The sequence below is a fragment of the Vulpes vulpes genome, chromosome 7, assembly GCF_048418805.1.
Source record: "Vulpes vulpes isolate BD-2025 chromosome 7, VulVul3, whole genome shotgun sequence".
In the NCBI taxonomy this organism is placed as follows: Eukaryota; Metazoa; Chordata; class Mammalia; order Carnivora; family Canidae; genus Vulpes; species Vulpes vulpes.
In genome coordinates, this window is record NC_132786.1 from 50,974,225 (window position 1) to 51,118,403 (window position 144,179).

A 144,179-nucleotide genomic window follows, 5' to 3' on the forward strand; every position below is an offset into this window, starting at 1 on the left:
CTCTTCCCATTCCCAAGCCTATCTGGCCAAGGAGAATTCTCATAGTAGAGACTCTGCTGTGTCTTGGTTTCTAGATTGTAAAAGGCAGATCTAGATTTAGATCTCTGATCTGAAGGATGATGCCAAGGGACCCAAAGAACTATAAAGTCTTAACTAAACCAGACTGCAGTCTTGCCACAAATGGGCCTTCCAGCAGGACCATTAGAATGTAAGTGCCACAAAGGCATGTTTGACTCACTGATGTGTCTCCAGCTCCTAGAACCAACCACGACACATTAAAAGAGACTGATAAATACTTATTGCATATGTATGGCTAAACTACAGACACTCTGGACATGTTTATCTCCCAGTCCTTTGGATTTCTTTTTCCTGTCCTTTCTTATTTCTTGCCTTTTCTCCTTCCCCTCTCCTCCTCCACCTTCTTCTCATTTTTGCATCTATACCTGAGAATTCCTCCCTCACTCCAGCCCATGTATCATTTGCCTATCGCTCTAGACATTCATTAAAAATTGACCCATCTGAATGACAACTGAAACCCCAAGTCACAGCCAGGTATGATCCCTGGAAGCTTCCCAGTCACAACACAACATAGTTCTCATTTAGGAGAAACCAAAACCCAAATGATTCCAACTGTGCCCTTTATTTTCATTTCCATCCCCATATAAATTTGAGATTGACGGAACATATGGTAATGTGCATTCATGATATCAGTGGTTTTTGTCAACATGAGAATGAAAACTCTTCTCAGATACTGCAGGCATCATAGGCCCATTGGCCTTTTCCCTTTGTAGCAATCTTCTGGCTCTCATCACCAAGTTGTGCTTCTATGTCCCATGCCCCAGTGAAAACTCTACACAGTGTTTTCTAACTCAAATTGAGTGATCTATATTGAGTGGTCCCTACATTTGCTAAAAATGCTTAAGTTGAGCTAGTAGGTTGTCAGAATCTAGGATAGCATTCAGATCTCTGACCCTCTCATGGACTAAGTATCCCAAAAGTTGACTGAATTTCTTCATTGGTCATCTTCACACTGAAACAACCTCTCGCCCCAACTTTTCCATTTCTATCAGTTGTACTACTTTCATGGACACACAAGCTCCAAACTAGGAAGCAGGTAGAGGTGTTTCCTCTGTATTGTAACTCAGGAATACCAGAAGGCTGTCTTTCCTTTTCCTCATCTTCTCTATACAGATTCCTCCTGGTTCACTGATGTCTGAAATTTCATAATTTATGGTTTTGGCTTAAATCCAAGGAGAAGGGAAAAGATGTAAGTTTTTTTCTAGCACAGACCATGTGCCAGGTACGATCTTATTTATTCTCCATTACCAGTCTGATGCCTTAGACACTTGTATACATGAGGGAACTGAAGCGCAGAGGAGTTAAGTGAATTTTTTCAGGGTCACAAAGCAGGTAAGTAGAGGAGATTGTTGCTGAACCCAAGTTGGGTTGGGTCCAGAATCTGACTTATCTACTACTCTAGGCTACTATCTATGTGAGCCTAGCACTGTATTAAATATTTGTCTTATTAGATATATATTCTCAGAGTAAGTTTATCATCAGCATAATACCTACTGAAGGTGCCCCACTCATGCCTCCTTACACTTTACTACAGTAGCACATTCTGCAGGATTTGACACCCAAGGTCTTTCTTTGGCTGCAGAGCCCATCTCCGCAGAAATGTTAATGTAGCAGGCTAAAAGTACAGAATAAACCCCTTACCCCAACACCAGCATTCCTCAATCAATGACTGATGGTAGTGCTGTACAAAGATCAAAGCTCCCTTGCCCTTAGAGTGTGATAGTCCTACACTGACTCACAGAATTCCCCACTGGCATTAGGCTCCAGATGTCCACAAAGAGAAGTGCTTTATAATGCACCTTTTACTGGCTGCCATTCTGTTCCTTTCTCAGTTCCCTACTTAAGCATAGATGTTTCTTGGGATCCTTCCCAAAATAAACTCCTTCCACCTGAATACTTTAATCAAAGTTCTCATGGTCTGCCTCTTTGGAACCCAAACTAAAGCAGTCAGGAACTGTTCTAAATATAGTTTTTCATGAGGAAATCAGGAGACATTGAGATCCTCAAACCCTGGAGAGAAAAGAAGAATCTGGCAGCTCTCGTTTGCTCCCAAATAGTCTTAACTAAGATGAAACAATTCCTATTTTTATTTTCCCCATCTTTGACAGTTCTTGACATTATCAAGTATCTAGAATTTCTCATATAATGAGAATGGCATGTAATTGTGTTTTAACTTTCATTTCTGTGGACACTAGTGGGATATTTTTTGTGTTCACTGCTCATGTGGATTTTCTTCTGCGTGAATTTTTTTTATTGGTGCCAATTTTCCTATTGGGTTGTCATCTTATTGTTGATTTATTATTATTGGAGAAATTCTTAATGTGCAATTCAACTTTTGTTATGTTATATATGCCTTGTAAGTATCTTCTTTCAGTTTTTAGGTTTTCTTTTCACTCTGTTTTTGGCATCTTTATTTAGACAAAATGTAAGTTAATTATGGCCAAATTTGTATTTTCCTGTAAAAAAAAAATAGCCTTAACTAAGTCAGCCGTTTATTCCTTACCTCATTAGCTAAAGCCAGGAAGACAAAGTCATGTATTTGTCCATGAACAAATATTCTTCTAGCTCTAGGAGATAGAGATAGAGATAGAGTAGTGTACAACATGGACAAAGTGCCCTGCCCTTATTGGAAGTTATATTCTAGTAGCTGCAAAGAGATTTTTTAAAAGAACCAAGTAGATCCCCTGGAATTAAATAATACATATCCTAAGTATCTTTCAATGTATAGATTCCTTCTTCTCCTACTTCTTCTTTAAAATGTATTTGTTGGAGGAGCTTTTGTCCCCCAAAATTACCTATAGCCTGGATTTTGCTGCCTAGGTCTTTATGTTGCCACTTAATACTTCACTGCATTTTCTGAAAATTGGTAGTTACATAGAAGCACGAGCAGAATCAGGTTCATGTTTTGGGCAAAATGATTTCACAGGATTGTATATTTCCACCAGGAGGCATATAGTGTCAGGTTGTCTCTTTTTTATGATATATCACAAGCTACTGATAATCATTACCAAGAGTTATTATTATCTGGGATACTCCCATAAAGAAAAATTATCCTATCAGCTATTTGGTTACCCTCAACTACAATTCATTCAGGAATGGCAAAATCAACAAGTTTCTTTCTTTGTCAGTTTTCAAAGTAAGACGGTTCTTTAACATCTTCCAATGTGGCCCGTGGTGTTTGTTTGTTTCTTTTATTTGAATGCCACTATGAATCTACAGTTCCTCTAGGAGCCTCTTCAGGTTGGCTCCAAGCTCACTCTGGAGTGACTCTAGAAATATTTGATTATTTCCTAGTTTCTGCGACGACAAAATGTCCTGAACTCATCTTCACATTTCTTGTTTTCAGATATGGAATCGGCGATTTCTGCAAGGATTAGTTGCCTTTTAATTTCATTCTTAGCAGGAAGTATATATTTAAAAAAATTCTATCTGATTAGTAAATGAATCCTTGTTCAATTCCAACAAGTAATACTAGGTGTTGACCCATCTCTTTCCAGATTGTGAATTCCTGAAGGCAGTCAGCTGGACTTCCAGGGTGCTCTGGCTGGGAGAACTTTCTCTCTCCTAACTAAATCAATAAGGCAGCTGACCTTAGTTTTGAATTTTCTCTCTTCTCTGTATCCAAGTCAGTAACCGAGTACAAGCAATTGTTTGTTAACTTGGTATTCCATCCACATAACTGTTCTTAGTGATGTGTAAGGACTGCACAAGTGACACACTTCTGAGCATCTAAGTCACCTCCTGGCCATTTATGGTTCTGTCCAACGTCCTCTGGAGCCCTGTACCAGACACTAGAGAGGAAAGGGGTGAAAAACAAGGAACTTCTGTCCAGCTAGGAGAAAGAATGCAAACTCTAAAAAGTCACAAAATGGACAGTATGTATAAGAAATGCTAGAGGCTTCTGGAGGGCTACAGAAGGACCCTGATGGCTATGGAGACGGTAGCGATGCAGCTGAAGGGTTCCTGTGGCAAAGATGATGCCCTGTCTACCATTTCCACTTTCTGGGGACTCAGAAAGAGATGGCATTTCCTTACTTCCTCTGGGCACCAGAATGTGTGTGTGAACATTCCAGGTTTGACCTTTGAGAGGGAAAATAATAACGCCTCAAAAATGTATCTTTGTGTTTTTACCTTGCTTGTCTCCCTCCCTTCATGTCCTGCTCCCTTGGAGCTCCTACAGCCAGGCCTGAGTCTCTGGAGGGCAGGATGCTTCTCGGGTGGGGGTCTGTAATCGCAGCTCACACGCAGACATATCTGTGCCTCAGAGTTGAATAGAATGTTCCTTGTCTCAGACAGCTAACAATGCTTTCACCCAGGGGGATTTCAGGGTTACATTTCTACCTGTGGAATCTAATTACCTTCTCCCAAATCATATTGCCAAAGATCCACCTACTACTCCTGTGAGTAGAACTTCTCCAATAGGAAGAGAGAGTTCTGAGTGGAAATAGAAACTTTTTTTTTTAAGATTTTTTATTTATTTATTCATGACAGAGAGAGAGAGAGAGAGAGAGAGGCAGAGACACAGGCAGAGGGAGAAGCAGGCTCCATACAAGGAGCCTGATGTGGGACTCGATCCCAGGTCCCCAGGATCACACCTGAAGGCGGTGCCAAACCGCTGAGCCACCCGGGCTGCCCAAGATAGAAACTTTTTAATCAAAAAAATTAAAAAATAACATTAAAGTTAAAAATACATAAAAAATAAAACAAAACTAAATAAATAAACAAACTTTTTAATCACACCATCATCCTAGAATAATTTATGCAGCCCTCACACAGCTTACCTCCAGGGGGACGGTCATGGGGTCACTAAGGAACAAGGTCATGCCCAGGATCCATCCACTGACTCTCTTCCCACTGGTGCCTGTGATTATTTTCCTTTTAAAAATAACATTTATCATTTATTCTCGTTAGGAATCTTTGTTTTTTTAGTATTGAAAACACTTAAAACGGATTAATAAAATAAAATGAAAATCACCTATAATCCAGTCATCCCAAAACAGCCTGGTGTTGCATACTTCTGGTCGTTTCGAACCCGCCGGGTTTCTGTGCAGGGTTGGTGTGTCCTCGCAGACAAGACCGTCTCACACGTGCTGTTTCGTGACTCGCCTTCTTCCTCCACGAGACCGAGGGATGGTTTTCCGAGGCCGTTCAGCGCGCCTCCAGGGCCGCGCCCACACACCCGGCGGCCAGGCGGCTCCGCCCGGGGGGAGGGCCCCTAGAAGGGCCGGTCTGCGGGGGCTCGGGCCGCGCGGGGGGGGGGGGGCGCCGCCAACGCAAACAGCACGGACGCAGGAGGCGGCCTGGGGCAGCGCCCGCATCCGCGCGCCCGACCCCACCGCCGGGGGCCGCACCCCAGGAGCACCTACCTGAGCCCGCCGGCGCCGCTGGGGTCCCGGTCGCTGGGCGCCCTGGAAAGCGGAGTTTCTCCACTTTTCTTGAGTTGGGCTTCTGAGGAGAGTGGGGCTGAGCGGCGGGGGTGGGCGCGTGGGACCGCGTTGGGGGCTCAGTCTCAGCCCGACGCGAGCTCCGGCCCGTGCGGCCTGCTGGAAGGAAAGGCCCCGCCTCCTAGGTGGGCTTCGCAAAGCCCGGGGAGGGCATTTTGCCTGAGGGTTTGGAAACGCAGCGGGGGCCTCTCCGGGAGCTGCCGCCCGCCGCCCGCCGCAGCTCGGTCCTCGGCCCGAGGCCCGCACCGGTGGCGGGGCTGCGCGCCTCGGGCCTCGCGGGGCTCTGGGGACACCTGGGCCTCGTGTGCGCATGCGCGGGGGCGCGCGCCGGGGGGCTCTGGAGACCACACCGGGGCCGCGCGTGCGCGGCGGGGGCGCGGCTGGGACTCAGGGGCGTGGCCGGGGCGCCGGGGCGCGGGGCGGGAGTCACCCCCCCGCCCCCGCCCTCGCCCTCGGACGCCCTCCACCTGCGGGGGGTCCGCAGCTCGCGTCCGCTAAGCGCGCGGAATCCCGCGTTGGTCACAGCTGGGCTGCGGTTTTGGAGCAGAAAGGCCCGTTGTCCTGAAGTCGCCCAGCCAGTCCGACCACTCCGGAGGTTTCTTTATGCTCCGCGGAACTTGGACTCGGTCGTCCCGTGGGTCACAGGATTACTGATGCATGAGCTTTCCCCGGCGAACCTCTCTCGGTAGGGGCAACCCTGGGTTAATTTTCTATGAGGCCCGGGAAGGGTTCTGCTTCCCCAGCGCGCTCGAACACTCCTACCTGCCGGAGGAGGGGGGGATGATTAACCTGAAATTAAAATTTTGTGGGAAGTGGTGGTGCATCGACAAAGACTGCCCCTGTGAGCACTCCGGTCGACTAGGTCTGCCCTTGGGCTTGGCTTCTCTTTGACCTTGAGAATCTTGTTGGGAGTAAGAATGTGGCTAAATCCTCCACCCTCGGTATCTGATGCCCCTGGGCTGCCTTGACCAAGAATCCCGCCCCCTTAACCCTTCTTGCGATCTTCCTTCCATGCAGTGACCCCTGCCCTGCGCCTTGCCTGTCCATCCCCAATTTGTCCTTGTTAGAATCCAGTCCAACTCTTTCCTATACAACCCCATTGCTAGCCCCTCTTGATTAAAAGCTGCCATACTATATTTTAACAAGAGTCCTCAATAATTTTTTAGCAGTTTCTGATGCGGTGTGTGTGTGTGTGTGTGTGTGTGTGTGTGCGCGCGCGCATGCGTGGTAAAAGACGCATCCATCATGTAATGACTACCTGTATTTTAAACAATTAGTGTAAAATATATTTGTTAAACAATTTAATCTTTCTTCCATATCAGGCTCATGTGCTAACTTCCCAAAGTAATCGTTTAGAACATCTGTAATACTGATTTTAAGTGTTGAAATGGTTGAAAGAGGTGCTCAGGAATGAATGTCTGATCAGTATCAGTTTGAAGTTATCTCATTGATTTTATCCGTACAGCTGAAGATTGCTTGAAAACTTGTTTTCAAAGCAGAAGCTTTGAACAGGTGAGCATAGGCACAAAGATGCCTCTGTTCAGAGGAAGCCAGACGGAGGGTGCTGGGTCTCCTTTAAAGAAGGTGAAAGTCACTACCAAAAATGTCATAAAGCCATTACACCAACCTGACGTTCCCATCCTCTAGCTTTTCATTTACATGGTTATTACACAAGAATGGGGTGGTGGGGAAGGAGAGGACAAACCAACACAAAAACCAAAACTCTTGAATAACATTAGAGGTTAGTGGAGCACCAATTCATCAGTATGAATATTATAAAGAGAAAGAATTATGTTATAAAAATTCTTATATTTTAGCACAATTAAAAAGACTTAGTGGCTGTGGAGAAAAGTACAGAATAATTCCAGCCAATAAATGCAGGATGGCATTTAAACTTTCCTTTCCCAACTTCTGATTTACACAATTGCTGCTGATGGATATTCCATCTGAAAGCATGTACAAAAGGGATGAGGCTGTCATCCTCTAAACCCATGCATCAATCTCAGCATCACCAAAAGTGAGGCAACCAAACATGTATGGCAATAAAATGTGCAGCGTATCAGCTGAGATATTCTTACCCCACCCCCACCCCCAAAAAGAAGCAAGGCAGGAAGGCAGGCAGGCAGGGACTCAGGCAAGCTTTGAACTCTAATTCCCAGGCCACAGAAACAGAGGATAGAGCAACAAGTTAAATGGCACCCTGGGGAAGTAATCAGCCAACACCAGAATGTGAAATATTTTACAAGCCAACTGACCCCCTTTCTTTAAGATGTCAACGGTAAAGGATAAAAAGCAGGGACTTTTCTACATTAAGTGTAACTGGAAAAAAAAAAGACTTAAAGATGTAATATAATGGAGGACCTCATTAGGATGATGATTAAACTATAAAAAGACTTTTTGGGGGCACCTGGGTGGCTCAGTGGTAGAGCATCTGCCTTTGGCTCAGGTCATGATCCTGGGGTCCTGGGATCAAGTTCCTCATCAGATCCCTGCTGGGGAACCTCCCAGCCTCCCTCCCTCTGCCTATGTCTCTGCCTCTTTCTCTGTGTCGCTCATGAATAAATAAGATCAATGAATCAATCAATCAATCAATCAATCAATAAAAAGACTTCTTGGCCAGTCAGGGAAAATGGAATATGTATTGTGTATTAGACATAGGGAATTACTGGTCATTTTTTAGATGTAATAAAGCATTTTTTAAAGTCCTTTTATTTATGGATGAAATCATCTAAGGAGAACTAAAAGTACATAGCCAAATATTGATAATGACTGAAGCTGAGTACAAGCATGGAAGTGTGTTATAGTCTCTTGGTGGTTGTTTGAAAATTCACATGATAAAAAAATGAAAGTGACAACATTCCGAGGTGGAGAAAATATTGTAAATGTAGTCTGAATACCTGGGGGTTATTATCACCTTGGATTAAACATGAGCTATCACAGAGCTCCTCCCATCTTGTATTTAAATAATTCCATATTTCATCTGGAAAATAATGCTGCTTACTTCTTACAGTTAAATTTGGCACTTGAGATTCAGTCCTTTGCTGAGACGATGGCTTGTTGATGATCACTCAAGACCAAACATTTTTCAAACTACAGCTCTTCAATCTGATGAGCATTTTAAAGCTGAAAAGAAGACAGGCTTCGTCCGTAAGTCCTTGAATTCCAACAGAAAAAAGGCTCTACTTTGGTAAGTTTCATTCTCCTCCCTTCCAATTCTCTTATCACGGAATATGAACCTCCCGGGTAGGAAAACACTAGCTTACTCAACAGCTGACAAGCCTGTGCTAAAAGCACTTGGCGTGCCATGGTGCTGGCGGGAGTGGATGCCAGCCAGCATACCCTTCATCACCTGGAAAGCTCTTCCCTGATGTTTATTTTACCAATTTTTATATGTCCTCCAAAACTCACTCACATAACATTATCTGTTCAGGGATAATGGCAATGCATTTCCATACAAGAGAAGCACTATCATGTTGTTACAAATATGAAAACAACTCTGATGTCGCTCCTGGAGGAAGGCCTGGCCTCGCTGCAGCTTCCTCACTCCCACCTTATGCTCGCCTCCCGTGGTTCCTTTCTACCTCGTATTTTTAGTATTTCTTTAACCATGGCCATTTTCAGACACATATAGAATGAAACGGATTCCCAGGAACCCCTTTACCCACCTTTAACAATTATCAACACTTTCCAAATCTTATTTCATCCATTTCTATCTGACCTAGTTTTTCTTTGCTCCCCCACTTGCTCCCTCCCCTGGAGCATTTTAAAATGGATCCTAGATACCCATCAGTTCACCCACTTCTGCATTTATCACCTCGGAATAAATGCACCTTGGAATTTGTTTGCATGCATTTTCCCCTGTCGGTCTTCAGGAATGGGGTGTCTTTTATGGCTTTAGCAACCAGCACAGAAACTGACTCTTAGAGGAGTTGCTTGGTAAACACTGGCAGCGTTAGAACGGTGGCCGTGTGCAGTGCCTTGACTTGAATCCCACTCTCCCACCACCTGCCGGGACACTGGGTATATGACAGACTGTATGTCCCGAAGACAGCTGCAGTTTCTCCTGTCCCACAATGTTCTCCCCATTTTCTCATGTGGAGATGGAGTTTATGTTCCCTCCTCTTGAATCTGGATGGGCTCATGGCCACAGTGGAAGTGTTGTGTGGCCAAGGTGAGGCCACCAAAGGCAGCGCAGTTCCCACCGTGCTGCCTGGAGCCCTCACACTGGAGCTCGGTGCCGCTCTGCCAGGAGTCCAGCACCCCGCAGACCCCTGGAAAGGTCCTGAGGCTTAATGAGCACAGACTCCCAGCTGGCCCAGGGCTGCTTCAGCTCCCAGTTCCATTCCTGCTTATTCTAATTCCAGTTAAGGTTGGACCACGCAACTGCCTGAGTCACCCCAAGCCAGAGGTCACAGCCACACCCCTCCTGACTTCCTGACCCACTGTAACCATGAAAGATAAGGATTGTTCTTTTAAACCCTTGGGATCCCTGGGTGGCGCAGCGGTTTGGCGCCTGCCTTTGGCCCAGGGCGCGATCCTGGAGACCCGGGATCGAATCCCACATCGGGCTCCCGGTGCATGGAGCCTGCTTCTCCCTCTGCCTGTGTCTCTGCATCTCTCTCTCTCTCTGTGTGACTATCATAAATAAATAAAAATTAAAAAAAAAATAAACCCTTAACTATTGGGGTGATCTGTTCTACAGCAATAGAAAACCAGGCCACTGGCTCTCTGAGCCTCAGTTTCCACAACTTTGTTTTTTTTTTTTTTTTTTTTTTTTAGTTTCCACAACTTTGAAATGTTTCCTATACATCAGGCTATTGGGAGTATTAAAGAGGTAAGAACATCACTGGTACCTTATAGTATTGAATAAATACTGACAATCATCATTTGGGAAACACACATGGTTTTTAGAAATCTTGACCAACTTAATAAAGATAATATTTGCAATTTCCCACTGGCCACATTTGCCGATCCCTTTTGAATAAGGGTTGTTATTACATAAATAAAAAATCAACTTCAAGGTTGCTAGGAGTTCTTTCAATAGTTGGAGAGAAAGTGGAATTTTAAAAAATGCTTTGACTTCACTTCTACTTCTCTGTCTGGTAAGGCATGCTTCAGGAAGCAGAAACAGGTATGAGTTAATGGAGTTTAGAAACACGATCAGAAGAAACGCGATCTTTGAAGAAAAGCTGAATATAATTAAACTATGAATTTATTATTCACAAAACCATGGGATTTTTATACTCGTTTAGTGAGTTTTATGGAGCACAGAATATGTCTGAGGATGACACTGTTTGCTAAAATAAAAGGAAGATATTTTTGGAGCTCACCAAAGGATGGTATGAGTGTCACTTGTTAAAAATGTTTCAAAACAAATCCATATGCATAAAAAAGGCATTTGAAGTGCAAGGATAATAAAATAAAATGAGTTTGTTTTCTCATATATCTTAATGCACAGATCAATGTTTTTTTTGCTTAGCATCCATTCATAACACTTTAGTTAGAGAGTATTTACAGCATGAAATAAAGGGGAGGTAGATGGGAGAAAGTACACTTTATCTGGTGTCATATACTCACTTAACAATCTCTAATCACTAATGCTGTACACATCATTGCTTCTTGAAAATTATAGTCACTACTACTTACTGTACCATCAAGTAATAGAACTAATCTCTAAGTATTTTCTACACTAGGAATTGGGACACATTAGATGCCTTTTCCAGGGTTTTAGGTCAAGAGGGGGGGTTTCAGAAAGGTATTCGCTGAGACATGAGCCCTCCCTATTAAAAAGGTGAGCTGGGGATCCCTGGGTGGCTCAGCGGTTTGGCGCCTGCCTTTGGCCCAGGGCGCGATTCTGGAGTCCCGGGATCGAGTCCCGCGTCGGGCTCCCTACATGGAGCCTGCTTCTCCCTCTGCCTTGTGTCTCTGCCTCTCTCTGTGTGTCTCTCATGAATAAATAAATAAAATCTTAAAAAAAAAAAGTAAAGAATCCTTCCTTTAAGTAACATGAAAAACATTTTTAAAAATCCACTCCAGGAATCATGCTCTATAAAACCTCTTTTAAAATTCAAGGATAGGAAATCTAAGACCTTATGAGGAAAATTGACTTGAAACTGCAAATTTAAACTTCAGGACCATAAAATACAAAATAAGGCAAATTAAGAATTTTTTCTCCCCCATAATCATCCTCATCTTCTTCGCACCACTTGACACTCCAATGAGGTCATCTCTGATTATTAAGTGCTTGCCTTCATGATATAGGAGCCAAATTTCAGTGTATCCCTCCCCCAAATTTATAATGCTTTATTTAAAAATGTATACCCCTGAGTGGTGTGTAAGACTGTAGAGAGCAATACTGAGGGGATCCCAGGGTGGCTCAGTGGTTTAGTGCCTGCCTTTAAAGGCCCAGGGCGTGATCCTGGAGACCGGGGATCAAGTCCCACATCAGGAACCTGGCATGGAGCCTGCTTCTCTCTTTGCCTGTGTCTCTGCCTCTCTCTCTCTGTCTTTCATGAATAAATTTTAAAAATCTTAAAAAAAAAAAAAAAAAGCAATATTGAGAATCAAGAGCTTTTCACACAGGCAGTGATGGCAGTGGACGGCCCAGAGGCAGGAAGGGAAACACCGTGAGGTCCTCCCTTGACATCCTTGTAACCTGAGTTCACCAACGGCTCCTATAACAATGACAGTTTTGATTTTTTGGACACAGGGAAGATGATAATTTCATATATTTTTTAATTAAAAATAAGAAATTTCAAATTTAAATTTAATTTTAAAAATAAGAAAATAGAGTATCTTTGCAGAATTAATGCTATGAGAGAACTCCAGGTTGGAAAAGGGTTATTACTCTATTGCCAACTGAGGATGATCGAGAGAAAGACAGAACTGTTTATTTGGTGTGTTTACAATAGCACAGAGTTACATGGACCACACGGACACCAATGCTAATCATTTTAAAGTATATGTCAGGGATTCATTCGCTCTAACACCTACTCTGTGTTTGACGATGGCAGTGTGGACATGTGAGATCTTTAACACACAAGCCCTGCATCATCAGACCATCTCATATTCAAAGGAACCTGTGAGTTTTTCAAGCTGGAGATTAAGCCCAATAGTGGGTCATGAAGTTAATTTGGTAGGTTATACCAGGGATGTTTTATAACAAAAAAGAAGAGGATATAAAATATAGGAGGATACAGAATACAAGTATTTCATGATATTTTTCAGTTTTAGGTATTTACATATATACATATACGTACACATGTGTGCTCATGTATATATTGAACTACAGAAACACTGACAAATTCTGATAACACAGACCGTCCAGGAGATGCAGGCATATCCTTTCCAGCCTTCTCATAATAATAGTAATAATAACAGTAATAATAATAATAATAATAATAATAATAATACAGGTGTCCCTGGTTGAGCACTACTGTGGGTCAGCCAATGTTCCCAAGCTCTTCTCATGTATTAGCTGTTATCATTCCCCAATAAGCCTAAGAGATGGGTATTAAGACGATGTACATCCACATCTTATATACAGAGGGTACATAACTTGAACAGCACCTCAGGAGCAAGCAGCAGAGCCGGGATCTGACCATGGACAATCTGAGTGTGGAGACGAGCTTCTATGACCTCTCTGAAAAGCTGAGAAGGCAGGGGACTCATGTCCTCCTGAGACAGCCTGTTCCACTGTCCGAACCTCCCTGAAGGTCAGCAGAGTTCTGGAACGCAGATCTCCCAATTTCTAATCTTATGCCCTCCCTAGACTTCATACGACAGTATTCTTAGTAAAACCTACTTTGTGAAGCTGAAATCAAACAAGCTCAGAATAAATGAAAGATGCATACAAACGTACTTGAAAGAGAATATATTTATTTACATCACTATTTTCTTTTTACAACTCCTACACTTTTAAATAATAAGATTTTCCAGGAAATCCAGTAAGTTTTAAATTAAGAGATTTTAACTGAAGAAAATTTTCACAATATGATTTTTATTTACATGAATTTCCCAAGAGTTTTAAATAGTTCATTCTGAAACAGCACAATCTACCTAAAAGCTCTCATTTAGAACTTGCAGCTTTTTCCAAAACTTTTCCTTAAGAAATTAGGCTGAGAATCCCATCCTTGTAGCTCAGATTGAACCTGTCAGAATGAACAGTTAACACCCTTACAAATACAAACCTGCTTTATAAACGATCCACGTTTTGGCAGCAAGCTAAACCCATTTCACATGTTTTGATCCTAAGGAAAGATTTTTCTAGACACCTTTGATTGCTTTGATTCAAACTTTCTGGAAGTTTTCTGGATCAGTCACACAGCTGCTATGAGTTGGTATGTATGTAACCTGAGCGCTCATTCAGTTTGTGAGGATGGGCTTAGCTCTGGTTCAGCTGACTCTGAAAGTGACCCACGGGCATTCGGAAATCCTGGGGCAGATTCTGGTGCACCTTCCCCTCCGTGGCCAGTCCTGTTTGGGAGGCTGGCTTTTCCTCTGATATTGCACATGCGAACGACTTACTTTAAGAACCTACTATTCATAAAACGACTTCCAAAAATAACAACGGTCTGACATCCTTCCACGTCACACTGAGAGATTTCAAATATTTATTAGTGAAACTAGAAGAGAGGATAGATTTTCCTAGTATTTTTAGCATGAGTTCCTCTGAAGAGTTGGTATGACATCCATTAAAAAATAGAAAAGATTAACTTTTACCATGATCAAAGCTACAGTTCACAATGAAAAACTTCTATAGCTCCATCTGCCTTCTCTAAGAACAGCTGAGGGCTAGTCTTGAACTTCACGCGGCAGCAATAGAGGTATCATCCACAAGCCGGCCCTGTGGCTTTAAAGCAGGGAAATAAGAAAGGTTACAAAATAGTTATGACAAAAGCTCCCTTCATTGAAAAGATTTTGAAATTCTGGAAACTGTTTCACAAAAACAGGATAAACGTGTTCAGGTATCAAGATCACATTTGTCTGGGGCACGTGGGTGGGTCAGTGGTTGAGTATCTGCATTCAGCTCAGGTCGTGATTTTGGGGTCCTGGGATCAAGTCCTGCATTGGGCTCGTTGACGGGAGCCTGCTTCTCCCTCTGCCTATGTCTCTGCCTCTTTCTCTCTCATGAATAAATAAAATCTTAAAAAAAAAAATCACATCTCTCCTTCCTTCCCCCCACCTTGTCACTTCACTTGAGCCTGGGGAGGGAGCTGTGGGGCCTAGACAGAGCGGTTCCTTCCGCCACCAGACACTGACATCGCAGGCCAGCTGCATTACCTCTGCCGGCTGAATCTGCCTCAGTCACTAATTCTCTTCACCCTGTGTCCTAGCAGTTACAGATCTGTCACTAGGAGCGTGTGACAGGGAACCCATCACCACTCCTGCTTCAGTGACAGTTTCATTCTCTCCCTTGCTTGGGACCCTCCAGCATCTCAAGCTTGAAGAAGGCCACAAACCTGAGCTGACAGACCAGTTCCTTGGGGTTTAGGTCTCCCAATCTCCTGTTTGTAAGAAAAGGCAATTCACAATGAATTGGGGTATCTAACAATGACTACCACAGGGCCAGAAGCAGCAGATAAAAACAAGACTCTCCTTTTCCCTAAGGTCCCTGAAAAAAACAAAACATATCAGAAGAGTAAAGGCTAAGGTATCACAGTTATCCTTAGGGGTAAAAATTCTGACAGGTTAGCAGCACCCCAGGCAGTCATCAAGGAACTGAAAAAATGCAATTCTTGTAAATAACTTTATTAAGACGATGTACATTAGCAGACCTTTGTGGGAAAAGCAAGAGAACTGGAATTCAGGACATGAACAGAACAGTGTTATGGCGTTATCACCAAAAGCCATTTACTAGGCTTTAGGCAGAATGCTTAGGGTGGGACTCCCTGGGGCAGGGAAGGGAGCACTCCTGCTTCTAGTTTTGTCGCTCTGCATTTTAGGTGTGTATGTGTGTGTGTGTATGCACACATACGTGTGTAAGTTAGGCCTCTTACATTCAAGGCAGGAAAAGAATGAATTAAATAATTTATACTTCACATCATCTGTAGTACTGATAAAAGATGTTCAGTTTTAGAAATAGAATAATGGGGGTGCCTGGGTGGCTCAGTTAAGCATCTGCCTTCAGCTCAGGTCATGATATTGAGGTCCTGGGATCGAGATCCATATTGGGCTCCCTGCTCAGCAGGGAGCCTTCTTCTCCCTCTCCCTCTGCTGTTCCCCCTGCTTGTCCTCTCTCTCTGTCTCAAATAAAATAAAATCTTTAAAAGAAAAGGGAAAAAATAATGGCGAAACCTGCTAAAATCCCCAAACACAGCTTTACAAAGGGACAGAAGACAGGAATATCATGCAATTAAAAAGCTGGAATCTACTTTTCAAAGAAAGAAAAACATTAAACCAGCCTTGAAGGAGGGCACTGCTGTCCAGTGGAACTTTCTGTGGTGATGGAAAAGCTCAGGTCGGCGCTGTCCCAACATGGTAGCCACCTGTCATGCTGATTGAGCCTTCAAGTGCAGCTAGTGCAACTAATTTTTACATTAAATTAAATTTTAATTAATGTTAATTTAAATCCTGGTAGGGCTGGCAGCTCTCATTACTGGAATTGCACATCTCTGGAGTTTAGTAAAGGCAGGTACAATGTGAGTCAATGAGGTTGTTCACTAATGGGGAGAGGGTAATTCTCAGGCACCATCCTTAGCATGACAGCTAAAACAACTGTCACTGTTAGTTCTCCCAACTGATAAAGGAGCCAGCCCCGAGGATCCCAGCCAACTTTTTTGGGAGTAGTCAAGTTACTAGAAGGTAGTCCTAGAAGGTAGTATTTAGGGAAAAAACCACAGTGGTTAGAAAAGGATATATTATGGAATACTACTTAGCCATCAAAAAAAATGAAATCTTGCCATTTGCAATGACATGGATGGAACTAGAGGGTATTCTGCTAAGTGAAATAAGTCAATCAGAGAAAGACAATTATATGATCTCACTCATACATGGAATTTAAGAAACAAAACAGAGGATCACAGGGGAAGAGAGGGAAATAAAAAACAAGATGAAATCAGAGAGGGAGACAAACCATAAGACTCCAAACATAGGAAACAAACCGAGGGTCGCTGGAGGGTAAGGTGGGGGGCTGAGCTCACTAGGTGATGGGCATTAAGGCAGGCACGTGATATAATAAGCATTGGGTATTATGTAAGACTGATGAGTCACTGACTTCTTCTGAAACCAATAATACATTACATGTTAACTGTTTTAAATAAAATTTTTAAAAAGAGAACTTCAAGGAAAAAGACATGTTAGTTATGTTAAAACTTACAAATGTTTATTTTTCTGTAACTTTTCCTTATGGATTTAAGCACTACCTGGAAGAGGTTTACTGTGGAAGAAAATGAGAAGACTGTACTAGCAGGAGCTGGGGTTAGGCTGGGTGTACAAGCCCTAGAGGGAAAGGAATGATAGAGATTAATAGGTAGACTGTCGATCCTAATTCCTCAAAATGATCAACTCTCATATCTTGGATGGGCTATGTTTGAATGCCTCTGTCTATGCTGACACCCACCCTCACACTAATGAAAGCTTCAGAGTCTGGGAATAGCATACTTTTAGAAGCTCAAATGGCTAAAAGGACAACAGAGACCAACTGTGTGCCCCCATTGCTCCCCACCCCTGCAAGGTGACCTCTCAGACCTTGATGGGAGGAATGGCAGCAGACATGGCCCGGGAATGTGAACAAGTGGAAATGTTTAAAAAGCCACTGGTGTGGGGGAGGCGGAGGGAGCAGGGGTATATGGGAAAGCTCTGTACTTTCCTCTCAATTTTACTATAAAACTAAAACTGCTCTAAAAAAAAAAAAAAAGCCTTTAAAAAAAAACCATTGTTAAAAAAAAAGTCACTGTTTAAACACAAGTGAATTAGAATCATGAAATTTTTCTCTGCAATTTAAAAAGTATGATGCTTAGAAACATTAATAAATTCATTTTTGACAGATGCAAAAAGAAGTTGCGTAAGTCTAGGAAGATAAACTCTAGGAAGATCACATAGGATACATGAACACAGACTAATTTAGAATTTACCCCATCTCAGATTATGTAGAGAAGGGACAGTTCCTCTAAACTTAAGACAGACACAGAAAGGGAAATGGCCACATAACCCGCCTTTCCAAAAGTGAGTATAAACTTGAAGTAGAAGACGGCCCCCAGGACACACATATATCCACATATACATGAGTTACTGGGGAAACCACAACTACCTGGAGGGAAGCCTTAATTACAGGTAGTGAGAATGGCTAAACCAGAGGTGAGCGCTGTGCTTAGTGAACCACTGGTGTGGCCCCGTTCACTCTCTCCCACATGGACTCCCACTGTCCTACATGCTCCTTTACTGCAGGAACCTGGAAATGGTTTTACCAGTGTAAAAAATCAAAACACTAAACCCGAGTATAGTTTTCGACAAAGGATTATTTTCAGAAAAGACCCCAATCCAGTATGACACATATAACTGGGCAAATTCAAGGACTGTATTTAGAAAGTTAATCCATTTTGACTATAAACTGGTTACAAACCAACTACAATGTAAAAACATACTTTACTAAGCAGAAGAAAATACAGGTCTGAGGACATAGTGAAGGTAAATCATTATCTACCTAAGGGAATAATAACCTTTGAAGTTAGATTCTGTAAAATAATAGCAAGCTTACAGCAATGAACAGCAATACTGCCAAGTTCATATAATAAAAACAAACTATCAAGTCTCAAAATATTGTTTAGAGGAACTTACGTGAAAGAAACACTTCTGGTTTGTTTCTAAGACTGGAAATTAAAAAAAACAGACTGTTTCTAAGCCTTACCTTTACAAAAATACTGGTAGGTATAAAACGCCTGAGCAGTTGGTTTGTGAAGTGAGGAAATCTAAGCAGGTTGACGTTGAGAGATGGCAGTTGCTGGTATCCAGCCATCAGGGGGTAGAAATTATATAACATTTCCTGTTCAGTGCCCGGGAGGATCCGTAATCGAATCTATAGCATAACAAGTTGTAGAGAAAGAAAATCAAATACACACGCTTCCAGCCTCTTCATGTTGTCACCCCTTCATTATTTACAAATCTTTCTGGTGAAATACTTTCTCTCTCCTATTCCGCCTTCCAGACAGATTCTAAAACACAAGACTGAAATAGTATGATGCAAGACGAGAGGACTACATGGACAAGAAACGCATTAAAAAAAAAAAAAATGCACGATTTCTTCGTTTCTACCAAGATCCACTACATGGCAACTTGCAAAAACTTAAAAAAGGGTAACATGAGATGGATCAATATGTCTGTGTCTGCGACCAGATAGCTTTTATAGTCACAAGGTGTTATGAGATAATCGGTTGCAAAGTATCACTGCTTACATTGTCAACCTAAGACAAATTAGTCATTTCTGGTGTTTTCTTTTAGGGATTTTACCTTTGTGGCGAGGTAAATGATGTCAAGGGAATAAAAGATGTTTGGAAAACTCTGACACTACTTTAGAAAAAAACACAAATTTCTAAGATTTTGGTGTTGTACATTATTTACTTATAAATCAATATATAGAGATTATAATTAATATATAAAAGATTAGGACACTCTAGAAAAGCTTACTCGTTTGCAAATGAGTACATCTAGTATGTACATGTGTCAACATATACAGGTACCAACATATAACAGCTGATGATATGTACTATATATTATAAACTTCAATTAGCATGTGGACTTACAGTCCACTTTATATATAATTCTATTTTACAGACAACTAGTCAGGCAGACGCTTCTGAGTATTAGGATACATTCGTTACTCTAATTACGCCCTTGTTGATAACAAGTATTTACTGACTACTGAGCACTGTCTGTTAATCCACGTTGACAGTTAAGACAGTATCCTCAATGAAACATGGTTTTGCCTGAAAGTGTATATTCCATTAAAAACTGTGATGAACTTTCCTACCTCACCTCTGATTTGAATCAGTGAATCAAAACACTGGACTAATTTTGTTTTGTAAATATAAAATTGTGTCTAAATGTATCAAAAATAAGTTAAATTCTATGCAAGATCAAAATCTCTAAAATATTTCACTGATGATTAAGAGAATTGGCCTTTTTCTTTTTTTAAAGTAGGCTCTATGCCCAACATGGGGCTTGAATTCATGAGAGTCGCATGTTTTACCAACTGACCCAGCCAGGCACCCCAGAGGATCAGGCTTTTAATATGGGTAGTGATACCTCTCGGCCTCAAATTAAAACATACAAACACACACACTGAGTACTAATAGAAGAGAAATGTAAAACTTTCAGGAATTCTATTATAGTCAAATATTTGTGAGTTTTTATTCTATTTTTATTATTTTTTAAAGATTTTATTTATTTATTCATGAGAGACAATGGAGAGGCAGAGGGAGAAGCAGGCTCCCTGTGAGCAGGACTTGATCCCAGGGCAGACCTGAACCAAAGGCAGACGCTCAACCACTAAGCCACCCAGGTACCCAGAATTCTTGTTTTAAAAAAAAGAAAGAATAACATGTGTGATCTCAATGTGAAAAGCATTGCCCACTTAGTCGACCTCTATACGAATTGTACTTAATCTTAAAAAATGACTACAGGGGCGCCTGGGTAGCTCAGTTGGCTGAGCGTCTGACTCTTGATTTCAGCTCAGGTCATGATCTCAGGGTTCTAGGATCAAGTGCCACGTCAGGCTTTGCACTCAGTGGGGAAACTGCCTGAGGCTTCTCTCTCCCTCTGCCCCTTCCTGCATTCAAGCTTGCACGCTCTCTAAAATAAACAAATCATAAATAAGTAAATAAATAAATAAATAAATCTAAAAATTTCCTACTATCAAAATAATAGGAACCACAATTAGCTTTATTAGTTCATTTGTAAAAATTAGATGTACAGCTCCCCATTTCCTGGCCAAACTTCTATATCTATATAAGCAACCCAATGAAATATGACCTATACCTGTTTAAGACCTGAGAACATGAAGGCATCACTGGGCTCCACAGAAATCTCCACATCTTGAACTAAGTTAGTCTTGTTCTGTAGGTGATACTTGACAGGTAAGGATTCTCGGACACGCCCAAAGGATGGCAGATCTGCAGAGAAAGAGGACACGTATCTTTTGGTTAAAAAAATAGTTCACCATTTATGAGTTCTTTTTGTAAATTAATCCCATTCTGTAGACATGGGATTATTTAAATTAGTGATACTACTGCACTCTTGTTTAATAAGAAAATCCTTTGATTGGACAATAGCGATGGGGCTGTGATAAAACAGGCCAAAAAGAATCAAGTCTCCTTTCCAAGCTGATTGACTTAGGGTCAAGAGCTGAATTATTTTAGGAATAATTTTTCAAATCTATAAAACACTTCCCTAAATATCCATCATGGTTCAAGAAGGAATGACAGGCATCACATGCCTCTTGATGGAAGCACACACCATTAGCTATGAAGTATTCTCGCCAAAAACTTGAACCTGAATCTGATCAAGACTATAGATCTCACCAGCAACTCACAGGTCCTTAAAAATGATACAATGCAATTAGCAAAATCCAGACTGTGGGAAGCTCTACAGGACAACTGACCACTTCTTTAGTAAATGAACAGCAAGGAAGAGGGGAACATGGTAGTGGTGAAGTGATGGAGTAGAGACGGAGTCTTCCTGCCTACAGATTTCAACATGAGATATCCATCAGCTGCAATGCCAAGACCTTAAAACAATCTAAAGAACACTATGAGTCAATCAGGGATATCACACCACCAGAATTTGATATTACAAAGTTACTGCCCTCTGCCCCTGGATGCTGCCCAGTAAGCATTATTAAAGTCTCCCCTCCCACCACCATCATGTTTAAGTCAGAGTCTCCCCAAAACATCTGAGCAGCTGCGGAAGCTCTTCATTGGAGGTTTGAGCTTCAAACCAACCAATGAGAGTCTGAGGAGCCATTTTGAGCAATGGGGAACGCTTACGAACTGTGTGGTAATGAGAGACCCAAACACCAAGCGCTCCAGAGGCTTTGGGTTTGTCATGTACGCCACCGTGGAGGAGGAGGTAGATGCAGCCATGAACGCAAGGCCACACAAGGTAGATGGAAGAGTTGTGGAACCAAAGAAGGCTGTCTCAAAAGAAGATTCTCAAAGACCTGGTGCCCACTTAACTGTGAAAAAGATTTTTATTGGTGGCATTAAAGAAGACACTGAAGAACATCACCTAAGAGATTATTTTGAACAGTATGGGAAATTTGAAGTGATTGAGATCATGACTGACCAAGGCAGTGGCAAAAAGAGAGGTTTTGCTTTTGTGACATTTGATGACCATGACTCTGTGACAAGATTGTCATTCAAAAAAACCATACTGTGAATGGCCACAACTGTGAAGTAAGGAAAGCCCTATCGAAGCAAGAGATGGCTAATGCTTCGTCCAGCTGAAGAGGCCAAAGTGGTTCTAGAAACTTTGGTGGTGGTCGTGGAGGTGGTTTTGGTGGGAATGACAACTCTGGTCGTGGAGGGAACTTCAGTGGTCAAGGTGGCTTTGGTGGCAGTCGAGGTGGTGGTGGATACGGTGACAGTGCGGATGGCTATCACGGATTTGGTAATGATGGAAGCAACTTTGGAGGTAGGGGAAGCTATAACAATTTTGGCAATTACAACAATCAATCCTCAAATTTTGGACCCATGTAAGGAGGAAATTTTGGAGGCAGAAGCTCTGGCCCCTATGGTGGTGGAGGCCAATACTTAGCCAAACCACAAAACCAAGGTGGCTATGGTGGTTCCAGCAGCAGCAGCAGCTATGGCAGTGGCAGGTTTTTTTTTTTTTTAAAGTTTTTTTTATTGTATTTTATTTATGATAGTCATACAGAGAGAAAGAGAGAGAGGCAGAGACACAGGCAGAGGGAGAAGCAGGCGCCTGATGTGGGATTCGATCCCGGGTCTCCAGGATCGCGCCCTGGGCCAAAGGCAGGCGCCAAACCGCTGCGCCACCCAGGGATCCCGACAGGTTTTAATTACTGCCAGGAAACAAAGCTTAGCAGGAGAGGAGAGCCAGAGAAGTGACAGGGAAGCTACAGGTTATAGCAGATTTGTGAACTTAGCCAAGCACAGTGGTAGCAGGGCCTAGCTGCTATAAAGAAGACATGTTTTAGACAATACTCATGTGTATGGGCAAAAAACTCGAGGACTGTATTTGTGACTAATTGTATAACAGGTTATTTTAGTTTCTGTTCTGTGGAAAGTGTAAAGCATTCCAACAGAGGGTTTTAAGGTAGATTTTGGTTTTTTTGCACCCATGCTGTTGATTGCTAAATGTAAATAGTCTGATCATGACGCTGAATAAATGTGTATTTAAAACAAAACAAAACAAAAATTATTGCTAATTTTTAAAGTGATGATAATAGAAGCGTAATTATATTTAGAAAAACACTGATATTAAAGATGCAGACAGAAATATTTATAGATGAAACAGTAGCTGGGATCTACTTCGAAATAATGGGGGTAGGAGGCATATGTAGAGGTACAGATAAAACAGGACTTATCATTATCTACTTTTGTAAATGCTGGGCACTTTTCATAATAAAAAATTTTTTTAAACCTTAGAAGCTAAAATAGATATTCTTACTATATTCTTTTTATCAAATACAATTTGATGCCATTACCTGCGTTCACATGGAGGGGAATGTTTTCTACGATCACATGTGGCAGAGTGATGACGGTACTGATGACAGGGACATTTCCCATGGCTGAAGTCCTGTGGCAGAAAAGTGCATCTTTCAGATCCACATTTGATGTAAAAAGGTAAATCAAAAACAGAAAACGTGCATATTCGCCAACTTATTTCAAAGGAATTACTTCAGAAAGTAATTCAAAAGAAATTACTTACACATTTTCTAGACCTTTATTAATAGTAGTTTTGTGAAAAGCTTTTAGAATCCTGTTTGTATTTTGAACAAGTGTCACAACCCAAGGCTGCTGTTTGGTCCCAGTTCCAGAATATAAATCAACCACACCATGAAGCATACCATTTGACACCGTGTTTGGTACCAAAATGATCAGTGTAGGTGGCACTGTGGTGACTGAAGTTATGATAGAGACCTTATCACCTTGTGGCCAGGTCACAGCTGAGCACCAGACCACTTGCAAGCATGCTGTCATAACTACACTAGAGGCTTACAGTAGGAACTGTGGAACTAAAAATATTGTACTATCAATAAACACAGTGGCATTCCAGCACTGCGGAGATAAAGTGAGCAACATCAGGAAACTGATAAATACTTTTCCCTCCATTACAGTGAGAATGGGATCTGCAGGGCCAGCTGGCAGCCCCCTGACCAAGGAAAGCCCTTCAGAAGAGGCTGTATCTGGGTGGGGAACAGCTGATGCTCTATGCAAGTTATTATCCAGCAAAAGCAACAGGAAAAAACATCTAATCCCTTATCATTAAGAAATTTGTCTGTATGGTACTACAAACAGGATGGGAAAATTAAACAGTGCCTTCAAAATCCTGTTTTATTTTATTTTTAAGATTTTATTTATTTTTTCGACAGAGAGAAAGAGAGAGAGAGAGAGAGAGAAAGAGAACACAAGCAGGGGGAGCAGTAGAGGGAGAGAAAGAAGCAGGCTCTCTGAGCAGGGAGCCCAATGTGGGGCTGGATCCCAGGACCTGGGACCATGACCTGGGCCAAAGGCAGACGCTCAACTGACTGAGCCACCCAGGCACTCCAATCCTATTCTAATTCCTATAAACATAAACTAAACTTCAATGTGGTAAATTCAGAAATGGGGAAAAGAAAGATGTCAGTTTTTTAAAACAAAATTATGTTCTTTTTCCTTTCTCATTTTTAGTATATCCTATCCACTGTTCTAAAATTTATGACAAAATTGAGCTGTGCTAAGAAAATAACACATGAAATATCACCTATCTACCTCCCAGTCTAAGGAAACAATACAGCTGAATCTTCCCACCTACCCTTTCCTGCTTGCACCTCCCCTCCAGAAGTATCCTGGATTTGGTATCTATCATTGCTATGTATTTCTTTACACTTTTCCAAATTATGTATGTAGCCCTAAGAAATATACAGTATTCTACATGTTTTCCAATATTACGTATGTGCAATGTTCAATGTTCATATTCTGAACATCTGCAGTTGCTCTGTTAGTTAATAGTTACCAGATATAGCTCTGGTTAATTCATTTTCACTGACAGACAACATTCCATTGTATGATTCTGCCACAGTTCAACCATTTTCCTGTTGATGGATATTTAGTTATAACTTTTTACTATTATAATCAGAGGTGCAATGAACATTCTTACATATATTCTTGGTGTGCACATTTAGGACTTTTTTTATGACTAAAGGTTATAGACATCTTCAATTTTACCTGGTACTGTTGAAAAGATATCCAAAGTAATTGTCCTATTTTATACTCCACCTCTTTTGACAAACTGTGCTTTGCTAAACCTTTTCATTTTTCCAAATTAGTGGGAGCATGTCTGAATCTCAGATTCCTCATTAGGTTAACCCTTGTTTACTAACTAACAAGTAACCCTTGTTTACTCCCTATGTTTACTATCTGGCTTCTTTTGTTTCCCTTTCACAGCATAATCAAGATTTTGCTCAACTTTCTGTTAGGGGACTTGTTTTTCTTATGATCTGTTCTTGATATGAATTCTAATACTTTGTCAGTTTTACATGTTATAAATAGTTTTTCCCAATTTGTATTTTGTCTTTTCACTTTCTACATGGTATTTTTAAATGAACTAAGAAATTAATTTTTAACAAATTTATCAATTTTAGTGTCGTATACTTTTACGTCTTATTTAAAGAAACTCTTCCCTATTCCAAAGTCATAAAATAATTCTCTTATTTTCTACTAAAGTAGTAACATTTTGCTTTTCACAATTAGAACTTTAGTATACCTGGGACTGATTATATACAATATATAGTAAAGATCCAATTTTTTCCCAAATGGAAACCCAATTGTTCACCACCGATTATAAAATAATTCCTTTCCCCACTGATCTGCAATGCTACCTCTTTAAAATATAATTTCCATATGTGTAGATCTGTGTATCTATTTCTAGACTGTCTCTTCATTTACATATTCCCAAGCCAATACCATAGCAATGACTACTGAAGCTTTACAATAAGTCTCCGAATTTAGATGACCAAGTACCTCTGCCTAGTTTTTCTTTTGGAGTATCTTGACTATTTATAAGTTTTTGCCTGTCCATATAAACTTTATAATCAAGAGTGTCAAGTTCTATAAAAACAAAACAAGCTATTGAGATTTTGAAGGAAATTGTACCGATTCTATAGAACAAAGAGTATCAGACCTATCCAAATCCTACCCAAGATCACTTTGTATGTTTCCCCATTTAAGAACTTCTTTTATGTTTTAAAATTTTATTATTTTCTCCATATTGGTAACAAATGTTTTCTATTTGATATACTCTTACTTACCTTATGATTATTGCTGTCATCTAAATGATACTTATTTTAAAAGTACACTGCTAGAGATTTATTACTGATATATAGAAAGCCAACTGATTTTTGTATATTGAATGTTATATCCAGCAACCTCACTAGAACTCTTTAGTGCAAATAATTTGCTTGAGTTTTCTCTGCAGACAATCCTATTGACTGCAAATAAGACCAGTTTCTCCTAATGTTTTTCATGATCTTGTTATGAGAATTCATTTGGTTACAATTTCATCAGTATATAAGTCACAAATTGTGACAAATACAAATCAAAGTTTAATGATCCTTTTTAAATTTTGTGTTTTTGACAAACAGTTGGTGATAGTAGGTGACTTCTAGTCTTCTCCCCAGGACTGACAACAGCTTTCAAATATTAAATGACAGCAACAAATAATAAAGGCATGAAAATAGCACAGACAAGGAAAAAAAGATAGGGCTGCTATAATTTACCTCTTCCAGGAGATAATATAATGCCCAGTTGCCACTCCACCTTCAACATTTCCAACAGATGGGCACCGAAGACAAAAGCATTCACTAGCACTCTCTCCAGTCTGTAAGACAACTACAAGAAACAGTCTTTATAATCCTTATGCAATGATTTCCTCTATGAAAGCAGAGTTTTACCTCTTTCAATTGAGCAAAAAAAGAACACTTTATCAGTTATACATTCTTTATATAGACCTAAAAACTAAGGTGCAGAGATGTTAAATGCCTTTTTCAAGGTCACAAAGTCCTTATCCAGGGTTTTTTCTAATACATCAATATTTCCTTATAACAAAAACAGGTGAAGGAGCTGTAGGCCTATGACAAGTTCCTATGGGAACTGATGAAAAGGAAAAGTCTGGAGTCAGGATAATACCATTTGGTGATTACTTTTCTTTCTCCAAAGGAAACATTTCACGGTAAGGAACAAGAAATTTTTAACTAACCCTTAAGGTACTCAGAATGCCATTCCAGCCAACTCTGGCTTTCTCTGACAAACATACATTACTGACACCATCAAATGGAAACCCATTACATGGTGCCTCATTATTGCCCAATTTGGTTATTTACCTCTTAAACAAAGATGCTGTCCTCTTGCCAAGTTTAGCCTAAAAATGATGACAAAACAAATGCTTATCGGAACCAAGGCCTCTCTGCCTGTCAGCCTTTCACAGCCTAAGGGCCACGCCTTTAATGCAAACCAGGAAAAGGGCCTATCTAGTGCCGATGTCAGCAAATCTGTGTGTGAAATGGTTCTCCAATGAAGAAGGCTGTGATAAATTAATAGTTAAATGTAGGTAGAAACTAGAAGTCAAAGGGAAAAAAGCTGGGCCAACCTCTACTTTAATTAACTACTTTTAAGTAATTTTGAAGAACTAGGAAATGATATTGTGGCCCAGTAAATAAAACACACATTAATTCAAACCTCTTAAGATGCCTTTTACTAAAACCTGGGACATTTATATTGTTCCCTGTCCCCCACTACTCCACCTCACTCCACCAAGTCCTCCTTAATTCTAAGAAGTTAACCAAAATGATACAATCTTTATTAACAACATTAGGGTCAACTTTATGACCTAGGAAAGTTGTTATTTTTAATGTATCTAACACAAATTTTGTAATGCATTAGTTCTGGTGTTCTTAGAGGTAGTAGACAGAATAATGCCATGCCACTCCCTTCCCTAAAGATATCCACATCATAATTCCAGAACGTGAATGTGACCTTACATGGCAGAAAGGACTTCACAGATGTGATAAAGGATCTTAAAATAGGAAGATTATATTGGTTTATCCAGTCAGGCCCAATATAATCACAAGGGTTATGAGGGAAAGAGGGAGGTACCAGAGAGTCTGAGAAAAAGATGTGACAATGGAAGCAAAGGTCAAAAAAGAAACATCTGAAGATGCTACGCTGCTGGTTTTGAAGATGGAGGAGAGCCATGAGCCAAGGAATCCGACTGGCCTCTGCAAGCTGAAAAAGGCAAAGGAAAGGATTTTCCCTAGAGCCCAGAAGGAATGCAGTCCTGCCAACACCCTGATTTTAGGACATTTGACCTCTAGAACTTTAAGATAATAAGTCTGTATTGTTTTAAGCCACTAACTTTGTGGTAATGTGTTATGGCAGCAATAGAAGACTAGGAATGGGAAATTAAAGGTAGGCATTCTTCATTAATTAGTTAATTAATTAATTTTTTTCTTCATTAATTTAATAAGCATTTATTACCCAACTACTATGAGGTTGGCCATACAAAGAAGAGACTAAGTCATGGCTCCAGCACAGGGTGTAGTAAGGGTGTCATAACTGTAAATAAATAATTACAATAGAATGGGGTAAGTTGTACAAGAGACTCTGGGACTAAAGAAGGAAGACTACCTAGCCCTGCTTGGGAAGATCAAAAAGCCAAAGCTTACATGAGTCTCAAGAGCAAGAAGAGTTCGGCAGGTTGAAAGAGAAAGGGAAGGGTTTGGGGCATAATTTTGAACTAACATGTTCAAAAACAGATGGAGGCAATGTTTGCTGAGTGCAAAAAGTTTGGCTTGATCCAAGTCTTGGAAAGAGGAAGGGGAACTAGAAAGACTGGTGCAGAGAAAGCTGGAAAGGCGAGCTGCTCTGGGAAAGGTCTGGAATGTCATAAAATTTTTTAAGTGGGCATAACAAGTTCAGAATAGTTTCTGGAGAAATCAAACTCTGCCAGCAATATGAAGGCAGACTAGGGGAGAGAATGGCAAGGTATTTCTGGAGGCCAGATGAGAGCTGGTGAGACTCTGGATTCAAGAGACACAAAAAAGGGAGAACATGGTGTGGGGCTGGATGTGCACCCACAGAGGGAGTCTACCTAGTTTGTCTGTGGTTTCTAGCTGCTACTAAGTGTACAGTGGCTCCTCTAGCTGGGCTGAGGAAGGCAGACAACCTAAGGGTGCAGGCAGGTGGAGTCTCTGTAGGAAAAGTAAAGGGAGCCTAAGTCAGGATCCTGGAACTGACCAAGAGTTAAGGGGTAAGAAAGGGAATCGGCAAACAATGGACAAAAAACTAGCTGGTATGGAGCTGTTAGCAGACTAGCACTGAGCTAAGATTTTCATATAGATTATCTCATACACACTATCTTCTTTAACTCTGAGAAGTGATAAAACAAACAGCCCAACATAGCAAAAGAGCAAGTAGTAGGACCAGGAATTGAATCTAGTTCAGCGCTGACTCTAAATCTCATGATTATTCCAAGTTAGCACAGGGAGGAGGAAAGGAAAAAGAGGACAGAGAAAGTAGAACCAGAGACTCCCGAAACTGCAAGAGAAGACCAAGTTTCAAAAGACGAAAATAAAACTGATGAAAGCATTCTGAAAGCAAAATTGTTTTTTTTATTAGTATTACCTCACAGAATCTGGGACCTATTTGTAGCATTTAAATAGAGAGGCTTAGGGACATGGTCGATTTTATCTATTTTACCTATACTCCTTTATGATGACTTTCCTACATAATGCTTAGAAGTGACTATGAAGACTGCTTGCTCTTTTGGTGTCTTGAGAACCGAACACGGTGTCGTATAGAGAACTCAATAAATATCTGTTGATTTACTGATAAATGCTGAAACTTATTTATACAGCAGATGCAAAAAAATATATTGGAATTCTAAAACTTCTTATCTCATTGCAAATCAACTATATGACTTGTAACACTGAAGCCCAATAGCAGACAGATAAACAGCAAATAAGTGACTCATTTATATTTGGCTTAAGAATATATCATGATTTTTTTTCATACAATATTTACCCTTACAATACAGTAAGCACAGTTTTGCTTGTGTTAACATTCAAACTCATTTTTTCCTTCTCTTTTAATAGCTCAAGAGGCATAAAAGCCCAAAGCAGAATGCACCAGAAAAATAATATCCTAGGTGTAAATCACTTCTCTAAACTGTTTTAGTTGATTTAGAAAACTTAATGTCTATTTTTCTGTATTTTCCCAAGTTTCTTTAAAAAACATCTTTTGCCATCTCAAATTATACTTAACAGTAAACATTAATTAAAAATTAGTAAGAAAAATCTATAACAAAATCCAAACATGAAAAACTATTTCATTTTCAAGTACATTTTTCAAAGAGTCATTTCCTTATAGTAGCAAAAATCTTGTCTTTTAAAATACAGCATACTCAAGCAAACAGTAAATGACACCAATCCTACCGTAATTCTAAATTTATTTGCTTTTGTGAGTATCAGTTTCAATTACCCTCCCTTAGCAAAAAGCTGACTCTTACACTGGCAATCTACACACACACACACACACACACACACACACACACACACACACACCCCTGTCTTCTAATTAAGTGGGATGATCCACATTCTCACCTTTGTCCACTTGGGACTCTAGTTGATCCACTGGGGTCATAGAAGGAGCAAGTTGTAGCTCACTGGATACAATAGTGAGGGCCCAGGGAGAGGCACTTAAAAGGTCCGTCATCAATAGAAAGGGGATGTCTGCATAGACCCTTTCCAGGTGCTCAAACTGTCATAAATGAAGACAAAAGGTCAGTAATCCACTTTACTTTTTCTATTAACTTCTATAACTGAAATGATTTCCAAAATGCTTCACAGGACCATACCTTTGTAGAGACAAATTTAACCGCAACATCAAATGGGAAGACAGTTTCTATAGTTACGGTTTCATCCTGCAAGACAATTTAAAGGGCACATTCAATGGCTTTTCTAAACTTAAAAATAGTTTCAAAAATAGAAGGCATGCAAAACACAATCTGTAACTGATTAATAAATAATCCCATACATATTAAGAAGCTAGCATGTTCCTCTCAGATAATATTTGTGAAAACCTACATAGACCACTATTTCTAATAAATTATCTTATGGTTTTATAATAGTTCACACTGTCAAGTGCTTTCTAACACATTATTTATATCAGGGTCTGCAAAAGTGGGGAGGCAGGCACTGTCACCATTTTACAAAAGAGGAACTAAAGTTTAAGGAAGGTTAAATTGATTGGCCTTGGCCCACAAACCTAGGGGTGCCAAGCTTAGAATCGGAGTCTTCTGTTTGCCTAAGTTCTTTACCGTGCCCCAATGCGAGATGACTAATAATAACAATAAGATATGACAGTGCTATAATCGCTATACCTGCATTACATAATGTTCATAATAGCTCAAGGAAACAGATGCCATTATACTCGCCATTTTACAGTAAAGTGGTCACAAATAGCTAGGAACTGACAAAGACAGAAATTGACCCAGATCTGACTTGAAATCTGTACTGTTAACTAACGTGCTATTTCTCATCCCTGAGTCTATTCAAGAAACAATGAGGTTACTATGGCTCTGGAACCAAGCCACCCACCCCACTGGTGAGAACTCTTTTTAAAAAAGTCATGTTGATTAAAAACTCAGGCTGTCAAATGCCAGGAAGATGTGGGTTTTAATCCTGGAAGATACATACTTATTCACCATGCAGACCTTGGGCACACGGAGGGGACCCTGAGGTGGGGACACGGTCTCTGAGTGATTTCATGATCCTCGCAGGGCTGCTGACAATGAAGTGAGAGAATGCATACACAGCACTAGTGGAATCGCCAGAACCATGTTTATTGTTATTATATGCTTCAAGGATTGCCTCTCAATACCATCAAGCTAACTTTTTAGGAAGTATAGTAAGTAGGATACTAGTGGTTGAAAACACATGCAGGGGTTCCATGAATCTAAAGCCTAGGTCCTCAGTATCTCCCCCACAGAAAATATCTATGGAAATGAAACAGCAACTCAGTGAGTAGCTCAGATGTGCCCTACTTTAAATTTCCACATGGCCTATGAAGTGGACTCATGTGCAGGTAAAAATGAGATTTAATCCCATTAAGGGAAAAGAATCTACATTTAAATTTCCAAAAATGTCTTACAAATAACATGAAGACCTGTAAGACAGATATTCCATGAGAAAGGTGCGTCTTAGTAAAATAACGTTGACAGATAATCACCAAAGCCATTCGTGAAATTATCAACACGTTAGCAAATTCAATGCTGTGCTAAGCCCTGAAGTCAAAATACCTGTTTAATGCCTTTTAACCCTGTATTTTCCAAACATATATGACCAATTCATTCTTTTTTGTGTGACATCTATTTCTATTCCTCAGTATTAGTGTCCCTTCCTCAGTATTAGTGTTCCTCAGTATTAGTGTCACATCTTGGGAATGGACTGGCTGATAGAAGAATAAATAGTTTCTCTTGAAAAACTAAAAGGCAACCTACTGACAGGAGAAAATGTTTGTAAATGATATATCCAAAAATAAAAAAATAAAAATAAATAAAATAAAAAAAAGTAAATGATATATCCAATAAAGGGTTAGTATCTAAAATACATAAAGAACTACAACCCAACACCAAAGAAATCCAAATAGTCTAATTAAAAAGTGGGCAGAAGACATAAACAGACATTTCTCCAAAAAAGACATACAGAAGATCAACAGACACAGAAATGATGCTCAACATCACTCAACAGGGAAATGCAAATCAAAACCACAATGAGGTATCACCTCACACCTGTCAGAATGGCTAAAATAAAAAACTCAAGAAACCAGTGTTGGCGAGGATGTGGAGAAAGAGAAACCTTTTTGTACTACTGGTGGGAATGCCAAGTGGTATAGCCACTATGAAAAACAGTACGGAGGGTCCTCAAAAAATTAAAAATAGAATTACCATATGATCCAGTAATTCCCCTACTGAGTATGCACCCAAAGAATGTGAAAACAATAATTCAAAAGGATATATGCATCCCTATGTTTACTGTAGCATTATTTACAATAGCCAAATTGTAGAAGCAACCAAATGTCCATCAACAGATGAATGGATAAAAAGATGGGGAAGGATATATATACACACCCACAAGGTGGAATACTATTCAGCCATAAAAAGAATGACATCTTGCCATTCACAATGACGTGGACAGAACTAGAGGATGTTATGCTAAGCAAAGTAAGTCAGAGAAGGACAAATACTATATGATTTCATTCAGATGTGGAATTTAAAAAACAAAACAAATGAAAAAAAAGAAACAACCCAAAAGACTCTTAAACCTAGGGAATGCGCTGATGGTCACCGGAGGGTAGAGCAGTGTGGGGTGGGGGAAATAGGTGTCTCAGGGTAAGAGTTAAAAACAAATGGCACATATCTCAATATCATGTCTTGAGGACAAGAGAGCACTGCACACCACTGGAGCTTGAGTCCAGGATCGTTACTATGTAGCAGACAATTACTTTAAAAAGGTATGTTCTGAGTCTACTAGAAATTATCAGAAGTAGAAATGACATCCATGGCTTAGGACACTAAAGCTGCACAGAACTGGACTGTTCTTATTTTGTAGATGAGGAAACTGGCCAAAGGTTTACATGGCCAGCCTGAGCTGCAGGTTAGGAGGCCATGCTGACACTGGCACTCTCACCTCCTACTTCACCATCCAGGATTCATTCTAGTGCATCCCGCTAGGTGAAATTGATATGCCTTCCCTCCTTCCACTTGGGAAATACTCCTAACTCTCTTAGGATGAAATTGCCTCTCACTGATTCATAAAACAGCTGACAGCCCAGACGCTGTGCCGTAAACATACTACAAATGGACAAACTGACTGGTTGCCTTCTCTGCCCACCGAGGGCCCAATTCCTGAAGGCTGAAACAACACAGACAAGACTAATAATAAACAGGAAATATCATGCTTTTCCATTACTAAAAGAGGATACAAACAATTACGTACAATATGGTTAAATTTAAATAAAAACACGGCTCCCCCAAACCACTATAAATAGAAAAGAGACCGATAGAAAATACACCAATAAGGTGACAGCAGTTGCCTCCAAGCTGCTAGGACCATATTGGCCTTCTTATTTTCACTCTCTCTTGTCTGTGCTTACCAGAAACAATTTCCGTAGTATTTTTTTAAAAGAAAAAATATTTCATAAAGGGGGACCTCCCATCTTCCAAAATCTTCAGCATATAACCAACTTAATAGATTTTTGTCTATCGTGATTTTATAAGGAAACATATAGGTTTAGAGCCTCAAGACTTTTTTGCAAAAGATCTCAAACCCCTTGACTATACAAAAAGCCATGGTGGCCAATTTTCTAAAGTTTAAGCAATGACTCCATAGTATACCATTTATAATAAGTATAAATGATAAAAACCCAAGAGATGTTTAATTAAAATTTGTAGCATTTTTTAAAAATTTGTAATTGGGAGCCTGGATGGCTCTATCTGCCTTCAGCTCAGGTCATGATCCCAGAGTCCAGGGATTGAGCCCGGATTGGGCTACCTGCTGAGCAGAGAATCTGCTTCTTCCTCTCCCTCTGCCTGCCACTCCCCCGCGCTTGTGCACATGTACTCTCTCTGTCAAATAAACAAAATCTTAAAAAAAAAAAAAATTTGTAACAGACTACAAGCACCTAAGCTGCTTATCTTTTTACACGTAAACTAAAAAAATACAAAATAGGGAACACTCTCCACATAGGATGCTTCCTGAAGTAGTTATAAAGAATTATACCTTGTGACACTTGCAAACAATTTCTTTGTCTTCAATAGTTGTATTGATCAGGTAAGAAACATACACGAGAAACATTCTTGAACCTACTGTTCCACAGCGAACATATAACATTTTTTCCAGCTGTAACAAAATAAAAGTACTTTATTTTAATAATGCAGAGATTTCCTCCTAATACATATTCTAGGGTAATGTTCCCAACCTTTTAAGAGTATACTGTACCAACTGTTTAAATTCTTGAATACTTTTTATAGACGGTTCATGCCTCAATATATGAGTGGGATTATCACTATTCCACCTTTTCTTATTATCATTCTCAACTTCCCAAGAATTGTTTAGGTTTAGTTTGGAAATACAAGCTGCCTGAGAGGTCATTTCACTAAGTTACACAATTAATATTATTTAGTTATTTTATCCGGGCAACTAATTCTCCAAATTACAGTCATTTGTTCTAAAATCACATGTATAAAAACTTAAACTACACATTGAAGTATGTAAAATGTATATACATGTGCATTAGTTAAATCTCATTTTGAGTCTCAGGATATGCTGTTAAATTGCCCCATTAACTAAGACCCACTACATATTTAAAACTGCCATCTAGCTGGATTTCCATTCCCCTCATGGTTGACCAAGTTCACCTTTTCCCCGGGATGTAAGTCTCCCACAGGAATGTCAGTGAGTAAAGCCGGGTAGGATTCATCACACAGTTCTGTTCCATGAAGAGACATGTGAGTTTTCTGAGTTAAATTGGCATCCTGTCCTAAAAATGTTAATATCAGTGTTTTAAAATACAGAGAATTCAAACATTATCCTGACAATTCATACTGCATAGACAGCACTATTTCATAACCTCATTTGAAACAAACTTCCTGTAGTTGATATCACTGGTATTTATTTCATGTTGAAGGAACAATGAACAAATTTTAAGAAGGAAATGTTTACCAGGTTTTAAACCAGCGGTGAGCTTCACATCTCTGATTTGGGTCTTCTCGTGGGACTCAACAGTCACAACCAAACAATACATTTCATTAGTCAGGGCAGGAGGGTCATGTCGCAGATGGACAGAAATGTTTGGAACTCTAGAGATGATCCTTTGAGGGAAAAAAACCTTAGTTGAGTAACTGATTTTTAAGAAAACAAAGTATTTAAAAGAAATGATTTTCTATAATCTGCCTAGCAAGGAGGACGTACATTGTGCTTGCCTGAATGACTATGCTGTCCCAGTGAAGCTCATTGTCAGGGAGCCTGGGCCGTCTTTTGAAAGAACGTGAGGCCTGCAAGGCTTCTTGGGAAGAAGCAGCGTCCCCTCCTCCTCCTTGCCAATTTAAAACCACGCATCTTCCTGTCTCATGGCCCAGAACCAGATCTACCGACGTAATCTGAAAGATGGAGGGCTGTCAGAAATGCCACATCATACTTGTCACCGTCCCCTTGTAACAAATTACACAGAGATGGCTGGTCTACTGAGTTCCTCTAGAGACCCACAGTGTGATGAGGTCAGAACACCTACGGTTACAGTTGTCCTGGTCATCTATGAGCTGGGACCCTGACTAGGTTCTACCTACTTCGCCTTTAAACAGAAGTAATAACTTGACATAACAGATGCTCAATTAGTGGTTGCTGAGTGAAATGGATGAATGTTCTGATGACCATTAGCATATTCATAACCTAATTCCTAATTCCAAACGTATTTTTTCTAGAGACATCTATAATATTATTAACCGAATGAATATTCCTTTCAACTAAATCCATTAACAGAGATGTACTCAAGATAGTATTATTAATCACAATTTTCTTCCGGTAGGATTCCTCAGGTATCTTGTAAAAAATAAAATATGTAATTAGGGATTTAGTCAAAATCATAAAGAATTTATTTTTGGTGAATAGGCAAGAAACTCTGGATATTGGCTAATAATAAAATCAACAGATTCACAGAAATTTTTATGGAAATATTGGTAGTACAGTCTTCTGTTTCTATCTTAGAAATGGTCCTAAATTTAGATTAGCCAATCACCATCACTCAAGCCATGGAAAACAAGCACTTAGTGAGAGCTTACTATGTACTAATCACTATTTCAAGCAATTTACATGAACTGATTTTTTTTTTAAGACTTTATTTATTTATGATAGAGAGAGAGAGAGAAAGAGAGAGAAAGAGAGACAGAGACACAGGCAGAGGGAGAAGCAGGCTCCACGCAGGGAGCCTGATGCAGGATTCGATCCTGGGATTCCAGGATTGCACCCTGGGCCGAAGGCAGGTACCAAACCGCTGAGCCACCCAGGGATCCCCCAGGAACTAACTGATTTAGTTCTCAGGAAACACCAAGAGGTAGGTACCACTATTATCCCCGCTTTACAGATGAGTAAACTGAGATACAAAGAGGTCAAGTAACTGTCCAGGGCCACCTGCTAGTAAGCTGGAGAGGTGGAATTTAAACCCAAGTAGTCTGGTTCCATGGTTTATGCTCACCAAAAATATTACTTTCATCACACATTTCTAAAAGGCATTTTAATTATGCACACCAAACGAATCCTTCAAAAGATTTATACCTTCATTTTTTCCTTTAAAAAATGCAATCAGAAATGGGTAAACATCAAAAGGATATCTCTAGCCTGAATTGTCATATTATACAAAGCTTAATTGCTATAGTATTTAATATATATGTTTTGTTTAAAATTCTTTAACTGATTATTAAAGATGAGGATGGTCTTATGCACTAACAGGAAATGATGCTTAATATACACTGGTAAGCGAAAAAGGGAAGACAGACTATTATGTACAGTACAATTTCAATAAGACCTACCAAGCCATGAATGATTTCCCTTGGGAATCCAAGTGGACAATGTTCATTTTTTACTTAATAAACTTGTGTACTATTTGAAAAATTTTCTAATGTATACATAACTGCTTTTGTCATTTAAAGTATGTTTTAGACAAATTTCATAACTAACCTCAATTTTCTTTCCCACATCTTCAGTTTTTGCAACGAATTTAAATAAAAACTTTCTTGTTTTACCAGGAACCAAGCACATCTTTCCCTGAGTCAAATTTTCTAAAACTTCACTTGCTTTGGTTGCTTCTTCGATTACACAGAACTGGTTATATTCCTGTAAAAGAGGTTAGCAAGGGTCACAGTTCATAAACATCAAATGTATGTTCTGCAGACACTAAACACCAAATGATCTCGAGCTAGGTAAGTTTAACTGCTCAAAACTAAAACATCCTGAAAGATGATTAATGAGAAGTACTTTATGCCAAATGGAAGCACTCTCAGAGCTGCGACAAGGTAAAGACAGTTCACTGCACACAAGCTAATTTCTGCAAACATTTACACATCCTTTTCCCAGAGAGAAACAAAGATGTATTTTTTGTTTCATTGGATGCTACTATCATCTCTTTTTCTTAAAAAGCTCTCTCTTTACTTGGCTTCTGTGACCCTATAACATCATCCTTTCTGATTACTTTCTTTTTCTTCCCCCTCAAAGGTCTTTTTTTCCCCTTCTTCTTGTCTCCTTAATTCAGAGGCTCCACAGGCTTCATTCCCTGGCTTTCTTTTCCCTTTGTGTTCATTTCATTGCAAAGTTTGTCCATTTCTACACATTCCACACCTCTCTGATATTTTCCATTATTTGTTTTTAACTCTGTTTCCTTAGCCGCAAGTTCAGATCCACAACTTTCTAGAGAATTCCGCCATCATTCAAATTTAGCATGTCCAAACTGGATACACATCTACCATCCCAAAGTAGCATACTTCTTACAGATGAATAAAGGGAGACATCCTTCCTGTGTATATCTATGGAGTCACCATTCTCTTTTTTTTTTTTTTTTTTTTTTGGAGTCACCATTCTCATCCACTCAATAAACTTCAAGAATTTTCCAAGAGCCATCTTCTATCCCAGCAAATGAATCATCTTCCTAGAAAACTCTTATTAGTTAAGTTTAAACCTTTCCCTCTAATTTTCATTCTATCCCATGCTTCTGAAAACTAAGTACTTTTTTCCTTGTGATTTGTCTCTTAGATTTCAAATACCACATTGGAACGTAATAGAACTTTAAAAATTAATTGCTTTACATTTTATTTTTATATTTTAAGTTAGTCTTTAATTACAAAAGTTGTTTGTTGTTTAAGGAAAGGGGTGGGAGAAATGGAATAGTAGGATATAACAGGAAAAGTAAAACATGAATCACCCTATTCATCCTCTAATTCCATATTTAGAATATTTCAAAAACAAATTTCATAGTTGAGCAAAAAAAAAAAAAAAAAAAAAAAGTTCTCTCTCCTAGGAAAGCTCACATCCTAATAAAGAAAACAAATAAGCTACCAACTAATCACACTAACAAAAATGAAACCACAGCTGTGATAAGTACTATGGAGGGTTACGGCTAGGTAAATCGATCAGATAGGCCTGGGAGGTGTCCCTGAGGAAGTGAGGCTTTTAAGGTCATAAACATGAGAAGGAATTTTAAGAGGAGGGAAGACCAATCCAAGGACTAATATCACGTACAAAATCTCCTGTCATACTACTGAGTGATCTCACTTACATGTGGAATCAGTAACTCATAGAAACAGAGTAAAATGGTGGATGCTTTGCAAAGGGTGGAGGAAAGGGGAAATGGTGATCCAAGGGCATAAACTTCCGGTTATGAGACAAATAGGTTCTGGGGGTCTAATGTGCAGCATGGCGACTATACTTGATAAAAATGTATTATATATATATTTGAAAGCTGCTAAAAGAGCAGATCATACATGTTCCCACTGCAAAAAAAGGTAATTATGTGAGGTGATGGATATGAAGGAACCTTACTGTTTGTGGTCACCATTTTGCAATATGTATGTGCTTCAAATCATCATGTTGTAGATACATTTTAACTATAAAACAAACAAATAGTTTTTGGTGGGGCGGGGGCTGTTTATTCATCCTATCCCCCTTCTTTATCTTCTACAGAATGCACTCAGCAATCCAGACTTCTCTATTTGTAAATGCCTCTTGCATCTCTTTCTTTCCATTGCCACCACTATCATCCTAATGCAAATCCTCACACTTTAGTCCCTGGATTTGTGGAAAGAGGCTCCAGTTGGTTTCTGTAAGATCACTTCTTTCTATTTCATAACTTAAATTCTAAATTTCATGCTCTTAAAAATAAATAAATAAAATAAAATAAATAAATTCCATGCTCTTGCTTTAAAATTCTCAAACTAATGAGAAAGAATCGTTAGGTGATGGTTCAAAGTTGAAGAAAACACAATGATCTTCCGGTGACCCCAGTTCATTGAACTGATCCTATTCCAAGGCTATTTCTCAATCATGAAGAGTCAAAAAAAATCTATTAAAATAGGTAAAGCTCTTTCTTTACCACCATCCAATAAATAGACAGAACATGAGTAAATGAATGGGTAAATCTTCAAGTATTTGAAGATACTTTTCTTATTAGCCAATCCCTGATAAACTCTACAAGCTCCTTCAAGCCAAGCGGCCTCACATCCCACTGCCCCAGCTCATACCCTATGCCCTTGGGAGGCTGCAGTCTCCACCGCCCACAAACCCAGAATGTACACCCCTGCTTCCATTTATGCATTTCCTTTTGCCAAACATGTTCCTCCTTTCCATCGCTTTATAGCTATCTTCATTTCATCTTCAGCCTTGAAATTTCCTCCCTCTTCTTTGGCACATCTACTATAACTGTATTTGTAGCCTACGTCATGGAACTTAGTCCTCATTACCTACTGGCCCCTGCCCCCCAAAAGTTTCCATTGCAACGTGGCTGACATACACTAAATGTTTTCAGGTTGTTTTTTTTTTTTAATAAATTTAAAAAATTTTTTTTTAATTTTTATTTATTTATGATAGTCACAGAGAGAGAGAGAGAGGCAGAGATACAGGCAGAGGGAGAAGCAGGCTCCATGCACCGGGAGCCTGACGTGGGATTCGATCCCGGGTCTCCAGGATCGCGCCCTGGGCCAAAGGCAGGCGCCAAACCGCTGCGCCACCCAGGGATCCCTGTTTTTAGGTTTGTACGATGCTAAGAATACTGTAACTCTGGTTAAATGCTTGCTAGTTAATAGCTTAATATACTTTCTGAGTGACCACAAGATAATTATCTATAAAGTGAGCTTGTAACTGAAATATCTGGAATGTAATCAAGTACTTGACAACACTCTAATACACTGTAAAAATGTGCAAACATATATAATCCCAGTTCTGTAGAAAGAAAAAGCTGCTTATACGTGCATACACAGAAAATGTCTAGACTGTTCAGGAGGTTAATAGTGATCACTTCTGAGGAAAGGAACTGGAGGGCACATACTTACTTTTCACTTTATATCCATCTATTCCACTTCAGTTTCTTTGATATCAACCATTTACGTTTCATAATAAAAAACTAATACCAGTGTTAGGATGTAAAACAAGTAATTTTCAAAATTAGATTATATTTGATTAATCTTATTTGAAATTCATGTTATAGATTGCAAAAAATAAAGTTCCTATATCTCATAAGGATGGAATAAAAACAAAACTTAAAGAGGGAAAAGTGTAAAACTTGAATGGCTAATACACAAGTTGGGAATTATAAATACACTTATTTTCAAATAGACTTTACCAAAGTCCATTCGTTACTATGAACCCATTTAAGACCTAAGATTCGCTAAGTTCATTTCATCTAATTTAATGCAAGCTACAGTAAGATACACGTGGTAAAAGCACAGTAAGAGGTACCGTTACCTGATTATTAAAGCTGACACAGAGCTTGGAAAACCTAATGGGATGTGGACAGTCAGCCTTCAGGTAGATATCAAACCGCACAGGAACATCGACATGAAAGCTTGGGGCATGAAACTTGGCTTTGCATTGTACTAGGAATAAAACAAAGGGAGTCACACACTATGAGACCCTCTAGACACACACCCATGATTCTCTGATCCACACTTAGTCTTCAGGAAGGAAACACCTACCTTGAATGTCCTTACTGAATGGTCCCCCTGAAGCGTTTCAACAGACATAAATGTAGCTCATTAAAAAAAAAAAAATTAACTAAAGTCTAACTTCAAAACCACCTTTAATTCTAAAAACAGAGTTCCTCCTGAAATGTTAACTAACACAGGATTTTAAAGGGGGAAAAAAAAACATTTTGTTGTTTTTAACTTATTTCAAAATACCTGCCCTATGCATTACAGAATAAACTTTTAGAATGACTGTCTTTTTTCTTTTTTTTTTTTTTAAGATTTTATTTATTTATTCATGAGAGACAGATAGAGGCAGAGACACAGGCAGAGACACAGGCAGAGGGAGAAGCAGGCTCCATGCAGAGAGCCTGATGTGCGACTTGATCCTGGGTCTCCAGGATCACGCCCTGGGCTGAAGGCAGGTGCTTAACCGCTGAGCCACCGCTTGGACACTAAACCAGGCATCCCAAGAATGACTATCTTTTCAAATGCATTTCAAATCACACCTGAACTACAAATGAACAAAGTAAACTTTAACGCATAAGCCAAGTATTTAGAATTTTGAAGATCTTTTTAAGTCAAGGGGGAGAAAGAAAAACCAATCAAAATTTTATCTGTAGGATGATGTTTCTGAACGTTCTTTCCTTGGCTTTTATACATAAGATCCTGCATCTGTTCATTTTGTAGCAATAAGGATGATTTCTCTGAAACAATGCTGCAGGTGCTAGCTACCCACCGAATGGCACAAAGTCCTGCACCCCTATGGTGAAGACATTGCTACCAGCCAGGGAGATCCGGTCTGACCACAGCTTCTGAGCAGTCTTTACAGCTAAGACATCACAGTCGGGTTCAGGATCAGGACTTTCATTCTGCATCAACACAGAGTACAATTCACTCAGCTAGTGATACAAAATACACAGATACAGATCTAGGTATACATAGCCCCAGGACATACGTTATATAAAGAACTCTGACTTACCATCAAAACATTTATGAGGTTCTTTTCTATCCGAGATTTCTGGTCATCTTTCAGAGTTGAAGCTAACATGAAAGAGGTAGGGAAAAAAACTCTTAACTGTAAGATGAGCAAGTAAGTCCACCTCCCCCATGCAAAGTATTAAAATGTCTTCTAAAATGGCTAAGGAAAATTCTAGACAATGTACAACAGCACAGCTTCCTATATTAGCCCCAGCACTTTCAAGTACTCTTTTGAACTAGATGTGAAAATCATTTCATGACATATTTAAAAAAAAAAAAAAAAAAGATTTTTGATCTTCTCAACTATCACGCTATCATGAGACCTCTGATATAGTAAGTTCCGTGAAAAGTATGAGTCTCTTCACTTGGCAGACCGATGTATGCGTGCTAAAAGTATGGTCAAGGCTTTGAGAATTATTCTTTCAGTTTTAAAAAACTTAAAGATGCTAAACAATTTTAAAGATTCAGACTTAACCGAAAGAATACCAAGTTACCTCTTCCAAGGAGTTCTAGGGAATAAGTAATATAATCTTTTAATTGGGCCATGAGGTAGGAGCATTTCAGAGCTGTAGTCAGTATGGACGTGAGCAGGGTCCACCATCCTTCACTCCGATAATCACACATCACATAATCCAGCAACCTGATAGAAGGCAAAATGTCAGACGCGCTGAAACAGCTTCACAAGAAAGCCCCAGAAGACATGGAGGAAACAATGTACTTGATTTATTTTCTGTACACATCAGGAACTCTTACTGAAATAGTTTAATAGGTATTTTCACATTTAGCTAACATGAGATTTCCTAAGACTTTGAGAATGATTGTACTGGCAGATAGTACTTGAAAAAACAAAACAAAACACAGAAATGGAGTTTAATGGAAATAGAAATAAATATGGAAATAATAAATCCTTCAAAACACATTTTTATTCTAATTTTGCTGTAAGGTAATCAGATTACTTATAAAAATAAATGAGGAATAGGACTCACTTCAAAGCTTTGGTATAATCCTTTGCATAATAATATTCCTCTCCCATTTGAACCACTGTAAAGAGAAAAAGATTTTATATACATAATTCTAAATTATTCGAAGTTGCATGAAACTGTGGTCTATTCTGGATACATACTTAGGTGACTTTTCATTCTTGGACATTTATACTTCTTAAATTGTGCAACAGCATTGCTTAGAAGAGTTATTATCATTTCCTGTTGTAAGAGAGAAAAAGTGTGAAACATTACAATAAAAAATTATCTCATGTATGCCTCGATACTACAAAAAAGTTTATATTGGGGGGAAAAAAAACCAAACTTACAGAGTGAACAACACTTCTCTCCTTCAGCTGAATGGCAAGAACTCCCACCTTCTCCTTTTCAGGATCAGAAAGATCAAAACCTGTGTAAGATAAGACGCAACCCATTTTAGATAGCTCATTTAACACAAATCCTTCACATCAACATTGGATGTGTACACTCCTTGAATCCTTTACTTAAATATAATGTATTTAAGACTCTTAAACATTCTGGAATTTTAAAGACCCTAAGAGACCACTTTATTAGCATGGGAGCTTCTCTATGATCTCAGTTCTGAAGAGAACATTACTGAACTCAACATTCTCTTGCCCAGTGGAATCAATCACCTGAGGAATAATATCAACATCATTCTCAATACAGAATATACTTTCTGGAGATTAAAGAAAATAATTTCTTAACAGTTTAGGTTTGATTGCCACAGAAATGACTCAAATTAAGTATGCATCAAACCCAAAAAGATGCAGAGAAATTTTTAAGGTGATACATGTTAATACTGTTTTAAAAGATCAAATATAGGGAGGCCTGGGTGGCTCAGTGGTTGAGCGTCTGCCTTCAGCTCAGGGCGTAATCCCGGAGTCCCGGGATCGAGTCCCACATCAGGCTCCCTGCATGGAGCCAGCTTCTCCCTCTGCCTGTCTCTGTCTCTCTGTGTGTCTCTCATGAATAAATAAAATCTTAAAAATAAATAAATAAATAAATAAAAGATCAAATATAATAAATCGTCAAAATTAACAGGAATTAAAATATTTAAATAGACCAAAGTGGCCTATTGTGTCATTTAAGATAAGAGACATCCAAATGTTTTCATCACAACCACGTTTAATTAAAAGCTATTCTAAGATGTAGTAATACAAACAAAACATCCTAAAAACTAGAGAACTGAAAGTCTTTATTTTTATTTTTTAAAGATTTTATTCATTTATGTGAGAGAGAGAAAGAGACAGCACAAGCATTGAGAAGAGGGAGAAGCAGGCTCCCTGCTGAGCAAGAAGCCCGATAAGGACTCGATCCCAGGTCCCAGGGATCATGATCTGAGCTGAAAGAAGACACGCAACCGAGTCACCCAGGCACTCTGAACTGAAAATCTTTAAAAGGCTGTTTCAAAGACACACATTTTTACCTCAACATAATTTGTTATGGCCTACATAGCCAATGGAAAAACTGTGATAGTAATATGTCCTTATTGAGGTTGAGAGAAAAGGGAGGAGGGAAAAATTATTTACTTAGTATTCCTTGTCGCCATGACCTTTGTCCATAAAAGTCAAGAACGCCTGTTTGTGTTTCTAACGGATCAGGATTGGGATAGGTTACAGAAGCCTGTAAAGTAAAACACACCCTAAATAAGACTTCATGAACCTGTCACACTTGCCTTTGATCTCTGACAGAATAAAAACATTCTCATAAATACGAATACCAAACACATGCTTAGATATCAAAGTTGTGAATATTTTAACATGCATTAAATTTTCACAAAAATTAAAATAAATAAAATGCTCCATTTAACTTAGGCAGTCTTGTAAAAATTAAATTGAATAAATCAACCTGATTCTGACAAATGATTTCATAGTAACTAATTCCTTTACATTTCTTTGCACCTTTGCTATATAATAAACCAGTAAAAACATATGAAAATTATGCTTGATGTTTATTCCATATATATAAATGTTTTTTGTGCAAATAAAAATAATGTGTTTTAAAAAGAAGATACTATTTCCCTTCTTTATCACTTGTGTATTAACCTGGTATTGGTTAGAGAGGGATGTTTGGCTCCAGAATTTACAAATTTCCACCACTTTATTTTTCTTTCTTGTAACTTTTTTCCTCTGTAACCAAAATATAATGCAAGTACATGTTCAGAAATACTGAAAACATCCCAAAGGAAAAGGATACAAATTTAATTTATAAACCTACTACCACTACTAATAAAGTATACATTAGTTTTCCAGATTTTGTAGGCAAATATTTGTCATCAACTAAAAATTTTTTCAACCTGCTTTTTTCATTTAAATATATTATGTAAATTTCACATTGTTTTTTTTTTAATTTCACATTGTTAAATATTCTTCTAAAACATTATGTGTTGTGGCTGCCTGCTGTTCAACATTTTAATAAATTTATGTTGTTCATCTTGTTAATTATATTTTACATTATGATTAATAAGCCTATCCAAGTAACTTTATAAGTAAATCTTAGTACTTATCTCTTAGGATCTCTTATCTGCCTGAGACTTCCTGAAAATAGAATTCTGGATCAAAAGGATATGCATGATTTTGAGGCTTCTCAAATTATTTGGCAGAAATATTATTTTACATCCCAACAAAGGATATTTGTTAATTCCATTTCCTTATATCCTTTAAAAGCCTAGTTTTAATCACCTTTTAAATTTTAATATGCCAAACTTTTAAATATAAAACATGTAATGAAGTTATAAATCACATGCAAATAACATGGTAGAAAACAGTCTGGTTATATCATGATTTAAAGAAAAAAAAATCCAACATTTTAAGTATGAATGTGTAAACTGGTTTTGGAACAGTTTTTTAAATAGCACCATTGATAATATTCACCTATCTTCAGAGAAGAAAGCTGCAGGTTTTAAAAGAAAGTAACCTGATAGAATGATACAAATGTAAATATATTTATACATATATACACCACATTCTTATTTTAAAGGTGCTTAGGGGGAAACTGGTATCTAACGATAATCACCCACAAGGACAGAATGAAATGTCAAGTTAAGAAACTGTAACTGACATTATGCCTCGAACAGATTCTTAAGAATTTTCTACCATGAAAACCCTAGGAAGAGAAGTCCAAAGTTACCCTCTCTGGTGCGTCAAAGTAATGCACATTCCTCCAAAGTCTTTCAAACTCCTACAGCAGTGATTGATGGGAGTTATAGCATGGCACGGACTAAACTGTGACTTTTATTTCAAAGTAATTTGTTTTTGTCTAAATCACTAACTTGTTGCCAATCATAAGTCAGTTCTTTAGAGAAAAACTTCTGCTTAATCCACAGGTAGAATGGAGTACTCAGGCTAAAACTGAAAATAATTGTAATTCCCAAAAATATAAAACATAAAAACGGATTATATTAAAAGGCTTGGGAAAAAAAATATGAACATCAATTAGTCTTATCTTCTTTTGAGAGACGATTAATACATTTCCTTAGTGCCAGATAATACCAGAGTGGGTGACTTACTTCATGATTACAGAGGCTTTTTGCAAGCTGTTTCCGCTCCTGGGCATAGTACGCTGCCTGCTGGTAATAGAAACCAGGATTCTGAGTTTGAATAGCTGTCAACCCTAACTTAATAGCTTCATCAAATAAATCTCCAAAGGCCTGGAATCTTAAAGAAAAAAAATCAAGAAATAAAAAAAGGATGAAAAAGAAAAAGAAGCCTACTTCTAATAATTATTCATTGTGGAAACATAACCTCAGCAGACTGTGTTAAAATAATGCTATTGATGAACTGTAAAAATTGTTGGCATTTACACACTAATTATAGGTTACAGATAACTTCTGAATTTAAGTCAATTCTGCTGTACTAGCAAATGATTCTAAATATACCATTAGAGTATGTCAACATAGTTCCCACAACTCAAGCACATTCATGCTTCTGGAAGTAATCTGATTTTAGAATTTTTAAACATCAGTCTTGAATAGCAAGTTCCATGCCAGCAGAGATTTTGTTTTGTTCCCAGTTATATTCTCAGTACCTAGGCACGTGGTAGAAACTCCATAAATATACACTGAATAAAAGAGATGGTTCCGTGAATTAAGTGATTTCTATTAAGGAACTCTATGAATCAATATCAACTATTACTGGAAACATACCTATGCTAGATGTCCAAAAGCCTATTTACTGACAAAAAGCTTAGCTCAATTTAGAACCAAAGTTCATGCTAATTCCATTCCTCCAATCCCACCTATTTAAAGAAAAAAAAATTCTGAAAGTACAATTTAAAACATACTGTTTAGACATCCATGCAGCATGCTCAAAAGACAGCTCTGCACTTCCGATTTTTTTCTTACACAAGTCAATGTGTTTTCGGAACTGAGCAATTGCATCCAAAGGGGTGTTGTGCTGAAAACACAGCCTACAGATCTGCAAAATGTAAAATCAACCCCAAAATAAAGAAGAAAATAAAAGTCAAAAGGCATATTCATTTAAAAATATGTAAAATGTGAGATTAACCTTAAAAAGACAAATTTCCTCTCTTCAGTTCTTGGCAATAGCATGGATTTTCTCTACTGGAATGGCTAAGCTAAAACAAGAGCTTGTGTTCCCCTGGTTAACGAAATAAAATTATTCTGTATTTGTACTAAAACTACTGCATACCTTAGCAAAGCTTATTAAAAGTACAGAACAGAATACAAAAAAATTATACCCAGTGAAGAACATAAAGATGGGCAAAAATAAAATACTATCTCTTCTAGGACAGACTTTCAGTTTTAAAATTGTCAGAAAACTAAAGATTTTCTGTACCACAGAGCACAGTAGCCTCCATATCAAACAAGGATTACAGAAATTCTTGAAAACTTTTTTTCTGGAATGCTATTTCAGAACAGTAATAATCTGTATCTATGTAACATAAAAGGAAAAACAGAAGAAACAAAACCTAAATTTATTTCCAGAGGCTTATCATCAGTTTTATATTTTAGGTACAAGGAATATGTGAAAGGTTAAGTCTCTCATCCATTCCTGTCCATCTGCCATCCAATTTCCTGTTGCAGAGGCAACCAGCTTCCAGCATGTTCCATGATACAGTATACACACAGACAAGTTTATGTGCATTTATATATAAACTATACTTTTTAAACAAATAGCATCACACTAAATATGCTGTTTTGTACTTTACTTTTTTCATCTAATATTACATATCAGTAAGCGGAGCTGTCTCATTCTTAATAGTTGTAGAATATTCCATTGTCTGGGGTTATAACTTATATTAACCATACACTTATTGCTGGGTTATTTCCAATCTTCTTCTATTACAAGATGCAATAAATTTCTTCACATATGTGATTTACAAGTCTTAGCACAGACATCAGATAAATTTCCTGAAACAGAATTGCTAGGTCAAAGGAAACACTCATTTTAAATGGGTAGTCATTGCAAAAATATTCTCCACAGACGTTGTAACAATTTAATAGTGAATTCCAGCATTTATATGCCCTCATGCCACCATCCCAGTGCCAGCGATCTTTAAAAGATGAATGTGGAAAGATTAAAAGCAAAACAAGAAGCCTTCACTTGCCTTCTGAGGGCATCTAATTCTACTATGTGCAATCTTAAAATGCTCAAGTAACAGGTATAAAAGTTTCCTCTGAGGTGAACAGAAACACCTTTCATATGGCGGTGCCATTAAACCAAGGAAGGCTTATAAAGTTCTGGTTTGTTGCATCTTACAAAATTCAGTAATACAGGCTGCTTTCTTTTCACTCTCTCCTGCTCCCACTTAAACACAGAAGACCCTCCTAAGGGAGTTTCACAAAAGTAAAATTGTTCTAAGTGAGAACTCCCAGACCCATAAACTCAAAACCAAGTATTGCAGTTAGGCTGGTAAGAACCAGGGTGCTGTTTGAAACAAGGGATATAAAAAGAGGAGAACACAATTAATCAAATACTTTTCAGGGCAAGTAACTAATTTTGGTTTTCAAATTTCAAAAAGATCATCTAATATTTAAAGACAAGTTTCCTTTATTTGCAGTAGAATCATTACCTTGTAGTTTATAAATCCTGCCATAGTCTTTATTTCCAGGATATTAGTTTCATGGGCTCTCAATTCATGTACAAGATTATAGGCGGTCCTATAATTCCTAATATAAACATATGGAACACGGTTAATTATCAATTTTAAGAAGAGACTCCCAAGAATAAGTTATTAGAAATAAAACAATATTTACTAAACATTTCTTAGTACTCAACAGCTCAGGAAAAACTCACATATAGTGATCACTGATTTCCTGAAAAACGATCTATTAATTAATAACATGTGGGAGGAATCAACAACCTATCACTAAGAACAGAACCATCACATGTACATTGTTCTGTCACTAGCTTCTGTCGATAAGGGCCAGAAAATAAGTTGAACACGAAAGTGGACAACTGTCTAGAATTACATTAAAAAATTAGTATTCTATTAAAAAAATAAAACTTTTTTTTTTTAAACCACCATTATGAGCTTCTCCAACAAACAAATTGTATCAGCAAAGAAGCCACTAAGGAGACCAAGCACAGGTCAATGGGTTTTAAACCCTAGTCTCTCCACAAGTTCAGAGAATGCTGCTCATTGCCAGCATGAGCTAGAAAAGGCGCATTGGGGTGGGAAAGGAGAGACTTCTAGAAGGAGGCCTACCCTGAGGATGGAAGGCAACCAGGAAATCTCAGGTAAAAATTTTCTTTTCCCAGGATTATTTTCCAGTAGAACTACAATGGAAGGTTTTTTACTAATACCATGGGAAAGAAATATAAACTACGTTAAAGCCAGTTGTAATCGTATGGAGTCGTTGAGATTTAGAGAACACAATCTGGTATTCACCACCTGAACAATTACAAAAAAGGAAAATGTTTCTGCAATATTTCTCTGAATAACAGCTTCATTTTTATTTTTTCCGCCCTGTACACTAAGGCTCTCTTCAGTTTTAGGATATATAGTTGGCTTTTATCACTACATTACACTGCTGTCAATCTTCAAAATATTGAGTCAAAGCTAGAAAAAAATGTTTTATTAAGTTGTGCTCAGTAAAAGCGAAAGAATAAAACACATGACCACTGCCAACACATACACAACTACTCTTTAAAACTTCTAAGCAGTGCCTTCGTATTAAAAACGAGGCTGAGAGGTATTATAAACTTAAAAAAAATTTAAAATTAAAAATAAAATCAGAGTTGAATTAAATAAATGCACTATGCATATTAAGAAATTCATAGCATTAGATAATGTTTAATATGTATGTAACTATAGAAATCAGTCAACACAAAAGTTTTACTGAACATACAAGTAGTCAACAGGATGGGAAGAATTTTAATATATTCCTTTAGATCATGAAATTTAATTAAATTAGACCAGAAAGTTATGACACTATGAAATTTATTTCTGATAATAAAATGGAAATGTTTTAAATATCTCAAAATATTATATTCTATTCATCTCTAAACAAATTAAATATTACATATATGAATGTAACAAACATAAAATTTTAAAATTAAAGTTTGGTTGAGATTCAGAAATTGCCATTATATGTTACTGTTAACATAAATAAGAAAAATTTAGTTTGACAATTGTTAAAAACTTTTTTTTTTTTTAAGATTTTACTTATTTATTCACGATAGACATAGAGAGAGAGAGGCAGAGACACAGGCAGAAGGAGAAGCAGGCTCCATGCCAGGAGCCCGACACGGGACTCAATCCCGGGACTCCAGGAACACACCCTGGGCCAAAGGCGGGCGCCAAACCGCTGAGCCACCCAGGGATCCCTGACAATTGTTAAAAACTTACTTCAGAGCATTTTGTGTATCTTGTTTCAACTCACTGAAGAAAGCTATTTTGAACTGATGTCTAACAAATAAAAGCTGAAAAAGAGAATAGAAAAAAATCATTATTATACACATTCTCTTAAAACATAATAATTACAATATTTATTAAGAGGAGTCCTAAAAGTACTAAGGAAAATACTCAAAATTAAAGATTAGAAATATTCCAACAAACAAGCATAGTTAAGGAAGCTATAAAAAGCTATCTGTAAAATAGGGCAAAAAGCAGAAAGACAAACTAGTTTTTAAAAGCTTTAAATAAACTTGAAAAGTATAGAAGCCAATTAAAAACATCAAAGCATTACAGATTTAATAATCCCGAAAATAATGATGAATAATCTGCTCTAGAATGCTTCTATTATTTCCTTCTTTGGAAAAGCATTGTACCTGGTGTGTTGTTTTATTCAAAAATTCCTTATGAGATTTCACTCTTCTGATCTCAGTGTAGTAATAAGTCTGTGCATGTTCATAAAAGGCATTTTCTAATCTGTTTAAAAAAGAATCAACATTTTCAAACACTAAAGTTATTTTAAACCAAACTGTTCTCAAGAATCATATTTGTAAGACCTGAAAATAAAATTCTGACAGAGATAATATCTAGTTTACTGCATGATAAAGATCAAAAGTAACATAAAATATACTGAATTTCTAAATAAAAAATGTAAAGACCCCAAAGCCATTGAGAATTATTTACAATCCAAGTAATTGATAAAAATAACTGTTTTATAATTCGTGGAAATTAAGTAATCTCTAAAATTACTTCCACCTCTTTCGTTTTATAAGAAGTGTGAAAGAAACAGATTTCCAATATTCACTGAATCTTTATTTTTTGTGCTTTTAATAGTTAAGGTTAAAGGTTAAGAAAACTAATGGTAAAAAGACCATAAAGGAAAACTGGCAAATGAGGGGGAAGTAGCATTTATGGGATTCAAATCCTGCTTCATTCCCTAACTTTGAGATAACATAGGAACAAAGAAAATGTGACCACAGATTGAAAACTCAAAGTTCCTTTCATGAAAATAAGCATGGATTAGAAATATCTCCCTAGGTCATGAAAGAAAGCTAAATTCATAGAAAAAGCTGGATTTCAAGGTTTTTCCTCCTCAGAATAAAACAGAATTTTGAAGCTGTATTCAAAGAGTTTAGACATATCTAAGGAAAATATGCTAAGAAAAAAAATGGATAAGCCAAAACTTTAAATATTCAACATACTTTCTAAGGTAAGATTTTTTTAAAAAAATCTTTAAAACTACAGTTATTTATTTATTTATTTATTTATTTATTTATTTATTTATTTTTAATTTATGATAGTCACAGAGAGAGAGAGAGAAAGAGAGAGGCAGAGACGCAGGCAGAGGGAGAAGCAGGCTCCATGCACCGGGAGCCCGATGTGGGATTCGATCCCAGATCTCCAGGATCGCGCCCTGGGCCAAAGGCAGGCGCCAAACCGCTGCGCCACCCAGGGATCCCTAAAACTACAGTTTTTTAAAATGTTAAAACATGAAAATAATTAGAATTAGGTTCTAACTTTGAACCATACTGTTTGAAAGAATATATTAACCTAAGCTGAAAATTTATAACGTTTTATAAATGCGTACCCTTTGCTTTAAAGGCAAAATATGTTTTTTTTTTTTCAAAATAAGATTAAAAAAAAAAAAATCTGGTTAGCATGACATTGACAGTCTATTGTCCTAAGAAGAAAGGCCTGAGGATTTGGAACACATATTTTTATAAAAGAAAAATGCTTAACTCATCACAAGTTTGGCAATTCTTTTAAGTATTCTGACTCAGAATGATCAGTGAGCCTTTAAAGCACAAACAATTCTCACCATCACTCAACACATCACACAGAAGTTTTATATACATTCTACTGCTCAGACACACACAAAAAATTTAACCAAATCGCTGACATCTTGTAGCTTGTAAACTTAAAACATCAAAGTGTTTTGTTTTGTTTTTTTTAAAGATTTTATTTATTTGAGAGAGATGAAGATAGTGACAGAGAGTTGTAGTGGGGAGGAGGAGGAGAGGCAGGCTCCCTGCTGAGCACAGAGCCAACTGACCCCCCTGCCCCCCGACCGACCATGAAGCTTGATCATGGAACCCCAGGATCATGACCTGAGCCGAAGGCAGATGCTTATCCGACTGAACCCCCCAGGAGCCCCAAAACATCAAAATGTTCTGAAAGCACACAAATGAGTGAGGGTACCACCAGCAACTCTGTCAATGATGAGACTCCCAGATGAGACTGAATACGGAGATTTAGAGATATTCAGCATTACCCTCTCTCTTAAGATAAAATGCAAATATGAAGAAAGGGTCTACTAACATCTTCCCTCATCTCGTGTGGACTGTCTCACCCTTGGTGCTCATGTCCATAGTTTGGAGGTCCTGGGTCCAGAGCACTTGCTTCTTATACATCAATCATTTTGAGCTTGCATTCCTTAAATGAGGCATTATTCTGAGTAAGGGCAGTCAGTGGTAAAGGGCAGAAGCCACAATGTCTATTTCTCTCGTGTCCATGACAGTACTAAATCTGAAAGCTGAAGAAGACGTTGAGGCAGGGTTTCTCAACCTCAGCCCCACTGGTGTTTCGGACCAGGTTCTGGTATGGGGCTTCCTGTGCATGGAAGGATGCAGAGCAGCATCCCCAAACTCCACCCCCAGATGCCAGCATCAGGAAAGAAGTCTCAGTAGGGGTCCAGGTAAGTGTTTCCAGGCATTAGCCATGTTCCCTGGAGGCCCACTTCAGTGTAGTCAAGAGTCAATGGATTAAGAGGCAGGATTGAAGACAATGGCCTTTTACTCAAGTCTGCATGTGAACTCAGCCTTAAAAGTTGAGTAAGAGAGCCCTGAAAGGGGAGCTGGAAGTTAGGAGCTAGTAGGACAGCACACTGACAGGAAACAGCACTGGGAACAGGGAAAGAGTACATGCAGTGCAAAGTCCAAGAGGAACTGTTGAGAGCCTGGAGGGGCAGTCAAAGGCCGGTGGGCGGCTGGGCCATGCCTTCAAGGAGGAAAAGCAGTGCAGGTGTGCTACCAGGTATCTATGTATGGGCTCCGTTCTGTGTTCCCCCCAGGGGTCACCACACACCGTTAAAAGACAAAACTCATTATCCCCTCCTGCATTCTGGGCAATCAGCTCAACTTTATCCAGAGCGCTACCAATCTGACTTTCTGAGTAACCAACCATGCCACTATTTACTGCTTCCAGGGGGGAGATTGGATTTGCTAACTGCATTAAGGTTTTCTTGCAACTCATCCTTTCATTTGTTGCCTTTTCAAGCTCTCTCCTTCTGAATTTATACTTCTCTTTCCTAGAAGCCATGTCATTGGTAGGCCAATGAGAATGTCACATTACTTCCTACAGGACATCATCTTGCAAGGCAATAATCAAAGATCAACTACACTGTTCTTGGGCTTGAGAGGGGGCATGTATGCAGTTCAAGGAAAAACAGCTAAAATCAATGAAAAGGTTCATATCTAAATACATTTTGGTCAAAATTTACTATTATAAAACTTCTTCTCGGGGGACCTGGGTAGCTCAGTCGGTTAAGCATCTGACTCTTGATCTTGACTCAGGTCATGATCTCAGGGTCCTAAGACTGAGCCCCATATGAGGCTCTGCATTCAGCATAGAGTCTGTTTGTCTCTCTCCCTTTGCCACTCCCCCCCTCTCTCTTTATCTCAAATAAAAAAATAAAATCTGAAAAAAAAAAAATACTTCTTTTCTACAACACTAAATGCTAGAAAATAATGGATCACGGTCACAGATTTTGTGAGATATTGTTGTGTTCCCAAGCCAGATGTCTTTCATATACAAGGGCTTTATAAAGATATATAAGATATGGTGGGCCTCAGATCCATCTTAAAAATTATTTAAATATCTACATCAACATATTGAAAATGAAGCAATGGAGGCCAGAAATGAAGACACTATCCTATAAAAGGACAAACAGATCATCAGAGGACATCTAGTGGTTACTGAAAAATACAATGGAAAAACATGCAAATATATATATATTTTAACATGGAATATATATATATATATATATATATATATATATATATATATGGCATTAATGAGGTAATGCTAAGTGGCAGTTCACCATGTGTTGTCTGATTACAATTATTTTTACATTAAAAGAGATGTCTGGACAGAAACTTAAGGAAGTTGTTGCTGTGGTCCCAATAAGGAAGTGGAGGTTAAGGAGTTGACAAAGGGGACTCGTGTTTTTGCCTCAAAACCTGAGTACTCTTTGACTTTTTTCTCAAAAACATGTCTTTTAATTAATGAGTCTAAGCAACCAATTTTTCAATGCCTCTGAATAATCTAAAGAAAAAAATGTTTAAGATCTTTAGTTACCTTATAATATAACCCACCAGGTGGTCAGTGTGGGGCAGTACAAACAAAGATTTTCCTGAGAGTTCACACGCATTACATAAAGCTGCGGCTCTTTCTGATGCAGTGACATCTTCTCCTGTTGACAAATCCCATCAAGACAAAAAGAGAAATAAAGTGATTCATGTATTTTTCTAAACAAATGGTTCCCCAAATCTAAGCAATATAATTAGGGAAAAAACACAATCCCCCTTTCACTATGCCAAAAGGCCTCCTGTGATCCTTGAGAGCTCGGGGGGTTGGGGGGTGGTGGTGGTTCTCAGAAGTCACAGTACATACCTGTCAGGAAAATCCTATGGAACTTTCTACTGAGCCAAGATAGGCCAAATAATGCCAACAGATATGCTACATAACTATGCCAAAAATGGAAGCAATAATCCATGAAAGTGGTTTCTAAAACTGAGATGCACAAGTTTCAAAAGAGAAACAAAAAACATTTTTGGCCTATCAAAGTCTTAGAATGTAGAAGAAATAAGCATCTGAAGCTAAGACATTTTCCTATAAGAAATTAAAAATCCTATCGCATTTTTCTTTGTCCTATTGCAAATTCAGAAAAAAAATCACAGGAAGAATTTTAAACTGATCTTTGATAAGTAAATAACATTCTTTCTTTAAAAACCAAGTGAATAGCTGTTACATCAACTGATATATGCCTACAAAGTGAGGTAAGTGGAACTGGGGGAGAAGAACATTTTATATTTAATATTAATTTTCGTTTAATATTTTAACTTTTTCTAAGACATTATTCATGCATTATTAGTATTTTTTCAAATGAACACACCATCTTTCCTAAAATTGAATGCATAAAAGATTTTAACATCAAAAACTATACTTCCTGATAATAAGAATGGGAAGTATAAAGCAATTAATTCATTATTAATTAACCTTGTGATACCTGGGGGCAAAGGAGTTTTCTTCTGAATCAGAACCACTGCGACTTTTGTGTTTCTCCCTTGTAAACTTTGCCTGCAATGGAAAAATAATAAAATTAATTACATATAACAAAAATTGACTTTTAAAAATGCATTCAAGACTTTACGTAGGGGTGTGTGGGTGACTGAGTCAGGTAAGCATCTGCCTTCGGCTCAGATCACGATCCCAGAGTCCCAGGATCCAGCCCTGCTTCTGGCCCCCTGCTCAGTGGGGAGTCTGCTTCTCCCTCTCCCTCTGCTCCCCCACCCCACTCATGCACACTCTCTCTTTCTCAAATAAATAAAATCTTAAAACAAAAAAAACCTTAAAGTACAAGCTTGATAATTCAATTGAAGAAAGATAAATGTCAACCCCCAAACCCCCAAGATTAGGGGAAATGTTTCCTGCATACAAAGAAACTTCTATGGTACAATGATTTAAAAGTTTTAAAAGTATACTCTCATATCAAGCTTCTAATCCTTACAAAAATCTGCTTTAAAAACAAAGTTTAATATCTACTTTCATGTAAAAGCTATAATGCCATTTATTTCTTTATGGTGATACGCTATAGACTGGCCATGCAAAGAAAATTATTTTCAAACAGGAAAGGTGATAAAACAAGTGTCTTATAAGACAAGTAGCAAATTACTATACCTCCCCCAAAATATCATGAATCTAAGAAAAAAGCATTTGAAGATTCCAACTAATATGTCTTCTAAATTTCTTCACACACTTAAGCATTACAGAGGTTAAGCATTCATGTTAAGCTACCTGTCAGGAAATAAACAAGGGTCACAGGAGGTCAGCAATTCCCAAATGAACACTGCTGCTTTGAATAAATGTTAGTAAACAAGACACATGCAACCTACTCGGGACCACCTGATACATGGCAAAGATGGAGTAGACCGTACCTGACTATTTCCACTCTGGTAGCGCACTCAGACTGCTTCTCTTTCCACTGAGGCTCATCCCAGTCCAGCTCATAGAACACAACCACCAGGGCGGGCACCAGATTCAGATGTTTATTCATCCAGCCGGTCTTTAAGATCCCCTTAGGAATGTACCATTCATATGAAGTTCTCTGCAAACATAGGAAAAAGCTGAACGCACTCCTAACAGCAGCAGGCAAAAGCCACCTGTCACCGAATGGCAAGCACTTTGTGCTCATTCATTTCATTCGACATACACATGACACCTTTTTAAGATGAGGTAATTCAGGCTTACAGAGATGACATAAGAGCCAAAATGGCTCCATTTGTTTCAAAGACATATTGCCAGGGCCACATTTGCCTTACTTGGGAAGAGAAGAAAAAATGAAGGATGACTCTTAAATACAGAAATGTAGTAAGACCATGTCTTATTTAAATTTCTGTCACCAGTCTATTGCATAATTCCTAGTACCTAACACAAAGCACGTGTTCAAATGATGTGTGTGAAACCGAACCAAACTGCAAAGGCCATGGATTCCATAATGATACTGGTAATGATAAATGGGGAATGTGAGACCTTCCTTTTAGAGAAGGCTTTAATGTAGACTACGAAGGGTTTTAAGCAAATGCAAAAAAAAGAAAATCCATTATAATTGTAAATGATAATTATAAAGTAATTTTTCCTCTGGGGTTAAAAAAAATAGCTGTCATTAAATATAACTATTAGTGTATTACATAATGAAAAAGTCTTGGGTTTTCTTAATGCATCACTACAACCATAGCTTTGATAAACTCAAGGTTTTACCTCTGAGGTTTCTCAAAGAAAAATAATTCTGCCTTTGACAACAGTAGATAAAGAATCAAAGAAGTAGCAAGCAGCACCTTCTACTTCCCACAGGTCAGATGCCAGAAGACCAGTGCTCCTTGGCAATGACTCCTCTCTCCCAGCTCAGCACCCCTCACCCTTCTGTTCCCTATCCTTCCCCCGTCTCTCCTGGAGGCCTGTCATTTTCCAAAGTGTATTTATGTTTTTTCCTGACTTTGCAATAATTCCAACAGTGTATAAAAAGACTAAGGAATATAAGTAGATGTTTGGCCACTGTCTAGACCTATCTGTCTCAAACTTTAATATGTATGTAAATGACCCAGGAATTTGTTAAAATGCGGATTCCCAAATAGTGTGTGTCTAGTAGGGATCTTGGATTCCTAATTTCTAAAAAGTTCCCAGGTGTTGTTACTGTTCCCAGAATCATACTTTGGGTGGCCAGGGTTGGGACTATTTGTAGACTAAAGTGGCTCCAAGTATTGTATTTCAATTTCTTAAAAAAAAAAAAAAAAATTGTCTCTTTCTTTCTTTTTCACAAATAAAATCTTATTTCAAAAAACAAACAAACAAGCAAACAAACAAAAAACTCAGGGTTTTCCAGCACAGACATTAGAAAGAAAAAGGTATCCATGCATACAGTGGAAGAGAGGAAGAGAAGGAAAAGCCCCCATGCAATCATGTCTTTACCTTAGGTCTACATTTGGGATACTCATGGTCACCTGGGAGCACCTTGAAAGAAATTGGCACCCGATCAGCCCTCCGATTGGCACAGAAAGCATCCCAGACAGCTCGATGAACAGCATTATAAACTACATCCAGGCCCGTAAGGGTAACGAAAGCCATAGGCCGACAACATAATTCCACGGGGAAGTCCCACTGTGTGGGGCTCATGTTCGAGGCGTCAAGAAAAATCTGAAATACAAATGTAAATACGTTAAAAATGTTTAAAAAGCCCATATCCATATTTAATAGAGGAGCCCCCACCATTTATAAAACATTACAAAAAGGCAAGACTCTTTTCCAGTGTCTGCAAACTGCTGAGCAAATAAAAATTTGGGGAACAAAATGGAAAGCTTCAATTTTTGAATAACTATCGGTATTATATATTTTAAAAATCTCTTGTTACAAAGGTTGTAGTCAACTTCAAGTCAAATCAGTACTTTCAGTAACATCTCAAATGCACACAGAACTGAACTGTGGGAAGAGACCAAGAAAGCAGGAAGGTGATCAAACTAAAATAGGTCTCATGACCCATTTCTGATATAAAGAAAAGTAACTGCTGTCTTACATACACAATAAATACAACTATTGCTAATTTCTCTGTAATCACTAGCATCTAATTCCTGAATTCCCGGGAAATTATTAAACTAATATGCTAGTTCTCTAAATAGCTATGTTTTTTCACTTCTCCATAGTTAATGTAAAGTGTACTATTTAGAAGAAAATCTAGAAGAGAAAAACTAACAATGAATGAAAACCTCTAGGAGGGATTTTATACTGTGTCCTTCAGCTGAGAATTAGTCTATAACAAATCCTACCACACACTAACGTTAGAAAAGCAATTACATAAAAATGTGCTTATTCCAAACAAAACTGCCATTATAAAGATCACTTCTCATTTCCAAAATCACGTACCAAGTTTCTTTTCAAAAGTGATCTTTACTAGTATATCATGTAAAACTCAAAATACAATTTCTATGAAAAGGGAAAAGCACTATGCTACTAACTTGATAACCAAAAATTTCTTAACTGAAAAGTTAATTTTCAAAATATCATTAGGCTTTTCACATTTACGTACTGAAGCAATAATGGGCAGCTTATCAGAAATGATAAATCTCAACAAGACATAAAAGTTTTATAACTATTTAAGCAGACATTTTCCAGACAGAATTATGCTATGAGGACAAAGGATCATAAGTTCAGAGAAAGAAAATTTCTAGTTCTAAGGAATTTGGGGTGAACATTAAAAAGAGGTGGTGAAAACATATTATATGGGGAACTGTGCTTTATACCAAAGAATCTAGATTAGAGCCCTAAAGATCCATTCTCTCATTTAAAAACCCCAGACGTTGGGGATCCCTGGGTGGCTCAGCAGTTGGGCACCTGCCTTTGGTCCAGGTTGTGATCTTGGAGTCCCGGGATCGAGTCCCGCGTCGGGCTCCCCTGTTTCTGCCTCCCTCTCTATTCCTCTACCATGAATAAAAATAAAATCTTTTAAAAAATAAATAAATACATTTAAAAAACCCAGAGGCTCATGAGAATTAGCTGTGGTCCCTGAACATGGGAGTGGAAATAAGGGGACCTGGAAATGACTTATGAAGCTCTAAATCACAGAGCTGTTCAAAAGAAGTTATGAGCCACGTAATTTTATTTTATTTTATTTTTTAAATTTTTATTTATTTATGATAGTCACAGAGAGAGAGAGAGAGGCAGAGACACAGGTGGAGGGAGAAGCAGGCTCCATGCACCGGGAGCCTGATGTGGGATTCAATCCCGGGTCTCCAGGATCGCGCCCTGGGCCAAAGGCAGGCGCCAAACCGCTGCGCCACCCAGGGATCCCTGAGCCACGTAATTTTAAATTTTTCTAGTCATATTAAAAAAGAAACAGGTGGAATTAACATTAACAAGATTCTATTTTTCTACTTAACCAATACGTCCAAAATATTAACACTTCGACATTAATACAAGTTATTGATGAGATACTTTTTTTTTTTTTTTGTACTAAGTCTTCATTTTCTGATGATGTGTATTCCACGCTGACAGCACATCACAAATCAGGCTAGCCAATTTCACATGCTCAATAGCCAGAAGTGGCTCCTTGGCTAGCACAATGGACAGCCCAGCTGAGATAACTGCAGTTCTGTCCCCAAAATTACCGTATGAGAAATTCTTGCCACATACTACTTTAAAAGCTTTTGACCCTTGCGATGGTACTGTTTATTCTACAGCAAAGGGAAGAACACCGGCAAAGGACAGGTGTGTGGATTTTTTTTTTTTAAGATTTTATTTATTTACTCATGACAGAGAGAGAGAGAGAGAGAGAGAGAGGCAGAGTCACAGGCAGAGGGAGAAGCAGGCTCCATGCAGGGAGCCCAACGTGGGACTCGATCTCAGGACCCCAGGATCATGACCTGGGCCAAAGGCAGACGCTCAACCGCTGAGCCACCCGGGCTGCCCCGAGGTGTGTGGATCTTAAGGACGGCCTGTAGGACTTCCCAGATCTCCTGGGAGAAGCCAGTGGAGCCACTAACGAGCTATATGACCTGGAACAAGGTGCAAAAGTCGAAAACACCCTGGATGGGAGAGATCATGTAACGCGAGGGGAGTAAACTGGAAGCTGACATGGAAAATCATAAGGAAGGTTCTTGAAAAGGATGACATACTGCAAAGAAAGGCGACCTCATCAAAGTGGCAGGTTAAAAAAAGGGGGGGGGGCAACGTGGAGGTTAATTAATGGAGGTTCGGGGGTGTATATAGTACGCAAGGCTACAGGAAGGGCTACAAAAATCCCAGGAGGAATGACAATTCGGGGCAGGGACCGTGCTGAGAACGTGAAGCCACCACCCTCCTTCGGAAGATACCATCCTCGGGGGCTCGGCGTTCGGCCCCGGGGGCCCAATGAGCTCAGCGAGCAAGAACGCTGCAGCCCTCCAGGCAGACGCTACCGTACCCCTGCCTCCGCCCCCGCCCCCCGAAGGCCCCAGAAAGAGGTGCGTCTTCTCTTTACGAGCTGGACGACAAATGCCAGGCATTGCACCTGTAGAAGCAGAAGGAAAACGCAGCCCTCCCCCCGCCCCCGAAACACCAGCATTGTTCAGAGCTCTAGCTCGCTCCCGCGGCGGTCTCCGGGGGCCGGACTCACCCAGGCCGCACGCCCCGGGCCCGCTGCAGCTGTAGCCGGTCGCCGCCAACCCGGAGAGCGGGGGTGGTGGTGGGGGGGGCTAGGACGGGCGCCCCAGAACGCCGCGGCCCGTCCTTACCGCCACCGCCCCGCCGCCGGTCCCCGCGAGCGAGACTTCCCGGTCCCCGCCTGCGCACGCACAGGAAGCACTTTCCGGGCCTGAGTGACAGCGCTCTATGCCAACCGCGGCCCCGGAAACTTAACGCTGCGCCGCAAAACGTCGGAAGTGGGCTAGGGGGTGGGGACAGGGGGAGCCAATAGGAGAAGCGAGAAGCGGGAGGAGGCGGAGCCTCGGCTGCTGTCGTGCGGCGCCGGCGCCCCACCCTGGGCGGCCTGCGGCTCCCCGCCCACAGACGCCCCGCAGGCGGCTTCGCGCTGCCGGGAGGCCCGGGTGGCGCGCCGGGCTCTGTCCGCGGTGCGAGGGGTGTGCCTCCCGCAGCCCCGGGGCGCGGAGGGCGCGGAGGAAGGGTCGGGGCCGCCCACGCTGCTCTCGCTGTCTCGCCGTCGCAAACGCCCTCCCGGGGGTGGGGGGGGGGGCGTCCCCGCGACCTGCGCGATGGGAGCCAACGAGGACCAGGAGGTGAGTTCCGCTGGCTGGACGCCCCTTTCCCCGCGCTGGCCTCGGGGGAGGCCCGGCCGGGAGCCGACGCCGGGACGCGCGGCCCCGCACGTGCCTTCGCCCCTGCGGCGGAGCGAGCCTGCTCCTGGGGGAGAGGCTGGGCGGGCGGGCGCGCGGGCGGGCGCGGGAAGGGTCCGCCTCCGCCTCCGCCTCCCCTGTTGTCTTCGGTGTTGCAACCCCGGGGCTGCGGGGTGCGGGGTGGGCGGGTGGCCCCGCGCCTCCCTAATAGGACAGAGGACGGGTGTCCTTGGTAGGCGACCCAGGGCTCCTGGCTCGCCTTCAATCCCCACTGTTCTTATTTAGCGCTTAGGTTCTGAGCGAAGCTGCCTGGAATCTGATCCACCCGCACATTTTAATAATCTATTGGCAGGTAGGGAGAGAGTTCAGTTTTCCTGGGGGGGAGGAAAAGAATGACACTTCGCGGCCCCCCGTGTCTGGCCTTTTTTTTCCTTTTTTGTTTGTTGGGATCGCGTCTCCATCTGGGACTTAGTTGTCCAGGGGAGAGGAAGTCTGTTCTGAGCATACGTGCAACCGGCGGCACCGTATGGTTTGTGCCCCACGTATTTTCTCGAGGACTGCCACTTTGACACCGAATCCTTTGGTCAGGGGAATATGGGTCAGCTCCAAGGGGACCGTCTTAAGTATGTAATGTGCACAAGTGAAGGAGAGTTTGCACCGGTAAAGTGAACGCTGCGGGGCTGCACAGGGAGCGCAGGGGTAGAATCAGGACAAGAATCCAGTTCTGCTGGATGAGTAATTCACTCTCGGTTTAGAAAATGTCTGTTGCAAGTCAGCCCTTTTATTATTATTTTTTTAAAGATTTTATTTATTCATGAGAGAGACACACACACACACACACACACACAGAGAGGCAGAGACACAGGCAGAGGGAGAAGCGGGCTCCGTGCAGGGAGCTCGACGTGGGACTCGATCCTGCTACTCTAGGCCCAGGCCCTGGACTGAAGACAGCGCTAAACGGCTGAGCCCTCCCCCTCCGGCTGCCCTGCAAGTCAGCCCTTTTAGATGTGATGGGATCTCTGGAATGGAAGTTAAAAAGACCCCAAGTCCAGCAAGCTGGTCGATCTCTGAAATCCCTTCTAAACTATTCTTGCTAAGTGAGTTTCTGAGCCCAGGCACCAACGAGCTCTTACAATGAAGCGTTGTAACGTCCTATTTCTCAAAGTTTGGCCCATGGAGCACTGCCTTAGAGTCATCTGGGTGGTTGTGAGAAAAGCAGGTGCCTGCACTGTACCTCAAGTTTACTGAATTGGAATTCCTGTGAGGCCTAGGAATCTTTATTTTATTTTTTGTTGTTGTTTATGCAGCATCCTCTTTTTAGATTTTATTTCAATTCATTTGCCAGCATATACAGTGTAACACCCAATGCTTGTCTCATCATGTGCCCTCCTTAATGCCTGTCACCCAGTCACCCCATCCCCCCCACCCACCTCCCCTTCTTCTAGGGATCTTCATTTTAACAGTATAATTCCATTTCTTCCTCTACATGACTGATTTTCAGGTCTTTGAAATCAGTCCTCTGCCCAGGTTTTCAGGTGTCCTCTTCTCATACTAAATGATTCCTTTTGGCTTTTTTCCATATGTCCATTTTTGTTGTTGTTCCTTTATAGTCTTGGAATTGTGTGTCTGTAGACAGATTATAAGTTTATGTCCTGTTTTAAAACTGTGGCATTGGGGCAGCCCGGGTGGTTCAGCGGTTTAGCGCTGCCCCTCAGCCCAGGGCCTGATCCTGGAGACTCGGGATCAAGTCCCACATGGGGCTCCCTGCATGGGGCCTGCTTCTCCCTCTGGCTGAGTCTCTGCCTCTCTCTCTGTGTGTGTCTCTCATGAATAAATAAAATCTTAAAAAAAAAATAATAAAATTGTAGCATCAGTTTCCTACAGTTATTGTCAGTTACAGCTTTTCAAGTACTCTGTACAAAGCAATTTGTTTTTCATCCTCTACTTGTATGTTTAGGGATCGAAAGTTCTTCCACTTACTTGTAAAATTTCATCTCGTTATATGCTTTTTCAAGGGCATTTTGAATTCTTTTTGTGCCACCAGCATGATTCACTGTCCCCTCAAATTCTCATTCATCAATTTCATAACCCTGCCTTCAATTTTGTTCCTGTCCTACTCATTAGTTAAAATACAGGAAAGGTTTAAGGGCGGGAGAAGTAACACTATATTTTGTGTAAGGTGGCTCTTTCTAATCTAATCTTGATTGTTCTTAAATCCACTTGAACTGTATTTTTTTTTCATGGGAAGGCAGCAAGAGAAGCCCAGGTAGACTGTTCTGTGCCCTTCTTTGATGTACCATCAATCAAGTTATCTTCTCTAAGAAGGCTTGCTTACGTTTATCTTGGTTTTCAAATGCCTGCCAAGGCTTAGGAACTACTGCTCTTTATCCTCCTAGGCCCCCATGAACTATTTCTCTATTAATAATAGTCTGTTCTAAAATTTTGTCTGTCTTTAGTTTGTAGAATGCATCATGTGCACCTAAAAACTAAAACCTATACCCAAGTATTGCCTTTGCTTCTCTTCTCAGGCATTCATCAGCAATCACAACAGAGATTGAGTCTTCTCATTTGTCAGCCCCTGGTGTTCTAGAAATATTTCCAGGCAAGGACCATTAGTTACATTTCCTCTTGCAGTCCCTTTTTTTCTATCTTGGATGGATCCTTGTCAAACATTTTTCTAACCATCATTTTTATTTTTTAAAGTTATTTTTGATATGTGTTTTTTCAAGTTTCACATCATTCTGTGGGAAGGATTAAAAATATAAATAATACATATGAATAGTGGGGAGTTACTATGGTTTGTATTTCTCATCTCCAAGTTTAATATTCTCTCCACCCCAGGCTGCTCTTTAGCAGAGTGATTGATCAAGGACACGTGCTCTACAGTTGCTTTCAACAGACTCTTATTTTCCCTCTTGGAGAAAATAAGATACTCTTCATAGGATTGATGTGAGAATTAGTGAGATAGTGTCCTGTGATATGCTTAGGAGTGCCTGGCACATCATCTTAAAGTAGTATTAGTATTATTGTTGTGTTACTCTAGGCGCATATGTTACATACATTATATACCCATGTTATAAACATCAAGGGCCATATAAGGTAGCTAAGTTTTACATAGTTGAGTGAGCTTGAATCAGAAAGTAAAGATCCTCTATTTCTAATCCATTTATACCACCAAACAAAACTCATCTGATTCTTTTTTTTTTTTTTTTTCAGATGGAACTGGAAGCCCTGCGTTCTATTTATGAAGGGGATGAAAGTTTCCGGGAATTGAGTCCCGTTTCATTTCAATATAGGGTAAGACATGACATGAAGAAGAGCCCTTACAACTTTGCTAGAAAAGATGGAAGCTTGCTAAAAATGCTCTTACTTTTTAAACGATTTTGTTATTTAAATTTAATGGTTTAATTGTATTACCTTTTCGAGTTTTTCTGAAGCATTTGAATGAAAGCTCATCACCGCAACATCAATTGTATTTAACTTTTGAAAACAATGCCAAAACTTTTAAAAACTAAGATGAGCTTGTTTTTATTGTGGCAGAATTATCAAATGTTAGAAATGGAAGAAAGTTTCTTCCCTTCTAATCTTAAAGATAGAATCTCTCAATCATAACTTCCAAGCTTTCCCAGCTGGTGCTGACAAGTACTAGAGTTAAAATCTACGTCTCTATTCCAAGCTTCGTATTATCTTCCCCACCCAATAATAGAGTCAAGAAAAATTGGTATTTTCCTAATTCCATATTAACCAACACGTGTGAATATTTTTCACAAATTCTTTAAGAGGGAGTTTGTGCATAACTGTTCTCAACCTGAAATAGTACCAGTATCTCGTTTTGTAAATAAATCACATAAACTATTTCTCCAGATGATTATAAGTAGTGGTATGAGAAAGGTTATTTACATCATCATTTAAAATAAATTCTGTGACAAGTGATCCTTATGTGTCATTAGTATAAACAGTTACAGAAAATAAATTCTTTATTATTACTTTCTTTAGATACTCCCTCTGCTTAGCTCTTCTCAATTCCCCTTTAAGCTCAACAGCCCTTGCACCACTCCATGGATAGAACAACAACAAAACTTAATGGCCAAGGTTGACACAGGAGTTAAGTCCTAGGCCCTTCAATTTGAATCCAGCTGCCTCCCCAGACTTCGCCAGCCATTGCCAAATGGCTGATTCCCCTTAGCAAATGGGAGATTGAGAATGGCCCCATACTTTCCTAAATACCTGTGCTAAACGCCAGCAGTTATTGTTGAGCGCAGTATACAGAACATGGTAGGATGCGTGTGTGTGTCCTACGGGCTGGATTCTCTGATATGACCGCAGGATGGATGTCAAGAGAATAAAACATGAGGTTTGGAAACCTCGTTTGTGTTGCGAATCAGAGGACCAAGGCACAGGTCCAGCTGGGTCCTCGTCAGATCCCTCGGTTCCTGTTTAGCAGACTGGTTTAGGAATCTCCTAAATGATTTTCCCCCATGCCTCACCATTTGGGCTCCACAGACTACTAGTTAGAGCTCTGAAACGCAGGATTAGTTCTCCCATTCCTTCACTTAGAAGGGTTTCTCCTGCCAATAGAAAGAGTAAATTCCTTAGCTTAACACTCAAGGCCCTTCTATTTAATTCAAACTGGCTCTCCAGACTTTCCAAGCCACCACCATCTGTCACACATAGTAGCCCATTGAACATTTCCCTGCGTTTTCAGATTGCCTGTGGACACATCATCTGCTCTTCCCCCCACCTCACATTCCTCAACCAGTCCACTTCTCCTTACCTAACCCAGGCTCCTCTGTGACATGTTTGGGTCTAGTCTCCTAGCTCTCCCTTGACTTCAAAGCAGAATTGGCCATTCCCCGTTTCTTCATTCTTTGATCACTTTTAGACTTCTAATCATGGCGCAATTTAGCAAGTTACCTAAATGTCTGCTCCCCTTGAAGACAGGAACCATCTTACCTCTATTTTTATATCTTCTGTACCTAGCACTGTAAGAGACATGGGCACCTTGTTTCTCCACACACCTTGAGTAAGGACTTAGTGATTGCATGAAGCAAGTTACTTTTATCACTTTTTCATTATCTCCGTATTTGGAACACAGGCAATAAACTGATTATGTCATCGACTTACGTAGGTGTATATCAACACGTCCCTACATTTATTGGACATAATTTCTAAACTTCATCTTATATTGGTGTGTCTTGTGATTGAAGGTGAGAGGGAGAGAATAAAAACTTAGTGGTTGGAGAGTAAAGGTGAATCCATGGATAGAACAAGATAGAATCAAGTCATGGTTTGGGGTGAAAAAATTTTTAATCTATTGCTATTATCTAAAAAATATTGAAAATATTACAGAGGAGATTAGGATCACCCCATGCAAGGATGAGATGCTGACTCATGAATCATTCCATAATTTTATTAGAAAAATCACCATTTTACAACCACCAGCATGTTGATCATTTCAGGCAAGGCTCATAAATGGATGCTAAAATCTTTTGGTTGAAAAGTTGTTGAGAAACAATATATTCACCGGGTTTTGTAGTGTCACTCCAAAGATTACTTGTTAATTACAAAATGGGAGAGGTACCTTAACTTTGAAGAGTTTTGAAGAGTATCACCTTAACCAAGTGATCAAGCTAAGTATAACCATTGATGGTTCCAGGAGATCTTATGTGCTTCCTTATATGATGCTAAAGGAATGAATCCACATCACCTGTATAGTGTCCCTACCAAAATATTAAATCCCAATTGGAGTGCAGGAAACAATCAGTCCTGATCTGAGGCCATTATACAAGAAAAGTGGCCTAGATTCTTTTTGTCATGAAAGATTAAAAGGTAGGCAGGGTGGCTGGGGATTGTTCTAAATAAAAGCAGAATAAAGAAATATGACAACCAAATGTAATCCATGAACCTCAGTGGGGTTGAGGAGGTGATTTATTAAAGGACACTTTCAATGTGAATGGAGAACTTTTTAGATGGATTAATGAATTAGATAATGTCTCTGTATCCATGTTGAATTTCTTGGGTGTGACAATGGTAGTATTGTTAATAGAGGATTCTGATTCTCTTAGAATACTTTACCCCATAAGTATTTAAGGATGTTTCATCGTGTATTTTCAAATAGTTCAACAAAAACCAAAGAGGGAAAAAAAAAAGAGTCACTCTCATTGTCTCATTGGGGGAGGGGAGGAAGTGATTCTGTAGGAGAGAATGACAAGTGGATGGAAGCAAAGGTATTTTGTAAATAAGTTACAAGTCAGTGAGGGCTCTCCTATTCCAGTTTCTCTCTGAGATTAAAATGTTTCAAACAGGGGCCAGGGTGGTTCAGTCAGTTAAGTGTCTGCCTTCAGCTCAGGCCATGATCCTGGGATCGAGCCCCACATCAGGTTCTCTTCTCAGTGGGGATCCTGTTTCTTGCTCTCCCTCTGCTGCTCCCCCTGCTTGTGCTCTCTCTCCTTCTCTGTCAAATAAATCTTTCTAAAAATGTCTTAAATAAATAGTTGGGGAGAGCAAAAAAAAAAAAAAAGAAAGAAAATAGAAAAGACATCTTCAAATTATTCAGGGGAAGAGAGTCAAAAATAACAAACTTCCAGTTATAAAAAAAAAAAAATAAGTCAGAGGGATATAATTTACAGCATGGTGACCTTGGTTAATAATACTGTATTGCATACTTGAAGGCTGCAAACAGGATAGACCCTCAAAGTTCTCATGCAGCCTAAGGTATTCCTAAACCTTATCTCTTCACCTTTTCCTTCTTTCTCTCAATTTTACATTTCATTTTCTGATCTCTTGAGATTGTGCTAATGCATATCAATTACTTGTTCTTAATGCCTCTTCTGATTTAGCAGTTAGAAAACTTAGGGCAAGATTAGGTCTTTCAAGTTGGTGGATTATTATTTTTCTCCTTTCTCTTTCTATCCTCCACAATTGATGTCTTATCTTTGTCCTCAGAAAGCTTTGATGAAAACAATATATGTAAGACAGTCTTGATACTGAAAAAAGCTGGTGGGCTGGTTGGAGAGACAGGCCATGGACATCAAGTCAGACTCTATTATTAATATAGCTCTCACCCCCTGCCAAGTCTTAGCCTGGACCCCTGAACTTTTCAGAGTATTACGTGTCCAATCTGATCAGCAATATTCATCATTTTAAAAGTTATAATTAAATATTCTGTCTTTGTATCACTTTTTACAAGCCTAAGATTTCCCTTTTCTTCAGATAGGTGAAAATGGTGATCCCAAAGCCTTCTTAATAGAGATTTCCTGGACAGAAACATATCCCCAAACACCTCCAATTATATCTATGAACGCTTTTTTTAACAACACCATGTGAGTAATGTTCTGTTTTCATTGGTTTTCTTTCTTTTGGTAATGCTATCTCTCATGTGTCTCTCAGCGGTATACTTCTTGTGCATTGTAGATCATCGGCTGTAAAGCAGAGCATATTAGCCAAGTTACAGGAAGCGGTAGAGGTCAATCTCGGGACTGCCATGACCTACACGTTGTTTGAGTACGCCAAGGACAATAAAGAGCAGTTCATGGAGAATCACCAGCCTGTGAATTCTACGGTGAGCTCGTGCTTTGAATTGGTTTCACTCCGCTAATTCATCTTTACTAGTTATTATTTTTTTAAATTGGAAGTTTTGTGTTAAATTTTAAATGAATTACATCTGAGCTAAAATAAGAGTGAATTTTAGATTTCTTAGTGTTTATTTAACTTTAAAAATGAAATCAAATCCTCTTACCCTTCATATAAGACTTGGGGCATCAGGGTGACTCAGGGGTTGAGTGTCTGCCTTTGGCTCAGTTCATGATCCCAGGATCCTGAGATTGAGTCCCACATATCAGGCCCCCAGCAGGGAGCCTGCTTCTCCCTCTGCCTGTGTCTCTGCCTCTCTCTGTGTGTCTCTCATGAGTAAATAAAATCTTTAAAAAAGAAAAAAAAAAAAAAAAGGACTAAAATACTTCATGTGCCCTCCAAAACTGAGATGTTGTTGAACCAAATATTTACATTTATTTAATGTCTTCATAAAGCTCAGGTGGAGGATTTCTCACATAGTCCTAAAATACATTTGAAATTACTTTCTTCATGAGCCTTCTTTAGTTGTGAATAGTCCTATCACAGTTCACTTTGAACCTAAAGAGTGCCAGCTTAAAGAGACTTTAATAGGAAAAAACAATTTTACTTCTAAAAGTATTTTAGGAAAGCGTCATCTTTTATGATCATAGGCACCTGTGCATTAGACCCCTTTGCACCAGGTCATGTCCTAAAAGACTTCGCGTGGTCAGAGTCTGTTGACTCTGTGAACCAAGCGGGAAGCTTTTTGAGAGCAGAGGCTGTGTGTCTTGTCCTTGAGCAGTTCTGGCTTCCACATTCCTGACAGAACACAGGAGAGCACTGAGAGCAGCTAGAGAAGCAGCAGAAGGTGGTAGCAAAGCTTATGGACTATGGGCCAGACTGCATGGCCCTGAAAAGCCTCACTGCACACTTACTGTGTGACTTTTTTTGGTAGAGGGAAAGGGTGCTGGGTTTCATTTGTAAAACAGGGATTATAATAGTATCTATGTCCTAAGATTGTAGTAAGGCTCAAATGAGTACTGTATATACAACATCCACACCAGTGCTGGGCACCTAGTAAGCATTTAAAATTTTGTCTATCTCACTCTGACTACATGAATCTAAATTAAAATATTTTTTTTTTTAAGATTTTATTTATTTATGGAGAGAGAACGCATGTGCAGGGCGGGGGCAGACGGAGAGGGAAAAAGAACCTCAAACAGACTGTGTGCTGAGCTCCAAGCCTTACACTGGACTTGATCTCACAACCCTGAGATCATGACCTGAGCTGACATCAGGAGTTGGATACTTAACTGACTGAGCCATGCAGGCGCCCCCTAAAATATTTTTCTTCGTTTCTTCAGGGAACCAGGGTTTTATAGGTAGACACTTGTGATTTTTCTAAAGACATTTAAATTTCCAAATAAAGCAAATTAACTGAGTTGTAAAATTACCTTAGAACTTCAGGGCTTCAACATAATGCTGATATCAGGTCTTCTTTCTCAGAGAGCTGGTTACAACAGTTGAACTGACATTATGCAAGTCCCTCTGTGGGAACTCTGAGAATAAAATCAATGTGCTGGGCACCTGAATGGCTCAGTGGTTGAGCGTCTGCCTTTGGGTCAGTTCATAATCCCAGGGTCCTGGGATCAAGTCCCACATCAGGATCCCCATAGGGAGCCTGCTTCTCCCTCTGCCTATGTCTCTGCCTCCCTCTGTGTCTCTCATGAATAAATACATAAAATCTTAAAAAAAAAAAAAATGTGCTAATGGCACCTGATCTAATAAATGGGTATTATTTTTAAATTTTTATTTTTTATTTTTATTTTTTAATTTATTTATGATAGTCACAGAGAGAGAGAGAGAGAGGCAGAGACATAGGCAGAGGGAGAAGCAGGCTCCATGCACCAGGAGCCTGATGTGGGATTCGATCCCGGGTCTCCAGGATCGCGCCCTGGGCCAAAGGCAGGCGCCAAACCACTGCGCCACCCAGGGATCCCATAAATGGGTATTATAATACAGGATTCTTTTGCTTCACGTATCTAAAAATTGTCAACTCACTGAAGGATGTAGCCATATTTAGTATAATTCAGTAAGTTCTAAGGCATCAGCATAGGAATTATTTGCTTTTTTTCTAGATCCCCATAAGCAGTATCATCTCCGTTGAAACTCCTAATACAGCCCCATCGAGTAAGAAAAAAGACAAAAAAGAACAGCTTTCAAAAGCCCAGAAACGTAAGCTGGCAGATAAAACAGGTTTGTGTTTATTTTTTTTATAACAGATAAATGGGTTCCTTTTTAGTATAATATGAGGGTTTAATAGTATATTTCGGTTTAGAAGAGTAGTTCTTTACTCTTCGTTCCTGGAACACTTCAATCAGACACTGTGTTAGGTCACAAATGTATGTTGAAAATATATACTACCACTTTATCACGAGAGATAGCCATTTGAGGAGAAGGTAACTGAGTGACAAAATAACTATAGAATGAGTCTTTAGGTTGGAAAATAGTAGGATAGCATACAAAATGCGTCCTACTTATACCCTTTCTGACATGTTTGGGATTTTCCTATTTGTTTACCTCCATGGCAGATATGTGTATTTCTAAAAATTTTTTGAACTACAGCTTTCATTTGAAATGAAGTCTGGTATACCATTAGATTTTAGGACAATAAATATAATTTTTGTCTGTAGTTGATTTATTTATACAATTAGAATAAGATTTAAGAATATAAATTCTGTGTCTCCTAAACCAGAGTCATTTTGTATGGACCTTCAAAAGAGAGTTATAAATCCCAGCTCATATCACCAATAATATTTGATTTCACTATTTAAAAATTTGCAAATTGGTATCAGTCTGTAAACTTTTTTTCCAGTTAAGGAAATGTATATATTTATTTATACATACACAAAAGTATCCGTGCATATTTATGTCTGAATGTGTGTGTGTTCTTGGTATAAGGTTACAAGCTGCCCTTTATTGAAAGGAACTGATCCAAGGGGAGGAGGACAGGGGGTGGGGGTGAATGGGTGACGGGCACTGAGGGGGGCACTTGACGGGATGAGCACTGGGTGTTATTCTTTATGTTGGCAAATTGAACACCAATAAAAAATAAATTTATTAAAAAAAAAAGAAAGGAACTGATCCTTTTACTTTGGTGAGGAAGTTTAAAATAATGCCCTTTCTTTTATAAAGTGATGGCAAGTTTTTGGTTTGTTTTGTTTAATGTCCTACGTGGCAGAATGAAAAGATAGCAACCCCATGTTGGCCCTCAAAATACACTTTTGAAGTTGTAATGGTTTGTGAAATTAAAAATATGGGAATCCATTATACCTAATGTCAAAGCAGCAGTAAAGCATGAACACTGAAGCAGTGAATTGTCAACCATTGCAATCCGTTTTCTATAACTTGGCTAATCTTTTTTAATGCTGTAGCATTTTTGTCAGTTCATTAGCTGTTGCTTTCATAAACAATGACGTATGATCATTCCCTTTATCATTTCCCCGTCTCCATTTTTTTGATGATGCCCAATTAAAAGGCATTCTCTTTATAATTATGGTAGAAGATTTTGTGATTTGGAGCTTGCACTCTAAATAAAATTTTAATGGGACCATGATGGTAAGTTTTACTTAATGAAATTGGTGATCTGCCTCCATGCTCCTTATAACCAGTAAACAATGAGATAAAATTTTTATTGGCATGGAGAAAAGAGCCATTAGCATCTAGTATTGAGGCCCAGTAATACTAATACTGCTTCTGTCTTGTAAGAATCAAGAGGTTAGGGGATTGCTGGGTGGCTTCGCAGTTCAGTGCCTGCCTTTGATAAGAATCAAGAGGTTAGGGGATTGCTGGGTGGCTTCGCAGTTCAGTGCCTGCCTTTGGCCCAGGGCATGATCCTGGAGACCCGGGATCAAGTCCCACATTGGGCTCCCGGTGTGGAGCCTGCTTCTTCTGCCTATGTCTCTGCCCCTCTCTCTCTCTCTCTCTCTCTCTCTCTCTCTCTGTCATGAATAAATAAACTGACCTTTAAAAAAAAAAAAAAAAGGAATCATTAGGTTAGTCTTCCTTGTGTAAAATTAATGTATGGGTTTTGAATGCCGATTTTAAAGATTTCATAAAATGAAACATATGTAAATATATCAAGCATAAAGGAAATCAGGCCTTTCTAAATTAAAACATTTTTATATTATTCTCCAAGTTTGAATATTCTGTTATAAGAATGAAATTACTTTGTAAGCTATATATATTTTTTTATATAAAGTAGGAGTTTGTTTTCAAGCACTCTCAACAGATTAAAGTCCTGCCAGATTATAAACAATGTTAGGTTAAATACTATTATATCAGACCACAAAGGTTACTAATAAGTGGGCCAGGATACCTCTTAGTCTCAAGGCCAAGAACTCTTGGCTTGAACCCAGCTTCGTAGTGTAAAAACCCTCATGAAGCAGTAAAGTAACACAGTTTCTTGCTTAAATAATCTGAGACCTTAAAAAAGCGGTAAAATTGTACAAGTGCATGAAATTAATAAATTGATTAGTTCCTCTTCCTGGCATTTCCACCTCACTTCTATGTTTTTTCCCTAATACCAGATTTCACCAGGAATGGCAATAGGGTAAATATAAAAAGGGAGTACATATGAATTACTTTGCAAGTATCCCCAGGAGAATGGTGCTTCCAGTTCACAATGATGATAAACTAGTTTTCCAGCTTGAAAATACAGGATTTAAGATTTTAATCTATTTGTTGTGCAGGATGGTCTATAAAAGCTGATTTAGTAGTAGAGTATTGATTACTATAAAAATTATTGCTTGGTCTTAGAAATAAAGTTACCATTTTTATCCTCCAGATCACAAAGGAGAACTTCCTCGAGGATGGAACTGGGTGGACGTGGTGAAGGTATATAACACTTCTCTTCTGGGCTTCAAAAAATTGTTATAAGTCCGCCATCAAATAACGAAATCTATATGTTTCATTTCTTTCCCGCCTCAACCTTTGAATTTTGCTGGGATGTGTATTTCCTTTTCTACTGCAGCATGTAAGTATTTTTGAAATATCTTTCACTACAAGAATATTTTGAAATATTCTTTCCTACAACCTCAGCATTAGATTTTCTTTTTTTAAAAAAAAATAAGGAAAAATCTGTGAATCTAAGTTATAAGTACAATAATGTACAGCTGTTTATATAAGTGCATCTGAAGAACGAAAATGCCTGTGATTCGTAGTATTCATCCTAGGAGGCAATGCTTGATTTCTTAGTGGAAATTAGTGTGTGTGTGTGTGTTTTTTTTTTTTAAAGACAAACCCTAGATGAAGATTCCCCACCATTGTCAAGAAGGATTTCTGTTTCTCTTAAAGTTGTTTACTTTTCACTTCAAAGTTTTTTGCCAACTGCTCTCAATATTTTTTCTTATTTGTAGCTTCCCATATATTAAAGTGAGGCTTAGTTAATCCTCTTTGTAGGACTTCACAAGATGAATTTTGCATGCCAATTAGTGCCAGGACTGCTGTGAGAAGTCATTAATATGATCCGAGGGGAGTTAAAGATTAAGACTTTAACCGGGACCCACAAATCTGGGTATTTATAAGCAGAACATTCTTTTTCTTTCTTTTTTTTTTTTTTAAGATTTTATTTATTTATTCAGAGAGAGAGGCAGAGACACAGGCAGAGGGAGAAGCAGGCTCCATGCAGAGAGCCTGACGTGGGACTCGATCCCGGGACTCCAGGATCATGCCCTGGGCTGTAGGCGGCGCTAAACCGCTGCGCCACCCAGGCTGCCCTAAGCAGAACATTCTTAAAGTTTATTTGAAAGTCAGCTGTCTGGGCCATGGGAGACCTTTGCCATACAAACTATTTAAAATCATCATTTGTGCTTCTAGAATCTAGTAGAAAAATATAACCTGGGATTAGGGAACCAAACACAGTTGGAATAAAGGAGCAGTATTTCTTGTCCGCTTCCTGGGCAAGAGGGCCGCCACATTCGGGATGTTTGTGTATGGTCAGCCTGATGGGTACACCATGTTGTCCTTAGGTATGCATGTGTGTACCTCACCAGCTAAGTTGTTTCCCTCCTTCAAGTGCTTCCAGCTTCAGGCTTCACAGTGAGAGTGTGTCTTTTCCACGAAGGCTCAAAAAGTAATGTGATTAATCCAAAGATAGATGGTGCTTCTATGCATGTGTGTACCTCACCAGCTAAGTTGTTTCCCTCCTTCAAGTGCTTCCAGCTTCAGGCTTCACAGTGAGAGTGTGTCTTTTCCACGAAGGCTCAAAAAGTAATGTGATTAATCCAAAGATAGATGGTGCTTCTCCTTCCCTAACTCCAGAAATTTAGTTTTCTGCTTGTTTTTCATAGAGTCCTTGTTAATATAAATCAAAATTTCAAGAAATAGAAATTAAGATTTTAAAAATCCAGTCATCTTGGGAGACAGGCAAAGCTGTTTTTAAGAGGGAAGTTACCACGGAGGTGTGGTCCAGACTCAGAATCTGCTACCCTAAGCTGGTAGTTTCCTAGTGTGATCTTGGGGTGCCTGGGAGACCCTGGAGGCCCTCTGGGGGTCTGCAAGGTCAAAACTGTTTACATCATAATATTAAGGTGTCCTTTGCCTTTTTTCCTCATTCTCCCACAAGTGAACGGTGGTGTTTAGCAGAGGTTCCATGAAGTGTGATGATGCCATCACTAATTCTCTTCTGTTAGAGCACTAATAAAATGTGTGCTTTTATATTCTTGTATTCTCCAGAATTTTCTAAGGTAGTGAGTAGGTCTAGAATCTAAGTATGTGCATTTTTATATTAACTCAGCTTGTTCTTCATACTCATACTGTGTCTTTGTTAGCTGTTTTCCATTATACCAGCATTACTGTAGAAGCAGATTTGCAAAAACCCAGCTGTCTTCTGTGGACCTTGGTAATAAGGAAGTTCACAAAAAATGTATAACACTCCTATTCTTCACATTAAGTTTTATGAGTTTGTTTTAGAAAATGCAAATTTTCTAGAAAATGAAAAGCTGCTTTTTCATTTAAGAAATGTTACTTAGTTATCATGTAATGAATGAGTTTATTGTTACTTTTACATGAATTCAATTTCTCAGTTTTCAATTCAAATGCAGTAGGTATAACGTAAATTAAAAAAAAAAAAACTCTTTAAGATCATCAAAGTGGGAAGAGGAGCTGGGGCCTCAGTGTTCAAGAACATTAGTAGTTTCTGCTTTTCACAGCTTCCCACATTTCTCTGAGGTCCTCAGGGTTTGGCTTCAACTTGGATTTTTTGGCTGGGTCTTTAGTCAGAATTGCCTGTGTATTCTTTAGGAACTTCCCTCTCTGCCATTTGCTCAAAGTTCTGTAGATTTTTATCAGAAAAGACCTTCAATTTAAAATTTTTATCCCATTTTTAGAACTGTTCATTTGTATTTTTTTTGGCCACAATTTTTTTAAAATTTCAAGAGTTTATTGATAGAAAACAAAAATAGAATGTCATTCATTTTATAAGTGGCACCTTTCATATATTCTTGGTTCCAGTTTATTTCTTGGAAAGCTTTGAGGGATTTTCCCCCCGTTGCTCTATTGAGGTTGTATTTTTAAAGAATCCTAGAGTAGCTGAGCCTGAAGTTAAGAAGTAGTTAAATAATGGTGAAAGCTGTAGATGGTTTAAGTTACATGAACTTTGTTATCTGTTTGTTGTTCTATCAACCATAAATATGTTTCTTTTATATTAAGTGAAAATAATGAATTCAAATAATATGATAGCTTAATTTTGTTGACTATGTCTTTTATCTTTTTTTTTTATAGTTAAGCAAAACTGGCTCTAAAGATGATGAATAGTACTTGGAATTGAAGACAAGAGAAGAGCATCCTTTAAAAAGTAAACTGGGTTCAAAATCCTTCATTACTCTTTTCTGGTATTGAGGTGGCTTTTTATAAAACAGAATTTTTTTGTATGTTTCTTATGTAAAAAATGTTTTAAGCTGAAAGTTCATGAAGAGATCTGGTTGTATTAAATTATTTTCACAAACTTGCCTTAATAAAAGGTGAAATGTTACCATTTAGCATTATTTTTGAAGATGGTTGAGCTTTGTAAATGGACAAAATGGGAAATAATAAATAATCAATGTGAGTTTATATGATCTTATCCTAGTGGATGTGATATTTTTTAAAGGAGCAGGAAGCCTTTTTGAAACTCTCTTCCCAGTGGAGAATACTGAGTGAACAGTTATTCTGCGGCATGATCCATATTATAATAGACTTCTCATCTTAATGAAGTCTTCATCTCTTCTTTCTCTTAATTACTGAAGCATAAATTGCTTCAGAGAAATTTAAATACTAGTATTTGAGCTTTATACATACCATTCTTTATAGTTCCTTTTTATTTTTCAAGAGTGAACTACTTCTTTTTAATAAACAAGTATCTGTTTATACTTTTCTCTTCATTTGGGTCATACTTGGCAATGAGAGTTTCCAGCTGTATGTGGAATAGGAGAATATAAAAACAAATCTGCCAAATACATTCGAAAGCATTTGAACAGAAGTGTTGGTTCCCATTGAAAACATTTCTCTTTGCTGCATACACCAAGATGGGAGTCAAAGATGCCTTAATATTTAATTTTTGTATTGTTGGAGACAATGGTTTTAATAAATTCCTGTTTATCTGTAACTGTGTGTTTGTGGTTGTCTGGTAACAGAGATCTTCTCAATGGTTTAACATAAAACCACGTTTCAAGTCTTACTTCTTTTCAAATATATCCACACAGATTTCTCACCCTGAGCATCTTCATAGAAATAGACATAGAAGTTTTTCAAATGCTGAATCGTAGTACAGGATTGATTTTTTTTTTCATCGTGAATAATATTAGTGTCCTGTAACCAGGAAGTTACTGACATGTGTGATTTTCAGTGACTGCGTTTGCTCCCTGGCTTGAAAACCCTAAGAACTGCTGCTCTATCTAGAAGGGTAGACTGTTGATTCCTCCATTTATACTTGTGCAGCTTGGGTCTGAGTTTTTAAAGACTTAAAAAACTTCCCAAGACATGTCCTTAGCATAAGAGCAGTTTGAATTGTATCTGTGGCTTTTCCTGGGTTAACAGTAGGCTCATTGAAATTGTTTGAATTACATAGTAAAAACAATTACGGTGAAGAAGTGTAATCTGATTTTCAAAAGCTGAATCACATTTTTTATCTTGAACTAATATAACAGCAACATTGAAATTCAAGACCACCGGAACATGCCAACATTCGTTTTTGGGGTTGTGTACGTGGTTTATGTTGTGTTGAATTATTTGCTTGTTTTTAAACTGAAACCACTGCATCTGCTAGTGAACAAACCGTGTTTTGCTCTGAAAATTCTGAAATTGTTCGGGCTTATTGTGGTTCAGAGATGACAAAGAATAATGCTAGTTAAATGCCAATGAACTATTTTTACTCTTTTTATATTAAATGTACAAATTTTGGGGGTGATGGTGGCAGTGGTGCCTCTGACCACCTTCTGAAACACACTTGAACATCCTCATCTGTATTGCCGTCATCTGTTTAACGCTCCCAGTATATTTTCTCAGTCTGTCTACCTAAAATTGTATGGAATGACATAATTAATAAGCAATAAAACCTGAATTACACATAGTGGTTCATAGTGGTTTTTCTGTGCTTTATTTCAAATCAATCGAGAGAGAATTGATGTTTCAAATTTGTGCAGACATACGGTGTTAAGTTGTACCCTCCTACTCAAAACTGTTTAAGATGTTGAATTCAGAAAACACTATTTTAATGACCTGACAAGGTAAGTCATACCCAGAGTCTAAAAAATTTAGGGACAACTTCAGTTTTTAGTGTCCAGGGATCCAGAAGACAGATGAAGTCTCGGATCAACCCAGGGTACGCAGTCACACACACGTTCACACAGCATGCATGAGGCTGCATGCATGAGGCCTCCAACCAGGGAGGGTTCCTGTCTTGAACTTTGGTTCTCCATGGAGGGCTGAAATGTAAACATATGTACATGTACTCTCACAACAGCTTATATCACACTTGGATTTCAGCTCAAATTCTGCCCCATATGAGTGATCTTAAAAAAAAATGCCCCTCAAGCCAGGATTTTAGTTTAAACTGGTGCCAACTGGGCACCTGGCTGCCTCAGTCTGTAGAACATGCAACTCTTGATCTCGGGGTTGTAAATTCAAGTCCCAGGTGGGTGTAGAGATTACTTAAAAAGTAAAATAAAAATTAAAAAGTGGGGCCAACTGGATAGAGCCTCTGGGCAACTAGCTGAAATGACCACGTATCAACGCACCTTCAAGCCAGACCTCCAAAGAAAGCCCTGCACATGGAATGCTTGGAATGTATGTTCACAAAAGCCACAGTCCGTGGCAGCAGGACATTGTGACAGCCTGCTGCAGGGAAGCTTCGGGAATAAGCATTTCAAGGATATATTGATGTGACACAGACTCTGATGTTAAGAGGAATTGAGTCTAAGAAACTGTTAAGACTCACCAAGCAGGAGCACCTGGGTGGCTCAGTCATTTCAAGTGTCTGCCTTTGGTTCAGGTCATGATCTCAGGGTCCTGGGATGGAGCCCCAAGTCGGACTCTCTGCTCAGCAAGGAGCCTGCTTCTCCCTCTCCCTCTGCCCTTTCCCCTGCCCCCCTTCTGCTCTTCCTTGGCTCTCTGTCAAATAAAATCTGAAAAAAAAGGAAAACTCACCAAGCAGGTTTGGAAAAGAACCAAATAGAACTTCTCAAAAGTAAAATAATCGAAATTAAAGCTACAGATGAAAACAAGTACTACTTGCAAAGTGTGCTTCAGCAAATCTGAAGTCTCCTATGGAAGGAAGATGGTACTAAATCTGCACTTTTGGATTTTCTCTCTTTTCGATTGTAACCTAAGAATCTGTCTGCATTATGTCTTCACAGACCCCACCATTTTAGGGCAGCTGGGTGATTGGAGCTTTCAAAAAGTTCTGCTTGATACATGTGCCTGTGCCTCCCCGGACCTTGTTTCAGTAGAGACCAGTTATGACAAGGATTTGGCCAGTGTTTCCAGAGGGTTGTCTATGATAGCTTTAAAAATAGTAAATTTAGGGATCCCTGGGTGGCGCAGCGGTTTGGCGCCTGCCTTTGGCCCAGGGCGCGATCCTGGAGACCCGGGATCGAATCCCACATCAGGCTCCCGGTGCATGGAGCCTGCTTCTCCCTCTGCCTGTGTCTCTGCCTCTCTCTCTTTCTCTCTGTATGACTATCATAAAAAAAAAAAAAAATAGTAAATTTAGAAATCATGGCAATATAATAACAGATTTGTTTTGTCATTAGATATGCCATAGAATAAAAACAGAACACGAGGCATTATCTAGTAGGGATTATCTGGTAACCTAGGATTCTAAATTTTGGTGTTTTTAATTATGGAACAAAATAGTAAGAAATTGATCAACGATCTAAAGTGGGGTGTTTTTTTTGTGATCCGTTAATGAAGAAACTGGGGGTCTTTACCAGCAATTTTCCTAATGGAATGGAAGAGAACAGAATTCAACGGAAAATACCAGTGTGTATCACATGTCGTTGTAAGGGTCTTTGAGTGCGTGTGACCCCTGTTTCGGTTTGGGGTATGTATGTGCAGATACTGTATAAAACTTATTTCTTAAAAAAAAAAAACTTATTTCTTAAAGAGTAATAGCAAAAAAAAGTTTGAAAGGCACTAGTCAGAACATACACAATGTGGGACAAATTTTATAACGACTTAATTTTTAAAAGCACAAAATGTGCCTCTCAAAGTATTAACCACATTTATCGTTGATTTTGCATTATCCCTAAAGACCATGAATGAAATAGAGCTACTTTGAGTAGTAATGGGAAGGAAGCAAGATGTTAATTTAGGGTAGGGTCTTTTTTTTTTTAAATATATATTTTTTAATTTTTCTTTATTTATGATAGTCACACAGAGAGAGAGGGAGAGAAGCAGAGACACAGGCAGAGGGAGAAGCAGGCTCCATGCACCGGGAGCCTGATGTGGGATTCGATCCCGGGTCTCCAGGATCGCGCCCTGGGCCAAAGGCAGGCGCCAAACCGCTGCGCCACCCAGGGATCCCAGGGTAGGGTCTTTTAATGACTTTGTAGATTTGTAATAATGAAAATTCTTGCATGACTGGTGGGGTTTTTTTTAAGATAATAGTAATGTATCAATGCTGTTTTCTTTTATAAACATAATAAGATGTTAACAATATGGGAAACTGGGTGAGTGATATGTAGGACTTACCTATAATATCATCAGATTTTTAAAAAATCTATAATTACTTTCAGATTCAAAAATACATTTACTATGGTGCACAACCGTCCCTCCAACCCTGAGAGAGTTCCAATAGCTCCCCCTGTTGGGAGTTCTAGGGACTGGGTCTTTTATAAGCTAAATGCTTATATATATATATATTTTTATCATTCAGAATTTTTTGGGAAAATTTTTAATACTTTTTCTAAAAATTCAAGTCTAGTTGACACACAATGTTACATTATTTTCAGGCATAGAACATGGTGATCCTACTCGGTATGCTGTGCGAGCTCCCCGCAGGTACAGCTACCATCTACATGACAGCTTTTGAGGAACTTGCATGAGGATCTGCAAGCGCTAACGCCTGAATCTACGGTAAATAATTTTAACAGCTTTCATTTCTTACTGATTAGAACCAAATATAAGAAACTTAGTCCTATTTTCCCACCATTTCTAGAGGAATAATCATTTGCTTCCTGGGCTTACTATATACATCTAGTCTTTAAAATGAATTGCTGTAATAGGCTGATGGTGGTGCTAAAATAGGAAACATTCCCACCCTCGCCTTCCCCTATTTGTTGCTGCTGGCACCCAGGAATCTGTAAGTAACCCCGTGTGCCTCTCTGCGGGCTTCCGGAGCATTAATTTTCTGTGGCTCCTGCAAAGCTTTGGCCTGTTGGGACACTATTCTTGGTATTTTAGGCAACAAGCCATCTCTATGTCCAGTTTAGCCCTTTCATTAACAAAAGAGAATGCAATTTATAAAAGGAAACTCCACAGTGGGGGAGAAAAATACACATGAAAACATTTTTGCTTTGCAATTAAATGGTTAGAAATTCACCTTGAAAATTGTCCTATGATGACAGTTTTTCGAATACAGAAGGGTGAGGGGAGATGTTTTCATTGAACGCGTGCAATTGCAGGAAGACAAGTCTGCAGCTCTCCTTGCTGTGTGCTCCAGCACTGCATTTCTCCTGCTTCTGGTGCCAGGCGAGCCTCTGTTTCTCCGAGGACAGTGGGTGTTCGGAGTCACTCAACTACCCACCTCACTTGTGAAGGAACCTGCCAGGGTTTGGCCCCCACATCCTGAGAAATGTTAATCCCTCTGAGGTGTCAGTGGAAGCAAACAATCAATGCCTACATTCTTTTCATGATCTGTTCTGCATTCTTAAAAATCACACGTGTTTCACATTCTGCCCACTAATGTGATTTTTTTTATAAAAATGAAAGTGAAAGAAAGGAAATACTGTTGAAACCTTTCTTTCCTTTTCCATTTCTATTTCTCTGAAGATCACAAAATCTAGAATTTGTCAGTTTGCCATTTCACTTGCTAAATGCTGAAGACACTGACTAAATATCCCTTACCTTCCAGGGGCTGCTCAAAGATAAAAATTTAAATCGATGGGTGTTATTTAAAATCATGATAACTGAGAAATCACGGAGTTTGGTTATAAGAATGTCCATCCATCTGCTAAGAGAAAAGCGTAACTCCCACTACATGCTGACAAATGCCATCTGTCAAGATTTTCCCTTAGTTTCTATATTTTCCTTTTGTATGTGAGTGTTTTAAAATTCTTTATTAACTTTTTATTTTTATCAAAGTCATACATATACCTTGAGAAGTCAAATAGTTCTACAAGGCTTTTTTTTTTTTTAAGATTTTATTTATTTATTTGACAGAGAGAGAGAGAGCACAAGTAGGTGGAGCAACAGGCAAAGGGAGAAGCAGGCTCCTCACTGAGCAGGGAGCCCGATGTGGGGCTCGAACCCAAGACCCTGAGATCAGAACCTGAGCTGAAGGCAGATGCTTAACCTGCTGAGCCACCCAGGCACCCTGTCATATAAGACTTTTAACGTTAAAGGTAAGTCTCTCTGCCACACTTCTTCTATCCCAATTCCCACCCCACATAAGTAACTGCTTTCAAAATTTTTAGCTTAAACTGACCCACAGGACCCCTGTGTGTGGTCTGCTGCTGTCTGTAACCTCAGCTCCAAGACTCTCCACCATGTTCCTGTCTTAGGGCCTCTGCTCTGGCTCTTGCCTCTGCCCAGGACTCTTTCCCTCAGATAGTTACATGGTTAACTCGTTCACCTTCAAATCTGTGCTCCCGTCTGTTTTTTAACTTTCAGTGAAGTAGAAAGCCTGTAGAGGGTGTCCTCCCACCCCCCAGCCTTATTAAGCTATAATTGACATATAACAATGGGGAAGTTCTAAGTGTACAGCATGATGATTTGAGACACTTATCTGTTGCAAAATGATTCCCACAATATGATCAGTTAACACCTCCACCAACTCACATAATTATTTGGTGTGTGCATGGTGAGAACATTTAGGATCTACTCACTTAGCAACTTTCAAGTACATGATACAGGATTGTGAACCATAGTCATCATGCTGTCCATGAGATTCATCAGAACCTGCAGTTTGCACCCTTTGACCAACACTTCCGCATCCCCCTCCCCCACCCCCAGCCCCTGGCAACCACCAATCTACTTTCTGTTTCTGTGAGGTCAACTCTCTTAGATTCTAACTGCAAGTGATCCTACAGTACTTCCTTTTCTTTGTCTGACTTCTCTTACTTAGCATAATGCCCTGAGGGTCAATCCATGTCATCCCAAATGGAAGGATTTCCTTTTTCGTGGCTGAATAGTATTGCATTGTGTAAAGCGTTAGGAGCAGAGGAGTGGGGGTGATCTGACTCATGTTTGAATGGTTTGTTCTGGCTTCTGGGTTGAGAATAAATTGAAGCAAGAGGGAAGGCAGGGAGACCAGTTCGGAAACAATCACAGAAACATGGGTGGCAAATGGTGGTGGTGGTGTGAACTGGGTAGGGGATATGGGTGAGAAGTGACCAGTTTCTGGATTTTTATATAAATAATATTTATATTTATATTTGTATTTATATTTATATTTATATTTATATTTATATTTATATTTATATTTAAAGAACTGTTGCCAAGATTTGCTGATAGATGGATGAAGGATGTGGGAGAGACAGACGTGCATCAAACATGAGTCCTCTTAAGTTTTTGGCCTGAGCAATTGCAAAAAAACCCACTGATAGACATATTAATTCTCCCTCAATTATTCGTTAAATTTAAGGTAATCTCAGTGATATTGTAACTGGATTTTTAAAAAGAAAGAAACAGGGCAGCCCGGGTGGCTCAGCGGTTTAGCGCCGCCATCAGTCCAGGGCATGATCCTGGGGACCCGGGATCGAGTCCCGCATCGGGCTCCCTGCATGGAGCCTGCTTCTCCCTCTGCCTGTGTCTCTGCCTCTCTCTCTCTCTCTCTCTCTCTCCCTCTCTTTGTGTGTCTCTATGAATAAATAAAATCTTTTTTAAAAAATGAAAGAAACAAGTTTATTCTGAAGTCCTTATAGAAAACTAAATTTACTGGAATAGCTAAAAGAAATACTGAAAAAAAAAAAAAGAGAAGGGTAATAAAGTGAGATTAGTTCTACTGGTTAGTAAAACATCTTTCAAGCCACAGGAATTAAGGTGGTAAGGAGCTGGCACCTGCTCCTGTCAGTGACATAAAACAGACTCCAGAAATAGACCTATACATAAAGAACTGAATAGATGATAGGTCTGTAGAAAATGTAATTTCTTCAATAGATGGCACTAGGACCACTAGACAACCAACAATAGGGAAGAAAAGGAAAAGCGTTCCTATCTCACATTTCACATTAGTAACTTCCAGATATATCAGGAAAGAAGAGAACGCTGGAGATTCTTGAATGCATCATTTCAGGATGAGATGACCTTCCTTATATAGGACACAAAACTCCAAAGCCATAAGCAAATGCTAAGTTTGAAGACAGAAAAAAAAAAAATCTGCAAGGAAAAATTCACATAAGGAAGATAACTAACTTTATCTCCCTTTTGAAAGAAAGTTTGATTTTTGAAAGAGAAATTACTTACAATATGCATACATATGTATCAAAAGCTGTTAGAAGTTATCAGGAAGAAAAATAATAGAAAAATGAGCAAAGAATGTGACAGTTCGAGAAAAGGAAATGTCAGTGACTGTGAAAATGATGTGAACTCTAGAATAAGTGACATTAAAACTGCAGTGAGAGTCGATTTTTCTTCTATGAGGTTGGCAAAGACCAAAAGGTTGGTAACACTATTTTTGAAGGTGTGAGGAAACAGATTCTCTCTTACAACGGTTTTTGAGTGAATTGATACAACCTTTACGAAAGACAAGTCGGCAATACCTGTCAAAATCACAAAAGCCTTTGGTCCAGAAATTCCACTTCTAGAAACTGTCCCCACTTCTTGCCTTGTCCGTGTGTCAAGTGACCCATGTACGTGGAGAGTGTCCTGTATTATTACTTACCCCCAGTCGATATCAGTATCCTTAGGGGTACCCTGAGTGAAAGACAGAGGGCTGGATCTGGGCTCGGCCAGAGGCTGTGTGCTAGAGTGAAAAGAGCATCTGTGTCAGAATAGGGCAGGTGCATTAGAATGTACACCCTCTGCGTTGGGTGAATTGAAGGAAATTCAAAATTGAAGGACCACCCTCCCCACAGAGCAGAAGACTCCTGCTATGCAGGGCGCTGAGGTCTGGCCTGGGTTCCTCAGCTACAGTGCAACCCAGCGTGTGCAGCTGCCACAGAGCCCATCCCATGGGACGTGGGCTCAGGGGAAGCTAAACTGCTGTAATTTGCTGTGCTGTGAGTAACAAACAGCTTCACCCCAGCCCATTCAGTCTTGGTTACTTCCAAGTATGGCAGGTTGATTAACTCCCTTGCACAGTCATCTCCTCCAGGATTGTGACTTCTTGCCATAGTACCTGGAGGGGCGCTTGGGGGTCTCAGTCAGGTAAGTGTCCAGATGTTGATTTAGGCTCAGGTCATGATCTCAGGGTCATGAGATCGAGCCCCGCATTGGGCTCCACGCTCAGTACAGAGCCTGCTTGAGATTCTCCTTCTCCCTCTGCCCCTCCCCCACTACACTCGCTCTCAAAATAAATATATAAAATTTAAAAAATAAAGAACAATATTACCTCGAATTACCAGGTTGTTAGGAAAATGAGAGAATACATTTGTGAAGAGCCTAACGCCATAATGGGATGGAACAGGAAGTACATGGTGGTGACTATTTTTTTTAATGTCTTTGTCACCTTTGGTCTTCAAACCAGATGTCCCTGAGTATCAACAGCAAATGCTTTTTAGTTTATAATCCTGGCTATCTATCATGCCACTATAAATAACTAAAGTAGGGGAAAATACATTTCCTAAACCTATGTTTTTCAAACTGGTTTGTAATCTATTTGTGGATATAAATTCAATTTAGGGAGCTTTTAGCAGCATTTTTTTTAAAAAAATGGACAGAGTAGGATAAAAGAGATCAGGATACAATATAAATTCCAGAGTAGATACCATTCAGTGAAACATTGTCAGCTTGTTTGTTAGAACCAGTATGTTTACCTACTTAGGTGCGGTATAAAGGGTACTGTGTGTTCTGTTTTTTAGAAAATTCTAAATTTTCTAAATTCTCCTTTTCTAAATTCTAAATTGTTGCTTGGCTTGATCACTTGTGAGGGTTTCAACGGAGTCAGATCAACCCTTAGATGGTACGGAAGATGGCAGGAAGTCAGGAGGAGTGAATTCTAAAAGTCAGCCAACAGGAGAGCGTCCATCCCCGACACCAACCCAGAGCCCTCCAGAGTTCACTCCGAGAGACTGCAAGGAACACATTCTACAAATGTTATTGTCAGGATTCTTGCTTTAAAATTTTAGTTTTCTTCTAATTTAGAGCAGAGTCGTGCATTTTCTTTAAACCTCTGATTTTTTTTTTTTTTTTTGATAAGCTGCAGAACAAACTAGTTTATCTCCCACCTGAGCTGTACCTGTGAGTCATTCTAACACATCCTGCTGTTTGGCAGGACTTCTACTTTATTACTGTGTTGAGTCAGTGATTTAAAACAAAAAATGCTCCATTTCGACACCCACATTGTGATTCTTTTTTTTTTTTTTTTTTTTTTTTAAGATTTTACTTATTTCTTTGAGAGACAGACCACAGGAGCAGGGGAAAGGGTAGATAGAGGGAGAAGCAGACCCCCTGGCTGAGCGAGGAGCCGGATGTGGGGCTGATTCCAGGACCCTGGGTAGATGCTTCACCAACTGAGCCCCCCAGGCGCCCCCACATTGTGATTCTTAAAACAAAAGGAGAATATCCTTCTGAAGCAGTGGATAGTCAGATTAAAAGTTCTTTCTCCATCTTTCCACATTTCATCCTCACATAATTTCCTTTTTCCATATTCAGTGATTTTATTTATTACTGAAAGAAATGCTGAGTGACAGTGTCAGGAAAGACCTGTCGGGCATCTCCACATAGGCGCTGGCCCTGGTCTGGCTGCAAGGTAAGCGGTTGAACCTGTGTTAGCTTCTGGCCCCCCTCAGACTCCCACCCCTCTTTCTGAGGCCGCTGGGCCGCGCCAGCTTCCCCAGCAATCTCTTTATTGCTCTCCCTGGTGAGTACTCTACTCTTCTTTTTCCTTTTTAATAAACTATTAGAGCTTTAAATTTTTGAGATATAATTGACATATACCATTGCATAGGTTTTTTATATATTGGAATGAGTACCACTATAGTGTTACCTAATGCCTCCATCATGCTGTACAATTATCATTTCTTGGGGCACCTGGTGGCTCAGTGGTTGAGCCCCTGCCTTCGGCTCAGAGTGTGATCCTGGGGTCCTGGGATCGAGTCCCACATGGAGCTCCCCCCAGGGAGCCTGCTTCTCCCTCTGCCTGTGTCTCTGCCTCTCTCCCTGTGTCTCTCATGAATAAATAAATAAAATCTTTAAAAAATAAGTAAATAAAATATACTTGTATAAAAATATATTTCTCTCTCTCTTTATATGATTTTATTTATTTATTTGACAGAGAGAGAGAGAGAGAACACGAGTAGGGGAAGGAGCAGAGGGAGAGGGAGAAGCAGTCTCCCCTCTGTGCAGGGAGACTGACACAGGGCTCCCTCCATCTGGCTTATGTCCCCAAGCATATTGTTCTCAAAAATCCATCCATGTTGTCACAAATGGCAGGATCTCCCTCTTTCCCATGGCTGAATAATACTCATATACATATGTGTGTGTGCATATATATACATCTTTATCCACTCACCCGTTGACATTTATATTGTTTCCACCTCCTAGCTATTGTGAATAAGGCTGCAATAGACATGGGAGGGCAGGTATCCTAATTTAATTTCCTTTGGGTATTTACCCAGGAGGGGGATTGCTGGATCTTATGGCCATTGTAATTTTTAATTTTTGAGGAACCTTTATACCGTTTCCCACAGGGGCTCCATTCCCTTTCCCTCACCCTTGATAACTCTTATCTCTTGTCTCCTTGATAATAGCCATGCTCACAGGGGTGAAGTGATAGCTCATTGTGGCTTTAACTTGCATTTCCCTGACAATGGGTGCTGCTGAGCACACTTTCCTGTACCTGTTGGGCATCTGGATGACTTTTTTTAAATTACATTTTTAAAAAATATTTTATTTATTAGAGAGAGAGAACACGCATACAAATAGGCACAGCATTGGGCAAAGGGAGAAGCAGGCTCCCCACTGAGCAGAGAGCCCAGCGTGGGGAACATGGGGCTCGATCCCAGGACCCTGAGATCATCACCTGTGCTGAAGGCAGATGCTTAACCACTGAGCCACCCAGGATGCCTTCTTCTTTGGGGTACCACAGTTTTTTGATCTTAACTCGACAGAATTTGGGAGCTGCAAGGATTTCTAATCTCTATCAGGAAGAGGCAATCTGTTGGCGCTTGTGTAAAACATTCTGGTGAACACTCCTTGGCTGAAAAGCTGTAGCCCTGCTGTAGACAGCCCAAGTAAAACCCCAAGAGTGAGAACGGCATTGCCCACCTCTGCGCGCTGGGGTTCCCCATTCCCTTTCTCGGCTCTTCTGTTCTGTAGACACCGAGTACACGTGCTATCATGACACCCCAGAGTTGCCACTTCCGGGACCCCTCCTGTCTCCTGTGGCGCCCTCGATCACAACTCCTTCCCCCATGAAAACTCACGTTGATGCCTCTGATCAAAAGCCTTTCTTCAATCTGGAGGAAGACTCTTGCTTCCAACAGCTCCTCGTGCTGCCGCGCAGCCAGCAGGCTGGTTGCAGGCTCGCTCACATAGCCGCCCTGGCCAGTCCCAGGCAGCAGGTGCTCTCTTCCAGGCCTCTGCGGCGAGCCCTCTCCCTCTCTCTCACCATCAGTGGCTCTCTGCTGCTCGTTCCCTTCAGCCACCCAATAGGCTCTCCTGCTGTCAGACAGGAGGGAGGAAAGCTCAGCCTTGACCCCCCCCCCCCTGCATTCACTGCCCCTTTTCCCCCCCGCTTACCTGCGCATCCCGGCTTCTAGGTCCATGACCGGGCTTTGCGGAAGGCTCTGGGGGGGCCGCCCCAGTCCATCTCCTCCTGGGGGGGAGGAACCATTATCCTTCTCATGCACGGTGGATCCGTTTGTCCCAGGTTGTTGCCTCTCCCTTGCCCAGACCAATGCATCTTTGGACATCGCACGGTGGTGGCATTTGGGTGCCTCTGAGCACCGATGGTGGCGCTTCACTGGGCGCTTGCTGCACGGTGCTGACAAGCAGGTGGTTTCTTTGATTCCAAAGAGACGCACGAGCACACACCGGAGGACCTGCACAGACGCACGAGGCAGCTGTGCTCTAGGGGGAGTGACGGAGTCCGGTGCAGGAGCCCTGCCCTCCTTGGTTTCTGGAAGTCCACCGAAGGCCAAGGGGTGTCAGAGGTCCGACAAGGTCAAAGTCAGATCTTCCTTCTCTGCAGTAAGTTCATTTTTGGGGTTTTATATTCCTCAAGAGATCCCCCTGACTTGGCAGTCAGCCGCCAGGACAGATGGCCTTTCTTTCAGCAAGCGCTTCTGACTGATAGCTTATAAAAGATGCACATCACAAATAGCATCAGCCTCTATAGAAAAGGAGGAGAAAGACAAAGCCAGTAAAGTCTTACGGAGTGCTGGGGCCACTCCTTCCTCCTCCCCCTGTTCTCGGTTTGTCCTGGCTTGACCATCCCCTCCATCTGCAATATCCATCCAGCTCCTGTGTGTTCCTTCACCTGCCCCGAAATCCCACCCAAGAACAATGCCTTCCCAGGAGCCTCACCCTCCCACAAGTCTACACACCGCATAAGCCCATTATCTTTCCCTCAAACCACTGCAACCCTAAAGATATGAAAACCATAAGATTGCCAACAAATAGAAGCACAGATACGCAGCATCATGAGCTATTGCAAGGTTTGGTCTGGGCCTACCAAGAGATGTTGGTGGGCAGCGAGCTTTGGCAGGACTCCGAGCTGCTCTTGCCTTTCCGCTTAAGGCCGACGGGCTGTTCCGTGGGAATTTCCTGCTCTGTGTCACCGTGTGACCAAAGGAGAGTCAAACCATAAAAGGGACCGAATGCTTAAATGCCTACGGGCACTAGGCAGTCATGAAAGTGAGTACAACAGGCTGAGTTTAGGAAAAACAGCACAGAGCATGAAGGAAGGGCCAGCCTCTCCTCAGCCCCCGAGTCCAGGATATTGGGGTGATGGGGAGTGCAGAGGTCTGCAGGGCGCAAAGTTAGCAGCACCATGTGACTCCCTCCTGTTGCCATGGGAGAAGGAAGGTGGAATATTAGTTTTATTTATTTTTTCTTAAAATTTTATTTATTTATTCATGAGAGATACAGAGAGAGAGGCAGAGACACAGGCAGAGGGAGAAACAGGCTCCATGCAGGGAGCCCAACGTGGGATTCGATCCCGGGACTCGAGGATCAGGCCCCAGGCTTAAGGCAGATGCTCAACCACTGAGCCACCCAGGTGCTCCTGAATATTAGCTTTTTTTTTTTTTTAAAGATTTTATTTATTTATTTATTTATTCATGAGATACACAGAGAGAGGCAGAGACACAGGCAGAGGGAGAAGCAGGCTCCATGCAGGGAGCCTGACGTGGGACTCGATCCCTGGACTCCAGGATCACACCCTGGGCCGAAGGCAGGCGCTAAACCTCTGAGCCACCCAGGGATCCCCTGAATATTAGCTTTAAAGAAAGACCAGGAGTCTGTATTTTTATGTAGGCTCCCCTGAATTTTAAACATTGGTAATTTAAAAATATTTGTAAAATGGGCCAAATAAACCTAGCCACGGGACCAGTCCCTGGGTCACACGTTTGTGATTCCAGCAGAGTGAGGCCATCATGTGTGTTTGTGCCTTGCACGGGAGCCTCAAGTGTAGACTAACAACCCCATGACACACTGATCGCCAAGCTGCATGCCCAGGCTGGAGTCTGCCTCAGTGGGAAGAAGGAAAACCCTTTCTGGCTTACTCTGCCTAAAGGAAGGGTGGCCTTCTGATTTGCACCAAGTGCCTGTATGTGTCAGCAGGGAACCTGTGCAAAGGTCAACATCATTGTCATGGTAAAGCTGCTGCAGGGCGTGCCTACACAGGACTTAGTGTAGTGAGAAAACCAGAAGATTCACACACAGGTGGCCTTGTAGGTGACTGTACCCAGCCTCTGCTCATGGTGCTAATTTCTCTGCTTCTAAGCAAAGCTTGGTTTACATGTGTGAAACTTCTGTGTTGAATGTTGCATGGAAGTGCTTTTACACTTATAGTGTAAATCTTCTGAAGGGAAAAAAAAAAAAAACAACCCAGGGTTTTATGAGATAGGTCAACAGTGGGGGACCCACTTGCATTTAGTGACAGGCAGTTGGGGGAACTGCATTCCGGGAATAAGAAACCAGGGGCCTTTAGGCAGCCCTTGGATCACCCACCTATCCTGGCCCGGGAAGGCAGCATCCTGGGCAGGCTAGCCTGGGGCGAGTAAATACATCTGCTGATTCAGTTATCATTGGTCGATACTAATGGTTGGCCCACAGTTCTCCCCTTAGCCTCTCGCCTTTACAGATAGATCCGTTCAAGTCAGCAGTCTTTTTCTGCTCTAAACAACACTAAGAGGTAAAGATTTCAGACCAGCCGTTCTACTACAGTGACATCTGTTGCCATATTTGTGACTCTCTAGCAAGTTTTTCTAGCCTGACCCAGTTCTTCTCCAACATCATCCATGAAAGCATCATCAATGAATGTAATTGGTTTGAACCATTTATACAAAAATTTCAGGGGAAATACGCTTCATCTTGCTAAAATTAAAATTCTCTCTTTCTTATATAGTTCTACATGCTGACCAATTCCTCTTTCAGATTTTATCATTTTTCTCAAATGTCCTTTATAGCAAAAAACAAACCAAAACCAAAACAAAGCAACCTTTTGCTTCTCCTCCAGGATCCAGTCTAGAATTATACTTGCACTTTGTTATCATGTCTCTTTGCTCTTTAATCTGGAACACATCCATAGTCTTTTTGTTTTGTTTTTTTTGTCTTGCGAGACCTTGACTTTTTTTTTTTTTTTTAACAGTGTGGGCCAGATTTTGGTACAATGTCACTCATTTTGAGATTGTCCAGTGTTTCCTCATGATTAACTTCAGGTCACCCATTTTTGGCAGCAATATCTCAGAAGTAATACTGTGTCCCCAAATGCGTCCCATCAAGAGGCACGTGATAGCTCCTCTTCCCATGCCTGGTGACATCAACTTTGAATGCTGGGCAAAGGTAGTGTCTTCCAAGTCTCTCCACCATGAAGTTATGACTTTTTACCTTTATAATTAACAAATATTTTATAAGGAGATACTTTGATACTGTGCAAGGGTTTTGTTCCACATCCAGCTTTTACCCATAGATTCTCTTGCTGATTCTTGCTTGAAAGAACTCTGACTGTGGAGAGGGCCCGCTGGTGATGTTCTAATTCTCTCCCGCCTCTGCATTTATGTGTTGGCATTCTACAGTCCAGTATTCTCTGCCACACATTAACTTACATCAGCATGGACTCATTTCCATGCTGGATTTATTCTGCAATCCATTTTATCGTTATTTATTGTGCTGCTCAATTACTCTCAGATTTGGCCAGGAACATCCCCCCAAACTGGCACCTATGTTCTTTTGACAGGTCCCCATTATACTTCAGCAATTCTTTATTTTCTGGCACAGCAATATTCACGAGGTTATTCCTTAATGAGTTCTTGGACAAAATCCGAAATTTTGGCTCAGTGAAAGCAGTTCTGTAGAGAGCCAGGCTACTGTGATCCCAAAACACTCTTGATGGTCTTGCCTGATTCAAGGTGAACACTCAAGAAACCATAGGAATGGGCACTACTCCACCAATCTCCTATAAATACTGCTTCTTCTAAACTGGCTTTTGATAAGACTTGGGACAATCCAAGACTTTGTTTCCTAGCAAAAGTCAGCAGTCCAATAGGACTTTCTGCAATGATAGAAATGTCCATATGGGCCTTATCCAATTACGTAGCCACTAGCCGTGTGTGGCTACCGAGCACTTCTGGCTAGTGTGACCCAGAAACTAAATTCTTCATTTACATCAGTTCATTTTCATTTTAATTTATACAACCACATGGTTGGCTGCCATATTGGCCACAGGTCTAGAGGGAAAGTTTGATGGCATCCTCTGTGGCATCGATAGAGGATGGATTTAGATATACTAGAGGAGAAATGACAAAACACAGCCCTAAATGATTAAACAATTAAAGAATTTTGTGGAGATATTGAACTCAGACCTTGAGAACAGTTATATTTATGCATTATTTAAATAGTCAATTGTAAAATCACGATGCTTCCCTGAGCAACTCCTAATTTGTGACAGATGATGAAAGCATCAGCTTATGGGATCATTGTTCCCGTGTTCTTTCGCATAGGGACCATGCACACATGTCCTCAAAAAGTTATTTCAAATCAGTAATATCTGGAGGGTAGTGATAGAAGGAGGGAGGCAAAAGAAAAAAAGTCTTATTTTGTGTTCCCTCAACAATTAAATTTTCCTTGACTATGCTTTATTTATGCATTGTTTATATGGTTTGTGGAAAGACAAACAGGGTTGTCTGACCCTGAAGACTTAGGTTGCCTGGCAACAATCTGCTGAGCCCAGAGCCTCCCCTCACCCAGCAGGGGGGGCTGTGCCCAAATGCAACTTCCTGCAAGGCCAACAGGTGCTGGCAGCAGGCGCTCCAGGCAACTAATGCCCCGAACAGCTGCCACCTAACCTCAGACTCCTGATGCCCAGGCAGACACTGTGTCCCAGTTGGCAAGGCCACTGTCATGCTGACTCTTTAAAAAGGGAAAGCCACTGAGTGGGGGTGGGGGACCTGAGTCCGTTTGGAATCCAGATCCACATTAGTCCCAGCTGCCCCAACCCGAGCCACCATCCACACGCTGCCGAGATCAGACACCGTGGGTCTGGTCAACCCCTGCTCTTCCGTTCCGGCCTATCCTGACCCTCACCATTGTTTGCTCAAGCCCTGTGAAGGCCACAGTTTTAATTAAAAAACAAAACAAAACAAACAAACAAACAAAAACCCGATATATTCTCCCAAATAGCTGGCATCAAGGAAAATCATCAATGACAACTCAACCTAGTATCATACAGAAAAGACTGCATGCTGAGATTAAATGGTGAGATTTCATTGTGAATTTCCTGATTTTGATGGTACTTGTTGTGCTTAGGAAGGAGAATGTCCTTGTTTGTAGGAATTACACACCAAAGAATTCAGGGATGATGGAGTGTTCTATCAGCAACTCACTCTCAGATGGCTCAGGACAGTTTCTCCTACTATTCTTGAAACGTTTCCACATGTTTGAAATTATTTCAAAATCAACAACAAAAGAAGTATGTCGAATAAGAGGACACTGGACTCCCTTCCCCGGAAAGAACACGCTCCCTGGTCCCACACTTACGGGAGACGTGTTTGTGCACGCGCGCACACACACACACACACACACACACACACAACCCTGTCCCCGTGTGTGTTTCCCTCTTTTCCTTCCCAACAGAACCCTGGCTGTTTAGAGTGGAGACCAGAGACTTGGTTCTGGGCAATGAGATAGAAGCTGAGAGATGGAGGGAAAGCTTTTGCTTTCTTGATCCAGCTGACACTTCAAACTGTTACCCTTACCTTCCTCCTGCTGGACAGGTGGAAATGAGGTCAGTAGAGTAGCCCTCATCTTGTGATGATGAGGCAACATGAGTGAGGATGAAAGCCAACATTCCAAAGGTGACAGAGTAGAACTATGGGTCCCTCCCTGATGGCCACATTGAATGGCTGCACCAGCTCTGCACCGCCCACCACTGTGCTCTTGTTGTAGGAGAACCATAAGCCCCCTTATCTTTCAGCCTCTGTAGCCAAGTTTCTAGCCAAGTTATTTGCAGCTAAAGCATTCCTATGCATTTATATATGTAGTACATAGGTGGGTTTTAAATGTATAAATGGATCCTACTGTGTATATTGTTCAGCACATTGCTGTTTCTTATTATTTTTTAAAAAGATTTTATTTATTCATGAGAGACACAGAGAGAGGCAGAGACACAGGCAGAGAGAGAAGCTGGCCCCTGCAAGGAGCCCGATGCGGAACTCGATCCCAGGGCCCCGGGATCATGCCCTGAACTGAAGGCAGCCGCTCAACCACTGAGCCACTCAGACATCCCTGCTTCTTCATTTTGTTTTTAATATTTATTTATTAATTATTTATGATAGAGAGGCAGAGACACAGGAGGAGGGAGAAGCAGGCTCCATGCCAGGAGCCCGACGCGGGACTCGATCCCGGGACTCCAGGATCACGCCCTGGGCCAAAGGCAGGCGCCAAACCACTCAGCCATCCCTGATGCAGGGATCCCCTGCTTCTTCATTTTTTATTTAACAATATATTTTAAGGATCGTTCCATGTCAGTTCAGGTGAACACAGTGTTTCAGAGTATGAATCAACCACAACTGCTCCCCTCCTCTGTTGACTGTTTCTAATTATTAGCCCTTTCGAGTGATATTGCCTGATATAATCTCATAGTCTATCTTCCTGCATGTGTCAATATTTCTGGAAGAGAGTCCTTGAAGAGGTACTGCTGTACTATGTGTGTAGCACACTTTGTTAGATGCTGACAAATTGGTATCCCGAGACTGTATCTTCAAAGTCCTTTCAACAGAGTTCAGAGCCCGTTCACCCACACACTTACATAAGCAGAATAGTGTCAGCTTTTAAGTGAGTAAATTTAAACGAGTCTGCATTTACCAGGCTCCCTGTGAATTGGAGCACCTTTTCATGTACTTAAAGGCTATTTGTATTTCTTTTGACTATTAGTATCCTTTGCATGTATTTTTACGTGATTTTTATCCTCTTCCATTGATACGCAGGAGGGTTTTTAAAAAAAGATTTTATTTATTTATTTGAAAGAGAGAGAGCATGAGCAGGGGGAAGGACAGGGGGAGAGGAGGAAGCAGACTCCCCACTGAGCAGGGACCCATGTGGGACTCAATCCCAGGACCCCAGGATCATGACCTGAATCAACGGTAGATGCTCAACCAACTGAGCCACCCAGGCGCCCCTATGCAGGAGGTTTTTATGTGTTAAGTGGTAAAGAGGCAGGACAATTTACAGTCTTTCTATCCTGCAAACAATCTTTACACTAATGTCTGCACTTATTACCATGGATTCTGAGCTCGGAGTTTCTGTGGGGCTCCTTTTGGAGAATGGCTTCCTTGCTGACAGTCCCCTCAGCCACCAAGTTGAGTGGTGTTATCTCTCTGCCTTCTTCCTAAATCCGGTGCTATTTACTTTCAATATTCCAGAGTCCCTCCACGCCCCCCTAAAAATGCTGATCCATGGATAGCACCCTTTCTTTTTTTTCCAGCTCAGTTCTAGATTTATTCTTTGAAGAAACATACTGTGTTTCATTTCAATCGGATTTTAGGAGTTTCTCTGGGGCTCCCTTTGGAGAATGGCTTCCTTGCCAACAGTCCCCTCACCCACCATGTTGTGTGCTGTATTTCTCTGCCTTTTTCCTAAATCCGATGCCATTTACTTTCAATATTCCAGAGTCCCTCCACGCCCCCCTAAAAATGCTGATCCATGGATAACACCCTTTCTTCTTTTCCAGCTCAGTTCTAGATTTATTCTTTGAAGAAACATACTGTGTTTCATTTCAATCGAATTTTAGGAGAGACAGGGAGGGGAGATAAAGACAAGTAGTAACTGTGTCCTCTGCAGAGGAAGCTCGCTCTGCATTTCTCTCTGGGGTCATGGTCAAGGGTAAGCTTTCCAGTAGAAAAGTAAGAGAACAGAACATCCTCCTCCCACCACCAAAGGAAAGTGATTCACATACTGAGAAAAGCTAATAGAAATTTGTGGATTTTTCAGAAAAAAGGGAAGATAAAAGTCATTTATTCCTAAAGGTTAGAGCTCCTATATGTTTAAGTGGCTAATAATAGACTAATAAGTTATTAAAGAAATGTCTTCCCCAGTCATTTTTAATAAAGTGTGAATATCCTTGGGCTGCTGATAGAGGATTCAATGCTTAAATTTACAAGTGATGTTGAATTTCACATCAGGATTAAAACATCAAAAATTTAAACTAAGGCACATGAGCACAAGTCTCTACAGGTGCTCAGGAAATGACTTGAGGAGAATCTACACTATGGAGTCTTCGTATCCGTGTCCTGGGAATTGATTTCAATATATAAATGTATTTTTTTTTCAAAAAGGAGTTCTTTCTGATACCTCTGAAAGTAAGTAGGAACAATGGCTTCCCCTGGAAATGTATTCCAAAGCCCTGGAAAGAGGAGACAGGAACCTTGATGGGGCTATGATGCCAAAGTCCCTAAAAGACTAGGGTAAGTCAGCATTCCTGGGATGAGGGGCAGGGCATGTCAGAGCAAGGGACAGAAAGACATGAGAGAATGACCTGTATGTCCCACAGGACCAGTCCAGAAGCACTGCAGGCCCCTTGCATCTGAGGGGGCAAGAGGGCAGGAGAAACCGAAGCAGCCATGAGGCACAGGGTGGGGTAGCTGTCGGAAGAGCGTGTGCAAACACCTCTCAGGAGCCTGAGCCCACAACCCCCACTGCATTAGTCAGCTTTCCAGGGACACAGAACCAATGGCATGTGCATGGAGATATATACAAAGAGATTTACTTCAAGGATTCAATTCACCCTATTGTGGAGGCTGGCAGGTCCAAACCTGCAGGTAGGCCGACAGTCTGGAGACCCGGAGCAGAGCTGATGTTACAGCTCCAGTCCAGTGGTAGACTGTCAGCAGAATTCCTTCTTCTTCCGGAGACCTCAGTCTGTTTATTCTTAAAGCCTTCAACTGATTGGACGAGGCCCGTCACGTTATGGAGAGTTAATGTGCTTTACTCAAAATCTAGTAAGCTAAAAGTTTTTTGCTTTGTTTTATTTATTTATTTTTTGTTTTGCTTTTAAGTAGGCTCCACACCCAGCCTGGAACCCAATGCATGCTCCCAAGACCCTGGAATCAAGACCTGAGCTGAGATAAGATCAAGAGTCAGACACTTAACCAACTGAGCCACTCAGATGCCCATACTGAGTTAAATGCTAATGTCATCCAAAAAATACCTTCACAGTGACATCTAGACTAGTATTTGACTGTCTGGATACCGTGGCCTAGCAAAGCTGGCACATAAAACTGACCATCATATCCAGCTTTCTCCTGAGTTCGTCCTCAACTGGTCAGGACGTCTGGGATGACGGAGAGGACTGGGTTTCCTGTGGTTCCAAAGGCAGTGAAGAAATGCCATTTGGTTTTGGTCATTATAGCGTGGGTCTAAGGAAAAGCTGCATTGGAATAAGCACTGGGAACCCACCGTGTTGTGAAAAAATTAACATTATTTCCTCATGCCATATGCCATGAATATGCCCAGTAGGACAGTCTACACCCAGATGCTGCTTGGATTCCTGACACATCCCCCCTGTCACAACTGGAGCCCATCACCCTCAAGCCTCAGTTCTCAAACTTCCAGAGGAGAAAGGGGCCATTCTTTCCCTGGTTGTTGTTGCTCTTATTACAAGAAGAAAAATGTCAAAGCTTTCTATTTTTCCTTTCTCCTAGGAAACAAGAGAGATTGATCTCTCCATCAACCCCTGGGCTTTACGTTTCTTCTGAATGAAAATACATGCCTCTGGGGAAGAAAAAAAAATGCATTTGTGAGCTCAGAAGTATGTAATAGAGAACATCCCAGCAGAAAAGTAATTCTATATCACGGAGAGTCTGGTGGATGAGAAGGTGTAATGTGTACCCGGGCACTGTCCTAGCTTTCAAGGGGACACCAGAATTGGGCCATTACAGTAAGCACAGAAACCACTGGATCAGGAATCAGGTGCATCTGGATTCTAATTCTGGTTCTGCATTAATTGATCATGTGACCTTAGGCAATGCTCTGTCTCTCAGTTTTCCAAATCCTTGAGATGGCGTTAATAATACATGCCTACCTCCCAGGGTAATTGTGTTTATTAATTTTGATAATTTATATAAATGTGCAAAGTGTCATGTAAATGTGAATAACTGTCTTTTCTTTGGATAGAGACAGTTGTTTTATGAATAAAATAATATTGCACTTGGGAACTTGGGGACTAAGATTTATGTCACCTCCGTAATGATCTTTAATTAAGAGGCAGTGGGAACTCTCAAACTTGCCAACCCTCTGGAAAGAGCATTTGGAGCCACTTGGCTACAAATTCTGTGAACGATGGAAGTGTTGACTTAAGTTTTTATTTTTCTTTCAAATTTGGAATGAACAATAGTGATGTTGTAAGGCTGGAGTCATATGGCAGATATATAATCTATCCAGCATTTCTCCCTGTTGGGACCTTTCCTTCTATTCCGAGTGAGTGAACTCCACCTGAGTGTGAGGCTGTCAATCATGTGGACCCTCTTTCTCCAGGGCAAGCGAATGTGTGGCCCAGGCTGGCCGATCAAAATGCCCACCTCCCTTGACACAGTGACTTATCCAGAAGAGGTCATGTGACCTAATCCAACTCCTGAGCTCTTCTATGACACTGATATAAATGGTGTAGAAGAGAAGTCCTCTCCCTTCTTGGGGATTGCAAGCATGTGGTCTTTGGCTTCTTAGCAAATGAGTGTGTTTTGAGTTGAAGAGTGCCCCCTCCATGCCCAAATTTGTGTCCACCCAGAAGCTCAGAATTAATTGGAAATAGGGTTTTTGCTTGCAGGTATAATTGATTCGAAATCTTGAGATGAAATCCCCCTGGATTTAGGGTGGGCCCTAAATCTGGTGGCCAGTATCCTAAGAGGAGGAGAAGGTGCAGAGACACGGAGAAGGAGACATTGGAATGACACACCTATGCGCCAGGGAACCCCAAGGATTGCTGGTAGCCTATAGAAGCAAGGAGATGCAGGGGACAGCTCTCTCCCTCAGAGCTTCCAGAAGACACCACCCCTTCTGACATCTGATTTTCAACTTCTGGGCTTCAGAACTGTGAGAGAATAGATGTTTCTCATTTGAAGCCACTCAGCTGGTGGTAGTTTATTATGGCAGTCCTCGGAAAATAATACAGAGTGTTCTGCAGAAGTCAAGAAGTTGAAAGAACACAGCGGGCCTCAGGAAAGGTGAAAACTCGGGCGGCCCCAGAGACCTGGTAGCAGGCTTGTGGACCTTGGGCATCATACTCCTCTGGGTCCGCAGCTCCATCTCCGGCAGTCTCAGTGTCTCTCAATTGAAATAAAGTGAGAGAAAAAAAATCTGGTCCATTTTCTACCAGATGCTTTCCCTCGGACAAATCACTATGGCCTAACGGACAGTCAAGGCACTATTAGACCTACTCCTTGTGGAGAGGGGGGAAGTTCTCAGAAAAGGGCAGTCTCAGGAAGTCTGGATAGTTCCAAACCTCGTCTACTGCACTTTGGTCAAGTAGCAGATCATTGAGATCGACCAGTGGCTTCTAATTCTGTCTGAAAATCATAATCCTCTAGGAAACATAAAATTGTAGATTGCTGGGTCCCACACCAAATTTACCCAATGGGAATCTCAACAAGTGTGGCCTGGGACTTTTTTTTCCCAAAAAAAAGTCACTGGGTGATTGTGGTGATAAGCCAGTAGGAATGGTGGGGCCGTGCTAAATAAAATTGTTGGAGAAGATTTGTCATAGATGTGACTTGAACTGAGTCTTGGAGGAAGCATAAGATTTTGTTGGCACAGAGGAACAAATTCCAGGCAGATTTTTAAAGATTCTATGAGTCTTCATAGATAAGACTGCAGCGCACACCCAGAAATAGTTGCAAAGGAAAGATAATTGAGTAAATTGGCTTTGCAACCTGACTTTGGTGTATGGGTTTGTCCTCAAACTTCTTTCATGCTGTCATTTCATGATTGGTTTAGTGAATCAACCCGCTTCATCCTTGTTTCAGTGAAAATTGTGTAATAGCCCTGGGAGGCATCAGGGCATGCGCACCCTTGAATTCAAAGGTTTTAATGCAACACGATGAACCCTCCCCTGTAATACCTGGATTTGAATCAACATTTTATAACAAATTCTGCCGTAATTTTTAAAAATATCTTAGTCAAAAGTTATTCCTCAATTTCTGATTTAGAAAGATAGTTTGGCTTCATTCTTATCAAGAGCAATGGTCTGAAACTTCTCTGATAGGTGTAACTGAAAGCCTGGATGTACTTTTTCTAAATATTTGCATTCCAGGGGGTGGAGTTCTCTAAATGTCACTCATTCATTTGCATAAACACACACACACACACACACACACACACACACACACACACACAGAGCCAACACTCCCCAAGGTCCCAATTTGAATAAAGGACACTGCTAACCAAACTCACTGGTGTCTAACGCTTATTAAAACCATGTGCTGCTGGGATCCCTGGGTGGCGCAGCGGTTTGGTGCCTGCCTTTGGCCCAGGGCGTGATCCTGGAGACCCGGGATCGAATCCCACGTTGGGCTCCCCGTGCATGGAGCCTGCTTCTCCCTCTGCCTGTGTCCCTGCCTCTCTCTCTCTCTCTCTGTATGACTATCATAAATAAAGAATAAAAAAATAATAAAATAAATAAAAATAAAAAAAAATAAAACCATGTGCTGGGGGGCAGCCCGGGTGGCTCAGAGGTTTAGCACCACCTTCAGCCAGGGCGTGATCCAGGAGACGGGGGATCAAGTCCCACATCGGGCTCCCTGCATGGAGCCTGCTTCTCCCTCTGCCTATGTCTCTGCCTCTCTCTCTCTGTGTCTCTCATGAATAAATAAAATCTTTAAAAGGAAACAAAAAATAAAAAAACGTGCTGGGGGAAAAAAACCCAACTATGTTCTGGGGGTGCCTGGCAGGCTCAGTCTGCCTTCGGCTCAGGTTATGATCCCAGACTCCTGGGATCCAACCCCATGTTGGGCTCCCTGCTCAGTGGGAAACCTGCTTCTCCCTCTCCCTCTGCAGCTCCCCCTGCTTTTGCTCTCTCTCTCTCTCTCTCTTTCTCTCTCTGTCAAATAAATAAACTATGTGCTGTGAATAATACAGCATTGATGCTTTTACAAAATACGTAGCCTTGAATGCCCTTTGGAATCAAACCTGTAGGTAACAGAGGACTCAGAATTTGATCTTACCATAGGGTGAGCCTGGGAGTGAATAGCAGTTGAACACTTCAGATTGCTTCCTGGGCATCAGCTATTGCTCTAAGTGCTCTTGTTAAGTCATTTAAACTTCACAACGGATCCATGAGCTAGGTCCTATTATTATTACCCCCATAGGACAGATGAACAAACTGGAGTACATGGAGATTACTTAAGGCATCCAAGTCACATGGCTCACAAATCATGGTGCCTGGGTTCAACCCAGGCAGTCTGGCTCGAAATATGTGATGTAATAAGAAATGTACTTGGCTTTTGTTCCTGGTTCCTGGCACGGAGCTCCTGAAACCCTTGAAATTTCTGGAGTGATAGGGATATCTTTTATTACTCATCATGAGCCCCTTTTGACCACATCTGAGTTTATGCTAATGAGGCGATTTAGGGTAGAGCCCTTCCAAAGCCTCAGGTGGGGCCGACCACCAGAGACCAAGTTAATAGGAAGTTGGAACTTTGGGTCCCATCCACTAACCTCTCTAGGAAGGGCAGGGTGGCTAGAGATTAAGCTCTGTAAAAACTCTTAAATAACAAGATTTGCCATGCTTCGTGGCTGGTGCTAGGAGTATGGTACACCAGAGGCAGCCCAGAAACTCGGGGCCCCCGACCACCACACCTTGCCTTCTGCATGTCTTTCTGTCTGCTGTTCTGAGTTGTATCCCTTATAATAAAGCAGTCGACCTAAGGAGAGTGTTTTTTTCTGAGTTCTGTGAACTGTTCTAACGAATTGTTGAATCCAGAAAAGGGATCCTAGGAACCCCTGGTTAATAGTGATTGGTCAGAAGTATGGTCAGCCAGGAACCGTGACTGGCAACTGAGGTGAAAAGAGTCTTTTGGGACTGAATCCTTAAATCTGTGGAATCTGATACTAACACTAGCTTGAATTGAGTCGTTGGATACCCGGTTGGTATGTGGAGAATGGGTTGTTGGTGCTCTCAGCCTCCATCACCCTTCTCCTGGTGGTCATGGTTGACCTTGGCGAGATGGACAACATCTCCCAAGGAAGCAAAAGGGAAAGAAGAGAAGTTAATTGAGTAGAGAACTTTGAAGAATCTTCATACTTGGAACTAAACACAGGGCGAAGGAGACAGAAAAGCTCCAAGAGCTTAGAGAACTTTGCACCAAAGGGTCCGAAAAGCCACAGGGACAGCACGCAAGGGGCGGGGGGCAAAGGCCTCCAAGACTTAAAGAAGGAGACGCTCCTTGGAAACATTTTACTGGACTGTGGGGATATTAGTGACCCTGAGAAGTACAAATCCTGAAGAGAACCGGAGTCAAGATCCAGTGCAGAGGATTCGGGGGTGGCCAGCAGGAAGAGCTAGAGATGGCAATGAAGGGAAGACTTGCTTTCAGACAGTTTGCTGTTGAATGAGAAAGGAGTATAGTGTTGAAAGGTGGAAGAGGGACAGCAGTAGAGTGTCCTCCAAACTGAGAAGGCACTTTGAGGCCAAAAAACAAAGCTGGTGACACCATACAGTTTACGCAGTTTTATTCAGGGCGACTGACTTACGGGGGATCAGGTGGGCACAGCCATTCTCCACAAAGTCTGGACCTTAGTCCACAGATTTTCCAGAGCGAGGGGATGAGCAGAGGTCACTGTGGTGAGGACGAAGGGTCTAATATTTAACAGACATCATGGCGCCCTGTGTGCACCAGAGGGGCGGGGCAAGAAGCGATGTTCTCTCTCTTTATTATCTACACAACTTTAGGAAAATCTGAACAGGCCTTTCCACGTTCCTGTGTGTGTGGGGGGTGCATTAACCTCCAAGGGGCCTGCAACGGGCAGTAGCCCTGAGGGGCGCCATGTTGCAGGCACCAACAAGATAGCAGGCCAAAGATGGAGTCGGTATTGTCAGCACTCCTACCGTGTGGAAACAATACATTATTAGCAAACCTTTGTTTGTATATTTGCTCACAGGGAAAGCAAAGACATGGTAGGTGCTCAGTTCATTTGCACACAAATGATAATAACCACTCACATTTATTTTGTGTTTTCTTTTTTTTAAAGATTTTATTTATTTATTCATGAAAGACACACACAGACAAAGAGAGAGAGAGAGAAAGAGAGAGAGAGGCAGAGGGAGAAGCAGGCTACATGCAGGGAGCCTGACGTGGGACTCGATCCCGGGTCTCCAGGATCACACCCTGGGCTGAAGGCAGCACCAAACCGCCGAGCCACCGGGGCTGCCCTATTTTGTGTTTTCTATACGTCAGGCACTAGGCTAAGCACTTTTACATGTGTGCACTCATTTACTATTTCCAACAATCCTATTTGAAGTAGTGTTATTCTTATCATCATCTTAATTATACTGTGGGGAAACGGAGGCAAAGAAAGTTTAAGTCCCTTGCCCAAAACTGTGCCTTCAAGCTGCTCATGACTGGCTGTAATGATGGATTTGAAGATCAGCTGAAGACAAGACTTTTAGAGGGCCTTATTTTTTAAAAAATATTTTAATTTATTTATTCATGAGAGACACAGAAAGAAGAGAGGCAGAGACACAGGCAGAGGGAGAAGCAGCCTCCCTGCGGGGAGCCCGATGTGGGATTTGATTCCAGGACCCCGGGATCACACCCTGAGCCAAAAGCAGATGCTCAACCACTGAGCCACTCGGGTGCCTTTAAAGGGCCTTATTTTAAAAACTAAATCTGTAGTAAATGGCATTACTATTCATTAATGATTTCCCCTATTATCCAGGGATTGGGCATGACAAAAGAGAGAATTAGGAACAAAGCTTTGAAGATTTATAAGACAAAAGAGCATGGTCAAAACAATTCTCTATCCCATCACTGTATCCTCGGCAGCCAACACCGTGTACATAAGGAATTCCAGTAATATTTGTTGAAGAATAAATAACTCCAAGACACAAATTATGATGCACAAATTGGCAAAATTGAATTCTGCTAACACAATTTTTAGTTACGATGAAAAGGAAGAAATAGTGGGAGATAAAAAAAGTAGCTATTTTTAAAAAAGTACATTCCGTAACTTCTTGTTTACTTTTTCATATGGAGATTGCTTCTTTTTAAAATCTAGATCTAAGGCATATTCCTTACCACCTTTGTCTTTGTCCGTCTGGACAGCTATAAAAATAAAGAAGTCCCATAGGCTGAGGGGCTAATAGACAACAGAAATTTACTTCCCATAGTTCTAGAGGCTGGAAGTCCAAGGTCATGGGTCTGGCCAGACTGGGTGCCTTTGAGGACCCACCGTGTCTTCACCCGGTGGAAGCGGGGAGGGGTGTCTCTTGAGCCTCTTTTATAAAGGCACTGATCTCATCGTGAAGATAGAGGTCACCTGCCCACATGACCTGACCACTCTCCAAGGCCCACCTCCGCATACCAGCACCTTGGGGGTTAGGATTCAAACATCTGGATGTGAGGCGAGGGCACATTCAGACCATGGCAGTCCTCTAATCAGTTTCCGGTTCCTCTCCTCTCCTTAAGAATTCTGAGGTTTTGTGTGCGCTTGTGTGTCTGTGGTGTGGTTTTTTGGTTGTTTATTTACTTATGTTTTAATGATCTATGTTGCTGAAACAGCAGAGGGAGCTAAAATGAATGAAGTGAGATCAATGCTATGGTCCAATGCATCCGAGACACAAATTATGTGAAAACCAATCATGTTGGTTTTCCATTCCACTAGAAACCGGGAGCAGGGGAGATGCAGGAGTTAAAGCAAAGTGCTGGAGCTGAAGCGTTGCTCTCGTGTGCTGAGAAAGCCTAACTCACGCAACAGCACGTTCCAGAAGGGGCTTGCAGGAGCAGTACTCTGAATCCTCTTACTGAATCGCACCCTGTGGGAGAGAAGTGGGCTGGAGGGCTCTGTAGCATGCTACATCGCCTCCAAGAGAGGCAGGCTCCTTGGAAGTGGTCACGTGAGGAAGGGACGTCTGGGCTACCGTGGATCTCCTTTCACAACAATACAGAGTCCATTTATGGACAATGTAAATACTGATATTTTTGTCCCGTCTGTTTCATATATTTTTGTGATGGTTAATTTGATGTGTTAACTTGACTGGGCCACGCGGTGCCCAGATATTAGGTCCAACCTTATTCTGGGTGTTTCTGCAAGGGTGTTTCTGGATGAGAGTAACATTTTAATTGGTAGAATAAAGCAGATTGCTCTCCACACTGTGGGTGGGCCTCGTCCAATCACTTGAAGGCCTGGATAGCACGAAGAGATCAACCCTCCCAAGTAAGAGAGAATTATCCAGCAAACTGCTCTCAGACCTCACCTGCACCATAAGCCTTCCTGGGATTTCCTTAAAACTGGATACAATCAACATTTCAGAACTTAAAGAAATGAACTTCAGATATTTGGAAAAGTACATGCACTATCTCATTCCCTGATTATAATGCTGAATGCACAAGTTGTTACTGTCTCCTTATTATTAGACTTCCTAGTGCACTTATTGATTCAAAACCCTCTCTCTTTCCAAAAGGAGCATAGCCAGAGTCACACAGGAAATCTTTGGGGAGTAGAAGTCATTGCCTCAATTTTGTGATTGTCCATTTACTGATCCAGACACTAAGTTAATTAAAGATAGTGCCCTAAGGGGCACCTGGGTGGCTCAGTGGATGAGCATCTGCCTTCAGCTCAGGGCGTGATCCTGGAGTCCCAGGATCGAGTCCCACATCGGGCTCCCTGCATGGAGCCTGCTTCTCCCTCTGCCTGTGTCTCTGCCTCTTGCTCCATGTCTCTCATGAATAAATAAATAAAATCCTAAAAAAAAAAAAAAAAAAAAAAGTGCCTGAGCCTTTTTTTTCCCTGCTGTATCTGAGAGTTCTCCACATTCTTTTTTTTTTTTTTTTTTCAAGTAGACTCCACATGCAGCATGAAGCCCAATGTGGAACCTGAAATCATGACCCTGAGATCAAGACCTGAGCAGAGATCAAGAGTCAGATGCTTAACCGACTGAGCCACCGAGGCGCCCATCTGCATTCTTTATCAGGGTATACCTGCTAATACAAAAGTGGCCAGTGCATTGCACTTATTAATATGCTGAAAATATTTGCTCCTGACATCTGTCATTTTGCATAACTATGAATACAAACCACAGACACCATCTGGGATGTCAGAGCAAAGGGGAATGTGCCTATTTGAAATTCTCATCCAATTTAATTTCACAGTTTTTAGAAGTCTTGTTTTTCTTCTATGATAATCATAGGGAAAATAATTAACAATTATCCTCTGAGTGATAAAATTACTACAAATTAAGAAGCAGTTATGACTATAATTTACAAATAATTATGTGACAGGAAGGAGCATGAACAGTGCAGAACTAATGAAACAAAATTAATTAAAGCTACGGAGAGATCATTTTGCTTTTTTATTTATTTGTTTTGCTCCCCTAAAGACAGACTGCTGTCCCCAAGATGCTTTACAGCTCTGAGAACTATGATCCCAAAAGAAACCCGAAGAGCTTGCTCACGGATGCGTGTGGCAAGTGTGCTGAGCTGCGCTGCCAGAGGCACAGGGCTAGAGGTCTCATGGGAAGCTTCAGGAAAGCAGAACTGTCCTAATGCAAAATGATTAAACCATTGACATGAACATGAACTAGGGGTGCATATGATGAGGTCTTAAGCAGCGCTTCTCTACTGCGAGTCGACTTCAGAAAAACAACAGAGTGAGACCTCTGAAAATTCTTTCTTTTATAAAAGCAAAGAGACAACTGGTGAAAATTGTCAGAATATAGTCCTTCCAACAAACAGCAGGGGAACAAGGGACATCCACGTGCCAAAAACCAATTCTAGACACAGACCTTACGCCCCTCACAAAAACCAATTCAAAACGGAGCTCAGACCTACATGTAAAATGTACAACTATAAAGCTCCTAGAAGATAATATGAGAGAAAACCTCGATGACCATGGGTGACTCTGAATAATTATGAATAAAGTGGCATAAACATCCAAGTGCAGATTGGTGGGTGGGTGGACGTGCATCCTCAAGTCCTTGGAGCATAAACCGAGAAATGTGATTGCTGGATCCTGGGGTAAGAGTGTTTGGCTTTGTGAGAAGCTGCCAAACTGTCTCCAAAGTGGTTGCACCATTTTGCACCTGCGCCAGCAGTGAGTGAAGGTCCAGGTGCCCCATGTCCCTGCCAGCTCCTGGCGGTGTCAGCGTTCTGGGCCGTCACTGTCCTGATGGGCCAGCGCGGGAATCTCACCACTGTTTTAATGTGCGTCTCCCTGGTGATGCATGATGGGGGGGCACCTCTTTATGGGCTTATTGCCATCTGGAGGTCTTGCATGAAGTGTTTAGATCTCTTGCCCCTTTTCCTGCTTTTTATTTTTTTTTTTAAGATTTTTCATTGATTTATTTGAGGACAGAGAGCACGAGCAGGAGCAGGGCAGAGGCAGAGGGAGAAGCAGACTCCTCGCTGACCAGGGAGCCTGATGCGGAACTCGATCCCAGGACCCTGAGATCATGACCTGAGTGGAAGGCAGATGCTTAACCGACTGAGCCACCCAGGCACCGCTTCCCATTTTTCCCCTTTTAAAGAGGATTTATTTTTTAGGCAGTTTCAGGTTCACAGGATGTATGTGGCCTTTCAGATCAGCCTCTTTGACTTAGTAAATATGCACTTAAGTTTCTTCCATGTCTTTTCATGCCTTAATGGCTCATTTATTTTCAGGGCTGAATAACATTCCATCGTCTGATGTTATTTTATGTAATACGCCAAATCTTGACTTAACGTTAAGATTTTTCTCACTTGGGATCCCTGGGTGGCGCAGCGGTTTGGCGCCTGCCTTTGGCCCAGGGTGCGATCCTGGAGACCCGGGATCGAATCCCATGTCGGGCTCCCGGTGCATGGAGCCTGCTTCTCCCTCTGCCTGTGTCTCTGCCTCTCTCTCTCTCTCTCTCTCTCTCTCTCTGTGACTATCATAAATAAATAAAAATTAAAAAAAAAAAGATTTTTCTCACTTTTTTGTATATCAGAAATTATTCTTTTAGCCATTTCATTTTTAATCGATATAATCAAAAAGCAGCTTCAGGCACTCTTGGCAAATGCAAGATCATAATAACTTTTGGTAATTTTTCCATTTTGAGAGCTCTAAGAGCATTTACGGTCTGTGACAATATTGGGAGAAATTTTTGATAAGCTACTTTGAAATATAAAGTTTAGCAGATCTAGAGATGATTCTCCAGAATATTTTTTTCAAAAAAAGACTTAACTCTTCATACAAATCAATTTTGTGTAAATCTGAATTTAATTTTAAATATTAAATTTACGCGCTAACATTTAAAGGGTTTCTCTGGCATTTCCACTACCTTATGGAGGTGTCTGAGATTGGCTTCCTGATTTTTATACAGCTAAAACACTTGTTTATGCATTCTATAATTGTATCTTCAATTACAAGGAAAATTTAATTTAAAAATTTTCTTCCTCATTAATAATTGGTTCACTTGAAGCTCCTTGTGAAAGTAGTGTTCTTTTCAGTTGAAAGCAATGACCTTTAAATTTAATTTCCAAGCCTGTGGATATTTGCTCTGCTTTGCTGTTCTAGTGGTTTTAAAAACAGGAGATCCAAAACTCTTAGAGAATTCTAATACCTTCCTGATATGCTTTATTGCAATTCCCATGTTTATGCTTTTTCTTTTGTAGTAATTTACTGACATACTTTCCTGCCTGAGCACCCACAGTTCCTGTCCTGGTGCTCAGGCTGGAGAGTTAATATTTGTGCACATATGCAGGGATGGGCTCTGGGGACAGAGGGTCCGGCCACCTCCCATCCCAGGTCCTGGCACGACACCCACACCAAACCACTCTCTTCCTTGGACTGCGGCTGCTGCTGTGGCCTACACAGCTTCTGCTGTTGCTGCAAGTGATCAAGGCCCAGGGCCTGGCCCCTTGGAGGCCCCCGATAATGCCCAGACTATGCCCAGGGCACACTCGTGTGTGTGTGTGTGTGTGTGTGTGTGTGTGTGTGTGTGTGTGTTTACCCCCAGCCATCACATCAAAGCTCAGGGCCTGGGCCCTGGCATATTTCTGCTGCTCACATGCATACTCTATCGTCCCACCGGACTTCACTTACAAGACACAAATTCACAGATAAAATTATTAAGGATTGCAAGACAGAGACAGCAGAGCGTGCAAACACCTGTCTATGTGAAAGAAGCCAGCCATGAAAGACCACTTGTCATGTGATTTCATTTCTGTGCAACCAAGTCACAAGCTTGGGAAGGCAGTGCTGGCTTTCACTTGCCCGTGTCCCAGTGGGACGCCACCTCCCATCAATAGCACCCAAGGGCCACTGAGGATGGTGCGGGCATCCTTTACCCAATGTACCTCTCTGCTCTACCCCTCACCCAGGTTGTCACTTTAGGATAGTCACCCCTCCTTCTCCATAGGCTCCTCCTGACACATCTCAGCCAGTCCTCCCCCCAGAAGTGGCTGTGCCTCCCTCCTCCACGCGCCTTCAGGACGATTACTCTGCAATGCCAGTGGGCCCTTCCTCTCCAATGGACCCTTCTGATCACTGTCCTCTCTTGCTTCCAATCAATATGCCGCCTGTTTTGCCAGAAATGAGTAGCATTCCTTACACTAAATGGACCACTCTTCTCTTCCTGCCCACACTCCTCTATCCCCCTGCTGGTGGCAGCCTCTGGAAGGTAGGGGTGCAGACAACATTCGAAGAGACCGCATTCTAACAGTGCAGGGATTGCCGCCTGAAGAATCAAGAGAAGACATACTCGGATTATGCGTTGCTCTATGTTTAAATTATAACGTTCCAAATAGAAAAGCTTACTTGCTCAGAAAAGAAATTATTGTTCACATTTTCCTCCCTAGTCTGCAAAAGACCTGCATCGGTGGTGATGGTTAACAAAGCATGGTACCTGGGCAGCCTGGGTGGCTCAGCGGTTTAGCACTACCTTCAGCCCAGGGTGTGATCCTGGGGTCCCGGGATCGAGTCCCACATCGGACTCCCTGCGTGGAGCCTGCTTCTCCCTCTACCTGTGTCTCTGCCTCTCTCTCTACGTGTGTCTCTCATGAATAAATAAATAAAATCTTAAAAAAAAAAAAGCATGGTACCAACCTCTGAGTCATTGGAAGCCAGTGTTGATGAGCAGCCCAGGAATGATACAGCGTCATGAATAACGATGCACCCAGCACTAAATACACAGCATGGAGAACCGCAGAGACGAGAAGATCTATGTTCTTTCAATATGTACAAATACTGCCCTGGCATTGCGAGGGTGAACAGCGCTGCTACCTTTCCTCACGGTGGGAGATGTCGGTGTGGTCAGGAATGGGGTATCTGGTGACAGAGAGCACAGAGATGGTTCCTGGGCATGAACAGAAAGGGATGGTGCTTGAAAACCAAGAAGAATCTTTGCATGCACTGATCGGACAATGAACACATGCTTCAATACCTCCTCTCTAACCGGTATCCTAATTTTTCATTGATACACCACTATACCTCAGGTGGGTCCCTAAATTTGGTAATAGAGTCTTCCAATCAAATTGTTTATATAGATGAGGGACTTGCAAAACATATTTGCCCAGAATTCATACATAGTAAGGGTAACCCTGGCCTCCCATGAGACTAGAAGCTTCTTGAGAACAGGAATTATTATGTCCCCATTGTTTACTCCATATCCCTAGTAGCACGCTGATGTGACCCGACTGTTCTATACATATCAACCTCTAGTGACATTCATGGGGCTCTCTAAACATTGTACGTTGCACAGAAATTGTTCTGTTGGAAACTGTTGCAATAATCAGGACTTAGGAATTGTTTTGTAAAATAGAGAATGCTCTACTGGTGTTCGGCATGAGCCAAATTGGACTCATGTAGCTCCACTCAGATCCAGTTAATGGTTTATGGAACGCCTGCCAGATTTCAGGCATTTTTACATATATTACTTCAGTTCCCCGTTCTGACAATCATTACACCATCTGCATTTACAGTGGAGTAAACAGACATGACAGCTTGGTGTCACCATGTCATTAGCAGAGCAAGCATAAAAACAGAACGCTTGAGTTTCCAGGGCATTCGTTGCCTGTGTCTGAGAGGCGCTGCGTACCCCCCACCCCCTCCATAGCTGAGGCTATTATATTTTATTCATAAGTCCTTCAAATTAGTCCAGTCAGCCCCTAACTGCTTTGAGGGGGCCAATCCTTTCATGCAGCAGCCGATGCCACTCACCTGGGGATTAGAATGGTGGCTATTCAGCTGCTCCTGTTGCCACGACAGCCAGTATTGTAACTACTAATCTTCAGGCAATGAAATAGCATCATTTATGAAAATGATTATTGGCAGGTAAGCTACACGGCCCTGCACAAATTGGTTGAGGTTATGTTTGCAAATGAGCTCCAAAGTGTCCTTTGTAGACAGTGAGTCATCGCTTCTGGAAGGACCCAATTCAGACCCTGCCTCTCTCTGCAGCCTGAGGCTCCATGCAAATCTCCCCTCATCAGACTCAGAGCTGGGCAGCCATTCTTGACTCTAGAGAATGGATTTAGTTTGGGATCGTCTGGAAGTTTCTGGCAACTTAGAACACCCATGTTGAAGCACCACCATGTAAAAATTGCTGCAGAATGACTAACGTGTTTGTCAAACCCAGGGTAGCACTCTTTAGGACACCCTCATCTGCTGTGGAACGTCGGACCAGAGATTGCTGGAAGGGTGGTATGCAAACATCAAAGGACAGGCTCTACTAATCCAGAAAGATCTGAATAAAACACTACCCATGCTGTAATTCATTTTCAGTGTCACAATTCCTAGCCAGCCTTCCAGGTAAATCACACTTCAACCAGAATTTAGAAATTCTTGCAGAACATGAGCAGCAGACCACCAAGATAAGGTCTCATGGTTATATAAGAGCCACTGCTTTTTCTTATATAAACTTTTTGTAGTGAGTGTCCACCAGCTGGCAAATGGATATGAAAATGTGTATATTCATACAATGGAGTGGTATCATTTGGCAATAAAAATAAATGAAATACTGATTCATGCTACAGGGTGGATGAACCTTGAAAATGTTACATGCGGTGAACGAAGTCAGTCACAAAAAATCACATATACTATGATTCCATATGAAATGTCCAGAAAAGGGGACGCCTGGGTGGCTCAGTGATTGGGCATCTGCCTTTGGCTCAGGGTATGATCCTGGGGTCCTGGGATCGAGTCCCACACTGGGCTCCCCGCAAGGAGCCTGCTTCTCCCTGTGTCTCTGCCTCTCTCTCTCTGTCTCTCATGAATCAATAAATAAAATCAAAAGAAAGAAAGAAAGAAAGAAAGAAAGAAAGAAAGAAAGAAAGAAGAAAGAAAGAAGAAAGAAAAAGAAAGAAAGAAAGAAAGAAAGAAAGAAAGAAAGAAAGAAAGAAAGAAAGAAAGAAATGTCCGGAACTGGCAAATCAATATAGTTAGAAAGTAGATTTATGGTTGCTGGGGGTTTGAGTGAGGGAGTGGGGGTGGGGTGAGGGAGTAAGGAGCAACATCTAATGAGCACAAGCTTCCTTCTAGAAAGTATGAAAACATTCTAAAATCAGATTATGGTGATGGCTGCACCACCTGATGAGCATACAAAAAAGAACACTGAATCATAGGCTTTAAATGCATGGATTGTATGATATGTACATCAAATCAAAAAAAGATATAAAATTTATCTTATTTGGGTTTTAAAGTATTAATGGCTTATTATAAATTATCATTTGACTCCCCAAAATGAAGAGTCTGCACTGACAACTGGGTCAGTTTGATCAATACCTTTAGGGGAAGACCATGCCTGCAATACTGAAGGTGACGATAAGAAGGGCAAGGTTATAAACAGCCTGCTTCTCCTGATCTGGAACTTCACTAGTGCTCTCTCCGGACGTGTTGTCAAATTCCGAAGTGAGGGTCTGAGGAAAGCTGGTAGAGCACCAGGCTTAGGTGACGCTTGGGGGTGGCCAGGAGCCGGGAAAGAAGCTTAGAAACCTAGCTGAGAGCTGGGGGATCTGCAAGGTTCAAGGCTCATGCGAAAACATGCTAACTCAACTGTAAATTGATCCGCCACCAAATTGAGCACCATCTTCTTACATAACACCGTCTAAACTGCCAGGCACAAGCTTTTGGGAGAATTCATTGCAGCGTGTTAAATTTAAATGGAGTCTCCAGTGACTTGACAGGGGCCTTTCGGAAGCTGCACGAAGTGGTCTCCCACCAGCTTTCAGGAGAGACGGAAGAGGTTCTCCAACCCAGGCCTTCAGCCAAACCAAGGGAAGAGATGTGAACAAATTGGCTCATGGAGTCCACAGAAAAAAAAGGGGTGGGAATTTGGGGCCTTAAATTTAACTTCACTTATGCCTTTAGGACATGTACAAAGCATTATAGGCCTTCACTTACGAAAGTACGATGGGGCTTTTCAATCATTGGAACATAATCTTAAAGGGTCACAAATTAAGAATGTTGCTAGTAGGACACCTGGGTGGCTCAGTAGGTTGAATGTCTGACTCTTGATTTCAGCTCAGGTCGTGATCTCAGGGTGGTGAGATCCAGCTCGGAGATGGGCTCCACGCTCAGTGGGGAGTCTGCCTGAGATTCTCTCTCTCTCTCTCTCTCCCTCTATACTACCCCACCCCCACCCCTTTCTCTCTAAAATAAATAAATAAATAAATATTTTTGTAAAAAAAAAAGAAAAAAAAAGAATATTGCTAGTGAGTGAAGGGGAGTGGGGAGTATACGGTTCCAGTTAGGGGATGAATAAGTTACAGGGATCAAAGGTACAGCATAGGGAATAGAGTGGATAGTGTCGTAATAGCACTGTAAAACAAACAAACAAACAAACAAACAAAAAGACTATTGCCAGTGAGTGTCTTTCTCCATAGCTCTTGTTTTCTCTTGTGTTTCTGTAATGGAAATTGCAGCATTTGGAAGTGCTTCTTGAAGTAGCTGGCACTCCAACCATCTTTCAGGAATCTCCATTTTCTGAGCAATGTTTGACTCCTGATCCAAGGTCAAATCCAAGACGTGAGCCCTCTATGTGATGAACCATTCAAAATGAGTGAAGAGCCACCTTCCTCCCATCTTTTGTTTTGTTTTGTTTTGGGTTCCCTTTTGGGAGGACTTATTTCTCTTTAGAATCACTTTGTACCTCATCCCGCTGCCACTCAAGCATCATTGGAACACCAGTGCTGCCTAAATCAGAAAGGGCCTGCATGGAACCTTCTGCCTGTTTATTTTTCCCTCTGAATCAGCTGGTGTTTTGATTAATGACCTAAGGTCTATTTTTATCCATGCAATCCCTCTGCATTTTGAAGTCATGACATAGGTCTTAGTATTTGATATTCTGTATTTCAAATTCCCCCCTTCTGTAATTTAAATGCTTATGGTCATAGGTTATCGATCACTAGATTGAGTCATTTAGTAGGACAATCTCTTTCCTTTATATACTACCTCTGACTAGAAATTCAAGAGAGCTGTTCTTCACAGATATGTGTTCCTTCCACCCTTACTTGATTACATTTTAGGAGGTATTTTCGGCCTAACACTGGGTCTCAAAATTCAAATAATCTTAGGCTTTCCTGGGTCTCTGGTACCTCCTGTCCAAAGCCCCTCCTTGTTGTCTTCTGACTTTTTTTTTAACTGGTCATAAAATTAAAAATATAAGTCATTGTTCTATGCCTTAGGAGATTTTATGTTCTCTATTCTTCTTTCAAATGGGTTGATCTAATATCATTTATTCTAAATCTTTACTCATTAAACAACCTTCTAATCTGATTTGATATTTTTGGTGGATCTATTCATACCAGGTACATTAGTAAATTCATTTTTCATTGTTAGTTAATAAATGGGCAGTCCTGTTAATTAATTTATTTATTTTTTTAATTTTTATTTATTTATTTATTTATGATAGTCACACAGAGAGAGAGAGAGAGAGAGAGAGGCAGAGACACAGGCAGAGGGAGAAGCAGGCTCCATGCACCGGGAGCCCGACGTGGGATTCGATCCCGGGTCTCCAGGATCGCGCCCTGGGCCAAAGGCAGGCGCCCAACCGCTGCGCCACCCAGGGATCCCCAGTCCTGTTAATTTAAATTAAAGTTTGGGAAATGGATAAAGAATATGAGAAGGACAATAATGAGATAAAAAGACCAGATGACTAAAAACAAAATCTATTCTGTCTTCGACATTCTCTGATTCCCTAAGATTCTATAAGATGAGTGGAATGTTTCATGTCTTTAAAGCAACTCGTACTAAAAAGCTGGTTACTATTTGTTTTTTTACAATAATTAAAATATATTTCATAGTTCATATAATTCACCCATTTAAAGTATATGATTAGAAGGGGGAGGGGCAAGACGGCGGAAGAGTAGGGTCTCCAAGTCACCTGTCCTCAACAAATTACCTAGAAAACCATCCAATCATCCTGAAAATCTACGAATTCGGCCTGAGATTTAAAGAGAGACCAGCTGGAACGCTACAGTGAGAAGAGTTCGCGCTTCTATCAAGGGAGGAAGACGGGGGGAAAAGAGATAAAGACACAAAAGGCCTCCAAGGGGGAGGGGCCCCGAGGAGCCGGGCTGAGGCCGGGGCGAGTGTCCCCAGGACAGGAGAGCCCCGTCCCGGAGGAGCAGGAGCTGCACCAACCTTCCCCGCGGAAAGGGGCTCCCGGGGAATTGGAGCAGGATCCCCAGAAAGGCGGGGATGCCCTCGGGCTCCCGGGGACAGTAACAGAGGAACTGCGCCCCAGGAGATGCGCCGAGCTCCCTAAGGGCTGCAGCGCTCGGCGGGGCCCGGAGCAGCTCGGAGGGGCTCGGGCGGCGGCTCCGCGGAGGGGGCTGCGGGGCTCCGGGAACAGCTCGGAGGGGCTCGGGCGGCGGCTCCCCGGAGGGGGCTGCGGGGCTCCGGGAGCAGCTCGGAGGGGCTCGGGCGGCGGCTCCGCGGAGGGGGCTGCGGGGCGGGAGCGAATCCAACAGCGCAGGCCCCGGAGCACAGGGCGCCGGGACACAGCCCAGGATCCGGCCTCCCCCGGGACATGCAGAGGCCGGGAGGGCCCAGGACAGCGAGGACGCTCCTGCCTGGAGCTGAGCAGATCAGCGGCCCCGCCCGGAGCCCCCAGGCCCTGCAGACGGAGAGCCCCGGAGCTACTGCGGGGGCTGACTCCAGGGTCCCAGAGCTGCCCCCGCCACTGTGGCTTCCTCCCGGGGCCTCACGGGGTGAACAACCCCCACTGAGCCCTGCACCAGGCAGGGGCAGAGCAGCTCCCCCAAGTGCTAACACCTGAGAATCAGCACAGCAGGCCCCTCCCCCAGAAGACCAGCTAGAGGGAAAAGTTCCAAGGGAAGTCAAGGGACTTAAAGTATACAGAATCGGAAGATACTCCCCCGTGTTTTTTTTTTGTTTTTGTTTTTTGTTTTTGTTTTTGTTTTGTTTTGTGCTTTTTTTTTCTTTCTTTCTTCTTGATTTCTGATTGCTTCCCCCACCCCCCCTTTTTTCTCCTTTCTTTCTTTTTCTTTCTCTTTTTCTTCTCTTTTTCCCCTTTTTTTTCTTCTTTCTCTTTTTTCTTTTTCTCTTTTCTTTCCTTCTCTCTCCTTTTCTCCTTTTCCCAATACAACTTGTTTTTGGCCACTCTGCACTGAGCAAAATGACTAGAAGGAAAACCTCACCTCAAAAAAAAGAATCAGAAACAGCCCTCTCTCCCACAGAGTTAAAAAATATGGGTTACAATTCAATGTCAGAAAGCCAATTCAGAAGCACTATTATACAGCTACTGGTGGCTCTAGAAAAAAGCATAAAGGACTCAAGAGACTTCATGACTGCAGAATTTAGATCCAATCAGGCAGAAATTAAAAATCAATTAAATGAGATGCAATCCAAGCTAGAAGTCCTAACGATGAGGCTTAACGAGGTGGAAGAAAGAGTGAGTGACACAGAAGACAAGTTGATGGCAAAGAGGGAAACTGAGGAAAAAAGAGACAGACAATTAAAAGACAATGAGGATAGATTAAGGGAAATAAATGACAGCCTGAGGAAGAAAAACCTACATTTAATTGGGGTTCCCGAGGGCGCCGAAAGGGACAGAGGGCCAGAATATGTATTTGAACAAATCCTAGCTGAAAACTTTCCGAATCTGGGAAGGGAAACAGGCATTCAGATCCAGGAAATAGAGAGATCCCCCCCTAAAATCAACAAAAACCGTTCAACACCTCGACATTTAATAGTGAAGCTTGCAAATTCCAAAGATAAGGAGAAGATTCTTAAAACAGCAAGAGAAAAAAAGTCCCTGACTTTTATGGGGAGGAATATTAGGGTAACAGCAGACCTCTCCACAGAGACCTGGCAAGCCAGAAAGGGCTGGCAGGATATATTCAGGGTCCTAAATGAAAAGAACATGCAACCAAGAATACTTTATCCAGCAAGGCTTTCATTCAAAATGGAAGGAGAGATAAAGAGCTTCCAAGACAGGCAGGAACTGAAAGAATATGTAACCTCCAAACCAGCTCTGCAAGAAATTTTAGGGGGACTCTTAAAATTCCCCTTTAAGAAGAAGTTCAGTGGAACAATCCACAAAAACAAGGACTGAATAGATAGGATGACACTAAACTCATATCTATCAATAGTAACTCTGAACGTGAATGGGCTTAATGACCCCATCAAAAGGCGCAGGGTTTCAGACTGGATAAAAAAGCAGGACCCATCTATTTGCTGTCTACAAGAGACTCATTTTAGACAGAAGGACACCTACAACCTGAAAATAAAAGGTTGGAGAACCATTTACCATTCAAATGGTCCTCAAAAGAAAGCAGGGGTTGCCATCCTTATATCAGATAAATTAAAATTTACCCCAAAGACTATAGTGAGAGATGAAGAGGGACACTATCTCATACTCAAAGGATCTATCCAACAAGAGGACTTAACAATCCTCAATATATATGCCCCGAATGTGGGAGCTGCCAAATATTTAAACCAATTAATAACCAAACTCAAGAAATACCTTGATAATAATACACTTATACTTGGTGACTTCAATCTAGCTCTTTCTACCCTGGATAGGTCTTCTAAGCACAACATCTCCAAAGAAACGAGAGCTTTAAATGATACACTGGACCAGATGGATTTCACAGATATCTACAGAACTTTACATCCAAACTCAACTGAATATACATTCTTCTCAAGTGCACATGGAACTTTCTCCAGAATAGACCACATACTGGGTCACAAATCGGGTCTGAACCGATACCAAAAGATCGGGATAGTCCCCTGTATATTCTCAGACCATAATGCCTTGAAATTAGAACTTAATCACAACAAGAAGTTTGGAAGGACCACAAACACGTGGAGGTTAAGGACCATCCTGCTAAAAGATGAAAAGGTCAACCAGGAAATTAAGGAAGAATTGAGAAGATTCATGGAAACTAATGAGAATGAAGATACAACCGTTCAAAATCTTTGGGATGCAGCAAAAGCAGTCCTGAGGGGGAAATACATCGCAATACAAGCATCCATTCAAAAACTGGAAAGAACTCAAATTCAAAAGCTCACCTTACACATAAAGGAACTAGAGAAAAAGCAACAAATAGGCCCCACCCCCAGCAGAAGAAGACAGTTAATTAAAATTCGAGCAGAACTCAATGATATCGAGACCAAAAGAACTGTGGAACAGATCAACAGAACCAGGAGTTGGTTCTTTGAAAGAATTAATAAGATAGATAAACCATTAGCCAACCTTATTAAAAAGAAGAGAGAGAAGACTCAAATTAATAAAATCATGAATGAGAAAGGAGAGATCACTACCAACACCAAGGAAATACAAACGATTTTAAAAACATATTATGAACAGCTGTACGCCAATAAATTAGGAAATCTAGAAGAAATGGACGCATTCCTGGAAAGCCACAAACTACCAAAACTGGAGCAGGAAGAAATAGAAAACCTGAACAGGCCAATAACCAGGGAGGAAATTGAAGCAGTCATCAAAAACCTCCCAAGACACAAGAGTCCAGGGCCAGATGGCTTCCCAGGGGAATTCTATCAAACGTTTAAAGAAGAAATCATACCTATTCTACTAAAGCTGTTTGGAAAGATAGAAAGAGATGGAGTACTTCCAAATTCGTTCTATGAGGCCAGCATCACCTTAATTCCGAAACCAGACAAAGACCCCACCAAAAAGGAGAATTACAGACCAATATCCCTGATGAACATGGATGCAAAAATTCTCAACAAGATACTAGCCAATAGGATCCAACAACACCTTAAGAAAATTATACACCATGACCAAGTAGGATTTATCTCTGGGACACAAGGCTGGTTCAACACTCGTAAAACCATCAATGTGATTCATCATATCAGCAAGAGAAAAACCAAGAACCATATGATCCTCTCATTAGATGCAGAGAAAGCATTTGACAAAATACAGCATCCATTCCTGATCAAAACACTTCAGAGTGTTGGGATAGAGGGAACTTTCCTCGACATCTTAAAAGCCATTTACGAAAAGCCCACAGCAAATATCATTCTCAATGGGGAAGCACTGGGAGCCTTTCCCCTAAGATCAGGAACAAGACAGGGATGTCCACTCTCACCACTGCTGTTCAACTTAGTTCTGGAAGTCCTCGCCTCAGCAATCAGACAACAAAAAGACATTAAAGGCATTCAAATTGGCAAAGAAGAAGTCAAACTCTCCCTCTTCGCCGATGACATGATACTCTACATAGAAAACCCAAAAGCCTCCACCCCAAGATTGCTAGAACTCATACAGCAATTTGGTAGCATGGCAGGATACAAAATCAATGCCCAGAAATCAATGGCATTTCTATACACTAACAATGAGACTGAAGAAAGAGAAATTAAGGAGTCAATCCCATTTACAATTGCACCCAAAAGCATAAGATACCTAGGAATAAACCTAACCAAAGAGGTGAAGGATCTATACCCTAAAAACTATAGAACACTTCTGAAAGAAATTGAGGAAGACACAAAGAGATGGAAAAATATTCCATGCTCATGGATTGGCAGAATTAATATTGTGAAAATGTCAATGTTACCCAGGGCAATTTACACGTTTAATGCAATCCCTATCAAAATACCATGGACTTTCTTCAGAGAGTTAGAACAAATTAAGATTTGTGTGGAATCAGAAAAGACCCCGAATAGCCAGGGGAATCTTAAAAAAGAAAACCATAGCTGGGGGCATCACAATGCCAGATTTCAGGTTGTACTACCAATCTGTGGTCATCAAGACAGTGTGGTACTGGCACAAAAACAGACACATAGATCAATGGAACAGAATAGAGAACCCAGAAGTGGACCCTGAAATGTACGGTCATCTAATATTCGATAAAGGAGGAAAGACTATCCATTGGAAGAAAGACAGTCTCTTCAATAAATGGTGTTGGGAAAATTGGACATCCACATGCAGAAGAATGAAACTGGACCACTTTCTTTCACCATACACAAAGATAAACTCAAAGTGGATGAGAGATCTAAATGTGAGACAAGAGTCCATCAAAATCATAGAAGAGAACACAGGCAACACCCTTTTTGAACTCGGCCACAGTAACTTCTTGCAAGATACATCCACAAAGGCAAAAGAAACAAAAGCAAAAATGAACTATTGGGACTTCATCAAGATAAGAAGCTTTTGCACAGCAAAGGATACAGTCAACAAAACTAAAAGACAACCTACAGAATGGGAGAAGATATTTGCAAACGACATATCAGATAAAGGGCTAGTTTCCAAAATCTATAAAGAACTTATTAAACTCAACACCAAAGAAACAAACAATCCAATCATGAAATGGGCAAAAGACATGAAGAGAAATCTCACAGAGGAAGACATGGAACATGGCCAACATGCGCATGAGAAAATGCTCTGCATCACTTGCCATCAGGGAAATACAAATCAAAACCACAATGAGATACCACCTCACACCAGTGAGAATGGGGAAAATTAACAAGGCAGGAAACCACAAATGTTGGAGAGGATGCGGGGAAAAGGGAACCCTCTTACACTGTTGGTGGGAATGTGAACTGGTGCAGCCACTCTGGAAAACTGTGTGGAGGTTCCTCAAAGAGTTAAAAATAGACCTGCCCTACGACCCAGCAATTGCACTGTTGGGGATTTACCCCAAAGATACAGATGCAATGAAACGTCGGGACACCTGCACCCCGATGTTTCTATCAGCAATGGCCACAATAGCCAAACTGTGGAAGGAGCCTCGGTGTCCATCGAAAGATGAATGGATAAAGAAGATGTGGTTTATGTATACAATGGAATATTACTCAGCCATTAGAAACGACAAATACCCACCATTTTCTTCAACGTGGATGGAACTGGAGGGTATTATGCTGAGTGAAATAAGTCAATCGGAGAAGGACAAACAGTGTATGTTCTCATTCATTTGGGGAATATAAATAATAGTGAAAGGGAATATAAAGGAAGGGAGAAGAAATGTTGGGAAATATCAGGAAGGGAGACAGAACATAAAGACTCCTAACTTGGGGAAACGAACTAGGGGTGGTGGAAGGGGAGGAGGGCGGGTGCTGGAGGGGAATGGGTGACGGGCACTGAGGTGGACACTTGATGGGATGAGCACTGGGTGTTTTTCTGTATGTTGGTAAATTGAACACCAATAGAAATTAATTTAAAAAAAACTAAAAAAAAATAAAGTATATGATTAGTGGTTTTTCATAAATACATAGAGTTGTGCAATCATCACTAAATAATTTTGGAATGTTTCATCACCCCCAAAAGAAACCACATATAGCCATCACTCCCTATTCCCTATTCCCTGGCACTCCCCATCCCAAACCCAGACACCGATCTACTTTGTGTCTCAATGGATTTGACTATTCTGGATGTTTCAGTTAAATAGAATCATTTAATATGTGATCCTTTGTGATTTATATCTTTCACTGAGCATAATGTTTTCAAAGTTTATCCATGTCATAGCATGTGTTGTACTTTATTTCTTTTTATTCCTGAATAATATTCCATTGTATGGATATATCACATTTTATTAATCTATTCACCAATTGATAGATATTGGGTTGTTAAAACTTTTTGGGTATTATTATAATGCTGCTATGAACATTTGTGTATAAGTTTTTGTGTGAACATATGCTTTCAGTTCTCTTGGATATAGACAGTATATACAGTAGTCCCGCCCCTTACCCACCTGAGATTTGTTTCAGGACCCCCATGGGATGGCTGAAACCATGGATAGTATCAAACTCTATATATGCTACCTTTTTTCCTATACATACATACCTACAACTAATAATAAAACAGAACAATTATAGGAACATGCTGTAATAAAAGTTATTTGAATGTGGCTTCTCGCTCTCCTCTCAATATATCGTAACATCCTGTACTCACCCTTTTTTTTTTGTGATGACATAAGATGATAAAATGCTTACATGACAAGATGAAGTGAGGTGAATGATGTAGGTATTGTGACCTAGCATCAGGGTAGTATTCACATCCTGATGCCTGGTCAGAAGGAGGATCATGTTCTTCTATCGATGTCGGGTAACTGGAACGTGGTTAATGGAAACCACCTACTGTATCTAGGAGCAGAATTGCTGGGTCACATGGTAACTTTAAACTTATATTTTTGAGGACCTGCCAGACTGTGTTCCATTTTACGTTCCCGCCAGCTGTTGTATGAGGGCTCCAGTTTCTCCATATCTTTGCCAACACTTGTTACTATTTCTTTTTCATTATAGCTATCCCAGTAGGTGTGAGGTGGCATCCGATTTGAGTATTTTTAATGGGTTGTTGAAAGTAAATGGACCATTATAGGTAAAAAAGAAGACTTTGCCTATTATGGTTACCTTTGTCAGTTGATAGACAAAGAATCCCTGTGCTGATTCCATGGTCTTCTAGACTAGCATTTCTCAATCCTTTTTTCCCCCTAATCTATGTTGTAAAATATTGAAATCTCATGATATCCTGAAGTTCTCATATACCTCCTGGGTGGAGAATCATCTTAATCAATTGTCTGAGGCTCTTTGGTTTTACAGACTGGAAAAATACAGTTGCTAAGTTTGTATTCGGCCAGTTATCAACTGTCATAAACATAATGTCATCAAATAAAGAATATTGAACCCTCAAAATAGTAGAAGAACAGTTTCAGGCTGAAAGATAATCTTTTCCAATTTTACCAGCACACCACAATACACACATGTCCTATCCTAATTGTCCTTATTTAAAATCCTATAGAACCTCTGGTGAGGACTTACACTGGAGAAACATTGTTGACACTCTCACAGGCAAGCGGCCTTCTCTGACAAGCAATACAGTCCTAGAGAAGGGCAAATGGGTGAATGAACAGTGCCGTGGAGAAAGGGATGTTGCCTAAGTCTGAGCCAAGAATGTTCCGGTAGCCGCCTTCGTACTTCTTCAAGTAGCTCTGGGCCCAAAATACTGGCCTTGCTTGTTCTCAAAATCTGAATATAAAATAGTCTTTTTTCGATGAAGACCAAAACCATTAGATGAAATGTTGGCGGGAACTTCGTAACAAAGGCGTCAATCTGACACATGTGGCACATACTGATCAATCTGGCCTTTGTAAAAGCAGAACAATAAGCCATTATGTATCACATGACGTGATGCCAAAAGAAGTACACAGCACCTCCTGTGAAAGATTCTTGACCTTAAAATTGAACCTGAGCTTGTCATTTAGATCTCTAGGTCTATCTAACTATCAAATTACAAGAAACAGGAGTTTGCAGAATAAGTTGAATTAATACCACAAGGAAACAATCAGGGGCACTTGGATGGCTCAGTGGCTGAGCATCTGCCTTCCGCTCAGGCCGTGATCCTGGGGTCCTTGGATGGTCCTGCATCGGGCTCCCCACAGGGAGCCTGCCTGTGTCTCTGCCTCTCTCTGTCTCTCATGAATGAATAAATGAAATCTTAAAAAAAAAAAAAAAAGGAAAAATCAGCATGTGGGAGAGTCAACAGACAACTGACTCATTTTCTGTTATATACGGTAGCATGTAGTAAAGGGATTGTTATAGAATAAAGGATATTTAAGAGACACAGCAACCCAGTGTAAGTTGTGATGCTGGTTTGGATCCTGATTCAAAGAAATAACCTGCAAAAAGGCATTTTTAAGATAAAGTGAGATATATCAAATATGTTCTGAATATTATATGAAGAAATGTTTTTTTAATTGAGATATAAACAACATACATTATATAGTTTCAGGTGTGCAACATATTAATTCAATTATATATTGTGAGGTGATCGCCACAGTAATTCTAGTTAACATCTGTCTTCACACATAATTATGGAATTTTTTTCTAAGAAGTGGTTATTAATCTTCTTAAGCAATAAAGGTCAGAGTGGTTATGTTTTTAAAAAGCCCTTATTAATTATCACTTAGACATCACACTGAAGTGTTTATAAGAGACATGTTATCTGAGATTGGCGTCAAAATGCTCAAGAAGAAAGAAGGAAGGAAGTATATTGGGGAAATAAGTTACATAAGATTAGGATTATTTTGACAATTGTTAAAACTGTGTGATGGATACAAGTGGACTCATTGTACTATTCTCCTTTCTGTTGCATAAGTTTGAAAGTTTCCATAATAAATAAGCCAATAATAAATTTTCCTTCTTGGAAATAAAGGTAGATTAAAACTTAAAAGTACATGGTTTATTAGGGGAAAAAAAGCAAATGGTGGGGAATAAGCATAAATTTCCCTATGCATTATTCTTTTGCATTGCTTTGGGAGATAATTTGACACTAACAAACTGATTTAAATATGATAGGAACTCATGACTCTACAAGTCACCAAAAGACCAAAGTAAAACAAAATTCCCTCCTATTAAATGGAAGGCACAGTGGAGAGAAACTCCCACTGATCAAGCCAAGAAAATGAAGTCACACCCGAGAGCCCAAGAAATGCCAACTGCATAACCAAATGGAGACAAGGGAAATAAAATTTTAACACTGGAATGATAAAATTAGAATGTTTTTCATTGATTTTTTCACTGCCGATTTTTTCACTGCTGAGCCCCTCATCCTGCTACTTTGGACAAGGACATTTTCTGCTCAAGGCTGGCGTTAGAATTTCAGTTGAGTAGAATCTATGGCCTTGACCTCCTACATGTACAAGCCTTGGAATTTAATTCTGTTCCCCTGGTAGGGAGCAAATAACTTGCAGCATGTCCAATAACCTCTTTGCAGCTGGCTTTCCATGCCAGGGTAGGCTGTAATCAGAAACCTGCCCTACTAATCTCTACTAACACCCAATTGCTTGCTTGGACGCTGCTTAAGGGAGGTGGTTAAGCCACGTGGAAGAACTCACACAAGTGTAGACGAGATCAAGTGTGCTAATGGAAGTAACTGGGCACAGAATTACTGCTAAGTGACTCTAAGCCAGCCTCTAGATCAGTGCTGTCTAATAGATATATGGGAGCCACAAAGGTTATTTTAAGTTTTCTAGTAGCCACATTTGAAGAAGTAAAAAAAGAAATCGGTAAAAGTAATTTTAATAATAGATTTTATTTAATCCAACATATCCAAAATATTATCACTGCTTCATGTAATCAATATAAGAAACCTATACTGAGGTATTTTACGTTCCTTTTTTTTTTTTTTAATACTAAGTCTTCAAAATATGATGTATATTTATACTTTCCGCACATCTCACAGTTTGGACCAGTCGCATTACAACTCTTCAACAGCCACAGGAAGCTACTGGCTACCATATTGGAGGGCACAGTTCTAAAAGATTGGTGGTGGAACTGTATGGATATCCATTCGAAAGCCTTCAGTGATACACGAGTACAAATTAAATATTTTTATTAGGAGTGAAAAATAATATTAAATTCTCACATATTCATTTTTGTCTTGTGGACAGTGAGATGAGCTGGGAGCCTCTAGAAGCGAGCTAAGCCTCCTTCTCCTAGGTCAGAGGACTGTGGGCCTAAATAACCTCAGGAATAATGAAACTTGTTCATGCAGGCTTGGAAATGTGAGTCATGGCAAATATATGATGTGTGCGAGGAAAAAGAACTAGTAATAGCTAGACAATTATTATTTTTTTAAGGATTGGTCTTCACTTTATTAAGAACGTAGTCCAGTGGAGGAAGCAGACCCAAGCATGACAGACAGTGACTGACCACCTGGTCACAGAGGCAGTGGCAAGGCTGGCATCAGAACCCTTGCCTCCTCTGCCAGCTGTAATCTGTATTGTGGTCAGAAATGGAAAGTTGGGAGTGGCACTCGGGGACGGGACCATCACAGAGGCTGGCTCCTTGTTGTCTCTGCTCGAGTAGGCTCCATGGGTCCCGTCTCCAAACTGTCCTGTTTTCACGCTCACAGACCCCTTCCCATGGCCTGTCCCCATTCCTTACGTTCATCACACGCATCTCAGTGAGCCCTCTGGGGCTCTGTCACAAACGAAGCTGCCTGCTAAGGAGCCCCTTCTCTTGCTCCTACACCTCTGCCTCTCAACACATGCCTCTGAGGCCGCTCACTAGGCCATCCTGAGAGAGGAGTCTGGGGAGATTGAAAAGAGGCAGTGCTTTCTCCAAAGACCCTGAAGCCACCAGTGGGTCCTCCTGGTTCCAGCTGAGAAGTGTCTGGTGGGAAGGGTGAGAGACTTCGCTTTCATCTTCAAGGTCCTCATGTTGACATCCTCAGGAGGCTTTTGTCCTCTTTGGCCATTTGGGCTGTGGCTCACTAGTCCTGGCTGGCTTTGGGGGTGCTTCCGCTTCCAGGGCTGCCGCTTCTCCCTGGACAGGGCCATGTCGACATGGACACTGCACACCTGCTTCTGGAGGTGGAGCCGTGTCAGCAGCTCTGGCTACCTGGTGCTCCCGCCTCGCTCCCCGTGCCACTCCCACCGTCATCTGTGCAGCTTCTCCTGTGGGCTCCCAAGCCCCAGCCTGGTCATTTTAAAAAGAGAACCAAGTTGCACAATTTAATAACATTATGAACGGTGCCTGGGTGGCTTAGTTGATTTAGTGTGGGACTCTTGATCTCATCTCAGGTCTTGACCTCAGGGTCATGTGTACAAATCAAGCCCTGCATTGGGCTCCATGCTGGGTATGGAGCCTATTTAAATAATAATGATAATAATAATAATAATAAATAGTAGGGATGCCTGAGTGGCTCAGTGGTTGAGCGTCTGTCATTGGCTCAGGGCGTAATCCTGGGGTCCTGGGATCAAGTCCCGCATCAGGCTCCCTGAGGAGCCTCTCCCTCAGCCTGTGTCCCTGCCTCTCTGTGTCTCTCATGAATAAATAAATAAAATCTTTAAAATAATAATAACAACAACAACATTATAGAGCCCACTCTGGGTAAGAACCAAGCTCTACTTGGAAAGTTGCAATGCGCAGATATATCCTCATAGAGGTCAGTTCATCTCTTTTAGTTACATTAAATTCACAACCACCCGCTCCTCCTGCTGCCCCGTCCATCACGTCTGTGCCACCTGTGTGTACATCATTGGTCTCTAACAAGTGCGTTTCACAGGCTGCACTGCGTGCCTGGATTCCTGTTTGCTGAGACTGAGGAAAAGACATTCACCCCTCTTGCAGGAAGAGTAGGGGCACCACGTCAGACCATTGCCTGAGAATATGGAAAGACCCTGCAATTCCGACCTGAGGCCAGGAAAGTATGTGTGCCCATTAAATTCAACCTACCCAAGCTGCAAACAGTAACACTGACGACCTCAGCCTACCAAGCTGTGAAGGCTAGGTAATAATGCCACTTTCCTTCAGGTGGCTTGAGTGTCCCTATGACACGGCAGCGGGTTTCCGTGATATGCAATGATCCAAAAGACAGCGAGGGGAAAACCACGGTACCTTTCTAACCTAGTCTTGAAACCTGGTTTCACCACTCTCTATTTGTTAGAAGTGAGTCACTAAGTCTGACCACACTCCACACTCAAGGAGAGGAAACAGACTCCACGTCTTGAAGGAAGAAGTGTCAAAGAATTAAAGGATATATTCGAAAACCACTACAACATTTGTTGGATACACTCCCCTTCAGGGGCTGCTCCTGACTCTCACACCCATTCTCTATTGAGAAGTTCTACAGGATCACTTCCAAGAGGTTCCTGGCTCATAAGGTATTTTCCCTCTGGCGATATCAGGGTCTCCTCGCCCAGACCCTTAGAACAGTCTAAGCCATTGTTTTTGAAACTTCAGGTTTTGACCCCATTAGTGGGTCTTGGGCAATTTTTTAAAAAATAGATGAGATAAGAAAATATATACATGTATCCCACATAGTAAGGATAATGTTCAGGAAGCATTTCTTTCAATTCTTTCTTCATTCACTTAAACATTTATTGAAGACCTACAGTGTGCCAGGCACCATTATGGGCATTTGGGATTCATAAGCGAACAAGAGAAAGATCCTATGCTCCAGGAGCTTACAGAAAGTCTAGCAGAAAGATTCAGACTATAAAAAATAAACATAATGTGGGACGCCTGGGTGGTTCAGCTGTTGAGCGTCCGTCTGCCTTCAGCCCAGGGCGTGGTCCTGGAGTCCCAGGATCGAGTCCCAAATAGGGCTTCTTGCATGGAGCCTGCTTCTCTCTCTGTCTATGTCTCTGCCTCTGTGTGTGTGTGTGTGTGTGTCTCTCATGAATAAATAAATAAATAATCTTTAAAAAAACAAACATAATAAAAGCAATCATTTAGTATGTCCTAACGTTTGATGGAAAAAGGAAAAAGCGGAGCAGCATATAAGGGGGTTCAAGGTGGAGGGTTAGTTGCAATTGTAAATAAGGTAAATAGGCATCCTTGAAAAAGTGGCAAATAAACAATATGTGTGCATATATTAAAGGCATACATATGCATGTGTGTGTGCACATGTGCATCGAGTCTACTAGAAAATTAATTTCTAACCATGAATCATGAAATCTAAAAAACACTGCCGCTAGCCACAGTGTGGCCCAGACATAATGGGAAGGAAAAAGGCAGAGAGAAGAGGAAGAGGCATATCCTTCTTTCCCCCTCAGTTTTGGGGCCAGTACCTGTTTGGTAAGGAATAAGGATGGGGCCATCTTTCAAAACCAGCCCTGGGTTTGGTGTGAAGCACCATCTCAAACGAGGAGATTTTTGATCCTTTTTAACCTGGCTAATTCCATGCCTTTTGGTTAAAAACCTATCTCAACGGGATCCCTGGGTGGCGCAGCAGTTTGGCACCTGCCTTTGGCCCAGGGCGCGATCCTGGAGACCCGGGATCGAATCCCACATCGGGCTCCCGGTGCATGGAGCCTGCTTCTCCCTCTGCCTGTGTCTCTGCCTCTCTCTCTCACTGTGTGCCTATCATAAATAAATAAATAAATAAATAAAATTAAAAAAAAAAAAACCTATCTCAACCTTTTTTAGCAAGTAACGTTAGTAAGGTTATAAATGCAATAGGTTACGATATAGGTCGAATAAACCCTGTTGTATTGAAGAAGCAGGGACAGGTTCCAAATCCTGATGAGTTGGGAGTTACATAAAGGAACAGATCCTGGGAAATTTTCTGGAAATAGCAGTGGAGAAGACCGAATGGGAAGAAAGGATTTCAAGAGAGAAAGAAAGTATATGCAGAGTCCTAGAAGGGAAGTGTATGGCATAGCAAGAATGCAAGGACTATGATCCTAAATTATGGGAGGTCAGAGCCAGTCTGACTTTAAAACTCATGTCAAGAAATTTGGACTTCACCTTTATTTTGGGGGTACATGCGCACAAATGTTTACTGATAGGGATGTCCAGTCAAACACAATTAGGGACCCACTGGCACAGAAGATGAACTGGAAGGATCTCACGTGTCATTCCTCCTCGGGACCTGGTAGGCATGATCACAGCTCTGGGAAGAGGGGATCCAACTGAGACCTTGTTCCCTGCTGAGGCCTACACGGGGAGCCACCAGGCACAGTGGGCTCAGTGATGTAGAGACTAAGTGAATGGATTTCATGGCTGCCATCCCAACTCTGGCCCCAACAGGGTACTTTCCAGGAAATGGAGGCACCCCCACGGTCCAGGATAGCAAGGACAGAAACGGGAAGTCCTGTAGGACCCACAGGAGGGAAGTCAGCAGGGCTATTTGACCAACACCCTCAAGGTTGAGGGAGCCTCAAACTGTGGCTGCTGTACAATAAAAAGTTTGTGTAGAGAAATAGGGTAAGGCTTCTTCACAAACGTAGAGTTTGACCTTGAACTCTATCTTTTTCTAATAGGCCCACTGCTAACCATTGTTCAGGCTGTTGTCATGGTTACTCATGGTTGGGCATTCGCTGTGATAATGAAGAGCTTTTGGCTGCCCAGGCTGTACTGCTGGGAGAGAGAGTTTTTTCATGTTAAAACCACTCCTACTCACTTGATGACCTCTCTCCAAGAGAGCACTTTAGGATATGAAAAGACTATTCAATTGTATGTGTTACTTGTATATTGTGACTGCATTGCTGGATGAGATCCCTTTGATAACACATATTTCCTCATTTGAGGACTGCTTTGTATTAGGTTTTTCTTTACTGTTTACCTTCCTCTTAGCTTTAAATTAAGAACATGTAAAATAGGATTTTGCATTCATGCTTTGTTTATTGGCGCATTCCCTTTTTAAAAATCTGCTCTATGTACGATTTTCAGCGCCTTTTAATCTTCTGCAGCCCTCATCTCTTGCCACTACATAATTAATTGTCAAGTACACAATGAATTTTTTTAAATGTCAGCCTTAATTCAGAATACAATTTAAATAAAACGTAACCAATAAATAATGCAAGAATTAGGTATTGTAGTTTTATAAATATTCATTTTGCTAATAAACATAAAGTCATTAGGCACTTACTTTACTGTCATCCCATGGCTCATTATTGGATGCTATGGAAACCCATGACCGTTGGTACCCGTACTAGCTAAATATGAGGGTAATAGGATAGTTTCCAGAGAGTAGGACCTCTGAAAACCTGCATACTATCCTGGTTTCATCGAAGTTCCTTAGAATTTGTTTAGACTAGCATGTGATGGTAGGGGGAAAAAAATCAAGATCTAGTTAGGAGGTTAAGTCAGCAGAATTGTGTTGTATTAAATTTGGAAGATAAAGACAAGCAATAGATTGGGGTTGACACCTAGGTTCCCACTCGTGCACTGGTGTGATGGCTCCAGTCATTGAGTTAAGGAACCATGAAACCCAGCCAGCTTTGACCAAGAAGACCATAAATCCAGTCTTGGACATGTTGAGCTTGTGAAATTTCTGAGACATTCAGGTGGAGGAATAAAGTAGGGACGATCTAGAATGGAGAAGAAAAGTTGGGAGGTGTCAGCCTGGGAGTCATTAGTGCACAGATAATGACCGGAGCTATGAATATGGCTATGAATATGGGCAGCACTGAGGCTTGCCAAGGAAGGGATAGAAGATGAACAGAGTTTAGGGCAAAGCACTAAAGGATCCCAGTATCTAGAGGCCAAAAGATGAATGTTTCAAGAAGGAGGATAACTTGCTACCACGCCCAGTCATTGGGTAAAACAAGCATGGAATGATGCCAGAGGCACTGGAGACCTTCCCAGATGTGATAGGAGCTGGCTATCCAAATCTGGTTATGAAGGAGAGAAGAGAAATACGGTGGTTGTTGGAGGGAGCGCAGATCCAGGCATTGTTTTTTTGTCTGATTATATCTTGTTTAAGATGGGAGAGCATGTCATGGAAAGAACCCAGTTGAAAGGGGCAGGTTGAAGCCACAGACGAGCAAAGGGAAGGAATCATTGCAAAACTGGGAGGAGTGGAGGTCCACGGGTCAGGAGGAAAATCTCCTGTGTAACAGAAAGTACGAGAGGCTACATTTGGGTGCCAGGTAATTAACTTACAGCAAGTTGAGAAAGGTCTTGGCGGATGACTTCAATTTACTGGAAGAAGCTGAGTTGAGGGTGGAAGGTGCAGGGATAAGAGGTTTGAGCAAAGCAGGAAATTTCCAAGCCTTCGCTGAGTGGGGAGGGGAAGGGAGTAAATGGGGAGATATTAAGACTTCCAGGCAGTGCCGAGAATCTATGTGAAACTGGCCACTTAATTTAGAAATGTCCCTTTTCACTGCCGTAATGGAAAGCCTGCCAAAAGTTTATTAAATAATGTTAGCATCTTCTTGACAATTGCTTTTAACAACAGCGCCGTATCAATTGTTTTCGTCTAGCCACATTTTATTGTCTGTATTTCTCTTTCATTGCTCTTGAACGTCGAGTTCAAATCCAGGAGGAAGAGTTAAAGTAATGGAATCTAATTAATTTTTTTTTGTTTTGTTTCTTGCCATCTCCAACTACATATACCGGAGTGGCTGAAAAACTAATCCTTGAAGCCTGCAGAGATACTAATCTCAGAATTAGTATTTGGAATGCTGGTGAGGGGACACAGATAAAGTCATAGCCTGAAAACAGTGTCCTTGTAAGGTGGGCTGGTGGGGGGGGCGGGGATGAGGAAGCGAAAGATGTGCAGGATCCAATAAAGTCATGGGAGTAAAGAAAGCTATTAAGATGAAATTAAGGAGACAGAATGCAAAACCAAGCTCAGAAAACTAAATAAATCCGGGAGTTTGAGTGTTCAAAGCCAAGGAGCTATGTCACCTTGAAAAGGATCATATGAGGCAGGAGGTAAAAGGCAGGAGGAAGCCAACCAAAGACTGACATGGTAAGAAAGGCAACCAAATGCTCAAGGGGAAAAGACGTGAATGTTGAAGACAAACATTCTGGGAGGAATAAGAATATAAAGGAACAAAGGTACATGGAAGATCTTTAATTTATTAAATGTTTTACATTTACCAATCTCTTAAATTAATGAAGATCTTGGACAGCCCAAGTGGCTCAGCGGTTTAGCGCCGCCTTCAACCCGGGGGAGACCCTGGATCGAGTCCCACATTGGGCTCCCTGCCTGGAGCCTGCTTCTCCCTCTACCTGTGTCTCTGCCTCTCTCTGTCTCTCTCTGGGTCTCTCATGAATAAATAAATACAATCTTTAAAAAAAATTAATGAAGATCTTAAAATGCAAATGAAAACCTTAAAATAGTAAGTTTAAGACATGAAATAATATTAAGCGTGCCAACATTGGTTTTATCATCTGGCCCCTCATTTTTAGGAAGTTTCTGCCTCCTGGAAACCCCAGGGAGAGAAGCAGCAAGGGCTCTTTTTGCACATCTTTCCATTCTGAGCAGCAGGGTATCAGCGGCTTTCCTACTTGTGCTTAGGCCAGTCTTAAAGTGGGCTGGTCAGGTCCTTCTTGAGCTATGTTCTCCTCCCTCTGTGTTCTCTACTGGGAGATGACCCTTCCATATGTCTGCATCTTCATCCTTGTGTGTTTGTTCAAGGAAAGTCTAAAGAAAAGACCAGCATCCAGATCGGGGTTGGTGGGGTGGGGGTGGGGGGTGCCCTTGGTTGTCCAGGCCAGGAGCCAGCCCAGACTCAGCCCCATGACCCCCCTCCCTACCCACCCACCCAGCCAGTCCATCCGCCAGCCGGCTCAGCTCTACCTCTGAAATGTCTTTCATGCCCATGTGCCTCTCTCTCCGTGCCACTGTCTCCAACCCTGGCCCGCCATCCTTTCTCACACACAAATGACAACAGTTGACTTCAGATTGGCTTCCCTGTCTTGGTTTGTCTACTCTTACCCCTCATCCTCCCCTAATTCAGTTGTTGCACAGCCAGAGATTTTTCCAAAGTGTGAGTCTGATTGTGCTAGTTCACTGCTAAGTTATGCAGTGGCTCCCTATTGTCCTAAGGATAAAACCCAAACTCCTTAAACCTTGGTCACAAGCCCTTTGTCTCCCCATCCCCCACCTCGCCCCCTTAGCCTCCTAGCATTTAAAATACCAGCCCAGGGGTGCCTGGGTGGCTTAGTCGGTTGAGCGTCTGCCTTCTGCTCAGGTCATGATCTCTGGGTCCTGGGATACAGCCCTACGTCGGGCTCCCTGCTCAGCAGGAAGTCTGTTTCTTCTGCTCCCTCTGCTGCTCCCCTGTTTGTGCTCTCTCCCTCTCTGTGACAAATAAATAAATAATATCTTTTTAAAAATGGCAGCCCAACTGAGCTTCTCTCTGTTGCCTCTACCTTGACCTGCCTCTCCTCCTGCCCTGCACTTCTTTGGCTGTCTTCTTCCCTTTCCTTCCCCGTGCCCTGCACAAACTCCTTGTTCCAGTCTCTGTTTAGATATTGTGTGCTCCAGAAAGCCCCCTTGAACCTAATCATTTCTTCTAGACTCAAAAGTTTTCTTTTTTCTAAATACTGATGGCCAAGAAATCCTTGTCATGGGACGCTTGGGTGGCTCAGTGGTTGAGTGTCTGCCTTTGGCTCAGGTCATGATCCTGGGGTCCTGGGATCAAGTCCCACATTGGGCTCCCTGTGAGGAATCTGCTTCTCCCTCTGCCTATGTCTCTGCCTCTCTCTGTGTGTCTCTCACAAATAAATAAATAAATTCTTTGTAAAAAAAAAAAAAAAAGAAAGAAAGAAAAAGAAACTCTTGTCATATTTTATTGTCCTTATTGGCTTAAAAGCTCTCTGACCCTCAGGATCACATCTATTTTGCCTACCACGATATTCCTAAACACAGTGCTTGGGCTATAAGAAGCTTTAAAAAATACTCAATGGAATGAAGGAATGATCAAATGAATTTCCAATGTAGCCTAGCACTCTCTAGAACTTAGAGACTAGATTTGGTCAGTGTTCTAAATTGGATCAGACTTGAGGGAGAAAACTGACAAGGTACTAAATTATATTAACCAAAATTCCAATTTATTCATTTCAATAAGAAACATAACTGACAAGTGGACCCAGAGTTCACATAGATTTTATTTCCTCTGAGGATCTGGGAAAACAAATCGTAGAATATTTTTTAACAAGCATAGATTCAGAGGAAGGGAAATTATGATTCCAGTGTTTAATAATGTAAGGGTTTAATTCCTGGTTCCTTCACTTTTATAATTGATTGGTACACTTGCCAGGTCAAGACTCTGCATCCTGTCCATGGACAGCACTGCCGCTGTTTTCTGGGTCTCTCTTCCTACGAACCTCCCTGTTACAGTGACACATTGTTTAGATAAGCAAACGAATACATCTTCGATTGTGTTATTCGAATCTTTAACCAGCCTGAGAGTCATCAGAGAGATTTGCATATCTCTATTCCAGTCCCTTGGAAGTTTTAATTTTTCCCTCATTTGCTATTCCCCTCATTTCCAAGTCCTTGGTGGTGACATGCCCCAAGTAACATTTTCCACTTGGGCATTCTGAAACTGTACCAGTGATTGGTGGAGCTTTAGACGGCATTAGGTAATTTACTGGGTCATTGACTTGTTTGAAATTGAGGGCTTCTTGGCAGTGATGTTTGAAAAGAGAAAAATGGTGAGTCTAGGAGACAAAAAAAAAAAAAAAAAAAAAAAAGCATTAGAACAGCTTTTGAGGGCGAAACCAACAAGGTGGCTGAGACCAAATACCAGAAAGACAGGTTGGTGGCAATATGCCAGCTCTTTTTTTTGGGGGGGGGGGTATGCCAGCTCTTTGAATCTAGAGGATGGTCATTTTTTTTTTAAAGATTTTATTTATTTATTTGAGAGACAGAAAGAGAGAGCATGAGTGGGGGAGAGGGACAAGCAGACTCTACTAAGCCAGGAGCCCAACACGGGGCTCAATCCCAGGACCCTGAGATTATGACCTGAGCCGAAAGCAGACCCTTAACTGACTGAGCCATCCAGGTGCCCCAGGATGGCCATTTTAAAATAAAAAAGTTGTTTTGTAAACTTCATACATAAATACCTTGTCGTTTGTGTTTTCTATCATTTTTGCTTCTTATTCTCCCTTTACATATGCAAGTTCTTCTGGTAAACACTGAGCAGTCTCTTAATGGTACTATAATGACTAACAAGAGCTATCTTTCCTATTTCTATGCTTATTGTATCTTCTTCCAAGAAAACGACTGCTCTACTGGGGAGAGACTGTGCTTCATTCATCTCTGCTGCTCAGGACCTAGGAGAGGATCCAGCACAGCAAACATGCGGAAGTCATTATCATCAAATGAATGAATGAAAACTCTGGGGAGCCAAAGAAAGATTATTTTGGCTAAGTTTGGGGTAGAGTTCAAAAGTGGAATGGCACATCCCTATGATCCAGATTGGGAAACACAGAGGCAGTGAGATGGCAAGAGTCCATTGGGAAAGTGAAGCTCCAGAAGGAAAGAGAAGACAAGTTACAGAAACAACTTGGCCCAGACCAATCTCATCTTCCAGTGCCCTGCTGGGCTGAAGCCTGTGTTTTGTCTTAACTTGAGACAGGCTCCCTTACAAGTACCCCTGAAGCCAAATACCTATGAATAGGCACCTACACCATACTGGGCAGCAATTACCACAGAAGCGTTCGGTATTCAAAAAATTTTTAACTTATTTATAGTAACAAAATGGCATAAACAATTTACTTTTTAATCCACAAATAAATCAAAATGGAACAAAGGGAAAGAAAATTGGCAGAAGTGGTAAGATAGGTCATGGTTTTGCTAACTTGACTTCCTGAAACTCCATTTCAACCACCTTTTCACCTCATTTTCAGCTTTAAAAAAAACAAACCAAATAACCCACTAAATCCTTCTTAATGACTTCCCCTTCATATGGCTGTATCAGGAGGCTACACTGATTAAATCACTTGAACTCCTGTCAAAATATTTCTCAGAATTATCTTGGCACAGTAGGCTCTTGTCTCTTGACGAGAAAGACCATCTGTTTTTGAAATTTTCATCGAAGACCCTGCATTAGTTGTTTAGGGTCCCAGAACCAGCTTTACTCACAGTTCGATACAGAAAAGAAGCTGATCTCCTAAAGAACTGGGGATTCTTTTCAATGTCAAATAGCAAAAGGTATACAAATCTTCATCCTTCCTTGGCTGCAGTGAAGCTCAGGACCAGAGTTGGGCTTGATTTACGTTGTCTTTAGCCTAGACCCTGGCTGAGGCATCTCCAAGTTAGAAGTAGTCAGACCACGTGTCTGTATGTCCCTACCCCCTATATTAAAATCACAGAAGTGTGTGAGCGATGAATATCTTATTCATGTCATTGCTTTTGTCCCAGTAAGTGCCAGGATGGTTCCAATCCACAGATGTTTTATTTTCTGTAGTCTCTTAGGAAAGACCATTAGCAACAACCATCCCTTCTACTTATACAAGTCAGCACACAGAAGAAGGTATATATGGGGTAGTGTGCCTTATAATTACATTTTAAAACAAGCTATATACCATGGACTTCTTCCACAGAGTTGGAACAAATAATCTTAAGATTTATATGGAATCAGAAAAGACCCCGAATAACCGCAGGAATATTGAAAAAGAAAACCAATGCCGGGGGCATCACAATGCCAGATTTCAAGCTGTACTACAAAGCTGTGATCATCAAGACAGTATGGTGCTGGCACAAAAACAGACACATAGATCAATGGAACAGAATACAGAACCCAGAAATGGGCCCTCAACTCTATGGTCAACTAAAATGCGACACAGCAGGAAAGACTATCCACTGGCAAAAGGACGGTCTCTTCAATAAGTGATGCTGGGGAAATTGGACAGCCACATGCAGAAAAATGAAACTGGACCATTCTCTTACACGAGACACAAAGATACACTCAAAATGGTTGAAAGACCTAAATGTGAAACAAAAATCCATGAAAATCCTAGAGAAGAATACTGGAAACACCCTTTATGAACTTGGCCACAGTAACTTCTTGCAAGATACATCTATGATGACAAAGGAGACAAAAGCAAAAATGAACTACTGGGACTTAATCAGGATAAAAAAGCTGCTGCACAGCAAAAGAAATAGTCAACAAAACTAGAAGACAACCTACAGAATGGGAGAGGATATTTGCAAATGACATATCAGATAAAGGGCTAGTATCCAAGATCTATAAAAAACTTATTAAACTCAACACCCAAGAAATAAAAAAATCGAATCATGAAATGGGCAGAACACATGAACAGAAATTTCACCAAAGAAGACATACACATGGCCAAGAAGCACATGAGAAAATGCTCCACATCACTGGCCATCAGGGAAATACAAATCAAAATCACAATGAGATACCACCTCACACCAGTATGAATGGTGAAAATTAACAAGGCAGGAAGCCACAAATGTTGGAGAGGATGTGGAGAAAGGGGAACCCTCTTGCACCGTTGGTGGGACTGTGAACTGGTGCAGCCACTCTGGAAAACTGTATGGAGGTTTCTCAAAGAGTTAAAAATAGATCTTCCCTATGACCCAGCAATTGCACTGCTGGCGATTTACCCCCAAAATACAGATGCAGTGAAACACCGGGACACCTGCACCCCAATGTTCTTAGCAGCAATGTCTGCAATAGCCACACTGTGGAAGGAGCCATGATGTTCTTTGTCAGATGAATGGATAAAGAAGATGTGGTGCGTTTGCACAATGGAATATTCCTCAGCCATCAGAAAGGACAAATATCCACCATTTGCTTCGATGTGGATAGAACTGGAGGGTATTATGCTGAGTGAAGTGAGTCAATCAGAGAAGGACAATCATCATATGGTTTCTACATGTGGGGAAAATAAGAAATAGTGGAAGGGATTATAGGGGAAAGGAGGGGAACTGAGGGGGGGAAATTAGAGAGGGAGACAAACCATGAGAGACTCCTAACTTTGGGAAATGAACCAAGAGTTGTGGAAGGGGAGGTGAGTGGGGGGGTTGGGGTGACTGGGTGGCGGTCACTGAGGAGGGCACTTGATAGGATGAGCACTGGGTGTTATACTATATGTTGGCAAATCGAACTTCAATAAAAACAAAAGAAAAAATAAAAATAAGGTATACAACTTATTTACCCGTATTATTATACATGCTTTTGAAAGATATGAGGAGCAATGATAGTGGGTGAAAAACTTCTTGGTTGGATGTCATTCTCTTATCTTGTGCAAAGTATATATTCATATACATAACTTTGTTAGGTTCCAAAAGACAAAAAGGTCACATTCAGGAAGGTGACTAATTAAAAAAAAAAGCAAGGTAACTAATTTCAAGAGGCTGGAGACTAAAATGACAATTGTCTCCCTCCTTCACTATAGGATTCTTTTAAACTATCTACCTTTTAATTGTTCTTTATGTGGCTCAATTGCAAATCCTTGGAATCTTTTTTACATAGGCTGGCTTTTCAAAATGTATGAATTTTAAAACAAAATTAACCCTACACATAGGATATTTTGCAAAATTCACAGATTTGAATTGCAATCTTTTGGGATTCAGGAAGTTTTTGCAGTAGACAGCTCCATGGCTTCCTGGTTATTACACTAGTGATATATTTCTGCACTTATTAAATACCTACTGTTTCTTCTAGTTCTGATTAGGCTTGGGGATAGAAAAATATTAAAGTAATAGAATATAATTTTTTTCTCCTTGAGGGATTATAATCTGCAGTGACTGGGGATCTGTAACATATTTACCTGATGTGGGGGGCGGGGAACTTTTTTTAAAAGATTTTATTTATTTGTTCATGAGAGACAGAGAGAGAGAGAGGCAGAGACACAGGCAGAGGGAGAAGCAGACTCCATGCAGGGAGCCCAACGTGGGACTCGATCCCGGGTCTTCAGGATCCCACCCTGGGTTGAAGGCAGCACTAAACCACTGAGCCACCCAGGCTGCCCTGAAGATTTTAAAAGCAAAACAAATATTAATTATATAGGTTGAGGTTTGGTTAGCTTTGGAAATTTCTGTGGACTTCAAATTTGACTTTAAAGAAAAGTGTAAGATTTCAAAGAAGGGAAAATAAGGAAAGAATCCTTATTGTAGGCAGAGGAAGAGGATAAAGAAAGTTTACATGGGGAAACCAAGAGTGAGATGGGGGTGTGTTTATTCTGGGAAGTGGTCATGCTGGAGCCCTCAGGTGGAGTGTTAGAAATGTCCAGGGAGTGACAGTGGGGCTGGGGAGTCTGGTGTTCATCTCTCCATCCGATATACACTCAGGAGCCATTGTAAACTCTTGATCAGAACCAAGACCCTAGAAAGGATGCTCTGGAAAGAATCCAGATGTGGACATAAGAGGTTTTGTAATTACAAGATAGGAACAGGGTATGAAGGTTTTCATCAGCATGAAGAGCTATTTGAGCAAAAAAAAAAAAACCCTCTAACTTCTGTAGAAAATGGAGGCTTAGAACAGTAGAATGAAAAAAAAAAAAAAGAACAGTAGAATGGAGGAGAAAAGACAAAGAGGATTAAATGATAATTTTGAGTTCAACAGAGCACAGTTGACAGAGACTAAAATGTCTAGCATGGCAGGAGTGACATAGTAGGGCTTGGGAAGGGTTGGTACTGTTACTGTGGTCATCACTGGAAGATGATTTTGTATGACATTTTAATAGCAACAGAAAGTGAGGAAATCTCACATTTGTGTTACCCGCTAGGCGAGAATCCTATTTCGTTTTATCTCTCCAGTAACCTTGAGATGAAGGTATTAACATCCCAATTTTTTATGGTTGAAGATACAGGCTCAGAATGGCTAAGAAACACACAGCTAATAAATGGTAGAGGCTAGATTGGAACCCATGTCTGTCTGGCTCCAACATCCATGCCTTTACTACTCTGTCTCTCAAGTGGGAAACGAAAGACCTGCCAGGAGCTAGAAGAGCAAATGTAAAATCAAGACACCATTAATGTTTTAAACATACGTCAAGAAAAGTGTCAGTGAGATGAGAGAATGTTCATCACTATAGCACAGAAAGGGAACCTCGGGGGTGCCTGGGTGGCTCAGTCAGTTACGTGTCTGCTTTCAGCTCGGGTCATGATCCCGGGGTCCTGGGATCGAGCCCTGCATCAGGCTCCCAGCTGGATGAGCAGCCTGCTTGTCCTCCACCGTTGGTGCTCTCTTGTGCTCTCTCTCAAATAAATAAATAAAAACCTTAAAAAAAAGAAAGGAAGGAAGGAAGGGAGTCTCAGAAGCAGAACTGGGAGTGCCTTTAGCTGTATATAGCAGGCACATCTATGACTCTGGCTGACACGCACCACCAAGTGGTTTCCTTTAAACATGCTCGGTGCCTTTCCCTCATCTTTCCACAATTACCCAGGGATTGCATCATTGGATTTCCAGATACCTTGT

At 40.9% G+C, this 144,179-nt stretch overlaps 2 protein-coding genes, 1 long non-coding RNA gene and 1 other non-coding gene across 8 annotated transcripts; 2 read left to right on the plus strand and 2 right to left on the minus strand.

Moving 5' to 3' along the window:
* Positions 1 to 621: 621 nt before the first annotated feature.
* Positions 622 to 5,828, minus strand: LOC112934755 (uncharacterized). Of its 5 annotated transcripts, none has more exons than XR_003238035.2 (5): positions 5,445 to 5,813; positions 5,054 to 5,187; positions 4,860 to 4,953; positions 4,210 to 4,338; positions 622 to 3,869 (listed from the first exon to the last, which is right to left on the minus strand). It is a non-coding gene; the product is annotated as an uncharacterized lncRNA (long non-coding RNA). The 5 variants fall into 5 exon arrangements; XR_003238037.2 differs by having other exon boundaries at positions 3,640 to 3,869; positions 4,210 to 4,332; XR_012002607.1 differs by lacking the exon at positions 4,210 to 4,338 and having other exon boundaries at positions 5,445 to 5,828.
* A 7,555-nt stretch (positions 5,829 to 13,383) lies between these two features.
* On the minus strand, positions 13,384 to 62,488 carry TRAPPC11 (trafficking protein particle complex subunit 11). Its single transcript, XM_026018280.2, has 30 exons — positions 62,217 to 62,488; positions 59,042 to 59,266; positions 57,511 to 57,680; positions 56,583 to 56,653; positions 55,652 to 55,766; positions 51,673 to 51,772; positions 51,251 to 51,324; positions 49,472 to 49,568; positions 47,720 to 47,853; positions 46,947 to 47,094; positions 44,968 to 45,061; positions 43,747 to 43,826; positions 43,561 to 43,639; positions 43,424 to 43,478; positions 42,932 to 43,077; positions 42,439 to 42,500; positions 42,196 to 42,328; positions 41,239 to 41,369; positions 37,468 to 37,623; positions 35,707 to 35,894; positions 35,458 to 35,606; positions 35,154 to 35,275; positions 34,516 to 34,635; positions 30,591 to 30,656; positions 30,337 to 30,493; positions 26,458 to 26,569; positions 23,185 to 23,276; positions 20,496 to 20,629; positions 18,370 to 18,537; positions 13,384 to 14,373 (listed from the first exon to the last, which is right to left on the minus strand). The coding sequence occupies exons 2-30, from the start codon at positions 59,243 to 59,245 to the stop codon at positions 14,329 to 14,331; spliced, it is 3,402 nt and encodes a 1,133-aa protein (XP_025874065.1). The 5' UTR covers positions 59,246 to 59,266; positions 62,217 to 62,488; the 3' UTR covers positions 13,384 to 14,328.
* A 136-nt stretch (positions 62,489 to 62,624) lies between these two features.
* Positions 62,625 to 80,056, plus strand: RWDD4 (RWD domain containing 4). The gene is made up of 7 exons (XM_072763849.1): positions 62,625 to 62,835; positions 66,109 to 66,189; positions 70,105 to 70,214; positions 70,306 to 70,453; positions 72,582 to 72,699; positions 75,290 to 75,478; positions 78,226 to 80,056. Exons 1-6 carry the CDS (start codon positions 62,812 to 62,814, stop codon positions 75,379 to 75,381), a joined length of 573 nt encoding a protein of 190 aa, XP_072619950.1. The 5' UTR covers positions 62,625 to 62,811; the 3' UTR covers positions 75,382 to 75,478; positions 78,226 to 80,056.
* LOC112934799 (U6 spliceosomal RNA) lies at positions 68,200 to 68,303 on the plus strand. The gene has a single exon (XR_003238056.1). It is a non-coding gene; the product is annotated as a U6 spliceosomal RNA (small nuclear RNA).
* Positions 80,057 to 144,179: the final 64,123 nt, after the last annotated feature.

Excerpts from the sequence above, each read along its gene's own strand:
- RWDD4 (XM_072763849.1), top strand. The coding sequence starts at position 62,812 with ATGGGAGCCAACGAGGACCAGGAG. Across the intron at positions 66,190-70,104 it reads CCGTTTCATTTCAATATAGG|ATAGGTGAAAATGGTGATCC; the intron begins GTAAGACATGAC and ends CCTTTTCTTCAG. Across the intron at positions 72,700-75,289 it reads TAAGCTGGCAGATAAAACAG|ATCACAAAGGAGAACTTCCT; the intron begins GTTTGTGTTTAT and ends TTTATCCTCCAG.
- TRAPPC11 (XM_026018280.2), bottom strand. The coding sequence starts at position 59,245 with ATGAGCCCCACACAGTGGGACTTCCCCGTGGAATTATGTTGTCGGCCT. Across the intron at positions 43,640-43,746 it reads AGAGAAGTGTTGTTCACTCT|GAAATGATAATAACTCTTCT; the intron begins GTAAGTTTGGTT and ends CTCTTACAACAG. Across the intron at positions 41,370-42,195 it reads GCAGGACTTTGTGCCATTCG|TACAATGCAAAGCCAAGTTT; the intron begins GTGGGTAGCTAG and ends TTTTATTCCTAG.